General features: G+C 41.7%; 1 protein-coding gene and 2 long non-coding RNA genes across 4 annotated transcripts; all 3 read left to right on the top strand.

Moving 5' to 3' along the window:
• Positions 1-9,475: 9,475 nt before the first annotated feature.
• On the top strand, positions 9,476-11,187 carry LOC144992000 (uncharacterized). Its single transcript, XR_013655704.1, has 3 exons — positions 9,476-9,564; positions 9,652-9,694; positions 9,965-11,187. It is a non-coding gene; the product is annotated as an uncharacterized LOC144992000 (long non-coding RNA).
• A 34,023-nt stretch (positions 11,188-45,210) lies between these two features.
• kdr (kinase insert domain receptor (a type III receptor tyrosine kinase)) lies at positions 45,211-112,031 on the top strand. 2 transcript variants are annotated; one of them, XM_023953886.2, is made up of 30 exons: positions 45,211-45,512; positions 46,300-46,393; positions 46,468-46,664; positions 46,751-46,872; positions 47,898-48,066; positions 48,232-48,371; positions 50,094-50,265; positions 51,529-51,643; positions 51,756-51,925; positions 52,004-52,154; positions 53,291-53,408; positions 53,531-53,642; positions 53,722-54,066; positions 54,141-54,287; positions 54,362-54,487; positions 57,682-57,788; positions 58,151-58,283; positions 61,795-61,899; positions 62,927-63,040; positions 63,162-63,250; positions 63,325-63,472; positions 63,548-63,639; positions 63,730-63,852; positions 63,934-64,045; positions 64,118-64,217; positions 64,290-64,395; positions 65,451-65,578; positions 65,669-65,753; positions 110,764-110,849; positions 111,502-112,031. In XM_023953886.2, exons 1-30 carry the CDS (start codon positions 45,449-45,451, stop codon positions 111,716-111,718), a joined length of 3,987 nt encoding a protein of 1,328 aa, XP_023809654.1. In that variant the 5' UTR covers positions 45,211-45,448; the 3' UTR covers positions 111,719-112,031. The 2 variants fall into 2 exon arrangements, with proteins under 2 accessions (XP_023809654.1, XP_023809655.1); XM_023953887.2 differs by having other exon boundaries at positions 47,901-48,066.
• On the top strand, positions 90,909-91,740 carry LOC144991810 (uncharacterized). The gene is made up of 2 exons (XR_013655429.1): positions 90,909-91,100; positions 91,365-91,740. It is a non-coding gene; the product is annotated as an uncharacterized LOC144991810 (long non-coding RNA).
• Positions 112,032-143,943: the final 31,912 nt, after the last annotated feature.

A 143,943-nucleotide genomic window follows, 5' to 3' on the forward strand; every position in this document is an offset into this window, starting at 1 on the left:
GACTGATTATGGGTTTGAAAACAGCTGTGATGTCAATTAAAGGACATACCTGAGTTCATCATGACCCCCTGGCAAATTAGTTCTCAGTCTTTTTTGGAGGTAAAATCATTTTCGTCCAGCCCTATTTCATTAGTTTGTTTTTCAAATAATTTTGTGAATCAACAATTTCAAAGTAATGGCTGATTTTGATTATTTAATTTTCAATAAATTTTAATTTATTGTTACTTTTGAACGTTTCAAGTCATTTCAGTGAGCATTGTGGACTTTCTTTCTTTAACTGAGGGGTACCAACTATTTTATCCACCACTGTATCTGGAGCCACTGAAGAAGAGCACGACGAAGGTTTCATAAAAGTCATGAAGGCAGCAAAGAAGAACAATATTGGTTTTAACTCTGAGAAACTGCAGTTTAAACAGAACAAAGTCAGCTTCTATGGACATACACCCACAGAGGATGGGCTGCTGCCCGCAGAAGACAAACTGCGGGCTATTAAAGACATTCAAGCTCCAACCAACACTAAGGAACTCCAAACACTCCTGGGAATGGTGACGTACCATATCAGATTGTCAACCAAACTGGCAGAGCTAGTTGCTCCACTAAGAGAACTCAATGAAAAAAATGTCCACTTCAGATGGGAACCCCATCATCAGCAAGCTCTCGACGACATCAAAAAGGAACTGTGCACAAAGCAACTGATCTGATCAGCTATTATGACTCTGACCCATACAGTAACCATCCTGCAGTATGATGCCAGCACCCTGGGTCTCGGAGCCTGGATCAGACAAATTGATCAGCATGGGCAAGAAAAAATTGTTGGTGTGGCATCGAGATGTTTGAGCCCCACAGAATCCAGATACTCCAACATTGAGAGGGAGTGCCTCGCAGTTATGTTTGGACTAGAAAAGTTTGAATACTACCTGCTTGGAAGACAAGTAATGGTGGAAACTGACCACTCACCCCTGGAGCAGATTTTCAAGAAAAACCTTGCAGAAACACCCACAAGACTCCAGAGATTTATTCTCAGATGTATGAAATTTGACATTGAAGTTAAATACAAACCAGGGCATTCAATGCCGTTGGCAGATGCTTTGTCACGAATCTGCCAAAAGACAAGAAAAGAAACAACCACAAGCAACCAGTCTGATGTGCATTTCATATCTATTGCTACACGGCTGATGGATGACAAAGGTGTCAGAGAAGCAAATGGCGCATGTCTCAACAATGAACATGCTCAAAGACACCATCTACAAAGGCTGGCCTCAATACAGGAAGCAGTGTCCACCCAAACTGTGGGAATATTGGACATCAGATGTGATCTTGTTTTGGAAGATGGCCTCATCCTGAAAGGAGAGAGAATTGTCATTCCAGAAGCACTGAGAAATGACATTCTTCACACTGGTCACCAAGGCGAGACTAAATGCATACTGCTTGCCAGAGAATCTGTGTTTTGGCCAGGTATTAGCAGCACATTAGAGAAATGGTGAAAGGATATCATGTGTGCTGCATGTTTCAGCCAGCACAGCAGAAACTACCCATAATGCAACCCGACCTTCCAACACGCCCCTGGGAAATACTTGGTTCTGGCATATTCGAGTTCGACAGCCATAAATACTTGATCATTGTAGACTACTATTCTCGTTTTCCAGTCGTGAGACTACTACCTGACATATCTGCCAGGACGGTATGCAGATATTTCAAGAGTGTTCTGGATGAGTATGGGTTACCTTCAACAATAATTGCAGACTGTGGCACACAGTATGTAAGTGAAGAGTTCAAAAAGAGGTGTGAACATCACCTAAAAGTTCAGCTCTCCCTATCACCATCAAGCTAACAGTGTAGCTAAAAGAGCTGTAGGGACCGTGAAAGCACTGTGGAAGAAAGCAAAGGAGGAGAACACCTGCCCTTACACAGCACTGTCGATGTATAGAATAACACCATTGGATGACAAAATGCCATCACCATATGAGCTGCTATATGGCAGAAAACCAAACTCTTTACTGCCAATCAGCAAAGGAGCTCTTCTGTCACACCATCCACATGTGGACGACCACCTGGAGAAGAACAGGGCAAAGCAAGCGAAGCAGCAAGAGTTTTATGACATGCGTGCTGGGAAAGAGAGAAATGACCTTCAGGACAAAGAGCAAGTGTATGTGAGGAACACACTAAAAAAGATATGGGAGCCAGAAACTATCTTGAACAGGCCTAATCAATAACCATAATCAATAAGAGAGCCCATGACATAACTTGTTGACATTGAAGGAAAAATTTACCAGAGGACTAGGGAACATCTCAAACCCAGAAATACAGAGACACCCAGTGGGAATCGGCAGTAATGACCTCCAACAGATTTATCAAGACCAACTTCTTCACCATATCACTCACCAGAAAAACCACATCTACCATATCTGGCTCACTGGAGAAGACCACTCTTAGTTCCCTACAAAAGTCAGAAGATGTGGAGGTCCCAAAAGAGAAACCCTCAGTCATGAACAACAAGGGAGGATATCAGGTGAGAAGCCAGAGTACTAGATCTGGGAGGATTACTCGCATACCACTTAAGTTTAATAAATAAATAAACTTATACTGTTTTTATAAAGTTAAAGAAGGTTGTTATTAAAAGAGGGGGATGTCATAGTATTATTAAGTTAAGAGTAAAAATTTAAAGAGACAACATAGATGTTGTTAGTCAAAGCATTTTTGTTATGTTCCACTAGATGGCAGTATGAGACACCAGATGCTTTATTTTACGTTCAGTATACCCCTTGTGCTATCCTAGGCACTTATTGGGAGTTGGGTCATCTAGACCCACTAGCACTAGAAGTCCTGGATTTTTCTGGCTATCCTTTAGCCACAGAGAAGCTAACTGGCTACTCAGTTGAGTAAAATTAGCATCATTTGATTTGTAAATGTGGCCATTACCTGAGGATGTGGCCATTACCTGAGGAATTACCTGAGGTGGGGGTGGTTGCTTGTTTGTGTGGGGGAGAGAGGGCTGATTGTGTTGAAATGATCTGTGGGAGAGGATCGTTCATGTAGACATGTAGGGTGGGGGAGTTTCTCCATTTCACCCCAGTAGAAGCTTACAGAGGTCAGAACCTTTTTGACTGAGAGAGCCAAAAAACCCACGTATTTTATAATCTGATCCCTTGAGAGCCTTTTTTACAGTATAAACACTCTCAATGTATTTTCAACATTGTTATAACAGAATTAAAACAATAACTTTCTAATAAAAGAGAGAGTGTGGAGAGTGTGGGGTGGTGGTGGTTGTTTGTTTGTATGGGGGAGAGAGAGCTGCTAAGCAGCTGTGTTGAGATGATCATGGGCAGAGGGTTGTCCATGTTGGCATGTAGGGTGGGGGAGTTTCTCCATTTCACCCCAATAGAAGCATACGCCGCAAAAGGAGAGCCAACAGCTAAGGCCAGGAGAAGTATCTCAAGTCGCCTTCAGAGCTTCCTCTGTTGGACAATTCAACATGCACAGCACACAGAGCATGTTGATTGGTTTATGGCCCTCCCGGAACTAATGGCATTTACTGCAATTGTTATCTTGCGGGGGCTTACTAAGGTTCCATCACTACGTGACTGCTGGTCAGCAAACCTGGGAAACCCACAGATCATTGGAACTATGTCCCGTGACCGCTTCTAAGACATCATGCGACACCTATGCTTTGATGACAGGTCCACCCGCAGCGAGCGAACAAAGACTGATAAGTTTGCTGCAATTTCTACTGTGTGGGGATCATTCGTCACCAACTGCATCACATCCTACAACCCTGGTCGGCACATCACTGTTGACGAACAGCGTTTACCATCAAAGATTCGCTGCTGTTTCCTGCAATATATTGCAACTAAATCTGACAAGTTTGGGATCAAGTTTTGGGTGGCTTGCGACTTGAAACCCTAGTATATTTGCAATGTCCTCCCATATCTTGGCAAGGACCCCAGTCGTCCCAGTGGGGAGCGACTGTCTGAAAATGTTGTGATGAGGCTGATGGACCCATTCCTGGACAAGGGCAGAAATGTTACTACAGACAATTTCTTTACATCGCTGTCATTTGCGCAACGACTGCTTAGCCGGAAAACCACCATCCTCGGCACACTCAACAAGATTCACCGGGAAATTCCTCAATCCGCTAGGCAGACAGACCGCGATGAAGTCACCACTCAGGTATGTTGCAGGTCTTTTGTTGCTCTATGTTTATGTGTTTCTAATTTGTGTGTGAAAGTGCTATGAAAATAACAACTTGTCTTTATTAGGTATTTTCAACCACTGGTGCTAAACCGACGGTGTATGAGCCCAAAAAGAAGAAGACAGTCTACATTCTAGCAGCATGCACAGCAGGGTTCAGACTGAGAAAACCACTAAAAGGAAGCCAAACACAGTCACTCTGTATAACACCACAAAGTGCGGAGTGGATGTGATGGACCAAATGGTGCGGGAGTACATGGTTCGCACAGGAACACGGCACTGGCCAGTCGGTGTGTTCTATAACATGGTTGACATGGCAGCGCTAAATGCGCATGTGCTGTACCAAGCATGCATCGGGAGGCGGGAGAGACGGGTGGACTTGATTTGTGATCTTCACTGGTGTCCATGAATTACATAAAATCTTTCCACCTTTATCCACCTTTGTCATGGTAGGGAGAACACGTCAATGTAAAGGCGGGGGGGGGTCATCTAAGATAGCACAAGGGATACTATATTCTGTTCAAGACTCTCTTTGACCGTTCCATATTGCAGTGCAATGAGTTCTATCGCTAGAGGAGACATCATGTGATTCCTCATGGGAGAAGAGCACCGCCATCTTGGTGAGGTCAAGTCACTGCTGCAGTGCATGCATGTGAACACATTTTTTTTTTTTCTAAACTTGTCCTGTCCAACAGCTGGGCAGACAGATGAGAGCTGAGGGCCTCTTGTGTTGGACATATTTTACTTTAACAACAGGGGTTATGAATCTTCTGACAAACCAGAGGTATGTCTGAATTAACCCCTCTTGTAATTGAGGCCAAACTTTATTAATTTCAATTATGTTTGAAAATCTTTGGTGTTGGACCGGACGGAAAGGGAAAGGAGGGAAGAAGAGAGAGGGACGTTAGAGAGGGGGGGTGTGATAGTGGGAGGGGGGGGGATAAGACCATGAAGCAGCATAGAGCAGACAAGTTTACTGGTTGTTTATCATTACGGCAAGGATCAAATGTAGTACAAAAAGGGCGGGGCCTTCCACACACACACTGAAATGTCATCAACACACCTGCTAGCTGCAAAAATGTCCACAAGTCAACATGTACACAAAACAGATAGTGTTCACACACGCATACTTATGCCTTCAAACCAACTAGTGTGAGATCTTTCATTCATTCAATCATGCAACCTATTAGTGCAAAGGTGAGCTAACACCTGTACTCAGGTGAGTGTTTATGTTCTTCTAATATGGATGGTGGAATGTGAAAAGAAGGAGGAGGAGCGCCCAGCCACCCCCACACCCAGACACCCGCCGCAGCAGCAGCGGCAGCCGGAACCCCCCAACGCCACACGGCAGCAGGCAGGGGACAACCGCCCCCCCGGGCGACCAAATCCGCCACCCAGGCCAGGACCAGCAGGACCGCCGCGAGACCCCCAGAGCCAGAGAGCAGGGAGGCACGGGGTAAAGAGAGCGGCGCCCCAGCCCAACCAGGAGAACAGCCCCCCCGCCGCACCGGAAGAGCCCAACGCAGGGCCCCACCCGAGAAGGGCACCCACAGCCCCAGACGAGCACCCCATCACCACCCAGGAGTTCCGGACATCCCCCCGCCCCAACCCCAGGTACGAGTCAGGACCCCCCAAGGGAGACCCGCTCCGCACTCCAGGCAGCCACCCACCCGGCCCACGGTTGGTCCAGGGAGGAGCAAGGCAGGGGCCAGCCACCCCCACCCCAGAGGGGAGCACCCCGGGGAAAAAGGGGGGCCCACAAGGGGTGTTGTAAACATGGCCCGACCAGGCTCGGCCACTGTTGGAAGTTTGGCGGGGCCCAGGACCAGGACCCACCCCCCAGGGACACGGACACCCCCAGCTCAGGTGTAATGTGACCCCCCCCCCCGAGCAGAGAGAGCACCGCCGGGCCCAGGAGACCGGCACCCAGGGGACACGGCAGCCGCCGCCAAGGGACCCGGCAACCATGGGAGGGGTACCACTGCCAAGTAGCTCCCCCCCAAGGCGCATCGCAGGCTAAACCCCCCACCCCTTCACCCTAATATGAGGTTGTATGAGGAAAGGGGTAGGTTGGGGACATTTTGCATTTTTGCAAAATGCCATTCATTGTGCGGGTTTCAACTGCCAAACTCAGAGAAATGAGTCCACGAAGGAGGAAGGCATAACATTTCACAGGTACATACTATATATATATATATATATATATATATATATATATATATATATATATATATATATATATATATATATATATATATTTTTAATGCTGCAGGGGCTTCATTAATCGTACACATGTTGACATGCATGATGCTGCATGATGTACATATAATTTGCTGTCGACATAAATGTAAACTTTATTTTGTTAAACCTGTATACAGTACTACTAGGACTAGGCTATTATAGTAATGTAGATCTATACATTTCTGACTCAGTAACTGAACTTTTCTTGCAGGTTTCCAATGGATTCAGACTTCAGAGGCCTGTTGCACAAAAGTAGAATTAAGACATCCGGGATAAATGACTAAGCTGAGCTCAATGAAGCCAAAACATGTGCGTCCAGGCTTAATCGGTTGCACAAAGACCAAGCCAGGATGAGCAGACACGGATTCATTAAGCCAGGTGAAACCAATCCTGGATAGGTGCGCGCTCACGGCTCACTCAATAGACCCCGCCACAGATCACAGATTAACTGATTTACCATGGCAACTAGAGCCGCGTACTTTTCCCCGTCGGAAGCACAAATCCTCATGGAGGCATACGAGAAGGTAGAAGAGATAATTAAGAAGAAAGGCAACACCACCACAGTGATAAAGCAAAGAGAAAAAGCGTGGCAAAGTATTGCAGACCGCCTGAATGCGTAAGTAGTGCAAATTTACACACTCATCGCTCCGCTGAAACATCACAATTTCAATTTCAATTTCAATTTATTTGTTTAGAGGATAAGCCCCTTGAGATGTGTCATCTCGTTTTCAAGGGGGTCCTCAAAATACAACAAAACAAGCAAATAAATAACCGACAGATACAGCTGAGTTTTACATATATCAAAACAAGACAAAAAGAACTTAAAATTTACAAGACAACAAACAGGCACACACCCACACACACAAAAACAAACATAGGCATTTAATGCACCTACTAGTAATTAATAATTAATTTAAGGTAAGGAAATAAAATAATAAATAAAAGGCAGAAAAGAAATCAAATTAAATCAAAAACAGTTACATGAGTGTTGAAGATGAACTAAACAGGCATTTTTAAATGCAAAGAATGAGGTTAAAGAGTGAATGGATAGAGGAAGATTGTTCCAGTCGGAGGGAGCCTTATAATTAAATGAATATTTTCCAATTTGTTTTTTAACTCTTGGAACAGCAAAAAAAATTTGATCTGCATGACGTAAATTATAAGAAGACTGAAAAGGAGTTAAATATTGTTTGAGATAGTCTGGATAGCTAAGGTTAATACATCTGAAAATGAACAATAGCCAGTGAAATTGACGTCGAGAGGATAGGGGAAGCCAGGACAGTTGCTGAAACATAAGACAGTGGTGAGTTCTAAATGGACAACGAAGAATAAACCGACACAAGTTGTTATAAATAACGTTCAGTGGTCGGAGGTTAGTGAGAGTAGTGTTTTGATAAATGATGTCACCATAATCTAAAGTCGGGATAATTAGTTGTGAGATGATTTTCTTCCTGACTGAGAGACTAAAACAATTGATTGATAGATAAAGTAATTTTAAACGATACGAAATTTTGTGGACAATGGACTGTATATGAGCACTAAAAGAGAGAGAGGAGTCAAGCCACAAACCAAGATATTTGAATTTTTCTGCTACTGAAATAAGTGACATGTCCAATTACAAATCAAATATTTAATTCACATATCCAAAAACGCAGTTGTACTGTAATCATGAAACGGTTAAATTTTATATTGAAATGCACTGCATATATGAGTGAAATTGTGTAACATAACTCCATCACACTGTATAAAGCTATGATATATTATTATTATTAAAGCCTTACACTATTATTTTACGTTACTACGCTCAGTACGGTTCAATCTTAGCTGTTGGACTCTGCTTATTATGTTGTCCACCGGTTTTTTTTTTGTTTCCCCTGCTTTTATTAATGTAAAGCAGCTTTGACAGAATGAAACAATTGTGAAAAGTGCGATATAAATAAGATATTCTTGAATACATAGATGAGCTATAATAATAATCACTTTAATTTATATAGCGCCTTTCAAAGGACCCAGGGCCGGTTGCTCACTGCACTGCAAAAATGTCTTTCTTACTTAGTATTTTTGTCTTGTTTTCAGTCAAAAAAAATATCTAAAGAAATCTTAAATATTTTATAGAGCAAAATAACCTAGGAAAATAAGCAAAAAACTCTGCCAGTGAAACAAGAGAACTTTGCTAAAAGTAAGTGTCTATGGAAAAAGTAAAAATATTTTAAGAGAATTGTTCTTATTATATTGACAGATATTTCAATTTATTTGCTTGTTTTAAGCACACATTTACTTGAAGTTTATATTTTTGGTCTAAACCTATACTTATTTTGCTTGGTCATTTAGAAAATCAAGAAATACATCTTTAGTGTTCTTTATTTTATATTTTAACTGAAAACAAAACAAAAATACCAAGTCATTTATGTCAGTGTGACTCCATTAAATGTTTTGTGATAAAGAATGTGTGTGTGTGTGTGTGTGTGCGTGTGATGTAGATTAAACATGAAAGGGCCAAACGGACATGGCAGCAGGTCAAACTCAAATACAAGAACATCCTGCAGAATGGTATGGTCCCTGACTAATATTTAACAAAGCACAAGCATATATTGTACCCAGAAGGTGCCTGCTCACACATCGTCTGTACTGTTTTAGCAGTGAAAAAGAATACCCACAACCAAGGCACGGGTGGTGGGTCACCAAAGGCTGACCTTATCCCAGCAGAGGACATGGCCTTGGAGCTAAATAAAGGCAGGCCCGTCTTCGAGGGGATCCCTGGGGGGAAAGAGACAAACATAGGTTCCTCCCAAGATGCCACCCGCTTCATTCAAGGTATGTTCTTCCATCTTTACATGGAATACAACCACATTCATATTGAATCAATTTGGACTGTCTGACTTTGGTTTACCTATTGCCTTGCAGTGTCTGGCAGCACTGTGTTCCTGTTAGAGCCACCAGCACAAGCACCAGACTATGCTGATTCACTGAGTACTCCATCAAAGGCATACTGTAGGCCTGGCATGTCTTGTCTACTAGCTTCAATATGAATCCGATTAAATGTGATAGGGTGAAAGCCCCAGTGCAGCAGCAACAGCACATGATGGAGACGATGATGAGGAGGAGACCATCACTCTGGATTCCAGAAGGCATTAGGTATCATGTTAAGACTGTGAAAGTACTATTCACTCTACAATGGTGAGGAGTCCTCATCCAAATCAAAAAGTCTAATTTCTTTTACAGGACCCAGATGCTATACAGTGGGAGAACCAGCCTGGACACCTTAGTGCGTATTAATACAAGGACACCACATCCTGCCAAATTCCAGCTGCGCTAATTGTATTGTGTTCACAGAGCTCAAAAGCTATCAGAAAGATGTATGGCAACCACCTCCGGCGCCAAATAGAACTGGCAGACGTAGACATTCAGTACAGGAATAAATTTGTCCTGCATTTATTTTAGTGTGCAGACATGCAGGGTGTGTTATATTCAGACCTTTGAATGTGTATGTATCATTTTGTATAAAATGCTTTGATCTGTGTTTTCCATCTTGTAGAGTCACTGTGACTTCAGTTTCGAAAGGAGCTGATAGTTTACCCAATGAGTTATATCACTAGAGGAGACATCACGTGATTCCTCATGGGAGGAGAGCGCCGCCATCTTGGTGAGGTCAACTTACTACTGCAGTGAATGCATATGAACACATTTTTTGCATAATACCAGTTCATTGTTTGGGTTTCAACTGCCAAAATCAGAGAAATGAGTCCGTGAAGGAGGAAGGTATATCATTTCACAGGTAAGTACTATAATTTTTTTCTTTTTATGCTGCAGGGGCTTCATTAATAGAACACATGTTGACATGCATGATGCTGCAGGGCTGTTATCAACATGCTGCATGATGTACGGATAATTTGCTGTCGACATAAATGTACATTTTATTTTGCTGAACCTGTATACAGCATACTAGGCTATTATAGTAATATAGATTTATACATTTCTGACTCAGTGACTGAACTTTTCTTGCAGGTTTCCAATGGATTCAGACTTAGGGAAAAAGTGGGCCTTGCAATAAAAAGAGCTAACCCAGATGGATCACTGTGGTACCAACTAGCAATACAGTCTGGATATGTTCAGAACATTTTGTGGAAACACATTTTGATAAGAGGCCAGACTGTTTGCTTGAAACCCGACACCATACCATCTGTGTTACACAAATTGATCACTAACATGAATCAGTATAAATCTATTGTTTTTGTTGTTGTTGTTGTTCTTTTTAGGATAAATCTATTGTTTACTTTTGTACTTCTTTTGAATATTTATTTTATTATTATTATTATTAATATTATTAATAGACTTAAATTTAATTGTTTATTTACTTATTATTTATGTATTGTTATTATTTATTGTTTGCATTGACTTACTATTGATTTATTATTATTATTACTATTATTATTATTATTATTATTATTATTATTAATAGACTTGTTTTTATTATTATTTATTGACTTATTATTTATTTATTGTTATTATTTATTGTTTGTATTGATTCACTATTGATTTATTATTATTTGTATATTATTGACTTATTGTTGGGTTTTTCTAAATAATTTAAATTACATGTCAAAGAGGTCTAGAACTTCTAAATGTTTAGAAATTATTTTTAAAAATTCTTTGTAATAATTTTTTTATTTGTAAGAACCCTGCAACAATGCATTTTCATTAAAGTTTGAGCTTTTGAGGCTGACTGTTTCTCTTCTTTAACAACAAATGATGTATCTATATATATATTATATATATAAATATAATGTATTTACATATATGTATAAATATATATATAAATTAAAAAATATATATAGTATATAAAAGCTACTTAGACACATCTAAAAGCAATAGAAAACTGTTATGTGTAGGCCTGACTCCTGCTCAGCTGTCCTGCATCTCTGTTGATTTTCTGTCTGCCTATTTAAGGTGTGTTTGTTTCTGTGCTCAGTGTCGGAGCGTATTCTGTTCTTGGGCCTTCAAGCTTGTGTTTCCCTCTGGCATTAAAGCCCTTCTTTTGGAATTCCATCTGGTTTGAGTTGTTCCTGCCTGCGTCTGGGTTTTCTCCTCTACCTGACCGTAACATTACGCTCCGACCATGTCCAACCCAGCAGGAAGGTCTGACTTAAGGGACTTACCAGGTTCTTCCTCCGAGGGGAGTTCTGCTACCGGCGATGAGCTATCTGTCCTGGCTCGTGAGATGCGTGGTTACATGTCCGGCATGCAACAGCTCCATGAGCGTCTCTCCAAGCTGGAGCATGTCCCCTCGTCTCCACCTCGCCAAACCCGACTGGGTCATCCGGAGCCGTTTGATGGCACGCCTGAGGACTGCCGGGCGTTCATCACCTCCTGTCGCCTTCATTTCGATTTCAACCCGAGCGAGTTCCCGTCTGAACAGAGCAAGGTGGCTTTTGCTCTAAGTTACCTGACGGGCCGGGCCAAACGGTGGGGGTTAGCGGAGTGGGAGCGCGGAGCTGAGATGTGCCGCTCTTTCCGTGTTTTTTCCACTCAACTCCTCACCGTCTTCGATCCCTCTACTCCTCATCGAGCTGCGGCCTCAGAACTCCTCCGCCTCCAGCAAGGGGCTCGCAGCGTCTCGGACTATGCAGTGGAGTTCCGGACCCTGGCTGCCAGCACTCGCTGGCCGGATGAAGCATTGGTGGACGTTTTTCTCCGGGGTCTCTCCGACGGACTCAAGGACGAGCTAGCGGCTAGGGAGATTCCAGAGGATCTGGAGGAACTGATCGACCTCTCAGTGCGTATTGACCGCCGGATGCGGGAGCGGGGCCGTGAGCGTCACGGCAACACAGGTTTTCGCCCACCGCTGCATGAGGAGGATCCACCACTCCAGTCCGACACTCCACGACGGGGTTTTCTTCCTCCTGCGGAGCCCATGCAGCTGGGAGCCGGCCGTCTCACTCCTGCAGAACGAAGGCGCCGCTTGAGAGGAGGTCTTTGCTTATACTGTGGACAGTCTGGACACTCTGTGCGCGACTGCCCGGTAAACTCCAGGGTTCATCAGCAGTGAGGGAACTGGTGAGCCGCAATTCTTCTTTTTCTTCTCCCTCACGGCCCTCTACCAAGGTCTTGGTGACCCATGCAGGAGCTCAGGAGGAGTTTGAGACTCTAATTGACTCTGGCTCCGATGGTGACTTAATCTCTCAGGAGGTGGTGAACAAACTTAAAATCCCTGTTGAGCCTTTATCACCTGTGTTAGTCATTCATGCCATAAATGGGTCTGTTATCCATAAGGTGTCATGTCGTACTGTTAACATTTCTGTGTCTGTGTCCGGAAACCACACTGAACGGATGAGTTTCTATGTTGTGGAGTCTCTGAAGCCACAAGTGATTTTGGGTTTTCCGTGGTTATGCAGACATACCCCTCATATTGACTGGTCTACCGGACGGGTTTTGTCATGGAGTCCCTTTTGTTTACTCAACTGTCTTTCTTCTGCTGCATTTCGTAGTCCTGTTACAGCACAGCGGTCTCCTGACCCGCCGGATCTCAACAATGTTCCCCCTGTTTACCATGATTTATGCACTGTTTTCTGTAAGTTTAGAGCTAAATCCCTTCCCCCCCACCGCCCTTATGATTGTGCCATTGACCTTTTGCCCGGAACCCAACCGCCTAAAGGCCATATTTACCCCCTGTCTCCACCTGAGCGGGAGGCTATGGACAATTACCTGCAGGAGAGTCTACAGGCCGGGATCATCAGACCTTCCTCCTCTCCCGCCGGGGCTGGGTTCTTCTTTGTGGGAAAGCGTGATGGAGGACTGCGTCCCTGCATCGATTACAGGGGTTTGAACAATATTACGGTGCGCAATACTTATCCCCTTCCTCTGTTACAGACAGCGTTTGACCTTTTGAGCGGGGCTTCAGTTTTTTCTAGATTGGATCTCAGGAGTGCATATCATCTGGTTCGCATACGAGAGGGGGATGAGTGGAAGACTGCCTTCAACACTCCGAGCGGACATTTTGAGTACCTGGTTATGCCCTTCGGCCTCACTAATGCTCCAGCGGTCTTCCAGTGTTTGATTAATGATGTCCTGAAAGACATGATAAACAAGTTTGTCTTTGTTTATCTTGATGACATCCTGATCTTCTCTCCAGATCTCGACACCCATGTGCAGCACGTCAGAACCGTCCTCCAGCGCCTACTAGAGAACCAGCTTTACTGTAAAGCAGAGAAGTGCGAGTTCTACACCAAGCAGACTCGCTTCCTTGGTCATGTGGTTTCTCCCGGAGGCGTCCAGATGGACAGCGCCAAGGTCAAAGCCGTTCTGGAGTGGCCTGTTCCTTCTGGACGGAAACAGCTCCAGCGCTTTCTCGGGTTCGCCAACTTTTATAGACGCTTCATCCGAGGCTTCAGTGGCGTTGCTGCACCCCTCCATAAGCTCACATCGGCTAAGGTACGTTTTGTCTGGGATGAGGGGGCCGACAAGACGTTCACCGAGCTGAAGCGACGTTTCTCTACAGCCCCTATTCTGACTCAGCCTGATCCCTCTAAGCAATTCATCGTAGAGGTGGATGCATCTGAGTCTGGGGTGGGGGCTGTGTTATCGCAGAGAGCGTCCGATAATAAGGTTCATCCCTGCGCGTATTTCTCCCGCAAGCTCACTCCTGCGGAGAGAAACTACGACATAGGGAACAGAGAACTCCTGGCAGTAAAACTGGCTTTGGAGGAGTGGCGTCATTGGTTGGAGGGGGCTGCGCAGCCGTTCTTGGTCTGGACTGATCATAAGAACTTGGAGTATATCAGGACGGCCAAGCGTCTTAACCCTCGCCAAGCGAGGTGGGCCCTCTTCTTTGACAGGTTCAATTTCTGTCTGTCCTACCGTCCTGGCAGCAGGAACCTCAAGCCGGACGCTCTCTCACGCCAGTTCCAGCAGGAGGAGGAGTCTGGGTCTCCTGCTGTTCCCACCACCATCATCCCTTCCCACCTGGTGTTGGGAACCACACGCTGGTCTCTGGAGCGGAGGGTTAAGGCGGCTGTTTCTGACCCCGCCACTGTACCAGCTGGCTGTCCAGACGGATGCCTGTTTGTTCCTCCTTCTCTGCGCACCTTGGTCCTAAAGTGGGGGCACTCCTCCAGACTGGCTTGTCATCCCGGAGTGACCAGGACCGGCTTTCTTGTGGCCCAACGTTTTTGGTGGCCCTCTATGTCCTCCGACATTAGGGCTTTTGTGGCGGCTTGTCCTGTTTGTGCCAGTGTCAAGATCCCAAGGACCCCGCCTGCTGGTTTACTCCACCCTCTACCTGTGCCGTCTAGACCTTGGTCCCACGTAGCCATGGACTTTGTCACCGGTCTACCCAACTCCAGAGGTAAAACAGTCATACTCACCCTCATTGACCGTTTCTCCAAACTAGTGCATGCCATACCTCTGAGGAAACTCCCATCAGCAAAGGAACTAGCGGTACTAGTTTCCCAGCATTTGTTCCGCCTGCACGGTCTTCCTCAGAACATCACCTCAGATCGTGGGCCTCAATTCGTTGCTGCCTTCTGGAGGGAGTTTTGCTGCCTCCTCGGGATCAAGGTCAGTCTGAGTTCTGGTTTCCATCCTCAGACTAACGGCCAGGTAGAGCGGTACAACCAGGATTTGGAGACAACACTTCGAGCCTTGTGCAACAAGAACCCCAGAACCTGGTCGTCTCAGCTCCCATGGGCTGAGTATTCCCACAACTCCCTAATCAACACTTCCGGATACTCCCCATTCCAAGCTGCCTATGGTTATCAACCTCCTTTGTTTCCCCACCAGGAACAATTGGCTGCCTCTTCTGGTCCCGCTGCCTTTTTGAGACGCTGTCGTCGCACCTGGAGCAGGTACAGGCTGAAGCTGCTGCAGAACCAGGAGCGGTTCACGGCTGTAGCCAATCGTCGGAGGTCCGCAGCCCCGGAGTACAAGGTGGGGGACAGAGTATGGCTCTCCTCAGCCAATGTTCCTTTGAAGGGAGGGTCCAGAAAGCTGCACGTTAGCAAGATTAAGCCTGCCAGGGACTCTCCCCTACAGCCTGCTCCAGCTTCTCCTCCTGGCCCTCGTATCGTGGATGGTGATCCAGTTTATACGGTCAAGTCCCTCCTCGCTTCCAGACGGGTGGGTCGGGGCCTGCAGTACTTGGTCGATTGGGAGGAGTATGGACCGGCGGATCGTCAGTGGATCCCTGGCCGTTACATCGTTGATCCGTCCCTCATCTCTCGCTTCCATCGTGACTACCCTGATCAGCCTCGCCCTCGTCCGTCTGGTAGCCGGTCTTAGCGGGGGGGGTTATGTTATGTGTAGGCCTGACTCCTGCTCAGCTGTCCTGCATCTCTGTTGATTTTCTGTCTGCCTATTTAAGGTGTGTTTGTTTCTGTGCTCAGTGTCGGAGCGTATTCTGTTCTTGGGCCTTCAAGCTTGTGTTTCCCTCTGGCATTAAAGCCCTTCTTTTGGAATTCCATCTGGTTTGAGTTGTTCCTGCCTGCGTCTGGGTTTTCTCCTCTACCTGACCGTAACAGAAAACATTGTCAAGTGGGCGTCGTTGACCTCACCAAGATGGCGTCGCGCTCCGCCACCGTCGGCCAGGCTTCTAAAACGGGCGTGTCTCCTCTAGTGATATAACTCATTGAGTTTACCTGCTTTGTCTTGTCCTTATTCAATAAAGGAACATAATGTTACACATTGTGTTTTTATATTCATATTGAATGTGTATTTGTTTATATGACAGAGTACTAGGGCCCCACTGAGGAAAAAGGATAAAGTCATCAATTTATGAAACTGGTTCTTTCTGCAGAAAAGCAACATATTATTTTTACAGTTTTGATAGTTATGACAATGTGATACTTCATATTCTGGCACATCAGCATGTCTTCGATTATGAAACCATACTGAAGTACAATTTCACAAAATGCCCCACATCTGTCATTTTAACAACTGTCCTCCTTTAAAACAACTGGTTACCATATTATAGCTTGTCTTTTTTTTCCCTTTTGTGGCCCTAATATTCTATCATTTTACATATAGCCTTATAGTCTATGGGAAACTGTAAATTATCTAATGATAGCAACATCATCTAAAACTTATTATTTATCCAAAATGATTGAAATTAATGATCACAAACGTTTAAATAATGACAGTGGGTCTAGTTATATGTGATAACAATGTATGGTGAGAAGTGAAATAACTATTGGTTTCCATTTGTGGCGACTGCTGACTGACATTAGGGATGAGATTAAATAGATCCTGGAATTTAGCCTGGTCTGGAGAAGGCTAGCTCCACAGAATAAATCTCCATGGTAATATATACCATAACATATCCTCCTGCCCCCTATCCAGCTTTAGTGCAACCGGATTGGGGATCAATTGAGCCAGGATCACCAAGATATCCTGGCTTAATCCCTTATCCTACTTTTGTGCAACAGGCTCCAGGAAAAAGTGGGCCTTAGCAATAAAAAGAGCTAACCCAGATGGATCACTGTGGTACCAACTAGCAATACAGTCTGGATATGTTCAAAAGATTTTGAGGAAACAGAGTTTGATGAGAGGCCAGACTGTTAGCTTGAAACCCGACACCATAACATCTGTGTTACACAAACTGATCACTCACATGAATCAGTAAATATATTGGTTTTCTTTTTTTTTGTTTTTTTTTTTAAAGGGGAAAATCTGTTGTTGATTTTTGGGCTTATTGTGACTTATTGTTGATTTATTAACATTTATTATTATTGACCCAATATTGATTGATTGTTATCATTTAATATTATTATTGACTTACTGTTGATTTATTATTATTTATTATTGATTCATCATTATTATTATCGACTTATTTATATATTGTTATTAATTATTATTATTGACATTAATATATTGTTATTTATTATTATTATTATTGACATATTGTTAATATATTGTTATTATTTATTATTGACTTATTGTTGGGCTTTTCTAAATAATTTAAATTACATGTCAAAGAGGTATAAAACTTCGAAATGTTTAAAAATTATTTTTAAAAATTCTTTGTAATATTTTTTTTATTTATCAGAAGTCCTGCAACAATGTATTTTTCATTAAAGTTTGAGCTTATAAGGCTAACTGATATGCTGCCTCTGTCAGACTTCTCCCCCTCTCCTCTCCGTTTGGCTGCTGATTCTCCCCAGCTGCGACCACTTACCTCATCACCTCATCTGCCTTCATAAGGAGCTCCAGGATCATCAGTCTTCGCCAGTCCGTTGCCCCTGATGGTGCATAGTTGGTTTTATTGTCAAGTTCTAGTTTGTCAAGCTTTAGTTTGTTCACGCTACGCCACGCTTTGCCTAAACTCTCTTTCTGCTCACCTCCAGGAATCCATTCCCACGAGTGGTCGCCAGAATCAGCCTCAGCCCGGATCCCCCACTCTGACTTCACCTGCGGTCTCAGCTCGAGCCTCTGCCTTAGCCTCTGTTTTTCGGACCTCCACTTCAGACGGCTGCTCATTCCTGTGGAGGAACCCACCAGTGACGCCACCAGCATCTACCTCACGCCAGGGACCTACCTCACGTCCTGCTCACACTCTGCCTCCAGAATCTCCCATTAAATCTCTTACCTGCCACGCTCGTCTTCCGCTGTGTTTCTTCTGGGTTCCAGCATCTGGGTCCGATAGTGTTCTGTAGCCATGACACTAACTGTTTCTCTTCTTTAACAGCAACAAATGATGTATGTATGTATGTATGTGTGTATGTATGTATGTATGTATGTATATATATATTTGTATGTGTACGTGTATGTGTGTATATATATTGTAGCGACTAAACCAAACAGTCGCTGAGAGGCTGACGCTGGGTGGGTCCGGGTTTTGAATGACGCGCTCAAAAACCATAGAGCATAACGAAGTTTGTATTTTTGTAGTTTTTAATAATGGAAAATGAAGGTAATTAAATCCACTTGTAATACTAGAAGGAGCTGCATTTCCAGAAGAAAATGCAGGGTTGAATGCTGTACTGCTGAATGAAAGCTAAATTTGCTGAAAAAATGGCTGAACTTTACTGGAACAACCTTGAAAAGTTAAAGGATAAAAATTCATAGCAGAAAAAAGCAGAAAAACTTGAACATAGTAATAGTAGAATGGCTAAAATAGGTCGAAATTTGTAGAAGGAGTTAAGCATTAAAGCTGAAATGTTCCAAAAAAATGGTTGAACTGTTGGAAATATGAAGATTTTGCTAAAATGGCTAAAAGGGCTAGCATTGGAATCAGCATCATCAACTGACTCAAAAAACACATTGTTTGAGAGAATCATATTGGTAAATTCTACATGTTATAAGTTGATAGAAAATTTACTTTTTTCAAAATGGCGGCTTTTCTATTGATTTGATCTCCATAGCAACCATTGTATGTTTGGATCGCCTGGGGATGACGAACAAATCGACGTCAGTTTCAGACAAATCGGGAAAAGTAAACCTTTGGACGTCCTTAGCAACGGAGGTCATATGCTAACCACGCCCACATTCTTTATATGTCCAGATCCAGTGAATTTCAATACGTTCAGTTCCAGCCATGGATGAAGTTTATTAAATATTTGCTTCAGATGTTGTGATAAAATGGCCACCAAACAGTAGGTTGTGTTGCCATCCCATAATTCAAAACCTATGTTGAAGTCCAAAGCCTTGTGAACATTTCAATGTTTGAACGGTGTCTCTAGCTGAAAGCATGTTAAAGTTATATTGGTTGAAAAAACAAAGGTTTCAAGGATTCTCCATGTATTTTAATGGAGCAAAAAACTTGGAAAATCCTGGAAAATCCTGAAATATCTTGAAAAGTTCAAGGATTTGAATGACCAAAAGTAATAACTGTAATAAGTTAAAAGAGTTGAACATTTTAATAGTTGAATGGTAGAAAAATTTGAAGTGTCCGAACTGAGTCTCGAACCGGGAACCTCATGCACCATAACTTCCCAATGTATTTTAATAGGGCAAAAATTCCCGGAAAAACTGAAATATCTTAAAAAGTACAAGGATTTGAAAAACCAAAAGTCATAGCAGGAATAAGCTGAAAGAGCTGAACATTTTAAAAGTGGAATGGTTAAAATAGGTTAAAAATTGTAGAAGGAGTTAAGTGCCGAAAAACGGCGGAAGATACTATAAGTTACGATAATAAACTAGAAGGAGCTGCATTTCCAGAAGAAAATGCAGGGTTGAATGCTGTACTGCTGAATGAAAGCTAAATTTGCTGAAGAAATGTCTGAACTGTACTGGAAAAACCTTGAAAAGTTAAATGATCAAAAGTCCTAGTAGGAATAAGCTGAAAGAGGTGAACATTGTAATAGTAGAATGTCTAAAATAGGTCAAAATTTGTAGAAGGAGTTAAGCATTAAAGCTGAAATTGTTGAAAAAATGGCTGAACTGTTGAAAATTTGAAGATGTTGCTAAAATGGCTAAAAGTGCTAGCATTGGAATCAGCATCATCAACCGACTCAAAAAAACACATTGTTTGAGAGTATCATATTGGTAAAAGCTACATGTCTAAGTTGATAGAAAATCCACTTTTTTCAAAATGGCGGCTTTTCTATTAATTCTATCTCCATAGCAACCATTTTATGTTTGGGTCGCCTGGGGATGACGAACCAATCGACGTCAGTTTCAGACAAATCGGGAAAAGTAAACCTTTGGACGTCCTTAGCAACGGAGGTCATATGCTAACCACGCCCACATTCTTTATATGTCCAGATCCAGTGAATTTCAATATGTTCAGTTCCAGCCATGGATGAAGTTAAATGCAATATTTGCTTCAGATTTGGTCATAAAATGGCCACCAAACAGTAGGTTGTGTCGACATCCCATAATGATTTCTAAACCTATTTTATAGTTCAAAGCCTTGTGATCAATTTAACGTTTGAACGGTATCTCTAGCTAAAGGCATGTTGAAGTTACAATGGTTGAAAGAACCAAAGGTTTTCAAGGATTCTCAATGTATTTAAATGGAGCGAAAATCTTGGAAAATCCTGGAATATCTTGAAAAGTTCAAAGATTTGAAGGACCAAAAGTAATAGCTGAAAGGAATAAGCTGAAGAGTTGAACATTGAAATAGTAGAATGATTGAAATAGGTGAAAGTTTGAAGAAGTTTAAAATTGCCTCACATTTTGGCAAAAAATGGCCGCCAAACTGTAGGTGGTGTTGCCATCCCATAATTATTTTGAGCCTTATATTGAAGTCCAAAACCTTGTGAACATTTCAATGTTTGAACGGTGTCTTTAGCCAAAAGAATGTTAAAGTTACAATTGTTTAAAGAAGCAAAGGTGTGGCCAATGGAGCAAAAATATTGGAAAATCCGGGAATAACCGGGACTATCTGGAAAAGTTCAAGGATTTGAAGGACAAAATGTCATAGCTGGAATAAGATGAAAGAGCTGAACATTTTAATAGTTGAATGGTTAAAATAGGTGAAAAATTGTAGAAGAAGTTTAACTGTGAACTTCTGCACGAAAAATTCTCCATGTATTTCAATGGAGAAAAAATCATGGAAAATCCTGGAATATCTTAAAAAGTTCAAGGATTTGAAAAACAAAAAGTCATAGCAGTAATAAGCTGAAAGAGCTGAACAGTTTAATAGTTGAATGGTTAAAATAGGTTGAAAATTGTAGAAGGAGTTAAGTGCCGAAAAACGGCGGAAGATAGCGTAAGAGGAAAACAAAGGGTTGAATGCTATACAGCATTCAACCAACTAGAAGGAGCTGCATTTCCAGAATAAAATGCAGGGTTGAATGCTGTATTGCTGAATGAAAGCAGAAATATGATGAAAAAGCTGAACATTGTAAAAGTAGAATGTCTAAAATGGGTCAAACATTGTAGATGGAGTTAAGCATGAAAGCTGAAATTGTTGAAAAAATGGCTGAACTGTCCTGGAAAATCCTGGAATATTTTGAAAAGTTAAAGGACCAAAAGTCAAAGGTCAACATTGTAAAAGTAGAATGACCAAAACAGGTCAAAATTTGTAGACGGAGTTAAGCATGAAAGCTGTAATTGTTGAAAAAATGGATGTCCTGTTGAAAATTTGAAGATGATGCTAAAATGGCTAAAAGTGCTAGCATCAACATCATCAACTGACTCAAAAAAACACATTGTTTGAGAGAATCATATTGGTAAAAGCTACATGTTATAAGTTGATAGAAAAACAACTTTTTTCAAAATGGTGGCTTTTCTGTTGATTTTATCTCCATAGCAACCATTTTATGTTTGGGTCGCCTGGGGATGACGAACAAATCGACGTCAGTTTCAGACAAAACGGAAAAAGTAAACCTTTGGACGTCCTTAGCAACGAAGTTTGTTTGCTAACCACGCCCACATTCCAAATATGTCCAGATCCAGTGAATTTCAATATGTTCAGTTCCAGGCATGGATGAAGTTTATTGCAATATTTGCTTCAGATTTTGTCATGAAATGGCCACCAAATAGTAGGTTGTGTCGACATCCCATAATGATTTATAAACGTATTTTATAGTCCAAAGCCTCGTGATCAATTTAATGTTTGAACGGTGTCTGTAGCTAAAGGCATGTTGAAGATACAATGGTTGAAAGAACCAAAGGTTTTCGAGGATTCTCAATGTATTTAAATGGAGCAAAAATCTTGGAAAATCCTGGAAAATCCTGGAATATCTTGAAAGGTTCAAGGATTTGAAAGACCAAAAGTAATAGCTGAAAGGATTAAGCTGAAAGATCTTAGCATTGCAACAGTAAAATGGTTAAAATAGGTAAAAACTGAAGTTTAAAATCGCCTCACATTTAGGCAAAAAATGGCCGCAAAACCGTACTTGGTGTTGCCATCCCATAATAAGCAGTTTAATGTTTGAACGGTGTTTCTAGCTAAAGGCATGTTGAAGTTACAATGGTTGAAAGAAACAAAGGTTTCAAGGATTCTCTATGTATTTTAATGGAGCAAAAATCTTGGAAAATCCTGGAAAATCCGGGAATATCTTGAAAAGTTGAAGGATTTCAAGGGCCAAAAGTCAAAGCTGGAATAAGTTGAAAGAGATGAAAATTTTAATAGTTGAATAGTTGAAAAATTTCTGAAGTGTCCGAACGGGGTCTTGAACTGGCAACCTCTTGTACCACAACTTCCCAATGTATTTTAATAGGGCAAAAATTCCCAGAAAACCTGGAATATCTTAAAAAGTTGAAGGATTTGAAAAACCAAAAGTCATAGCAGGAATAAGCTGGAAGAGCTAAACATTTTAAAAGTTGAATGGTTAAAATAGCTTAAAAATTGTAGAAGGAGTTAAGTGCCGAAAAATGGCGGAAGATAGCATAAGAGGAAAACAAAGGGTTGAATGCTTTACAGCATTCAACCAATTATGATCAAAAATAGAAAAAACAAGGAATCAAGGGAAAAGCACAAAAGCGTATGTAGCGCAAAAAGCATGTGAAGCGCATAAAGCATATGAAGCGGTCAACAAAAAAATACGGCAACCCAGCTCACCCCCCCTTCCATCTTACACAGGGAAAAAACCACAGGTGAGTTATAGTCAATTAATTTCACCGCCCACAACCATGTGACCCACCAGCTGATTACCTACACAATAACCTATAATCAAAAACAAATCTATATTCATTTAACATAAGAAAGACCACACTTAATTCATGGCACCTATATATATATTTATGTATGTGTGTGTGTATGTATGTGTATATATCTATATCTATATCTATATATATGTATGTGTGTGTGTGTAAAAATTATATACATATATTATATATTTATTTATATGTATAAATATATAGAAATATGAATATATATAAATTATATAAAAGCTGCTTAGATGCCACCAAAGGCTATAGAAAGCATTTTCAGGTGGCTCCGCCACCGTCGGCCAGGCTTTCCAAGCTGGTGTAGAAAATGTATGTTTTAATATCTTATTCTTTATTATGTTACAGCTTTATCTTTAGTGTGAAGTGAACTTATTTTGAACTATCCAGATTTATGGTCGTGCAAGCTTGGCACTCTTCTCCATTTTTGTTTATGTCTTCTCCACTTGTTTTAGTTTGTGTTGCACTTCGTAGTTCTTTGTAGTTTTGTCTGTGCCCACTCTGTTTAGTCCTTTGGTTTATGATTTCGTTTAAGTGAAGCTGTAGGGGTGAACCGCCATTTTGTTTAGTACTTGTTTTCTCCTGTTTTTGTTAGGTCAGGGAGGTTAGTGTTTGTCTTTGTGTTCCCTTTTCCTTTGTACAGGTAAGAAAACAAGATTTCAGTTAGTTGGGGTTTTGTTTGTTATTTTGGCCTTGGTTCACCCTGAAGCCTTTTAGCTTCACTTTTAGTTATTGTTGGATTGTTTATTTGTAAATAAATTTGTCATATTTTATGGAGACATTCGTTTGGTGCTTTTTGTTACAGTCAACTTTGGTAGCCAAACCTTTACTTTTTATGTTATGCCCCCCTAGCACCCCTAGACACACAAGGGGGCGTAACATAATTGCCTCCTTTTTGCTTTATGGTTGCAGCATCCTGTGAAGAAATAGGATGTTCTTTGTGCAAAGTTAGGAGTTTTACATAGGTGCAATAAATATGCCATGGACTATATCCGTACCATCTGGGTTGAAGATTCTTCCCCTGGGAAAGTGTGAAGATCCGTGTTCTCATGTGGAGGTTGGAGCTGACCTTTGCTCTGGATACCGGTAAAGGAACCTTGAGTTGTCCAGGAATGATTTACTCTGACCAGATGGGGACTCTTTTGATCATCGGACCGTGTGCGCCAGTAAAACGGGCCCCCGAGAGGCGGAGCAGATCTGAAGTGGCAGCCGTCAGCTATTGGCTGGTGATAGCAGGCGGGCTATCAGCTGACGAATCAGAGCGACCAGGGGCGGAGATCCAGCGCCCATGCTCTTTCCGGTAGGCATAGATTCAAACACATCTTAAAAAGACTGGTTTTAAAGTTTTCCATTGTTCTTAGGAAAATCTACGAGTAATTCGCATGTAACTTGTGCGTCAGTAGATCTTTACTTGAGAATCCAGATATATCTGCATTAATGTTTTAATCTGTGCTTTAGAACTATTGTCAGGGAAATAAACTCCGTGTATTTTTAAACCGGTTGAATCCTTGTTTGTTTTACCACTCTCGACTATCGAACACGCATGGATGGAAAGAACTGAAAAGCGGACAATTTCTTTCCTTCAATTTTGGTGACCTCGAGACGTGAAGTCGGGGGCGGATAGGAACGCGGACCAGAACGGTTGGACCACATCATAGTGGCTTATTATGAGATTTCTGAGACTTTTGACGTAAAGTCTGGGGATGCTTCCTGCCATGCGGTCGACTTCTTCAGAGGCCTCATTCATAATCATGGTGAGCAGAGCCTTTTGTAAAGTCTGCGCATTGATGAACTCAAATTAAAGGAGAAGTCGATTGTATGGGTGGCGGAGTGTACCCTATACGAACGGGCAAGCGCACCCGAATAAATAAGTTTTGGGTTCACCCTCCCTAGAACAGCGGATTGAACGGTGGCAAAATATAAACTTAATTGGACGGCAGTAAATTTTGAAAAATTGGACAATTATAAATTATGCAGGTTTTTCGTCTGTTCGGCCGGTACACAATTGAACGTTGGCAAATTGGGAGCTTGTGATATTTGGAAAGCAGTAAATTGACTAGGTTTGCGTCTGTTAAACCTGTTAAAAAATCCCTTACGAAAAACAGAGTTATTATTGGAATTAATTTTGCGCGTCTAGGATTTTCGGAAACACCAAGGAGGCTTCGGCCTCTACAAATTATTTTTTTATACGCGGAGAGAAACCAAAGAAGGATTCAAATTAAACATGAACGCTGAATTTGACAGAAGATGAGGAAAATTGTGCATTTTGTCAGGACAAAAACGACAACAACATGACTTGACGACTGACTGATGACAATACAGACGTGATCGCTGATGAACGGACTGAATGTATGAGATTTTGGAGACGTGACTGCTTATGAATGAAATGTATGCATGAGATTTTGGAAAGTATGGGATGAAAAACTGTTTGAAATCGGTAAATTTTGGCTTTATTTTCCATGTTTCTGTGTGAAATGTTTTCTCTATGGACGTGGCCATCTTGTTTCGAATTAGCCAATAACGGGACGTTTTAGTTTCTTTCAAATGCGTCGACAGCTCTGGTTGGCTTTGTTTGGACCATGTGGTCGGCGTGACGGCGTCCATGGAGACCGAAATGTTCAACCTGCGCTAAACTTTCATGGAACAAAGCTTAAGAGTTTGCGATCTAATTTGTGGTAAAATAACGACTGATACTGTAATTATTGAGCGTGGTCATGACCTCGGTTGTAAGACGTCGATAAAAACAAATTTCAGTGGTCTTGGTTCGACGAAAAAGATTTTTAAGTAGAAAGGCGTCTATTAGCAGCGCTTCCGACGGAAGATTAAGCCACAACAGCAGCTTGACTACACATGCAGCTGCAGCAACAGTCTCTGTTCTGCCTCTGCTCGAACGAAAATAACTTTCTCGGGAGTTTGCCTAAAGTTGGGCAAATCTTTCTAAAACACAGTAAGGTAATATCGGTCCAACATATTTTGTGTAAAATGATTTTGCAATTATTTCGGTTTTCTTATCTTGAATACGTCATCATGTTTCTACTTTATTTGTTATTCCTAATTACCATGATTTAGTTAAGTTTTGCTAAAAAGTAATGCTATTGACACTAAATGTAAGTATTTGTTGGTTTAGATCCGGACTCCCTTAAAAAGAATGTTTGCAATGTTTAATTTATTGTATGTTTGTTTTAATATTTCCCAGATTACTTAGTGTTGGTGTTAAAGGATTTATTGGTGTTTAAAGATGAAAGTTGAAGCAGATCCCATGTTTTGATGTAATTATAGTTTGAAAACAGTGTAAGTGGATGTTGTACAGAATGGGAAAAGGACAAAGCAGTGAATTAAAGTAGAAATGAACGGCATAGAAAGTGATAGAGGGTCTGTGGACACAGAAAGGTATGGTAAGGTAAGGTGCTGGTTCTAGTACAGAAAAAGGGTGAACATGAATGTTAATGCTAGTGATAAACAATTCATTTCAGTGAAATGGTTTATTTGGTTTATGTGTAAGGTGCCTAATTTGTTGTGTTATATCTTTTGGTGTGGTTTTGATAAAACGGTTAAAAGTTATTGTCTGCATATTGATTGTCTGTGTTTTAACGAACCTGTTGTTTGAGTGGGAATTGTGTTTTGGTTAAATAAGGAAAAGCTTAAATTGTGGAATTTTGTTACTTTTAGCACTCCTACAAATTCTTTTTGTAGGACAGCAAGTCCTTAATGGTAAGTCAAAACAATTTGTCTTTGTTTCTGAATTAAAAGTGAATGATTAGCTGCCAGAATAAATCTAAGACAATGTATCATTCAAAGATTTGGCTCCACATCCGTCATATAGTTCAGAGAAAAGTTTAGGGATTTTTTCCTTTGCTGATTTTCATCATTGATTAACCAACTTTAGCATACATGGTGATGGCGATGGTGAAAACAAAGCATGACAGTAATAAATCTGATTTAACAACATCTGCAGTAACATGTTTTTTCCAAGCAGCACATAGCTTTAATGTTGCAGGAAAGGCACAGAGCAGAGCCGTCCTGAGACCTCATAAATCTTTACACAGAAAACCCCCTCTGCTTCATTGGGTGAGTGACAAAAAGAGCATTTCTCAGTTCTCTGGCTTCACAGGAAGGAGCCGTGTTAGGAGTGTCTGACCCTCAGGTCAGCTCCGCTAATCAAATGAAGCCATGACTGCATGCATGGAGAATGCATCGGAGCGTCTGCGAGGTGATAAGAGTCGATTTAAAATACATCTGATTCATCACTGCAGAGCACATTTGCAGAAAAAGGGCAAAGGGAGGAGTTGAACAACTGAAAAACAGTTATTTATACTGCAGGAAAAATCCACACGGGATAATGAAGTTGTTTAAAAAAAAAAAAAAGCAAATAACATGATGAGTTTAAATACCCTTAGGACCCGTAGCAATGTTCAGGTATCGGAGGCCAGGACAGGAGGACGGGTATCCCCTCCTGGAAGGCGTGGGCCACCCAGGGACCCCCCCAGCAGCAGCTGGAAATGGCATTTGTGGCGCTTAGGACATATGGCAACGACTGCCCACAACAAGGTACCCAACAGCAGAATGCACAAACCAGGAGCAGAGGACATGAACAGCACCCACAACCGCTCCAAGCTCCTCCACCGTGGCAAGGACCACAGGTGGCAAGTTGGACAATACCACTTGGTGATGCAGGAGCCATGGTCCCTTTCAAGTTCAGAGGTAACTCCATGAATGGACACTGGTGCAATGTGTTCCTCTATAAACTGCCGGTTGCATCCATCAGCTCTGACAAATGAACATATGACTCCTCAAACCCGGCAAAAGACCATCCAACTGACTTTTGACCAGATGGTGGAACATTCATTTGTGCATTTACCACACACGCCTGTGAATCTGTTGGGACGGAACGTTTTTGTCAAAACAGGAGCCAGCATTCTTTCAGACTGGATGCCATGCCACACCCCACAGCCAACCCCTGCTGCTGACACCTGCTGGATCCAGAGGGCCCTGAAACGCCAGGTGTGTCCATGTATTTCGGGTATGGATGCCATGAGTCCTGTCCTGGAAGCAATATTTTTCCGCCTCCGATGACCTGAACTGCACATTCTATTATGACAGAGAGGATGATAACCAGTACCAAGAAGCATTTCATCAGGTAGACAGCCATACGTGGTATTTAAACTACACTGACATATATATTGGTCAAGAGGGTATATAGTTTATTTTGCATTCACACACTCATATTTGCAATGATACCGGAAGTTAGTCACACCTGTATCGCACATAGAATTAGCACTCCCCTGGTCATGAAGCTCGGCAACTCAGACCCATGACTGAGAGGGATGTAAACAAAACAACTGTCTAAACTGTGATTTTCAGGTGTTCACTTCTCTCCCTCAATAAAAATGTACAGGATAACTTTGTATTCAAGGACTAACTCCCCAGTTCTGGAGCATTTCTGCATCGTCAGTCATCGCAGCAGATAGAAGACAGATCATGAAGATGCAGAGGTGATGTTAAAAACGCTCTCTGATGCTTCATGGTCAACAGGTTCATTTGATGTTTGTTCATGCTCCACCGTTCTCCCGGTGGTGAGTGAGGTAACTGCAGGAGCAAATGTTTTTAGATCTCAGTGTAGCTGAGTGAAGGATGCAGATGAAAGGGTGACAGACACTCAGTTTGGTTTGTGGTACTCTGGTGTAATTGAGCATTCATATTTTTCACGGTTTACTCCTTTGAGACCGGTTTTACAAACAGATAATAAAACTTATCGCATGGCACATGATTTAAGGGCTGTTAGTGAAGTTATCATTACTCCAGTCCTCCCTGTGCCTGATCCACATCGCATGCTGTCAACTTTGACCCACAATGTGTGTTGTTCACTGCTATTGCTTTAGCAGGTGCTTTCTTTTGCATTCCATTACATGAGAACGGCAGACACCTCTTCTCCTTTCAGTATTAAGGTGTCCGCTTGCAGTACACACGCTTGCCACAAGGATTTAAAAATTCTCCTGGCATTTTCAATCACTCTTTAAAGTCTCTCCGACAGGATATTATGCTACTGGAGGGTTGTGTTTTTTATGTAGGTTGATGACCTCCTGGTAACAGCACCGACTGCTAAAACCTGCCTGCAAGTAATGGACGGTGTACTTTGCAGCATAAATATCCTGAGATAGTTTGGACATGTTGGTTTTCTTGAGCCTTTGTGGTTATAGAAGACATTTTCTTCTTTGTTTTGTGGAACCTACTACCCCTTGAGGTCAATGCTAAACGACAAGGGTGACAGACCTCACGGCTGCAAGGCAACGACAATAAGTGGTTTCATTTCTTCACGTTGTGATCTTGCTTTTCACAGGGACGTGGACAGAGTGCCTGTTAATCTGAACGGTGCACTGAACTGTTTGTTGTTCTCCTATTTTATGTTCAATTTATATTTTTAATCAATTTATATTTTTCCTTTCAATTTATTTGGTTTTGTGTTTGTGCCTTATCTCTGTTTGACTCTGCAATGTTTCCACTCCACGAGAGGGAAATGGACATTAGGGAGTCGTCAGTAAATTGTTTTATTATCATCGTCAAATTGTTTTATTATTATCATCATTTAAATGCATTTGTTTAGAAAAGGATGTTTAAATGGTAACTCAGATTGACCTTTTTAACTTTTTCTACAGCTTTGTGTATGTGTTCATTTGGTTCACTCATCCTCAGCACGGATGAGGAAGTTTTACGACACTGTCCTGGGTTGATAAGGCAGTGATACGACTGTCTCTAATGAACTTTTCTTTGTCTTGAATTTGTATCTTTCCCACTTGTGTTCTTAAACACTGCACGAGGAGGAGCAGACCTTTCAGACGAGACACACTGATGGATTTTTTTTTTCATTTGCTGCTCTCCTCTGCGCATGCGTAACTTGATTCTTGTGTCTTGTGTTTTCTTTTTCTGATGTGGTTTTTGGGTTATTGTTTTTTATATTTAAGTTACTGACCCTAACGCTAATCAATATTTAGATCCACGGCAGATTCATCTTTGGGTGAAGGTACATATGTGTGGACACTCCAAGCTCTTTTACAGCTGTTCTGTTTTGTCCTCTGTATCAGATCTTTAATTACCAGGTTTATTGAGAAGTTCATAGGAGGCCTGGTCCAAGCTGGTCAGCGCTTGTGGGACATACAGAAGGACGCGAGTGTTCGAGGCCCTGAAGGACCTTTTGGATTTTGTTGTATTTTTCCTTTTCCTTAACAGGATATTGCTATTCTTATTTAGGTAGTACGCGTGTATCACAGCCCCTCCGATAGGACCCCATAGAGGAGATGGAAGTAATTTCCTGAATTACGCTTGCTGTTATGTTTAACAATTCTGTGTTTCTTTTAGTCATCTGTGTGATTTTGTTCTGCCTTAACATGTCTCGCTTTCCTCCGCCTTAATTCCAGGTGTTCTTTTCTTTACAGGAAGTGTTATCTTCTGTTGGAAAATATAATCTGTCGCTTTGAGATTACTTTCCTTGTTGCATGTTCAAAAAAGTCGAGAAGGAGAAAACCACCGGATTCGACCGGATTAAGTTTAACAAATTTATTCCCTAACAATATTTCTAAAAAGTAAAAGATAATAAAACAGAATAAAACAGAGTAAAAACAGATCGATCTGGGTGTCCAAAATCAAGGCCTGCAATACGCAAGAGTTTACATTCCGAATTCACATGCAGCTTGTCTGGAGACCCAGGAAAGTTCCTTGAGTTCAGACTTTTAAGCATGTGGTCAGAACATCCTCCCCCGGGAGCAAGATGGCCACCGAATCTCCGCCCCTGGTCGCTAGAGATTGGCTGACAGAGGAGCCCGCCTACTTCCTTCAGCCCATCCTTAGAATCACAGCATCTGGTCTCTGGGGGGAACCTCACAGATGGACACGGTGCAGAATCCCCATGGGTGGCAGGAACTGTCACCGCAGGAAGTCGATCCTAGAGCTTTGTTCTTCACACGTGAAAGGACGCCTGGAGTGGTTCCCACAGCTACAGTACCAGAGATAGTTAATTTATGGCCCATGTCAGACCTACAACCAAATGGCCTTAGAAGATCAAAGACTGTTTTCTCCTGAAGGGGGGGGGGGTTGAGATTGTAGCTGCATTCCTGAAACCTCTCACATATGCAACTATAGGAAGCAACTTCAGAGTTGAAAGGATGTTAAAGCACACACTTCAGCAAATGACTTATCTTCAATGTAATAAAAATTTAAGACTGACAACCCTAATGAAATTACCAAAAAATATAAATTCCTTCAGTTTCCCTCTCTTGACCTCATGAAGTGAGGTCACACAAAAAATAAAAACACATTATCACATCATGCAATCAAATCAGCTGTGGTCTCGAGCCCTCACAATCTATAACAGAACCAATGTGCATTTCAAAGGTGTTGATGATCCATTTATGAGTTTAGCAGCGAAAAACCTGTGGAGCTTGCATTAATGATCTTTAAGAAACATTCAGTTGAACAGGAAAAATGCTTGCTAAGGCCCCGAGCCCCATCGGCGACCGTCCCTAGGGATACTCATGCTTCATTGGATCTTTGGCACATTGGCGTTTACAAAGAACAAGACATAAAATAGTAAATAAAGAAAACGCACAAATACAAATTCAAATTATTCTAAAAAGTAAAAGATACAAAGACAATAAAATAGCACTTCCTGTAAGGAAAACGAACACCTGGAATTAAGGGGGGGGGGGGGGGGGGAATTGAGAAATGTTAAAGCAGAACAAAATTACACAGAAGATGAAAAGGAAAAAGAAAATTGTCAAACATAACAGTAAGCAATTTTATAAAATGCAACAAAGTCCAAAAAAGGTCATTCCGGGCCTTGAACACTCGCGTCCTCCTTCTGCATGTCCCACAAGCTCTGGCAAGCTCGGACCTGGCCTCCTCAATAAGACTGTAATTAGAGATCTGACACATGGTGATACAACAGAACGGCTGCAAAAGGACTTGGGGTGTCCACTGCTGTGGTACTGTTCTGCCAAGATGATTCTGCTGTGGGCCTAAGTATTTGTTAGTGTTAGGGTCAGGAAATTAAAAAATAAAAAACAATAAAACACAAAAGACAATGAGACAAGAATCAATTTACGCATGCGCTGGTAAGAGCAAATATGATAGAAAGGGTCCACCACATTTCTCTTCTCAAAGGTCTGCTTCCCCTCGTGCTGTTTTATGAAGAACACAAGTGGGGAAGATACAAATTCAAGAAAAAGAAAAAAGTGTATTAAGGGCTGTCGTCTAATGACCCAGTCGTAGAACCTACTCATGCTTGCTGTGGATGAGAGAAAATCAGATGAACAGACACACAAAGCTTTAAACATTTAAAAATGGTCAATCTGCGTTACCATTTAAACATTCTTTCTAGACAGTAGACAATACATTTAAACGCTGATAATAATGAAATAATAAAATAATGTCTTTCTTTCAATCATTAAGACCTGTTTTGTCTACCTCCCTCTCTTGGCCTGGGGCTAAGCTCCAGGACAAACACATAAAACGAATTAAATGTAAAGCAAGAACATAAAAACAATAAACTGTTAGGTGCATCGATAAGGTGAACAGGCGTCCTGTCCACGCTCCTGTAAAGGCAAGGTCACAAGAAGAAATAATACAACTGCAACAGAAGATCTTTCATTAATTGCAGGCAGATGTCATCAACCTACATTAGCAAAACACAAACCTCTTATAGCATAATGTTCTGTCAGAGAGACTTTAAACAGTGATTAAAAAAATGCCAGAAGGATTTTATGAACCCCTCTGTACTATAATGCGAACAATTGTCTGCTATTTTTATTTAATGGAATGCAAAAGAAAACGTGTGCTAAAGCAATAGCAACAAACAACACACCTTGTGGGGTTAAAGGTGACAGCATGCAATATGGATCAGGGACGGATAGGTTTTATAATAATGCAACTCAAATTAACATTATCTTAAATCATATGCCACGCGATCCATCAGTTTTTAAAACCGGTTTCAAAAAAGTAAACCATGAAGAATACGAATATTCAATGACACCATAGTTCCACAGCCCAGACTGAGTTTCCTTCCTCCCTTAATCTGCATCAGTCACTCAGCTGCACTGAGATCTAAAAACCTGTGCTCCTGCAGTTACCTGAATCACCACCGGGGGGACAGTGAAGCATGAACCAACATCAACTGACCCTGTGGACCATGAAGCATCAGAGAGCGTTTTTTAACATCACCTCTGCATCTTCATGAGCCGTCTCCTCTCTGCTCAGTTGTTGAAGGCAAAATTAACCTGTACATTTTATTGAGGGAGGAAAGTGAACACCTGAAAAAACACAATTTTGCCAGTATGTGTTAACTTCCCGCCCAGTCAGGGGTCCGAGTTGCAGAGCCTCATGACCAGGGGGAGTGCTAAGTGTGGTACAGCTGTGTACCATTGCATTTGTGAGTTTGTGAATGCAAAATAAACTGTTAAACCCACAGGACCACTATATGTCAGTGTAGTTTAAATGCCACGTATGGCCTGTTACCTGATGAAATGCTTCCTGATCATCCTCTCTGTCGTAATAGAGCATGCAGTTCAGGTCATCGGAGGCGGAAAATGCTTCAAGGACAGGTTTCTTGGCTGCTATACCTGAAATTCATGTACACACCTGGCGTGTCAAGGGGCCCCTGGATGTCTGCAGTGGGGGTTGGCTGTGGCGTGTGGCATGGCATCCAGTCTGAATGAATGCTGGCTCCTGCTTTGACAAGAATGTCCCGTCCCAACAGATTCACAGGCGTGTGTGGTAAATGCACAAATGAATGCTCCATCATCTGGTCAAAAGTCAGTCAGGTGGTCTTTTGCCGGTTTTGAGGAGTCAGATGTTCATTTGTCAGAGCTGATGGAGGCAACTGGCAGTTTATGGAAGACTCATCATGGAGTTACCTCTGAGCTTGACAGGGACCATGACTCCTGCATCACCAAGTGGTATTGTCCGACTTGTCACCCCTGTGGCCCTCGCCACGGTGGGGGAGGGGCTTGGAGCGGTTGTGGGTACTGTTCATTCCGCCACACCCTCTGTGCATTTCGCTGTTGGGTACCTCGTTGTGGGCAGTCGGGCCCATTTTGTCCTGAGCGCCACAGATGCCATGTCCAGCTGCTGCTGGGGGTGGGTCCCCTGGGTGGATCACGTCTGACAGGATACCTGCCTTTTTTCAAGTCCCGGCCTCCGATACCTGAACATTGCTGCAGGTCCTGAGGGTATTTAAACTCATTATTATCCCGAGTGGATTTTTCAGTTGTTCAACTTCTCCCTATGCCCTGTAATGTGCTCTGATGGTCAGTCCTCCGGACTCGGCCCCCTCCTGTGAAGGTAGTGAGCTGCGGGGGATGGTAAACTACTGCGCCTTTTGTCACTCACCCACGAAGCACAGGGGGTTTTCTACGTACAGATTTATGAGGTCTCAGGATAGGATTGCTTCTTCTGCTTGGAAAGAGATTTAGAAATTTATTAGTCATGTTCATTCTTCGCCGTCTCCAACGCTGTCAGTTGATCAGTAATGAAAGCCAGCAAAGGGAAAAAATCCTTAAAATCTTCTTTGTCCGAAATGACGGACCTGGAGCAAAATCTTTGAAAAATATATTGTATTACATGCATTCTGGCAGCTTTTCATTCACTCTTAATCAAGAAAAACAAACAAATTGTTTTTACTTACCATTAAGGACTTGTTGTCCTACAAAAAGAATTTTGAGAAGTGCTGAAAGCAACAAAATCCCACAATTTAAGCTTTTCCTTATTTAACCAAAAACACAATTCACACTCTAAAACACAGACAATCAATACAAAGACAAGAACTTTTAACCGTTTTTGCAAAAGACATAACACAACAAATTAGATACCTTACACATAAACAAAAATAAACCATTTCACTGAAATAAATCGTTCATAACTAGCGTTTTAACATTCATGTTCCCTCTTCTCCTGTTCTACCAGACCCTGCACCTTCATACCACACCTTTCCATGTCCAGAGACCCTCCATTTCACTTACAATGCCTTTCATTTCTCCTGCCTTTTACCTTACATTTCTTGTCTCTACATTGCCACATCCTTCCAAATCCTCAAAAACCATGTTTCTCTTTTCTTTACCTCGTCCTTTTCCCCATTCTAAAAACAATTTTCAAATACTATTGATTATGATTCAAACAAACAAAACCGCCACTCATTCGCTTCTCATTCAAACAGCAGTGCACAAGATTAAAACAAACAGAAAACGGAATTAAACAAATTAAAAATGTCAATAATACTTCTTCAAACAAAGCTGAACTTAATCGCGGTTATTAGGACATACAAACAAATTAGAGACATGTATTCACAATAAGAAAACCGAAATAATTACAAAATTATTTTACCCCAAATGTATTAGACCCTGCAACCATGCACGTTGATCTCGCCGTTGCGGCAGAGGCTCCCGTCGGAGGCGCTGTGCAACATAAAAACCTTTTTCGGCGAACCGAAAACCCACTGAAATTTGTTTTTAAACGACGTCCTACAACCGAGGTCATTACCACGCTCGATAACGACGATCCCCACCATGATTTTACCGCAAATTACATCCCAAACTCTTCAAATTTTCCTCATGAAAAAGTTCAGCACATTCCGTCATATTTGGTCGTCAGGGACGCGTCTCGCCGACCACATGGTACAAACAAAGCCAATCACAGCCGTTGACGCCATTTTGCTAGGACTCCGTCACGCTTACCACGTGGTACAGTCAAAACCAATCAGAATCGTCGACACAGCCGAAGCAACTAAAACGTCCCGTCATTGGTCCATGTGACGTAAACACACTGTGAGCAAGATGGCTGCGTCCATAGAGCAGACAATACACAGGGAAATGTGAAAGATACAGTTAAAATACACAGATTTCAAACACTTTTTCATCCCATTCTTTCCAAAATCGCATACATTTCATTCCATTCATTCTCATTCAAGCCATTTTCACCGCTGTTGTCAAGTCAAGTCGTCAGCGTCATGTCTGTCGTCAAAACAAAAGTCACCGGTTTCCTCATTTCTTCTGTCTAGTGCACCTTTCATTTTTATTGTGAATCTCTTTGTGGTTTCTCTACGCATTAAAAATAATTTGTGAAGGTTCGCCGCCTTCCTGGTTTTTCCGAAAATCCTAAAACGCGCAAAATTAGTTCCTATAGTAACACCGTTTTTTTGTACGGGATTTTGTACAGGCTCAAACAGACGCAAAACCTACTAAATTTTAACGTAATCCAAATATCACACGCTCCCAATTTAGTGTTTATTCAATTTTTGACAGGCTGAACAGACACAAAACCTGCACAATTTCCTCAAATTTAATTTCATAAATTTCCTAAATTCAATCTGCTGTTTCAGGAGGGTGAACCACAAAACTTATACAGGTGCGCTATGCCGTCCACATACTTCACTTCCCCAAAATTTGAGTTATTCACTAAAAGAATAACGTAATCAATATGCAGAATTTACGAACAGGTTCCTGCTTTACCTTTTGTTTGTGAGGCCTCGAGGAAAGTAAAGCACGTGCGGGGGAGCGTCACCGACTTTTCGCCGAAAGTCTCAAATCTCATAATAAACCACTATCGGTCCTCTTATCCGCGTTGCAATTCCGCGTTCCTTCCCTACCTTATCACACGAGGGTCACCAGAAATGTTGGAAAATATAATCTGTCGCTTTGAGATTACTTTCCTTGTTGCATGTTCAAAAAAGTCGAGAAGGAGAAAACCACCGGATTCGACCGGATTAAGTTTAACAAATTTATTCCCTAACAATATTTCTAAAAAGTAAAAGATAATAAAACAGAATAAAACAGAGTAAAAACAGATCGATCTGGGTGTCCAAAATCAAGGCCTGCAATACGCAAGAGTTTACATTCCGAATTCACATGCAGCTTGTCTGGAGACCCAGGAAAGTTCCTTGAGTTCAGACTTTTAAGCATGTGGTCAGAACATCCTCCCCCGGGAGCAAGATGGCCACCGAATCTCCGCCCCTGGTCGCTAGAGATTGGCTGACAGAGGAGCCCGCCTACTTCCTTCAGCCCATCCTTAGAATCACAGCATCTGGTCTCTGGGGGGAACCTCACAGATGGACACGGTGCAGAATCCCCATGGGTGGCAGGAACTGTCACCGCAGGAAGTCGATCCTAGAGCTTTGTTCTTCACACGTGAAAGGACGCCTGGAGTGGTTCCCACAGCTACAGTACCAGAGATAGTTAATTTATGGCCCATGTCAGACCTACAACCAAATGGCCTTAGAAGATCAAAGACTGTTTTCTCCTGAAGGGGGGGGGGGGGTTGAGATTGTAGCTGCATTCCTGAAACCTCTCACATATGCAACTATAGGAAGCAACTTCAGAGTTGAAAGGATGTTAAAGCACACACTTCAGCAAATGACTTATCTTCAATGTAATAAAAATTTAAGACTGACAACCCTAATGAAATTACCAAAAAATATAAATTCCTGCACTTTTTTCCTTTTATAATTGCTATTTGAATTTGAATTAGACTGAATTAGACATTGAATTTGTTTGTTTACCTTATTTACTACTTTATTTCTTGTAATATGTCACTTTTTAATGGAATTGTGACAAGGGGTTAGGTCTGGTCTTGTGAGCATGAGCATCCTTAGGGGTGGTTGCCGCGGAGCACGGAGCCGTCGCAAGATTTTTCCTGTCTGACTGTTAACTGAATGTTTACCAAAGATGGTATAAAGTATGCTCTGGCAGGTTTTTCGCTTGCACGTTCATGCATGGACGCCCAACTCCTTTGAAATATTTTGTGTTCCAGATTGTGCGGGCTTGAGACCACAGCTGTCAGGTCCAATGGACCTGTTTGTGATGTTTTGTTGTTTTTGAGTGTAGTAGTGTTAGATATTTTTGGTTATCACACTTTGTGTGATCAAGAGAGGGAAATGTAGAAAATGTATGTTTTAATATCTTATTCTTTATTATGTTACAGCTTTATCTTTAGTGTGAAGTGAACTTATTTTGAACTATCCAGATTTATGGTCGTGTGACATTCCTTTTTGCTTTATGGTTGCAGCATCCTGTGAAGAAATAGGATGTTCTTTGTGCAAAGTTAGGAGTTTTACATAGGTGCAATAAATATGCCATGGACTATATCCGTACCATCTGGGTTGAAGATTCTTCCCCTGGGAAAGTGTGAAGATCCGTGTTCTCATGTGGAGGTTGGAGCTGACCTTTGCTCTGGATACCGGTAAAGGAACCTTGAGTTGTCCAGGAATGATTTACTCTGACCAGATGGGGACTCTTTTGATCATCGGACCGTGTGCGCCAGTAAAACGGACCCCCGAGAGGCGGAGCAGATCTGAAGTGGCAGCCGTCAGCTATTGGCCGGTGATAGCAGGCGGGCTATCAGCTGACGAATCAGAGCGACCAGGGGCGGAGATCCAGCGACCATGCTCTTTCCGGAAGGCGGAGATTCAAACACATCTTAAAAAGACTGGTTTTAAAGTTTTCCATTGTTCTTAGGAAAATCTACGAGTAATTTGCATGTAACTTGTGCGTCAGTAGATCTTTACTTGAGAATCCAGATATATCTGCATTAATGTTTTAATCTGTGCTTTAGAACTATTGTCAGGGAAATAAACTCCGTGTATTTTTGAACCGGTTGAATCCTTGTTTGTTTTACCACTCTCGACTATCGAACACTCATGGATGGAAAGAACTGAGAAGCGGACGATTTCTTTCCTTCACTGGCGTGTCTCCTCTAGCTATATAACTCATTGTGCCAGTGTGCATCGAACGTTTGCTGAGAAATAAAAGTACAAGTTGGATGATATCAGGCATCCTCATTTCTGCCCACACCTCCGACAAGGGTAATTAGTTAAGTCAAGCCTGTGACACTCTGATCTCAGTTACCTTTCTGTTTTGTTTTTCCAGAAAGCAAGTTTAAACTAGCCTGACTTTAATCCTGAACTCTAGCTGAAATCCGCCTGAACTTGCTTACTCTGGGTATGTCGGTTCCAAAACACCAGATAGGAGTTAGCGTAATTACGCTCGACTTGGTAACCCTGGGTTAATGTACGTGCACAGCAAGTACATGAAGACATTCTCAATGGATCACCGATTTCCGGAGTCACCATGGAAACGCGTGGAGAAAAAAAGAGAGCGCTATACTTCAGTGAGACGGAGTCTGAGATTTAAATGACGGCGTATGAAGATTACACGTCCATCAAAAAAGTAACATGGCTGCATCATCAAAATAAAAGAGTTTCTGCTTGTAGTAGAAGAACAGACAAAGTAAACGCACGAGTTTATATCTAATTTCTAATTACATTGTGATGTACATGTATAAAACTTATAAAACTTAAATGAATTGATTCGATTGGTAACAAGTAATTGAGTTAAATTTATTCAACCTAATGTCTTACATCTATCCAACTCAATAATTGCTTATACAACTAAAATTTACATAAAATTTACATATTACAAACCCTCTCACCCTCTCACGGTGGAAAAAGTATTATCTGAGCTTCTTCATCCACTAAATCATCTTCAAATGGACACGCCATGCTGCTTCACCTCTCTGAAAACAAACTAACCTTCAACTAAACCTGCTCCAGACCAGGTTATGTTCAGAGCATGAGTTGCTATGGCAACTCGGCATACCCTGAAACAGACCTCCATTTTTGGAACTGAAAGCTGAGGTTGTCCGCTTCCTTAGCCTCAAACTTACCGTGGTAACTCACTTAACCTGTTTTTTGGAATACCCCTCTGGTTTCAAGTTTATCTGTTTAAACCATGGCCAGTTTCTGTCCTTCACTTTGGCTTTGGTTTATGGATTGGATTCTTGCCTCTTTGAATGGATGTTTTGGACTTGGATTCGGATGCAGAATCTGCCCTCCTGTTTAAACCCTGAGTTTCATCTCTGTATCACCATTCTCCTACTCTGACATCAACCCCATGATCACTGGATTCAACTCTGTCCTGTATCCCCACAACTGACTCCTGCTCCTGCTGTCAAAGCCCATCCCAGCTGCCTTGAAAAGCTTTCCTGTGTTTTCAAAAAACTGTTTTTCTACTGAGCTTGTCTTTTCTTGAGATCCAGCACTAGAACATAACAGATACATGTATAATCTATTGTTTTTTTTCTCCCTCATGTTTTAAGGAATATATGTTTGTTTCCAGGAACTGCGAACCAGGGTTGCTGGAAAATGAAGTGCGTTCAGAACACTGGAGACGGTTGGCAGTCTTGAAAGATTACAGGTTTTGTAATATTTTGGTGGTCGTTGAGAACCAGGAAGGGTTGGGCTGAGCCTTCGTGCCAGTGGCTCCACTCAGAGAATGCCTCTTTCATTGCCAGCAGTTCCCCTGTCAGACTGGCAGACACGCAGGCAGAACTTTGTGGAAAGAATTGCAAAAGTTAGTTCAGTAGCTCTTTGCCAAGGAATGTTACCACAGGGTGAACAATAATCTGGCGCTGGCTGGAGGTCCTCCTCAGGAAAAAGTAGAGTCTGTGATGACCAGAAGGTATAGGTGCGGATTGTGGAAATGAGCAGCAGGTGTTGTGCCCCAGGAGGAGGCATGCTCAACAGAACCACTACACGGGTAGCTACGCCTGCTGGCCATACAACGCAGGTTGCAGCTTTAGTTTAAGTTTATACCGTAAAGTGAATGTTATTATAACAAAGAAACGTTAGTATTTATTGATTATTTTATTTTACTCTTGTAAAGGATGTTAAACTAACATATTATGCTTTACATTATTCTAAAAGAGAAGGTTTTGTATATAGTTTCTGTCTTCTCCTTCCTGGTTTTCACACAGAAAAGTAGTGATATGACTATGATATGAGTAGTATCGCTAAAGTATTAACAATACCCATACTCATAGGTAAACCAAGCAGAAAGTGACACTGAAAGCAGACACTCTGAAGGGCACGAGGGCTTTTTATTGTGCAGCAATGATGTGCAGGCTCATATGTGACTCTCTTGCCCTGATACTGATGTGGCACTTATTGCTTTAAGTCTGGAGAAAGATCTCCCTTTAGGTTGTACTTCAACAGAACAATGATCAAGAAAGGCAAATGAGATGCAGACAAATGTTCTTGTATGTCAGAAAAACTGTCCTAGAATGGCTTGTGTATAAGTACCAACATTGTGTGAATGCTCAGAAGGAAACAGAAGATAGCGCTAATAGGGATGTCATTTCTGACAATGATTAAACATCTGAAAAAACCATAAAACATTCTCTACAAATAAAGGAAAAGAACTGTGAAAAAAAGAGAAGCAGTCCTTTATTAAAACTAATCTGTTCATGAATAAATAAATAAATAAATAAATAAATAAATAAATAAATAAATAAATAAATAAATAAATAAATAAATATTTAATCAAATAAATAAACATGACCTCATGCAATCAAACAATCAACCAACAAATCTCTCATAAATATATAAAAAGATCATGAAATTGTGAAAAACCTGCACACATATTTTAAAATAGCCATTAATTATCAAATATATTTCATTTTGATTAAAAAACCTGTCCATTATTTTAAAAAAGCATTTTAACATATTAATTTTTAATCATGTTGAATAGTATTATGACTCTGTGGCTTTTTCAGAATCTAAGATTTCAAAATCAATCAATATTTGTCTTTGTTGTATTTCACAAACAACTTGTGATAAGAATTTGTCCTTCTGACAAATTATTTGCTGAAGAAGACCCAGCAACATGGTAAGGGGTGGCCCGATCAGATTTTTTTGACCCCCGATCAGATTCAGTGATTGGCTGTCTGCTTACTCTGAGTCCTTATCTGCTATTTTTGTAACAGATTTTCAAAATGAATCACGGTAATTTAATAAACAGATGCAGATCATCCTCAATTTGTATTCTTAAATAATTCTTTTATCATTTAACGCTTAAACAAACTTTTGTAAAGTACCAGTAGCTTTAACCATAAAATAAAAATAGTGCAACTGTCAACTTGAAAAAAATAATTAACTAGCCAATTAATTAATAAAATAAGAGGATAATTAGTCATGTGAGAAAGTTTGGTGACTAACCTTAGGATTGAACATTTTGATTAGACCATGATCCGGTTCCGGGTTACACAGCAGGACGCGTGGCGTGCCTCTCTGTGAATACTACTATCTTCAAATTACTTAAAAGGTAGATTTTCCCCAAAAAAGAGAGCTGACCATGCCCCAGAAGAAACACCAGGAATACGAAGACCTCAAAAAGACTCTTATTATTCAAGAAACGCTGAAAAGTTTTATGGAAAAAGTGTCGGCTAAGCTAACGCCACTTTGGGAAATGATGGAAGAGTTACGAACATTTCGGGCTCAAAACGAGCAGCGAGAAAACCGGGTCGAGATTCTGGAGAAAAGACTGTACGATGTGGAACAGCAAGTAAGGATGAATAATGTAATTCTCACTGGAGTACCAATCAAGCCTCAAGCGAAGCTGAATGCAGCAGGAGCCAGCACTGCTAATGCTAGCGCTAGCGTAGCTGGCAGTGCTAATACGGAGATCGATGCAGTGTCTTTGGAGCAGCAAATACATTCATTTCTCACATCTAAAGGGATTTCCCTGGATCTCAATACCATCGAGACCTGCCACCTGCTCCCCAGGAGAAAGGAGACGGATAAACCAGCGATCCTCATCAGGTTTGTGAATCACAAACACAAGCTAGCTTTGATGACCCAAAGGAAACAACTGAAAGGTTCGGCTGCTAATCTAAACGACCATCTGACCAGAAGGAATGCTGAAATCTCAAAGCATGCACGGCTTCTCAGGAAGCGTAAGCAGATTGAGAACACTTGGGTTAAAGGCTGCAGGATTTACGTCAAACCGCTCGGTCCAGAGGACCGGTCCAAGGTTCTGGTGGTGAACACCATGAAGGACTTTGAGAAGTGGTTGATCACGGTCGTCTGAAACAACATGGAGTAATAAACCAAAGAGCCAAATAATTTCAAGAAATATGACACGTGGATTCATCACTTTCTCCATACGTCTGACGTCACCTGAATAACAGCAGAGTTTTGACCTGCAGACAACTAGACCTCAACTTTCACCGTCGCTGATATCAGCTGAAGAAGGATATGGACCTGAGTCTAATGTCTGCAGTCATAACATCGAAGAGAACTATTAACTCTGTTTTGATCCCAGAAGAACGGCTGTTATCAGTAAAAGAAGAAATGCCAACCTTGGACAATCGACAGTTATGGACCCTTTTTACTTTTCCCCTACAGCATTACTTTATTATAAAAAATAAAAATAAAAATACAAAAAAAAAAAAATTAAAAAAAGTAAAACAAATGATTAATCACTTATTGAAAATTGTTAAATTGATTGACTTTTAATGATATTACTTCACTTTCTCCAAAAATTGAAAAATTGATAAATTGATTCAAAATTCTTTCCTAATGTAGCATAATTTTGCACATGTTTTTAACTTTTGATACTTGATGAAATTTTGCTATGAAAATTCCTGAAACAGTGTTGTGTCTACTTTACTGATATAGTATTATGTTTTATTCATATGAATGGCTTTTATAAGTAACATAATCTGCATATATTTCAGATGACTGATCTGCATTTGCCATGTTGATTTCTAAAATAGTTATTACTGATGTAATACTTAAGTAATTCATCTTTGTCATGTGCTTTATCGATATCTTATGATTTTTAATTCTGTCTGATAAAAACTGGGAACCGGATATTGATAATTCGTGTAATAAAATGGTTATAGTATAACAGGGTGGGATTATATAAGTTCGCTTCCTTCCACTCCCTTTCAAGCAAAATTTAATAATATGTCTAATTATCTTAAGTTTGATTAGTTACTGTATGAATGTATAACTGATGATTATATTGCTGTTGTGTATTATTTCTACTTAATTGCTTGAAATAAACCATTTCAAATCAAATCAAATCAAATTAGATGTGGTTCATATCTCCATTAAAAATTCTTACAAATAAATGATGACTTTCTTTTAATAAGTTGTAACATTATTCACAATAGGATTCACAATTAGCTCACATCACTTGAACCATTTACTAGTTTTGGTTATTCTTTTTTTAGAGATTATGGGAATATTTTTTTGACCTCTAAAGGTCTGGCGTTTATTTAAATTGACATTATATTTTAGGTTTTAGTAACATTATTTAATCCTGATTAACTGGAGCCCTGTCAAAGAGAAAATTAAAAAAGGCATTGTCACAACGAGCAGTTGTCACATTAAAAAAAACAGTAGGAAAAGGTCTGGGTGGATGTTAAAATGAAAATGCAATCCCCTCTGCATTTTCGTAATTATTAATTATGACACAGAATAATAGATTTTTAAGTATAAAATGAAAAAGCAATTTGAAGTATCAATTTTTCATTTTATGCAGTTACATTTTGAAAACTAAAAAGCATTTCTGTTTTTGTGTAGTTTTAATTATGCTACAGAATCGCTTCCATAATGTCTGAGTAAAGGAGTAGCCAATCAGAAAAGTGTCTTCGCCTTGTCGGGTTTGATTGACAGACAGACTCATTCTGCTGAAAAAAGCTCTTCATGAAACAAATATGCCATTCTGAAAAACAGCAATGTGAAATAAAAACAAAGATATTTTGTAAAATATTGATTTTGAAATCTTAGATTCTGAAAAAGCCATAGAGTCATAATACTATTCAACATGATTAAAAAATAATACTTTAAAATGCTGTTTTAGAGTAATGAACAGTTTTTAAAAGTAAGATGAAATATATTTAATAATATTGTGGCTAATTTAAAATCTGTGTGCAGGCTTTTCACAATTTCATGATTTTTTTTCAATACATTTATGAGAGATTTATTGTTTGTGTGATTGCACAATTTATTTAATTAAATAATTATTTATTTAATTATGAACAGTTTAGGACTCCATAATTTTATTATGCACTGACCACGTGTTCTTATTCTTTAGTCTAAAATTTGTATCATCCATGTGTAAATGTCAATTTGTGAGTTTTTTTGGTTGCTGAAGTGAATATTGATAAATAAAACAAACAAAACCAGAACTATTACATTTTGCAGTTATGGCTTGTGACAAAAACAACAGGATATATTGCAGCTACCTTTTAACTGTCCAAAAGGGTAAAGCCTAAACAAAAATGCATTTGAAATGTAGTTCCTAGAGGAGGGAACGGAAATCTTTTTCTAGGTACTTTTTCTTAGTTCCGAGGTAAATGGATCTTTCCAACAGCAGGTTGTCTCTGACGCTCCTCCCTCGCTGCCCGCCCGCGCCTGTCTGCATCCTCTGCAGCATGCGGACACGCACATGTGCGCCTCTCTCGCAGCCGATTGTCTGAGCCTGTGGCTGTCCAGGATTTACAAACTTCGCCTAGAGTTAAAAAAAAAAAAAGAAAAAAAACCCAACAGCAACAGGACCTTTTTTTTTTTGTTCTTTCAGGGTTATCATCCCTTAACTCTCTGTGGATCATTTTCTGAACTTTTGATGAGGACTTTGGTGTCGCCTCTTGTCCGATGATGGCGCGGGCAGTTTCAGTTTACTCACTTATAATAACGCTGGACATCATTTATATTGCAGGTAAGAAAAAAATAAGAAAACGAATGATTGTTTTCTTTTGAAAGACCAGATTATGTTTTGTTGTAGATTTTCTCTCATTTTCATGTAGTGGTTTTGTTCATCTGCATCCAGCTTTTGTAACTTTTGAAAGAAAAGGTGCACAACTCCTTCCTTGTTTATTTATTTACTGCATTTGTAGCTATTTCTGTCTTTTTTAGTTGATTTCTTCTCTTGCTTTTTGTTTTTTTTATTGTGAAATGTTTGACATGTTAGTTATTTTAATTCAATTCATTTCAAGTAACTCAGATTTGAACAAAAATAACAGTTTGGCCTATTGGTTGTATCATTATTCATGAATAGAGCAAGCACAGAGTTTGAAATTGTGATGTTTGGGGTCATTTTAGACAAACAGTCCCTGGCCTCATTGGTAATTTCACCCAGGTCTTTTTTTTCTCCATACAATGCATGTTTTAAGGCCTCACAGGGAGGAGGTGGCGGGCAGCCTGTATCCTCAGAAACAGGAACTCCACCTAGGCCACACTGTGCTGAACTATTGAGCCTGACCCAACCCATCTCCCCCCATTTCCTGTTTTGACACAACTTTGCCATTTTTTGCAGGAATGGAAAAGTGACCCTATCCAAATCCAGTTCCAAAACAATCTCATTTTGAGATGTTTTCCTTTTGAAATCTGTTTCTCTTTCAAAACATATTTAATCCCAAGATCATTTGGAAAGGATTTTCTAAGCGTCATGAAGCATGGTTATGTGGGATACTCCCATCCCTGCTGACTGTGACTTGTTCTTGCAGCCATCGACCTGCGGTTCATGTCTGATCCACCAACTCTTAACATAAATGGCACACATCGGATGAACAAATCAGACAACCTGGAACTGATTTGCAGGTATGAGTGGATACATCCCGCTGCCGTTCTTTTCTTCAGCCTCCAGAACATCCAACTCCGAACTTTCTTTGCAGAGGTCGGCAGTATGTGAGGTGGTTGACCCCCCCAACAAGCACTCACTTCTCCATCAGGGACTGCAGCGGGTCAGGATTTTTCTGCTCAGCGCTGACCATTACCAATGCAACTGTCAATGAAACAGGAGAGTACCACTGCTCGTACCCAGACCTGAAGGCTGAAGATGGCAAGAAAGCAGTTTACGTCTTTGTCCACGGTAAAACTCCTATAGTTGCCTTCACCATGACGGCACTCCCACTCCCTCAGTGAACGTAAATGTCTGACGCTTGGGTTTTATTTCAGATCACAGGGTGCCGTTTGTTCCATCTGAGAAGGAATACGAGGTGGTATTCATCCGTGAAGGGGAGCGGGTAGTCATACCATGCAGAGGCTCACTAGAAAACCTTAATGTTACTCTAAACATTGTAAGGAAAAGCTATTTGTCTTTTCTCATTGTGAAATTACATTGTTCACTAGGATAGAGACATTTCTGTGGATCCTAGGCTGCAGAACAACCTAGAATGTTCCAATTCATGAAGGTTTTGTTGTGTCCACAGACACAGAGGAGAGATTCAGCCTTATAAAACACTTACTAGAGGGTCTGTGTAAAGCCATGACAACTAGTTCTGAAATTTAACCAGTGAAACATTTTGTAAGAAAGTCAAAGTTTTATCAGAGAAATTTTCAATTAAAATTAAACTCTGATCATCTTTTCATCTATTTTCAAAGTGCTCCCTTGGCCTGAATTTAGGATTTTGCCGTTTTTAGTCATAATCAGAAAACCTTTGTCATTTTGTAGGACAACAAAAATGTCAAACAATATTGAAGCTATCCAGCCATACAATTTGGAGTCCGATTCCAGCTCAGATGAGGAAAACAGACGTTCGTGGATCCGTTTGTCTGCAAATGGATGCATCAGAATGGAGCAGAGCAGCGAGCTTGTGGCCTGCCAGCTGTAGCACCTACTGTACATCACTGCTACAGGCATTTTTAAATGACAAATTTTGGTCTGCATCTGATTCAAAATTTAAATATTAGAAATGTAATTTTAAGTTTAATTTTCTTTATATATGTCATCCCTCATCAGAAAAAAGCTACAAGAACATGTGAAAAACACCAAAAACCTGATTTTCAATGGACCGGGTCTTAAAAGTCCAAATTCCTCTAGTGATTCCTTAAGTTCAGGAATTAATTAGAATTTTTATTTTTGTCTTTTTCCAACAATGTCCCAGTGTTTGTTCAGGAGGCCTTCTGCTTGCTTACATACTGTACATAGTGTCTAACAGACATTGGGGCAGTAATAGCTGCTGTTAGCAGCTTTTTGTTAACATTTACAGGACAACAAGAGGTCTGTCACGCTACTTTACTCTGTAAAAACCCATACATGCCTGATCATATTTTCCTTTTCTTTTCTTTTTTGTCAAAACCTATATATTCCTGTATCTGTCAGAAGTATCCGACCAAAGAGCTTCATCCTGATGGCAAAGACTTGGTGTGGGATGCCAAGATGGGCTTCATTGTGCCCACTCATCTTATCAGCTATGCTGGTGTGGTGTCCTGCCAGACCCGGATTGGAAATGAGACTTTCAAGTCTCCTCTGTACATTGTGGCTGTCGTGGGTGAGACTAAATCTTAAATCAGAGCTGAGCTGAATTTTCTATTGAGTGAACAAACCCAGAAAAATGTTTTTTTTCTGAAAGTGCTGTGTGTAAAAGTGGATTGCATCTGAAGTCTCAGGAGAACAATAGGCTGTCTGCCGACTGCCTTCCCTCCCTTTTCCGCAGGATACAAGATTCATGACCTCACCCTGACCCCTGTGCAGCAGAGGCTGGCTGTAGGGGAGCAGCTGGAGCTCATCTGCACTGCCAACACCGAGCTCAACGTAGGCATTGAATTCAACTGGACCCACTCGGGAGGGGCCCTGGTGAGTCTCACGCCTCACCCTCCCCTAATCCTCCACCCCCCACACCAGACACATTTTTGGTGAAAACGCTTCAGTGACGTTCATACCAGAACTCCGGGTTCTCACTTCCTTGTCTTTTTTAAAATATTTGTGACATTTTGCTTCCAAGCATCTGTCAGTTTATTGTGTGCCTCTAGGTCAAGGGTCCAACCTGAACCTCTCAAAGAGCCACTTCCATCAGTTTCCCACAGAAATGAAGGCACAGGGAGCCGCAACACTAGGGGTGTTAGAAAAAAATCGGCGATATATCGTGATAGTTCATTTGGCAATGCTTGTATTGATTAAAATACTATCAGGATATTCATTCAATTATTCATTTAATTATTTATGAGCGTTATGTTTCTTTGAACTGTTGTCCATTTTCCACAATCTTGAATAGACTTTTCTGTCTGTCAAACACCCAGAGTTAAGATGAGTGAGATGATGGAAACAAATTCACTTTGATGCAGACTCCATTCTATTTATTTATTTCTTTAAATCCAGTAAACCCAATAAATTATATTAATTTTATGGATGACAACTATTTTTTATTAGGAAGCAGCTGTTGCGGATCTGGAATCATCAGCAGTGAGTCTGAGCCCCGCCTCCGCCTCTCTACCTGTTCACATCCTCTGCAGCTCCAAGTTGTTTTCCCCCGCATGCAGCTCATGTAGTGTGTAGCTTTCCACAGAGTCCGTTGTTAGACCGTGGAACAAGTGAACAAAACAATGAAGCTCAGAGACGTGAGTCTTTCTGCCCTTTTTCAGCAGTTTTCACACTACTTCTCCCATGATGCATTGGCTTAAAGGGACAGTGTCCCAGCGCACAATGAGTTGTCCTTGTGAAACGTCTTGAAACCACAGCAAACAAACAAACAGTTTCTAAATTTTTCTAATTTAACCTTTATTTCATCTCTTAGAAAAAAAACAGCCACAACTTCCTGCTTTTTCTGCCACATTTATCACAAAAATCCACGTGAGATTGCGGGGGGGGGGGGGGGGGGGGGCGGCTGTCGATCAATACAGACCATGAATTCCTGCTTTTTTTTTTTTTTTTGGATCGTGGTGTGCTGCGGGATTTTTGTCAAGGTTAAAGTGTGCCGTGGCTCAAAAAAGGTTGAAAAACACTGATCTACACAGACAGCGCAACATGGTCAAAGGTCAAGAGGCAGCTGAGATGTTTTAAATGCAAACATGGAGAGATGTTCCACATCAAAAAATATACAGTGTTACCTTGTTTATCACAGGGTTAGGTTCTAAAAATAACCAGCGATAGGTGAACTACAGATGTTTTAAGGATGTAAAAATCTTCACTACATACTTTATCCATGTTTCTTAGACAGAAATGAACACTTTTACAGTTTTCTCTTTTGTTTAAATTCTCAATGTTCAAACCTTCATGGAAAAAATGTCCAGTTTTATAGAATGAAAACAAATTACTGATCACAATGAATATTTATGTAAATACGGAAAGCTGAACTATTTCAGCTGTCCTTATGGCACGGAGGAGATTGATCGACAAGGTCAACAGGATGCAGAACACAGTGCACTGTTAAATAAACAAAGCATGCAAAGTTGCACTGAAAAAACATCTCAAAAATAGTGAGACCACAAAAAGTAAACCACATATAGTGAGGGAACACTGTACATTAGTTCAAGAAATTCACATTTAAACAAAGTTATTTCTTGTGTCCTGCTAACTCAGAACTCCGGGAAACTCCACACGATTCCCCACAAGAAGAAGCTGTGGAACTCTCTGGAGCTTTCCAATACTCTTATTGTGGAGAACGTGACAACGGAACACTCTGGAGAATTCATCTGCACGGCATCCAGCGGGCAGATGGATGAAAGTGCCTCTGCATACGTCAAAGTCTACGGTAGGTGCACTGGACAATTAAAATGGATTAACAAAAATGCTTTTCCATTCACACAATGTAACTGCATCAATTGACTCAGAAATAAATGAAATGATCAAGAAAATGGTTTTGACATTTCATTTTCAAAAAGTTCTCTAGTAAATGTGTACCAAAATTCAACTAGAAATATCTAAGTTGATAATTAAAATTGGATTAACAGAAATGCTTTTTCTTTTTCACAATGTAACTGGATCAATCGACTCAAAAATAAAATGAAAAATCAATCCTCCAAAATGTTTCTCTACTTGAACAGCTCCCAGTCTTTGACGTGATTAAAGCGATAATGCAAAGAGGGGATTGCACTCCCCCGGAGTGCACACCGTAACAAAACCCCCTTCCCTGCCCACAAACACGAAGCTATGAGTCCGGCTGCACTGATCAGAGTCATACTTCGCTCGCCTGGAGCAGCCGGCCGGCCGGCCGGCCGTCCTGTTTGCGCTACAAAGCCTTCCCTGGAGCAGCACACCGAGTGAACACTGACATCATTGCCCTGCCTCCCTCATGGAACAGCTGATTGGAAAGGATTTATGCAACAGTTTTTGCATGGTGGATGTGAAAATGAAAATGCAATCCCCTCTTTGCATTAATGCTTTAATTATGTCACAGAATGGGGGTGTTAAAGTGGAAAAGCATTTTGGAGGATTGATTTTTTATTTTACTTTTGAATCAATTGATGCAGTTACATTGTGAAAAGGAAAAAGCATTTTTTTAATCCATTTTAATCATCTACTTAGATACAGTATTTCTAATTGAATTTTGGTACACATTTACTAGAGAACTTTTTGAAAATGAAATGTCAAAAAACATTTTCTTTGTCATTTTAATAAAGTGACAGACTGAGCGGTGAAGAAGAAGAAAAAAACTGTTTAGCAGATTTATTTTTCATCTAATTTTTGAGTCAATTACGTAGCTTTATTGTGCAAATGAAAAAACATTCAGGTATTAACTTCTATTTTGAATGATGAGACAGAAATGCTTCCATAGAGCAGGGGTGACCTGGTCTATAATACAGCTCATGCTGGGGCACCTGACGGTTTTCCTTACTACACACAAAAGCTTGGACATAGTTTAGTGTCAATAACAAAGCATCTCATCTTGGCTGGATGAATTTATCAGTTGCTGAAGTCTTATTTGCACAGTTTTTCCTTCCATGAACTTCCATAAGATCAACATTTTCAAACAATTCAAATAAATATGAATAATTATGTTGTTATTTTCCTGCAGAAAAGCCTTTCATTGAAATGAAGGAACCCTGGCCAAAGGTCTGGGAAGTAACGGTGGGAGCTCAAGCAAGTTACCCTGTCAGGTACTCTGCGTACCCTGAACCCAGCTTTAAATGGTATGTTCATGTAGCAGTGGCAGTTTGTCATCAGTTGTGTGTCATAAACAGTTCTTTTATTACACATGAAAAAGCTGCACATTGCACATTTTTGTACCATTATTCTGTTTAGGTTAAAAGATGGCCTAGTACTTAAGGAGAGTTACAGAATCAAACAGAAGAGCGACGCTCTGGTCTTCCGTGGCGGAGTCATGGAGGCAGATGAAGGAAACTACACATTGATCCTAAGCAATAAGGTCACAAAAGAGGAGCAGAGATCCTCTTTCCAGCTGCTGGTCAATTGTATGAAAGATGACTTCTCTTCTGTTTTGTTCCTGAGCTTCTGAAAATGTCATAGTGATGATTTCTTTTTTCCTTCAGTGCCTCCTCGTATTATTGAGAAAGAAGTTCCAGTGGACATGTATTCATATGGTGGGAGCCCTGATCTGACATGTACCGCCCGTGGATTTCCCATTCCTGAGAGCATTCAGTGGCAGTGGATGCCTAAGGAAGACTGCAGGGAAACCTTTGTGTAAGTCGTTTTTGTGTGTGTGTGTGAAAACCAGTAAACACTGGATTTCTTCCTTTTTTGTTTCTGTGCCGTGATCACATGCCTCGTCATCATTTATTGTCATGAGGTTGGCAAAAACAATAGAGGTTGTTGACAAAAACAAGAAAAAAGACAATGAGGGGCACTCTGACCCTGATGGAGATCAGCGGATGTGATTCGGTCTCTTCAAAATGTTCGATTTTAGAAGACATCAGACTTTCTTGCACAAATCTTTGTTCTGTCTGGGCCAGTTGTTTGAGATCGGAGCTCCAAAGTCTGCAGCCTGCACATTTCTGCAGTGACACAACTGCCTGCTCAGTGACTCCTGCAAGGGTTGAATGGGTGTTGATAGAGAGGAGGTTTGTTCTTTCGTGCGTAAGTGGCCACTTTGACCAGAGAAGACCATGCAGCAGCTTCCTTATCTTCTGCCTGCACATCCCAGAGTTTCCTTCGTCCTGATCCACATTTCCTGTTGTTCCTGTAGCTCTTTCAAAATGAAAAAAAAAGAAAATAAAACGCCCTAGTGTACAATTTCGAAATAGAATGACTTGGTTTCAAGAAATACACTTTAAATATAGTGAACTTTCTCTTATCGGCAAAAATGATCGAAAAAAATGAGGGAAAAATTCCCATCATATTTAAAAACAAGACGACATCCCAATAAAATGTTTGCACACTGCAAAAACTGAATTGTAATAAATTAAAAAGACCATTGTTCTAATGTCTTCTTTTCTGTCTTGCGTAAAAATAATCTCATCACGAGTGTTTTTCAATAGCAAAATAATTTTATTGACTAGACCTTTTTTTTTTTTAATTACAATTCTTGGTAAGATCATTTTTCTTACCCCACTTAACTGGCAGATTTTTTTTAATGCTTATTCAAATAATTTTTTTTTCATATTTTAAGATTATATTACTTACTTCTAGAGGGGTTGTTTTTGTAGTTACCAGGTGTTATATTAAATTTACTAAGTTTATTTTTATAGCAGTTACGAAAAAATAAGTGGCAAGATTAAGAGTTGGTTAATGAACTAAGCTGAGGCTAGCCCAGTTTTTTGGAATGAATCATGAAAATGGTATTCCAGCTTGGTTTTCCGTGTCCGTTTTTATTGCATCAGGCCCGGAGTGATAAAGCCTGAGGTGGTGGATAAGTGCAAAAACTGGAGAGATATCAGCAACAGCAGTGGGTACAACCATATAGAGAGGACTACAACTGACATCGATCCTCACGCAAAGGTAAACCACTGACTGATAACCGCAGGTTACAATCACTTCTCTACCAATCATCATTTTAGGTGTGTGTTGGGCATTTTTATCTTTTAAAGAATGTTAACAAATACATTTGATTCACTTTTTAGAAAATTGTAAGCACTTTAAGGATCCGGAACGCAGACACCCACTCACTCTACAGATGCATGGCTTCTAATAAAGTTGGGAAGGACAATCGGATAATCATTTTCCGTGTGACAAGTAAGCATTATGCTCCTTCATCCCTTCTTGTTGCATACATGTGCTTTATAACACATTTTTTTCATTTGCTTTCTGATAGGCAACCTTGAAGTGAGTATGTATCCATCTGATAAGCCCTTGGAGGAGGACAATGTGGCTCTGAGGTGCAAGGCGGACAAACTGATCTACACCAACCTCACCTGGTTCCTTGCGGCTAATGTGTCCAAGTCAGAGCGGGATGCGCCGATTCAGCCGTGTCACTCCATGACCCTTCAGCCGGTCCCCGTGTCACAAGCTGTGCTGCCCACACAGCAGGGAACCAACATCACCTTGGAGCTAATGCTGCCCAATGCATCCTTTCAGGATGAGGGCCTCTATGCCTGCCAGGTGGTGAACATAAAGACTGGGGTGAAAACGTGCCTTCTGCTGCGTCTGTCTCTAAGAGGTTCCTGCTTTACACATCTTTTGCAAACATGCAGAGTCTTGAGGGGTCTAACATCAGTTTTTCTATGACTTCAGATCTCATGGCTGCAAGAATTCGCAATAATTTTACTGACCAGAAAGTAAATGTTAGTGCCACCATTACTCTCCACTGTGATGCCTTTGGGATACCCAACCCAACAGTGGTGTGGACCAAAAACAATAACACGGTGGTGGAGGGGTCTGGTGGGTTTTGCTCTCATCTAGTTCTTCTTTTGTGATTTTATATGTCTCCCTAATAAATTCCCTGTTGCCCTCAGGTGTGATATTGAACCAGAACAACCTGACAATCCAGCGTGTGAAACAGCAGGACAGCGGTCTGTACACCTGCACTGCCTGCAACAGCAGAGGCTGCGACACCTCCCAGGCTGTCTTGACTGTTGAAGGTCAGTGTAACCTTAAACTCTTACATATGCATCTCATTTCCTGCTTTTGCACATCACAGTATTGAAGCAAATGCTTTAAATTACCATTTTCCTAAATTACCACTCTTCCCATCATGTAAACCTTTCCCTTCATTCTTGCTTATGCTTTTATCAGACTTGCCACCTGACAGCTCCGTCCTCTCCAGCTTGCTTACAGATAGCAGAAGATAGATTCTGCATAACTAAGAATAAAAATTTGATGGAGGTTAAGATTGAGAAATTGGAGGTTTAACTGTAACTTTGAAATCAGGACTACACTTAGACTGCAGACAAACCTGGATCAGATCAGAATCAGAAGTACTTTATTGATCCCACACGTGGGAAATGTGTGCGTTACTGTAGCAAGTAAACATAAGAGAAAAAAGAACAAGATAAAAACAATAATATAAAAAAGAAAAATGTAGCATGAATGTAAACAAACAAGACCATTTACAAACAGGTAACAATGTGCAAAAAAAGAGCAGATATATGAAGAATTAAACATCTCTGGATAAGCATTTAGTGAAGGACATAATGTCTCAGGGTAGCCTCAAACAAGGTTATGACATGGTTGTCTTTCTTTGTGACCTCAGGCTTTCAGATACTACTACAAGCTTGTGGTTTTTCTTTGTGGTCACATTTTTGTTGTCTTTTTGTGAAAGCTCTCTTTGTGGTTTTGCTGTCCACTATCTCTAGCATGCATGTCATTGAACAAAAGCTCGGCACTGAGGCACAACTAATCCTCTGGCACCTGGGCTTGTGCCCAGTTGGACAGTTCTGTGATTCATCTGAGGACGTCGCAAATGTGTTTCATAGCTGAGAATGAATGACAACCTAAAAGCTCATGGAAACAAATTCAAGATGAAAGTCTGACAATAGAGGTCCTTCAAATCACATGACACGATTAAAATGTTTGATATCAAAGAGACAGAATAGAAATAGCTTTTTGTACCCATGGAAGTTGGACCAAATAATGCACGTCCTCCTGGGATTTTTGAAATTCAAACAATGAAGAGACTGTGGGACAAAGAGAGAGGCCAGCCCTTCCCCAACGCCACTTGTACCCTCTCTCTGTGCTTCTCAGTCCCGAGCAGAAGGACACAACCCAAAACAAACAACTGCTGTGACTGGAAGCAGCGCTTACGTGACCCTGTCCGCGTCTGCACTGTGGTCCAGTCACAGGAAGTAAGACTCCTAAGAAAGAAAGCAGCACAAAAGAAACTTCCTATGCATAACATTCGTGTCACAAACTTACAAGTACAGTACTTTCTGACAGACCCACTCCAATGAAAATGTTATGTTTGGTGTTTTTAACATGTTTTTGTACCATTTTTCTGATGGTGGACATATATAAAGAAAATTAGGATTAAAATTGCATTTCTGACATTTCTTTAATAAAATCGTGGTGAATCAGGTAGACAAAAAGCAGACAAAAAAACACTGTTGACTGTTGAAAAAATCTTGTAGCTGTGACATAGAAACTAAAATCATCAGGCCACAGTCTCCCTGCTCTTTTCCATTCTGATGCATTCACTTGCAGACAAATAGATCTGTGTATGTCTTTGTTTTCCTCGTCTGTGCTGGTATATGCTCAGATCTTCTTCTCCACAGACATTTCCACTTTGTTCATAGCTGGTCCTCCCAGGCCAGCTAAGAGACTTGGTCCCTCCAGCACATCCTGGGTCTTCACTAGAACCTCCCGGTGTGACATGCCAAGCTTGAAGTAGCTTATTCTATTCCAGCTGTTCTCACTTATCTGTGAGTTGCCCAGTGTAGAGTCTAACATGCAGTGGAAACAGGTTCAACTGCAATTATAAGCAAGCTCCTGCTCTGGTTTTACTGACCTTAGTAGAGGGCCCCAAACCCCACATTGCCATATCAATCCCCTCAATTAAAGACAGGATATAACGCTTTTTCCCAAATCCACAATGCCTGTGTGGTCTGGATGGGCAAACTCTCATGAACTCTCAAGCGTTGTCTAGAGCTGATTGCTGTTCATTTGTTCCTGGATGAAAATTGCCCTGTCCCTCAAAAATCAGAGGTTCGAACATGGACTCCTCTCCCATTCCCTAGAGTACACTTCCCAGGGATGCTAGAGAGTGTAATTTCCCGTAATTTGGGGTCCGGTTCTCTTTCTAGAAAAGAGGGACAACCACTAGTCTGCTTGTCCATAGGCATTGCCCTCGACTGCCATGCAATGTCGCAAAGGCATGTCACCTAGGACAGCTCAACAGCTTTAAGAGATTTAAGATTCTCAAGGCGGACTTCATTGACCTCCTAGGAGCTTTTTGACTTCCTTTGGGATTTCAGTTTTGGTGGTCTACGAGCGAATAAATACGTTCTACAAAGGAAAGTAAGGAACTCCTTAATGTGGTCCAGGGAGGGGGCTGTCAGGTTTCCTGCCTTAAATCTTCTCCTGCTTTCAAGCCCAGTCAATGTCACGCCCCCAAGAGTCATCCTCTCGACATTCTCAGAGGAAGAAGTGTTGGTAAGATTAAGGAGATCCCCAAAGTATTTCTTCCACTTAACTGTATTTTTAGAGGTCAGCACCTTACTATGTACACTGTAGAATGAACTGGGAGAGAACCTCTTCTCTTTGTTCCAGCCAGTCCTCTAGTTGCTGGTATTAACCAACCATCCATCCATCCATCCATCCATCCATCCATCCATCCATCCATCATTCAATACATCCAACTATTCCTTCAACCATCTATCTTCTATTCTCGCAGAATAGAAGCAGGGTCAGGGGGTTGCTGGATTTGATCCGAGTTACCCAGGCAAAGTCTGGGTTCAACCTGGACGTGTCCCCAGCCCAGTACAGAGCAAATGTGGAACAACACAGCCTTCTGTAAATTAAAATGAAGAGAATTGTTCTATTTCTGCACCTAGAGAAACACTTATAACTTTGTCTGAGTTCATTATTTTGGCAAGAAAAAGCTTCTGGCCATTTGTTCTGACTAGATAAACTGTCAGGTTTCTCACTCTCCAGATTCCTACAGTCCCTTCCTTTTAACCTCAACCAAAGTGCACTCATGCACAAACCAAACCAAAAGACAAACCTGATGAAAGGTTTTCCAAAATATATGTCACTTCTGTTATGAATTTCTGTTCCTCAAACATGTTATATGGTTATCTTGGGATTCTTTGTCAAATGTTTTTGTTTATGTGCCCTGCAGGTGCTGAAGAGAAGACTAATGTGGAGCTGATTGTTCCTATCGGGTCGGTGGTCATAGCCATGTTTTTCTGGTTGCTGATCGTCTTTGTTATCCGTGGCAGAAAGAAGGTAAGAAGTTCCTCATTTGTATCATTGTCATTCTTCTATAGCCACGCTCTTTTTTCCTTGAATTTTCCCTGAAGTAATCAAAATATGAAACAGAAGAATGCAAACATGGCGCTCCTACTCTGAGGGTGTGGGGTGTATGATTGATTAGAAGTGACTGTTCTGGCTCTCAGCGAGAGCTCTCCTTTGTGTTCAGAAACAGCATGTCCACTTTCAGCTCACATAAGTCACGTAGGCCCCACACTCTGACTGGGCCCCTTTTATGAGTTTTACTAGAAATCTTCAGGACGATTTGTTGTGAGTTCCCTTAATTAACCCTGGCTTTAATTAACTGCCTGTTTTTTAACTCTTCATCCTTGCTTCAGTCAAACGTGGATCTGAAAACTGGCTATCTGTCCATGATCCTGGACTCAGAAGACATGCCAATGGATGAACAGTGTGAAAGACTCACCTATGACGCTAACAAATGGGAGTTTCCTCGGGACAGACTTAAACTTGGTGAGACTCTGCTGTAACCCAGTCTCCTGAATTTCTGTTGCAGCTGAACACTTCCTTATGGAGATGGTGGGTTCAAGAGGCAGTTAGATACAGTTTTAAGTGTGACACAAAAAGGATGTAGACATAATGTGTTCACTTGTTTAAAAAAACAAGCCAGACTCAAAGGTGATCAAAACTTTCCTTATTTTTTAACCTGATGACTTATAATCATAGTCGTTATGGCTGATTGTCTGATTTGATGTTTTTAAATTAAATTAAATTAAAATCCCACAATAGGATAAAACATTCATAAAAACTAATCAGATTGGCACATTCTCTTCCGACCTCTGTCCTAATCGTTACACCGAATACCAGCTCAAACAAGCTTCTCCAGCACATTATTCATTACAACAAAGCCAAAACAAATGTGTGTTCGTGCAGAAGACATGCTGAAATAAAATAATATTAATCCCTTCATATGTCAACATGAAATCCAGGAATCCACTTTATTTAGCCTCCCTTGAACGGAGAAAAACACTGAAAAATATTTTTATACAGCTGGAAATAAAGTCAGGCATAAAAGAGTTAAATCTAAATTTCCTGAATAATGAAACTCATAGAAAACAGTAGGCAAGATATTTTTTAATATTTAAACTGCTGACTTCCAGTTAAATAAATGTATCGGTACAAAAGCTACACGATTTTTAGTACAAATAATATTTTAACCATTTTTTCTTAAATAATAAAACACTTTTTTTGAATCAAATTAATTTTGCCCCTGAAAAATATTTATAGTAATATAGGTAAGGTTTAAAATGTAATTTAAATGTTCCGCTTACCATCCTTCCTGGAGGTGATTCACTATGCAATAATTAATTCTTTATAAAGTTTAATTTTATATGTATTCAGTTTAAAAACATTTTCATCTCAAGGGGAAAGTAAGTTGTACATATAAGATTTTACAAGTGATTAAAAAGTCTTGACATTGTTCATTTTTAAAAAGGACTTACTGTAAGTGTTTAATAAGTAATAAGTTATGTCTTTTAAAAGAAGGCCTTTGGAGGTTTTCTGAGATCTAGCTGCAAGAAGTGTGCATAATAAAACAAACTGTGTGGTAAATGTTTTCAGAGGTTATAGGTAAATTAAACTAATGCATCATCCATTACTGTGCTGAGCTGCTGAACCTTTATTTTCTAAAATCAAACTCAGAAAACAGATATAATAGGTAATTTGTAAAAACTCTTTGCCTAAATATGTCATTGACGAAAATCGGACCTACTTTATCTGATTGGGGTCTTTTTTTATTTTCTTTAAAAACTTATGATAGTTGAGCTCTAAATGCAGTTTTCTTTAAATTCCTAATCTAAACTACAATAGAACATGATGACTGCTGAAGCAAAAGTTTGATCCTGAAAATAACACTGGCACCAGAGCCGGCCCTGGTCTTCTGGGGGCCCTAAGCGAAATTTAATTTTTGGGCCCTCCAACTGATCAGCAGCATCAAAAAAACGCAACTGTTGTTATAATATAAATGAGATATCTCTATTAATACATTTGTGAATTATTGTTCCTGCCGAAGAATGAATACAGTATATTGCCTGCATGTTGTATACGCATGTTAGTGGTGCCAAACAAATTTTAAATGCAAAGAAATAAATATGAATGACAAATGTATATATATACAGATATATTTTTTTAAAGTAACATTAGGCACTCAACAAATGACATTCACAAAACTCCAACTTATTAAAAACAGCAACTTAACAGCAAATCAAATATCAATATAACAATCCAAAATAAAGAACACAACAAGCTCAATGAGGGGGATTTTGAGGGGGATTTTGGAAAGTCAAAGTATTTCTCAGTCTGAGAATGATCTCTTTGCACCAAATCCATTCTTTCTGGATCAGAGAGTGTGGTTGGTCATTCAGCTGGACCAATTGGATTTGAGGTTGGTGGAATTTTGGATCCAGTCGGCTCATCTTCCATTCACGCCTCTCTTGGAGCCTCTGGAACATAAGATACATAACTTCACTAAAAGCAAACAGTGAAAAGTAAGACAGTCAAATGTTTTCCCTTTCAACAGTAGATGTGGTGACAGGAGTTTCTTCTCCAGCTAAAAAACAAGAAATATTATTATACAATAATCACTGATAAAGCTAATAAAATAACTATAGCAGAATACTACTAATAGTTTAGTGGCTCATTTAAAATCTGTGTGCAGGTTTTTCACAATTTCATGATCTTTTTATATATTTATAAGAGATTTATTGTTTGATTGTATATTTGCATGAGGTCATATTCATTAATTTAATTATGAACAGTTTGGGGCTCCATACTCTTCAACTGCTGTTTATGCAGACACTGTTTTTTAAATGATTTTACAGGCTATTAAAATAACCTGAGATTGCATCTTCAGTGATGTCAGGAACATCTTGGGATGTGGATACTTTTTGAGAGCAGAAGAAATTGTTGGCTGAGAAGGAACTGAGCAAAACATCATTATGTAAAACCAAAACCAAAATACAATAAGAAATAAATGTACCCATTTATAAATAATAAATGTGAACAATAATTTGAGTATAAATGGAAATATAAGCATTTATACACGTCTTTATCTATTATTTTGTACGTTCATGATTTTAAAATTAGTAAATTTATTTTGTTTGTCATTAATAATTTAGAACATTTATTTCCTATTTGTATTTGGCAGTTTTGATTCTCCATATTTCATGCTAATGCAAGATTTTAAGAAATATTCAATGTTGAAAAAGTCAGAATACCTGACCTGCTATAATAAACAGCAGTTTTTATACTGACATAAACCAGAAGATGCAGAACGCACTAAATATGTGTAGCAAAACAATGAAACTGTGACGGAGGGAGCAAGGGGAGAAAACCCAGGAGCAGAAAGAAACGACACAAGTCCAGTACTCACTCGAAAGGCTTTAATGCCAGCAGCTCAAACCACAACTGACCTGAAGCACAAAAAGCAGATGCTCCGACACAGAACACAAAACAGCCACAGTCTAAATAGAGAACACATGATTACAAACGCTGAACACCTGTGACAACAGAGCTTAGGAAGGGGAGGACCTACAGGGAAGATAAGAGGTGAAACCCAAGGCGGGCCTTTCCATGACAGAAACAATACGTTAACGTGAGTTAAACATTTTTCAGCCATCATACCATCATCATTATTTACTTTTCTCTGCTCTCAGCTGTTTTAGAAGGTCATGTCCGACCTCATCTTAGAAACTTGGGTATCAGAATTATTTTCGAGTTTTCCATTGGAAATTACGAGGAACGGGGTCGTTTATGTGCAATCTTCACCTCGGATCGATTAGTATTGTACGTAAATTGCGCAGCTGCGCAGAAATACTGGATAATGTAAAAAATAAGGCCCCAACATCCTCCAAACTTATCTTGTGACGGGGGCCCTACGTAATTCGCGTATAGGGAGGGCCGGCCATGACTGGCACTAACAGAGACTTGGAGTTGTGTTTTTAAGACAAATGTTTTGCTTTTACAGGGGAACCACTGGGCCGTGGTGCATTCGGGCAGGTGGTAGAGGCAGCAGCCTTTGGCATTGAGAAAGTTACCACCTGCACCACTGTTGCAGTTAAGATGCTGAAAGGTGAGCGTGAAATCTTCTTTGTCTTAAGACCATGTCACACAGCCACATTTTGTGCATTTTCCACGGATACAATTTCAGTCTTTGTTTTTGCTGTGGTGCAGCGGTAGAACGGTCTCATCGGAACATTGCAGATTCGATTCCCACCTTGCCCGCTCAAGTTTCCTTGGGCAAGACACTGAACCCCACCTTGCCTCTGGTGAAAGGTTGGTGCCAGTGTTTGGCATCAATGTGTGAATGGGACTGTGACTGTAAAGCGCTTTGGGCTTTCTCAGAAGGTAGAAAAGGGCTATAGAAGTATACGCCATGTATGTATGTATTTGTACCATACGCAATATATAAGTGTTTCTTGTCTATGTGCTCAGATGTCTGTCGAGGGTTTTGGTACACGTGTCTTTATGTGAATTTGGTTTCAAGCTGTTCAAAATTTTCAGTTAAGAATTCTCAACTGAAAAATTCAGTTGAGAATTTCGCAGTTTATGCACATTTAACGTAGTTTATATTCAAGTATTACGTAAATGTTATGCAATTCCACATGATTTTTGTGAGATGCATATGCAAATTTGTGGATTTCCACGACCGTTCCACGTATGTCTACCTGACTTTTCATGCATGTACCACCAATTCATAACTTTTAAATTGCATAAACGGTACACATATCAGGTTAAAATTACGTAATTGACGCACAAATCACTAATGAGTTGCATAAAAAAAGCGCAATAATCAGTTCATGATCTATGTTGATTTATGTGTTCTATGAGTGGTTTATTTGTATCTCTTCCTTGGTTTTAACATGGTCCATTCCAAAAAAATAAAAGTGATTATGTTGTCCGAAAGGCTTTTAAAATCCAGGACACTACATTGTCCCACACTATAAAGTTTTTTAGTAGTTAGGGGTTAGGGTGGGAATTCTGACATAGCCAAAGTGTCATCCATGCAATTTGCACAAATTGTACGTAGTGGGTGTGTGACATGCCCTATAGTGCTTTAAAGTTTTTGACTCACACATTATCTCCTCCCTGTTTTACAGAGGGAGCCACCACAAGTGAATACCGCGCCTTGATGTCGGAGCTGAAAATCCTCATCCACATCGGTCACCACCTCAATGTTGTCAACCTGCTGGGAGCCTGCACCAAACCTGGCGGTGAGTCAGCAAACAGAGGAGTCCCCAAGACTCTCTGTGGAATACTTTGTTTAATTTTGGGGTTAAGGTTTTGCTTCCGTGCTATCTCGTCACTTTTTCAGTTGAATCCTCTTCTCTGCAGGGCCACTGATGGTTATTGTTGAGTACTGTAAATATGGAAATCTGTCTAGCTACCTGAAGTCAAAGCGAGGAGAGTACAGCCCCTACAAGGTAATTGATGTGCAGCTAAATTATCAGGGATATTAGCCTTCCCCCTAGCTGCCTTACTTCTGCTTTTATAACAGAGAAAGCGAGTGGAAAGTGTGAGGTGGGTGTCTGCAGAGGAGGATGTGACTGAAGGGGACTTGGGTTTAGGAAAGATCCCTCAACTGGACATCTGCACAGGAACAGCTGAAGACAAGCTTCCAGGCAACAACGTTAACGCTCATGAAGGTGCAGCGAGACCCCTGAATAAAGGATTTGGCCTACTTCCTCCATGGAGTTGTAATGCCCTTCTCATAATTCCAGAGAGCTCAGTTGATGACCATCTGACCATGGAAGACCTGATAAGCTACAGCTTCCAGGTTGCCAAAGGAATGGAGTTTCTTTCCTCACGCAAGGTGAAATGAAGCGTGTCTGAACTGTTGCATGTTTTCAAACCTAACAATGTTTTGATGCCGTCAGGGTAAATTCCTCTTATTGCTCTGCAGTGCATCCACAGGGATCTGGCAGCCAGAAACATCCTGCTCTCAAAGAACAATGTGGTCAAAATCTGTGACTTTGGTCTAGCGAGAGATGTTTATAAAGACCCTGACTATGTCCGCAAAGGAGACGTGAGTCCTCAAAATTGACATATGCACACTAAAAAAATAAAAGTCTGTAATGCAACAAAGTTGACATTTCTGCTGCAACAGGCTCGTCTCCCTCTAAAGTGGATGGCTCCTGAGACCATTTTTGACCGGGTGTACACAACACAGAGCGATGTCTGGTCCTATGGGGTACTTCTTTGGGAGATCTTTTCCTTGGGTAAGCCCAACAGTACTTACTTATTGCTGCATTCAATGTGTTCTTTCCTAAAACAGGTTATTTCTCTTGCAGGTGCTTCTCCATATCCAGGTGTTTGCATTGACGAGTCCTTCTGCAGGAGGCTTAAGGAAGGCACTAGGATGAGACCTCCAGAATATGCAACGTCTGAGATGTGAGTAAATTATTGGAGGTGGATTATCAGCTCACTCCTTCTGCCTTTGTGACCAGAACTGCTTTAATACAGATATCAGACCATGTTGGACTGTTGGCTGGATCGTCCAACAGATAGACCCACGTTTGCAGAACTGGTGGAACATCTGGGAAATCTTCTTCAGGCCAACGCTCAACAGGTCTGCTCCAGACAAACCTGTAGTAGACAATCTTGTCATCAAATTCTCAGATGGATCCATCACTACACAGTGCTACAGTGTGAATGTGTGGCTGGATCTCTCTGTCTTTGTTGGTCAACATGCTAGTGCTACAGGTGTCAGCTCACTATGAATTCCCCCCCCCCCCCCCCCCCCCCCTTGCTGAACATTGGCAAGAACTTCTGGAAATAGTCATTAAAGGACCTGTAGTAAAGAAAAAAATGATTTATACCCTTACTCCAACACACCATGGTGTGCACACAAGTTATTATCCCACAAGAAAGTGTTCATTAGCATCTTTCTTCCATATTTTACTGTAGGGCTGCGCGATATGAGGAAAACTTGCGATATGCGATATTGGTGATTAATATCGCGATAACGATATAATTTGCGGTATATAAACAAATAGCCAAACAACCAAAAACATAATTTCCATTTCACTGCAACAGTATAAAAATTATACTCCAAATGACCCTTGTCGACATAGGAGGCAAACATCAAACATAAAAGGGCTCATCTGATTGATCAAAAACGTAAACGGGTCCTTCCGATTGGTTAAATGCATAAAGGGATTAATTTCATTTGTTCACCATTTCAGGCTGCCATGAGTTTGTTTTTGCACATTTGAGGTAACCATTTATTGCGATTTTTGCGGTCTTTTGCGGTATGCATATTGCACAGCTTGATGTCGCAATAACGATAAATTTGCGGTATATTGTGCAGGCCTATTTTACTGTAACGTTTTCTGAAAGACATTTTGTTGTTCTACCAATGCAGCATAGAAACAGTAACTGTGCCCTAAAACAGGGTGCAAAACTGACATCTAATCAAAAAACACACAAAAGACTTCTGTTTAAGTTGCCCAATTTTTGATACATTGATATGTGAGTGACAATGGGACTGTGCACAGAGACATACTACATTATATTACCGTACTATTGGCTGCTTTAATTCAACTGCACATCTGATATCTGGAGTGATCAGGGGTTTTGAATTATTCACTTGAGATATAGTCAATAAATGCTGCTGGTTTCCAGGATGGAAAGGACTACATCCCTCTAACAGCTGATGAAGTAAATCAATGCTCAGCACCCATAGATACCTACAGCAGGCCTCAAAGTAAGGAAATGCTGTCCTGCCACTATGACCACCCATCATCACTCGGGTCAGTTGGATTTTTTTGCTTTACACTGGTTCCTACAGCTGTTTCTTCTGAATGTCACAGCACTCAGTGATGATTTCTGACTGTGTGCAGACTGTCCCAGCAGAGTGAAAAGTCCAGTCAGCCTCTCAGTGTGAAGATGTTTGAGGATATCCCCTTGGTGCACAGCAGTAGAATGGTAAGACTCATCATGCTGATGCATTGTTTGTTCCCAAATGCTTTATTTTGGGAGAAAACATCAGTTAATAAAATGATATTTTAATTGAGAAGATCTGATTATGCTATGTTCACATTGGTCATGGGTTTAAAAAGACACAATTTTGAACGCACATTTAGCATGTGGTGTTTACACTGTACTGTCGCTACCCGATACTAGCGCATGCTGCTACAGTTAAAAGAGGCTTGGTACTAAATATCAAAGCAGTGCAAATCTGGTGAATCTTGCTGCAGGCATTTTTTTCCCCAACTCTATTCCGATACATGAAAGACTTGGTGTCATACTATTAATTTACGTATTAATTTCTCCTTCATGATTGCTTTTCAAGTGATAGTACTTCTGTGTTTTTTTTTTCAAAAAGACGCAACAGTTTTGAGTGCAGACGCCCAAAACGCTCATATACTTAAGATAGAATTTTTATTGGAAGCAGCTGCTTGAACAAGCATTGGTGAGGGCACTGTGAACGTAGCTTTAACCTTGAATGGCAGCTACTGGCATTTTTTTGGTGATAGGAATCAACAGTGGTTTCTGTTATTGGCTGACTGGTGGAAGACCTTTGTTTTAAATATTTTCATAGCTTTGATAAAATTCCTTCCAATTTATTTTATTGTTATATTAACTATGTCCTTATATGGCAGCATGCATTGGCGGTTCTACACTTACTTACTTCCCGGGGAGTAAACCTCCCCTGCACACCCTTGTTCGGCCCTTTAGGTTGCTGGCCGAACAAGATAAACATTTGTTGAATACGCTGAAATTTTTTAACTTTTAAACCTTTTAAACCTGTAACTCTTGTGCCATCCTAGGCACTTTTTTTCTTTATTGATTTGTTCACCTCACTGGTGTCCATGGATATCTTTCCACCTTTATCCACCATGGTAGGGAGGGTCATGGTAGGGAGAACACGTCAATGGTCATCTTGACCCCATAGGATAGCACAAGGGTTAAAACTAAACTTTTTGAACATAAATATGAATAAAAACAGACAGGAATATTAATCCAGAATAAATCAAGTTATACCTTTAATAACGTTTAATATTTTGCTCTCCATAATAATATATCCTGTCAAAATTTTACAAATATGAACATGCTACAGAAAAAAACAAAGTCCGGAAATATTAATAATAAGAAATAACAGAGTTTTAGAGCTTGAAGCTGTCTGGGGCTTAAACTCCTGGTAGGGTCTCCAATAGCACACAAAGAGCAGTTCAGAAGCCTCTGATGAACGTAATACCAAGGACCCGATTACGTCGCCCGGATTGGCATCACCGGGGCCCCACTCTGGAGCAAGGCCTGGGGTTGGGGTTTACCTGGGTGGATGAGAGGGTCATGTCCCTCCCCTTCCATGTGGGGGACAGGTTTCTGACTGTGGTTTCGGCTTACAGGTCGAACAGCAGTTTGGAGTGCCAGACCTTCTTGGTGTTACTCGAAGGGGTACTGGAAAGTGCCCCAACAGGGGACTCAGTCGTCCTCCTGGGGGACTTCAGTGCCCACGCGGGCACTAGTTGTTTGTAGTTGTTTCAGGGGAACTTCAGCCTTGTGTCTTGGACACTCAGGTAAAGAGAGGGGAAGAGCGGTCCATCGATCACTACCTGGTGGTGAGTTGGATTCGCTGGCGGGGAAGGAGGCTTGGAAGACCCAAACACACTTTGAGGGTCTGCTAGGAATGTCTGGCTTAGCCCTCCGTTAGGGAAGTCTTTAACTCCCACATCCGGGAGGACTTTAAACAGGTACTGATGGAGGTTGGGGACATTGAGTCAGAGTGGACCAAGTTTTCCACTTCCATTGTCTCTGCCGCTGCTCGGAGCTGTGGTCGCAAGGTCTCTGGTGCCTGTCTTAGTGGTAACCCCCGAACCCGGTGGTGGACACAGGAGGTAAAGGATGCCGTCAAGCTGAAGAATGAGTCCTTCCAGCCGCAGAGAGCTCGGAGTAGAACCGCTTCTCCTCCACATTGAAAGGAGCCAGTTGAGGTGGCTCGGGGATCTAGTCCGGATGCCTCCTGAACACCTCCCTGCAGAGGTGTTCTGGGCATGTCCCACTGGGCGGAGGCCCCAGGGAAGACCCAAGATACGCTGGAGAGACTACATCTCTCGGCTGGCCTGGGAACGGCCTCAGAGGATCTGGAGGAAGTGGCCGGCAAGGGAAGGCTGGGCATCTCTTCTTAAGGCCCGTACACACCGGAACGAATTTCACACGCGATATTCGCCGACGTTTAACGCCTCGTCACTAAACAAAGGGCACCAATGTGAGTGTGCACACCAACGCGAAAAAAGGCCACGCGTCAAAGCGTCACTTTTTTTTTTTTCAAAGGTATGTCTGAATAAACCCCTTTTGTAATTGAGGCCAAACTTCATTGATTTCAATCATGTCTGAAAATCTTTGGTGTTGTACCGAACGGAAAAGGAAAGAGGGGAAGAAGAGAGAGGGACGTTAGAGAGAGGGGGGGTAGGGGGTGATGATAGGAGGGGAAGGGGGGTAAGACCATGAAGCAGCATAAAGCAACAAGTTTACTGGTTGTTAATTATTATGGTAAGGTTCAAATGTAGTACAAAAAGGGCGGGGCCTGTCCACAGACACACTCAAATGTTATAAACACAACTGCTAGCTGCAAAAATGTCCACCTGTCGACATGTACACAAAACAGATAGTGTTCACACGCATACTTATGCCTTAAAACCAACTAGTGTGAAATATTTCAGTCATTCAGTCATGCAAACTGTTAGTGCAAAGGTGAGCTAACACCAGTGCTCAGGTGAGTGTTTATGTTCTTCTAAAATGGATGGTGGAATGTGAAAAGAAGGAGGGAGAGTGCCCAGCCATCCCCACCCCAAGACCCCCACCGCAGCAGCAACGGCAGCCGGAATCCCCCCAACGCCACACGGGAACCGGCAGGGGAACAACCGCCGCCCGGGCGACCAAGCCCGCCACCCAGGCCAGCGCCAGCAGGGCCGCCGCAAGGCCCCCAGAGCCAGAGGCCAGGGAGGCACGGAGGGAAAGAGAGCGCCGCCCCAGCCCAACCAGGAGAGCAGCCCCCCCGCCGCGCTGGGAGAACCCAACGCAGGGCCCTACCGGAGAAGGACGCCCACAGCCCCAAACGAGCACCCCACCACCACCCAGGAGTTCCGGGCATCCCCCCGCCCCAACCCCAGGTACGAGCCAGGACCCCCCAAGGGAGACCCGCCCCGCACTCCAGGCAGCCACCCGCCCGGCCCACGGTTGGTCCAGGGAGGAGCGAGGCAGGGGGCCCGCCGCCTCCGCCCAGGAGGGGGGAACCCCGGGGAAAAAAAGAGGGCCCACAAGGGGTGTTGTAAATATGGCCCGACCAGGCTCGGCCACAGTTGGAAATTTGGCGGGGCCCAGCACCCAGGAGCAAGGACCAGAACCCACCCCCCAGGGACCAGACACCCCCGGCTCAGATGTAATGTGAACCCCCCCACCGCGCGGAGAGAGCACCGCCGGGCCCAGGAAGCCGGCACCCCGGGGACACGGCCGCCGTTGCAAAGGGGCCCGTACCCCCCACCAGGGAAGAGGCAGGGGACAGATGGACCCAGGTCCCACCTTCCTTGCAACATGTGTGTGCGTGTATGTGTGTTTGAGAAGGTGTGTGTGTGCATGTGTGTGTTTATGTTGGGATGTATATATTAAGGGGGGAGGGGTGTGTGTACTAAGGGGGGTGCAGTTAAAATTGGCGGGTAGGGCACTAAGGGGACATCTCCTGATTACTCACAGTGACGTCCCCTCACCCTCCCGCCCCAGAGCCAGGGAAGGGCCGATCCCAGCCCCAGGTGTAGATGGGAAGCCCATCCAGCGCCGCTGCCCCCCCCCCCGAGCAGCGCCCCCCGCCAACCCCCCCCAGCACAGGCAAAGGGACCACCCCCCCAAGCCAAGCCAGACCGCCACCCCCCCCCCCCCCCCCCACCACGCACCCCCACACCCAAGCCCAGAGGACCACGCAGCGCCCCAGCCCGCCCCACCCAGGCGCCGGACCCGACCCCCCGACCAACGGAGCCCCCACCACCCCCCGCCAGGCACCGGAGGCCCCGACCCCCACCCCGGCCCACGGCAGAAGGGCAAGGAGCAGCGACGACCAGGCCCCCCCCACCCCCTAAGTCATGGAGTTAGCTATGGGAGACCAGAGAGACCGAATTCTTTCAAAGTTACTTGAACTTTGGGCTGACATTTTTTCCAAGCTGATATGATCAATGATCATCAATGTTATGAAAATGATAGAGCCTAATCCTCCTTCTACATCGATGGCACTCATGTCACCAATCACACAACGTGACGGTGAAGCTGTGATTGAAACCTTAAGCCAGACTGATAGATCGGCACATACCTGCTGCCAGAGAGCCTGGACAGGCGTGCAGAACCATAGTGCATGCATGTAATTGTCGGGTAGATTACTGTCACAGTGCTGACAAATGTCTGAGTTACTGAGACCCATCTTGAACATCCTCTGTCCAGTGTAGTAAATTCTGTGAAGAGTTTTGAAATGGATTAGCTGCAGATTTGGACTTTTTGTCATTTTAAAGGTGTTTAGACAAAGTTCTGACCAAAAACTTTCATCTGTGCTGATGCTCAAATCCGCATCCCATTTTGTTGTCGGAAGTGAAATATTGTTATCTAAATTACATAAAAGTTTGTATATTTTGGAGAGAGTTCTATTCATTGAAAAATTAATCAGAGTGGTAACTACATCTGGTAGCTTTAAATCGTTGTCTCTGTATTTAAACTTTTTAGTAATAATTGATTTAAGTTGCTGATATTCCAAGAAATTATATATTCCATGTTTGTCTTGAAGTTCCTGGGGAGTTATGAATCTTCTATCAATAATTATGTGCTCTAGTTGTTTTATGCCCCCTGCTTGCCAAGCTGGGAAGTGAATCATTTTTTTGTTAATAAGGATGTCCGGGTTGTTCCAGATGGGTGTCATTTTGCACGGATGAATTGATGATTTTGATATTTTGATAAATTCCCACCAGGCTGTTAAAGTGGCATTTATATTAATACTTTTGAAACAATCCTGTTTTTTAACTATTTGGCTAATAAATGGAAGATCTGACAGGTTGATCTTTCCACATAACGCCTGTTCCAAGTCTAACCATGAGTTGGTTTCTGGATTAGTTTTTAACCATTTTAAGATGTATTGTAATCTATTTGCAAGAAGGTAATTGTGGAAGTTAGGTAATTCTAATCCTCCACAGCTTTTTGCAGATTTTAAAGTTTTTAGACTAATTCTTGCAGGTTTATTGTTCCATAGAAAGCTTGATATGGATGAGTCTAATATTTTGAACCATTTTAATGGCGGTTGTGTGGGAATCATTGAGAAGAGATAATTAACTTTGGGTAAGATTTTCATTTTTACCGTGGCTACCTTGCCCATAAGGGACAGAGGCAGGTTGGTCCAGCGTGTTAGATCGACCTGTATGTTTTTCAGTAATGGGGTGTAGTTTAGCTGCACCAGTTCTGATATTTTGGGGGAAAAATAAATACCTAGATATTTTATATTGCCTGATTTAACTGGTATTGTGAGTCCTTGCTCCGCATTACTGTTCAGTGGTAATAAAACAGATTTATTCCAATTAATGGAATAGTCTGATATAGAAGAGAATTCATTAATGATTGTTGCCGTTTCATTTACAGAATGTATATTACTTAAAAACAGTAATATGTCATCTGCATAGAGACTAATTTTATGATGGCTGTGTTTGGTTTTAATTCCTTTAATACTCTTATTCTGTCTTATTGCTGCAGCTAGAGGCTCAATAAATATTGCAAAAAGAGAGGGGGAGAGTGGGCAACCCTGTCTAGTTCCTCTTCCAAGAAAAAACCTGTTGGAAGTCTGTTTATTAGTTCTAACTGATGCATTGGGGTTGTGATATAATATTTTGATCCAATTGATGAATGATTCTCCAAACCCAAACTTATGGAGGGCAGCAATGAGGAACTTCCAATTTACTCTATCAAAGGCTTTTTCAGCATCCAGTGATAGTATAGTCATTTCCTGGTTTTTGATGGTGGCAAAGTCTATTATGTTAACGAGTCTGCGGACATTGTCATCCGAGTGTCTGCCTTTGATGAATCCAGTTTGATCAAAGTAAATTATGTGAGGAGTGACTTTTTCTATTCTCTGTGCTAGTTCTTTGCAGATAATTTTTACATCTGCATTAATTAAAGAAATGGGGCGATAGCTTGAAGGACTCGTGGGGTCTTTGTCTGGTTTTAGAAGAAGGATAATGTTGGCAGAGTTCATGTTAGGTGGTAGAGATTGGCTTTCATTGATAAATTTTACCGTTTTATAAAACGTTGGTGCCAGTTGTTCCCAGAATTCCTTATAAAACTCTGCAGGAAAGCCGTCAGGCCCTGGTGCTTTACCATTAGGCATAATTAACAGAGCTTCATGAAGCTCAGACAACGAGAGCGGAGAGTCTAAATTTGTGATTTGATCTTCGTTTAACTTGGGCAGGTTTATATTGTTGAGAAATGAGTTGATGCTTTGTTCTGATGGATTGATCTGTGGAGTGTATAAGTTTTGATAAAAGTCTTTAAACGCATTATTAATTTTTACAGGGTCATGGGTGACATTCCCTGTTTGGTACATAATAGAAGTGATTGTTGATTTTTCTTTATTAATTTTAAGCTGATTAGCTAGAAATTTGCCAGATTTATTTGAGTTTTCATATCTTTCCAGTCGAAGTTTTTGTATCTGGAATTGTGTTTGTTTATTGTTGATGTCATTTAACTGCAGCTTTAAATTTTTCAGGTCGCCCAGTATGTGTTCCTGTGCAGAAGCAGCATAATCAGTCTCCAGGGTTTTAATTTTATTTTCTAGTTCTAATAAATCTGCTTTCTCTTTGCGTTTTTTATGCGTTGAATAAGAGATGATTTTCCCTCTCATGACTGCTTTTGCTGCTTCCCAAAGAATACTTGGTGATATTTCAGAAGTATTGTTGAATTCTAAGAAGGTTGCCCACTCTTTTTTAAAGAATTCAATAAATTCCTGGTCTTTTAGCAGAGATGTATTAAACCTCCAGGTTGAACCCGAGGGTCTGGGTACTTCCCTTGAAATAGTAACAGAAACTGGTGCATGGTCACTGATAATAATTGGATGAATGTTGGAACTTTTAATTTCTTTCAAAAGGGAGTTACTGATTAATAAATAGTCTAAACGGGAGTGTGAATGGTGAACTGGAGAAAAAAAGGTGAACCCCTTAGTGCTTGGATGACATGAGCGCCACGCGTCGCAGAGACCCAGATCATTCATGTACCGCTTTAGAATACTTGCAGACTGCCATGTACGCTGGTTTGCTGCTTTGCTGAATCTGTCAAGTTCAGGGTCCAAAACAAGGTTGACGTCTCCTCCTATAATGATTGTGGAGTCAGAGTGAGCTGAGAGTGAGGTGAAGAATCTGTGAAAGAAGGAAGAGTCGTCAACATTAGGGCCATAAACACTCGCTATACAAAAGTCAAAAAGCGTCACTTTTTAAAAAACGCCTCGGGTTCGTTTTTTTTTTTTTGACGCCTCGCGTCGAAATCTATTCAACCAATGAGAATGGCGCTTTTGCACACGTGTCTGGAGCTTCTGAAGTAACAGTAAAGCACAACTTGGGGGCGCTCAAACACAAAACTGCCTTTCTGAGTACACATACCAGCGAAGAAGATAGACGCCAAGTAGCGTCTACACTGCCGCAAAGAAATAATGACGGACATTCTAAAATATCCCCGAAAACGCTCATGATACATTTTCAGCTCTTGTACCAGTCGATAAAACTCCCCATGTTATTCTCTTCTCGTTACTATGGGATGTACCCAAAATTGGCGTCTTTCAACAGAACAATAATTTCTTCATCCGTGGAACTGGAGTTAGAGCTACTGGTCCTGGAAATATTCATGTTTTCTTTGTTTGATTCTGACAAGCGCGTAAATACTTGCTCTCTTCTTCTGAGTGAAAAGCGACTTTAAGAAGCGTGAAGTTTCGCAGCGCCACCTTGTGTACAGGAGTATTTCTGTTTTACATTAAGCGCCATCTAATGTCAGGGAATGAAATTGCATGTTCGCTCGGCTCATCGTCAGCGAAAATCGCCTGGGTGTGAACACAAAAAACGTGTTGAAAAAAGCTGGCGAAAAACGGCTGGCGAATATTCGTCCCGGTGTGTACGGGCCTTTAGACTGCTGCCCCCGCGACCCGGTCCCAGATAAGCGGAGGAAGATGGATGGAATGACAGTATACATCATTGTGTTTTCTTTGCTCTTTTGTCAATTTTTTTAGAGCTGGACCCCTGGCATAATTTTGAGCAATAAGTTCATTTCTGCTTGGTGTGTAATGTCCTGCACTGTAAACCCGAACAAGTTACCAGAACTTAAAAAAATTAAGGCAATCATTTGCCACAATTTTTTTGAGTTGATTAACTAAAAAGTCTGAGTTTTCCATAACATAACAGATTTAATTGTGTGCTACTTGTATTTCTTTATAACAGTTAAATTAAAAGTGTCAATTTGTGCAAGTCAAATATTGGCATTAAATATAACCTACATTTACACATTAAGACAACTTAATTGTCATCAGTTACAATGACTTGCAGTTTTGAGTTTTAAAGCCACAGGAATAAGTTTCCATAACTTAAAAAAATAGGGAAAAACAACAATTTTATCTTAACAGAACTCAATATTTATTAGTTACCTTCTTGTACAGGGATAATCAATTTGTTTGAGTCAGTAAACTCAAGACCATGCTTTTCAAAACTTATTTTCTTTAGGCAAATGATTGCCTAAAAAAACAGAGTAATGGTAACTTAAAACACTCTAAAAAGAAAAGAAGTTGATCCAACTTAATTGAATTACTTCAGTTGGTAACACCTAATTGAATTGAGTTCATGCAACTCAGTTTTTTATGGCAATTTAACTCAAATTGATAAGTTGGTCTAATTGAAAAAAACATGTTATAAATTTTGCTTCAACAATTGACATTGGCACATTTTTCTAAAGTTTCAACTACTGGACCTTGAACATCAAAGACATGAACGACCCAGCAATGTCTCATAGTTCAAGACAGGGGCTCAGGTGTTGCAAACTCTGCCTTTAATAATGGGACATACCATGTTTTTTGCTCTACGGGGTTGGTCATCATCGTCTACCAAACTCTAACTTATGGTGCAGAAAGAAATAAAAATAACAGTTTAATTTACTAGTTCAAACAGAGTAAAACAGCTACACAACAAAAACCATGGACAAAAACGCACACTTAAACCCCAATCTGCCCAGTTTGGCAAAGAGAATGGTATCCCATAATTCCTTGCGCTGCCTTACGTTATGATATCATGGTGCATTTACACAAAAGTTACACCAACTTAATTCAATTAAGTTGATTGAAAGTGAAATAACTACATCAGACAACTATGTGTCATTTTTAAGTTGAATGAACCCAAAACAATGATTTATTTTCACCAAACCAAATAATTAAGATTGAACAATGGAAAAAAGTTAATCTTTCCAACTACAGCCCAAAACCTCTTTTTAGATTGTACAGCAAAATGTTGTAAACACCTGCCTAACAATATTAATGACTCACTCCTTTCTGTGCAATGCCTAAATAAAACTAATGAAAGTACTTTTCATACATAAGTTTTACTCTTACAAGAATTATTTTATTAAACAATATCTTTTGTTGTACAAAGGAGCCTTCGCGTCTGCCTACTTCTTCCATTTATTTGAACATGTAAACAGCCAAACAGCATGGATCTCACTTCTGCTTCAAGCCCTCTCACTCATGGTTTTCACACCAAGATTTCCCACTTCCCATGAGTCTTAGGGGCTGAAGGCGGGGCTGGAGGTTGCTACAATATTTAGAAAAATAAAAATAAAAATTTGAGAGCATGCGGGACAAGGAATTGTTTAATCCACCTGAAACAAGAGAGATAAGAAATCCAATACTTAAATCTACATATTACACTTTAATTATGTTTTAAGTTTAATTTACTTAATTTAAACATATTTTATTTTAAATTAAAAATTATTAGTTACATATACTCAAAACAGGGGATGTGTTAAACAAACTTTATATGATTGAGTTAGAAGAGCTTTTTTGACAACTTTGAGTATTAGCTACTCATATTTAATTACTTTGAACGTTCGGGTTTACAGTTTGCAATACTTAAATCTATATATTACACTTGAATTATGTTTTTAGGTTTAATTTACTTAATTTAAACATATTTTATTTTAAATTAAAAACTATTACCGTAATTTCCGGACTACAAGCCACTACTTTTTTCCTGCGCTTACAGCCCTGCGGCTTATTCAGTGACGCGGCTAATTTATGGATTTAATTGGCGGCCGCCATGTACGTACTTTCGAACTCAGTGAATAGTTTGAATTCTCTATCTAACACCAAGCACGAGGCATTTTTATTCAACACACCTCTTAGCAGCCAAACAGCATGGACTTGACTTCAGGTCTTAGACACTTCAGTCATGGTTCAACAAAACGAAACACGCATGCCCGGCCGCATCCCAGAATCCTTTGGGGCCATTAGACCCAACGTGCACGTGATCGCCGCTACATTATGATGAAGCTTTCAAGTAAAAAGCAATCGTTAAAAGCAGCGTAAAAAAGTCCACCGTCACCAACGGGTTTGGAAAAGCCGGTTTGCTGCGTGACGGAGAGAACAGCGCATGGAGTGAATTTACATTCCATTTACGGTTTCTAAGGAAACCGTAAAAGCGGAATTTTGCTTTGAAAAACTCACAGCCTCCGTGTGAGCTGGAGACATTTTCTCCTGCTGATTGAGCTGCGGGGCCGATGGCAGTCTGATGGCTCCCACACGTAACAACGCATCCGCCCCTCATACACAAAACGTACAGTATTAAGTCCGATTGCTTTGCACAGAAACGATTTGCTCCATCCACCGGCGCAACGGGGACGAAGTGCTCCTCCTTGAAGCCGCCCTGGCCAGAGGTGTCGGAGTAGATAGGAAGGGGAGACAAGGAGCGCGCGGGGCGGGAGCGGAGCGCAGAGGCTTCTGAATTCTGTCGCACGCGCCGCACTGAGGCGCGCGTATCGCGCTGAGGCGCGCGCTTTTCAGTCGCCGCTGCTTTATTTTACCGTTGTGTTTTTTAACCAGCCCTGTTACTCCCATAACGCTGCTGCGACACAAGCGGAAGGAGAGCTGTACCCGTTCACCCCTCCATGCACTGCTGCTACTTGCTAATTCTTAAACACGTACAACAGAATGGCGAGCCGGGCGTTGGCCCCGCCTTTAGCCCCTAAGACTCATGGGAAATGTGGAATCGCGGATGTAAATTTCCTCATTATAACTGAGTGATGTAATGTTGATTATATGGTTACTGTTTGTAATTTTATGTTAGATACCTAGATTGTCAATAAGTAAAAAAAAAATGAAATAAAAACACCATAACTGAGGGACTTGTGAACAGAATAGATGTCCATGCTGTTTGGCAGATGTCGATACACTCAAATACATGAGCCAGAGGCAAAGCTGGCACCACCCACAATGTGCTAATGAATTGCACTCACTCTGGGATGCTGGCCGTGATCTGTCTGGATGACAATATCGGCTAACACATGCGCGGCTTGTACTCTGATGCGGCTTGTGTATGTATAAAAGCAGTCTAACACGTGAATATGGGTGGGTGCGGCTTGTAATCGGGTGCGCTTTGTAGTCCGGAATTTACGGTAGTTACATATACTCAAAACAGGGGATGTGTTGAACAAACTTCATATGATTGAGTTAGAAGAGTTTTTTTTTTTAATTTTGAGTATTAGCTACTCATTATATTTAATTACTCTGAACGTTCGGGTTTACAGTGTGTGTGTGTCTTTGTGAAACGTATCAGAAGGATTTGATTTTTAAAAACATGTTATTGTGAATATGATTTTTAGGTCTTATAAAACATTAAAAACAAAGTCATATAACCAATCACTGGGATCACTCTAAAAATCTTTGGCATTTTCCTAATTTTGTGCAACACCAACAGTAAAAATCCTTCAAAACCTCAATCCCTTCATAAACAAATGATATAGATCAATGATCTCAACAAGTGCAGCTGTCTTACTGCCTGCATTACCTGCTGTCTTCTTTCAAATAGGTTACTAACACCAACTAAACGACAAAAAATACAGTTTATATATAGTTAAAGTTCAAGTTCAAAAATATTAATGTTTTAAAAAAGTGAAAACAAGTGTAGAGTAACAAAATAAGACAAAGCAAGACAAAATTATATAAAACAAGAAAATTATATAAAACTAAAGAAAAAATTATATAAGACAAAATTATATAAACAACTAAAGGGAGTGAGAAGAAGAAAAATCTCATAAACTCTTACCCCCCTTTACCTTAAGTCCTTACTTTCCTAACTAATCCGAGTACAACCCCCAATCCAAGTCCAGTGCCCTACCCAAATGTACATTCAGTGACAGATGCACAAGTAATTCAATTCAATTCAATTTTATTTGTATAGCCCAAAATCACAACAACAGTCGTCTCGATGGGCTTCGAAGTGAAACATGAACTCAAAAGGATCGTGAATACAAAGAGTGCAATAGTAAAATACTAAAATGAACTAACAAACTGACAAAGCTATACTGGCATTCCTGCCCTTAGACCCCCCTTCGCGGTAAGGAAAAACTCCCAAAAAAACGGATTCCGGAAAAACGAAGAAACATCAGGGGTGCCCACATGAAGGAGGGATCCTCCCCCAGGACGGAAAGGCGATTTACCAGAACTCAAAGAGAAGAATTTACTTATCTAAATCTACAACTACACATTTAAAGTCCAGCACACGAGCTTCATCCAGCCGTAGTTGGGGGGACAGTCAAAGGCGGGAGTCGAGCCGGAGACAGGAACCACAGCCAGGTGTAGGAGCAGGAGCAGAGACCAGGTACTCGGTCAGGTACAGAGCAGAGACGAGCCAAAGATGAGCCAGAGGCAGGATCCACAGCCAGGTGTAGGAGCGCGAGCAAAGGCAAGGTAAACGGTCAGGAACTGGAGCACGGATGATCCAACTGGAGTCTGGAAGCACTCCCACTCCCCAGGAGGGGAGGGGAAAAGAGGGACAGTACATGAATCTCACTGCACCAAACAGAGGCATGGAGAACTAAATGATGAATAATGATCAAGAATGGAGAAGAGAGGAAGGGTAGAAGTAGAAGAGAAAAGAGGACAGAACCCCAGAGCACCATAGTTACCCCAGCTTCAACTTCTAGCAGCCTTTTAAAAGAAATAGTTATTAAGTTTAATTTAAACAAATTAACATTAAGTTAAATAATCTCTGAATACTAAGTAGTCTGACAATAAGCCTGTCCAAAGAGGAATGTTTTAAGTCTAACTTTGAATGTAGAAACTGAGTCGGCCTCTCTTACATGAGCTGGGAGTTTATTCCATAAGACAGGGGCTTGGTGGCTAAATGCTCTACTTCCAACCGTACTTTTACTAATTCTAGGAACCACAAGCAGTCCTGCATTTTGCGAACGAAGTGTTCTTATTGGATGGTAAGGGACTATGAGGTCCTTAATATAGGACGGGGCCATTCCATGTAAGGCCTTATAGGTTAACAGGAGGATCTTGAACTTGATTCTAGAATCAACTGGGAGCCAATGGAGCGAAACTAACACAGGAGTGATGTGATCTCTTCTGCTAGTTCCAGCTAACAATCTAGCTGCTGCGTTCTGAACAAGCTGGAGACTTCTTAAGGAACTCTTAGGACACGCTGCTAACAAGGAGTTACAGTAATCCAGCCTCGATGTAACAAATGCATGGATGAGTTTTTCAGCATCACTCTTAGAAAGTATATTTCTGATCTTAGCAATATTCCGCAGGTGAAAAAAGGCAGTTCTACACGCCTGAGATATATGAGCCTTAAATGATAAATCCTGGTCAAATAAAACCCCAAGGTTTCTAACTGTGGAATTAGGGGCTATGCTTATGCCATCCAAGGAGACTATCTGAGCAGACAGAGCATCTCTGAGGTTTTTAGGACCTAGTATAATGACCTCAGTTTTTTCTGGGTTCAAGAGGAGGTAATTGATTGTCATCCAGGTCTTGATGTCACTGATGCAGGCGTTCACTTTCTCTATCTGGTCATTCTGGTCAGGCTTCATGGATGAATATAACTGCGTATCGTCGGCAATAACAATGAAAATGAATGCTGTGTTTCCTGATTATGTTTCCTAGGGGTAGCATATAAAGCGTAAACAGGATCGGTCCCAAGACTGAGCCCTGTGGGACTCCATAGTTGACTCGAGTGCACTGAGAGGAATGGCCATTTACATTAACGAACTGATACCTATTGGACAGATAGGATTTAAACCAGTGGAGAGCAGATCCTCTGATCCCTATGTCCTGCTCTAGTCTATGGAGTAAAATACCGTGGTCGATAGTGTCAAAGGCTGCACTGAGGTCTAACAGGACCAGAATAGAAACTAGTCCCTTTTCTGAGGCCAATAACAAGTCATTAGAGACTCTAACTAGTGCAGTTTCCGTACTGTGGTGGAGTTATTTATTATCGTTAATATGGAATCATTAATTAGGGGAAAAGTTTCTTTAAAAAGTCTAGTGGGAATTGGGTCTAACAGACACGTTGAGGATTTGCAAGACGTAATAATTGATGTTATTTCCGCTTGATCCACAATAGTGAAGCAGTCTAATGTTACAGAGGTTTCTATGGATGCCTCCATTTCTACCGCTTCAGCCTGTTCTGGGCTGATAGTAGGAATAACTTGATTTAACTTATGTCTAATATTTGAGATTTTACTATCGAAACATGTAAGAAAATCATCAGAGCTGAGAGAAACAGGAACTTGTGGTTCTAATGAGCTCTGACTGCGAGTTAATTTAGCAATAGTGCTAAAAAAAAATCTTGGATTATTTCCATTCTCTGATATCAAGGTTGAATAGTACTGGCTTCTAGCTCTACGCAGAGCTTTTTTATAATTTAATAGGCTATGTTTCCAGATATCCAGAGACTGCTCTGAACCTGAGCGGCGCCATTCTCTTTCCAACTTACGGGTTTCTTGTTTAAGAGAACGAGTTTCAGCGTTAAACCACGGTGCTACTCGGTTTTGTCTGACGAACTTAGGTTTCAAGGGGGCAACAACATCGAGAGTACTCCTGAGGGATTGTAAGGCATCATTAACAAAGTGGTCATTTATATTAGGACTGATAATATGGGAGCTGGACTCAGAGTATTTTCTCAGAATATCACTAAGTACTGGCTGAACTGTGTGTTTAAACTCAGACACAGAACGGTCAGTTAAGGTTCTTCTAAGCTGTTTCTTATTCACTGGGGCAGAAGGATGTTCCAGTGTAAACTGGAAGGTAATCATAAAGTGATCAGAAATGATGGGGTTAAGAGGAAGGACACTCAGCTGGCTGATCTCTATACCATGGGTTAGAACAAGGTCCAGGGTGGGCTTATGACAGTGAGTGGGTTCATTCACACTTTGGGTGAAACCAACATCATCTAATAAAGCTGCAAAAGCCTTTTCTAGGCAGTCACTGGGGTCATCAACATGAATATTAAAATCCACTATTATTATAGTTTGATCAGAATCTAAGACAATAGTCGATAGGAAGTCGGAAAACGCAGTTAAAAATTCTGAATACGGGCCGGGGGGGCAATAAATAATTATGAATAAAACAGGCTTTCGAGTTTTCCTGTTTGGGTGATTTATAGACAATATGATGTTTTCAAATGAATTTTAAGCATTTTTAACTTTAGGGCTGAGAAGTAAGCTAGACTGTGATATTACTGCCAAACCACCTCCTTTCCCTGAAATCCTGGATTTCTGATAGTTAGCATAAGTGGGGGGGGGGTTGCTTCATTCAATCTAACGTAGTCATCCTGTTGGAGCCAAGTTTCTGTTAAGGCTAAAAGACTAAGGTTGTTATCAATGATTAACTCATTGACTAAGAGGGACTTGGAGGAAATGGATCGAATGTTTAATAAACCGCATTTAATGACATCATAATTCTGCTCGTGAGTACTGCTGTCTGTCACTTTGAGGTTTCTATGACGCGCTCCTTTCATTTGTCTTTCAGCACATAAGCTAAAGCTCGGACCTGCTTGACTTTCCCTGCATGGGTTTTGCACCAGCACTAACCCTAAGGGAGGCTCAGAGGAGCGTTTTACACTGCTGCTCTGCGCCCGGGTCTCGTCTCTGGATTGTCAGGTTAACAGACTAAGCCTAGCAGAAATGTTTCTAGAAAGAAGAGCGGCACCGTCCCGAGTGGGATGGACGCCGTCTCTCCGCATGAAACCGGGCTTCCCCGAGAAACGTGCTCCAGTTATCCACAAAACAAACGCCGTTTTCTGGGCACCATCTAGAAAGCCAGCGGTTAAATGATGAAAAGCGGCTTTACATTTCATCATTGACTAAGTTCGGCAGGGGACCAGAGAAAATTACAGTGTCGGACATCGTCTTAGCCATTTTACACACCAAAGCTACGTTTAACTTAACCACCTCTGATTGTCTCCGTCGGGCATCATTACCGCCTGCGTGAATCACGACTCGACGGAACCTGGACTTACTCTGAGCTAACATCCTACGGTTCCCCTCGATGTCACCAACTCTGGCCCCCGGATAACACCTGACTGTAGCCGCTGGGAGCTCCACGTTTCTAACTTCAGAAGAGCCGATAACCAGAGTTTTTTTTTTTTTTTTTATATATAACTATAACTAGCCTATAACCAGAGTTGAATGTTCAGCGGGTGTGTCGCTGAGGGGGGAGAACCTATTACTAACGTAGAGTCTCGGGTGCTCTAAGTTTTTGCGTTTAGCACTATGTTTCCTCCCAACCGGTACAAACCCCTGACTGTTGGGAGGGCGCAGGGGTGCTAACTAAGTAATTCTCATTTCCAAAAAACAACCAAATGAATAACACAATCTTATATTATAAGCATGCAGATTTACAAATGCTGAGGTTCTGCATTGTTTTGTATTTGTAAATATTTATCAATAATCATATTTTTGTATTTATACTTAAATTCTTTTATGTTTGGACGTTGTTTTCAAGCATTTACTGGTTCTGTTTCACAAATTCACTCCACAAACTGAAACTCAAAATCTTTACGTGCTTTATGTATGAGAAATTTATTTTTTCCCTAAAATTGTATTTTTCCTCTTTTTTAATAAATAACCTTTGAATCTTCGTCGGTAATAAGTTGTTTTCTGCCTAGAATATTATTTGAGAGGTACAATACTCTACTAGATCATAAAATTGTAGTAATTTTGATTGTATGAATAATTTGTTTGTGTGCTCAAGGTAACTGACTTTGTGTATGATTCGTATTGCTCTCTTTAGAAGTAATGAAAGTCAATGTTTGACAGTTGTTCCCCCAAACCTCTACACAATAAGAAAAAGATGGTAACACCAATGTACAGTATAACATGTGGAGTGATTTGTGGTCCAGAACCAGTTTTGCTTTATTCAACACTGAGATACTTATGGATAGTTTGTATGTACCTAATATGTGCTTTCCAGGTTAGTTTTTTTTTATTATCAATTCTGACCCCAGAAAATGGATTTTCATAAATTATTTCAAGTTTCACCCCATTTATGTGTTTACTGTTATAGTGATCAAAAAACATCATTTTTGTTTTACTTTGATTTAGTGAAAGTTTATTTACATCAAACCACATCTGCAGTTCCAGCCTTGGATGCATGCATTCAAATTTCACAGTATTCCATTGAAAAACATAAGACCTATAACAGTGCGCCACTTTGCTAGCTCACCACGCGCACCCCGTTCAAAATCTGCAACTTCTAATTCCAACATTTTTTCCACAGTAGCTTGCCATTGGTGCCAAAAAAGTCCCAAGACGATCGATAAAAATTCCAACAACAAGTTTACATTTGAATCCGGTGGTAAAGATGTTTTTTATAGAAAATTCAAGATAGCAGCCTTTTCCCAAAGTCAAAGGTCGACCAAACTCCAGACGTGATTGCAGACTTACGCTAGGGCAGTGCTTCTCCAACTAGTGGGGCGCGTAATACCCCAAGGAACAGACTTTGCTTTTTGCTGTGTACAGTGTAATTGTACATCCACGACAGCAGGTGGCGCAGTTGTGCGCTTACTGCCAAAGTCTGCGTGAGAGTTTAAAACTTTTCAAATGAAAAGCTAAGACAAGGAAATCCGCTGAGTCTTATCTAGCGCTGGGATTCACGGTGACGACAGTGGGACAGGAGGAAAGACCAGTGTGTGTCTGAAAATGTTGGCGGCGGACAGTATAAAGCCAAATACATTAAGACGTCACCTACAGACATTGCACCCTCAACATGTTGACAAGCCGCTTGATTTTCTTCAGCGAAAATATGCGGAGTATGGCCAACAGTCATCCCGCTTTGAGAACGCTTCAACAGTAAACCAGCGAGCACTTTTGGCCTCATTTAAAGTGGCGTACCAGATCGTGCAGAGCAAAAAAACCCACACAATAGCTGAGGAGTTGATACTGCCTGCAGCAGTAGACATGGTTTCTGTCATGCTTGACAACACGAGGGCTGTAAAGTTAAAAGCCATCCGACTGTCCAATGACACGATCGCAAAATGCATAGATGACATCGCAAATGATCTGCAGGAACAGCTGATAGATGAACTCACAGACAAAAGGTTTGCCTTACAATTTGATGAAGCAACTGACAGTAACAAAGACTGTTTATTTATCGCTTATGTACGTTTTGGCATGACAAACCCCCTGTGTGAGGATTTGCTCTTCTGTAAATCTGTCAAAAATCGAGCCACAGCTGAGGAGCTGTTAAAAATGCTAGACTGCTTCCTCACTGAGAATGGGCTGAAGTGGGAGAACTGCATTGGGGTTTGCAGTGATGGTGCACAGACCATGGCAGGGATGAGAAAAGGACTGTGGACGCTCATCAAGAAGGCTTCACCTAATGCTGAGTGGACATACTGTGTCACACATAGAGAAGCACTGGCATCAAGGCACCTTTCCTCTGAATTAGGTGAGGTTATGACTGACATTTATAGGTGTACAGGTAATCAATTTTATAAAGACCACACCACTAAAATCCAGAATCTTTTCTGCTATCTGTGAGGAGATGGGAGCTGAACACCAGGCTGTGCTCTTTGACAGTGGCTGTCACGAGGAAAAGTCGTGTCCCATGTTTTTGAGCTCAGAGAGGAGATCCGAGTGTTTTTGGAGCAGGAACATAAGTATGAAGATGCAGCAAAATTCAGAGATGAGAACTTCCTGGCAAAACTGGCCTACCTGAGTGACATATTTGGAAAGCTAAATGAACTAAATTTACAGTTACAAGGGGAAAATTAACACCTCCCTCAGATCATAGACAAGATCAGCTCCTTCAATCGAAAGCTTTCAATGTGGGCCAAGCAACTTGATGAAGGAAGAAGTCATGCATTTGAGAATCTGCATGAAATTATTGACAGCACTGACTATGATGCCACCTCAGTGATTCCAGTTATCAAGCAGCACATTGCATCATTGATGGGACTCTTCAAAAAGTACTTTCCTGAAAACAGTTCCCAGTATGACTGGCTGCTAGATCCTTTCAATGCAGCAGTTCCAGCTGGTTTCACCTCTGCAGAGGAAGAACAGTTCATTGACATGACGTCTAAATCCACTTTGAGACTGAGCTTCACATCACAGACACAGAGTGAATTCTGGCTGAGTGTAGAGAGGCAGTATCCACTCTTAGGACAGAAGGCAATGTGCATTCTTTTTCCCTTTGCAACTTCTTACCTTTGTGAGATCGGCTTCTCTGCTATTGCTGCACTAAAGACCAAGTACAGGTCCCAGCTGAACATTGAACAGGAGCTGAGAGTTGCACTGTCATGCTGTAACTCTTGTGCTATCCTAGGAACTTTAACATTGGGAGTTGGGTCATCTAGACCCAGTAGACAGTGCTCTGAACCTTTTTTCTTCAATGATTTGTGATCTTCACTGGTGTCCATGGATTACATGAAATCTTTCCACCTTTATCCACCTTTGTCATGGTAGGGAGAACACGTCAATGTAAGGGTGGGGTCATCTAAGACAGTGTTTTTTCAACCTTATTTGAGCCACGGCACACTTTAACCTTGACAAAAATCCCGCGGCACACCAGCATCCAAAAAAAAAAAAAAAAGGAGAGACTCTTAGTCTGTATTGATCTACAGCCCCCCCCCCCCCCCCCCCCCCCCCCACAATCTCACATGCATTTGGGTGATAATTGTGGCAGAAAATTTTGGAAGCTGCAGCTGTTTTTTCTGAAAAATGTAATAAAAGTTAAGTTAGAAGATTTAAATACTGTTTGATGTGTGTTCGTTGTTGTTTCAAGACGTTAAGAGGAGAGACTCGTGTTCCTTTAACCCAATGCATCATGGGAGATGTAGTGCAAACGCAGAAAGACTGAGCTTCATTCTTTTGAGGTGAAGACTTTAACCACTTCTGATTGGTCAGACTGATGACGTATGATTAAGCCTCCAAGAATGATTGGCGGAGACCGTTAAAGGGGCGGGACTTTTCAGAAAACAGCTTTAGTTGCCGCTAAATCGCGGTACCGTCATTCTTACAAAAATGTCTTTAATAGAAACAAATTACGACAAAAAAAGTATTTTTATTATCTTTCGTATTCCTAACTAATCAGTGTTTTATCAGTCGTGATGCTGATATAATGGAGATGGAAAATGTTGTTAGATCAGTGAATGAGGGCAATTTCCCACGGCACACTTGACCATCTTCCACGGCACACTGGTTGAAAAACACTGATCTAAGATAGCACAAGGGTTAAACCTCGCTTTGAAAATGCGCGAAACATTTTCTTTATCCTAGGGGGGGCCTCGCAAAAAATAATCTACAACTTTCTGTAGATCTTTTTGTAGAACAACATTTTGTCCACAGTCGCTTGCCATAGCCTACGTGCACGATAGAACTTCCGGTTAACCTCCGTGTTTCGAGTGTAAGGCCGACAACTTCCTGTTGGTCGTGTTATTGTTGTGGGGAGTTTTGTTGAGTTGCTAGTTTTGAGTAAATAGGAGCGGATTTCGGGTAAAAGACAGGCGTTTGGTGTTTCAACGCGTGACAAAGACATCACAACATTGTTGTGTACCCGTGTGCGAATTTGTCAAAGTACAACAGTACTATAAGCTTTCATAGCTTTCCAGTATATCTGTCGGTGAGAGCCGAATGGATGGTGAACACGGCGGGAGGACTTCACCCCAAGCAAGACGAGTCGTGTTTCGTATTTGCAGCAATCGGAAAGAAAATGCGTCATGTAAACACACCGTTCGGAATATTCTGCCCCGGTCAGACTCGTTCGGATCAAAATTTCTTTCCGATTCGAGATAGCTGGGTTATACCGATCGTTGTTCATGTAAACGGTAATTCAGATCGTGTGTCACTACTGCTCTGGTTTACGTCATGCATAGATGGTGTTTCGCTGAGAGAAAGCTTTGGAGCGCATACGGGACCAACTAGCCGCTCCGCTCTCGCCCCGCTGGCTCTCCCCTCTCTTTCACCCCTCACGAGGGAGATGCGGGGGGGATGTGTGCCCACTGACGTCTGGACCCGGCATCCGAGCTCTGCGTTCGGGCTCCGGTGCCAGTGGACCGAGTGAACCTCTCTGAGCAGAGCAGCCGGATTTATTAATGTGTTTGAGGGGAGGGTGATTTGTTACATGTGCGTGTTGTTTTGTTATGTGTGAGAATTCGGACTGCGAGCCGACCCGCCGCTCTGGGTTAGCGGCTGCCAGACTCACGAGAACAGAGCAGAGCTCGAGCCGCCAGCTTACACAGCCGTCTCAGTCATTAGAAACTGTTCAAAAAAATCACACGGAATTGTGTTTCTAGTTGTGCCCTGACAAAATAAAGGCTGATGTTATTCCCAGACATTTACGTGGTTCGTCCTGGATTTTGTGTCCATCAAAAGGCTAATGTTGTTAGCCCGTGTTGTTAGCCTAACACTGGGTTCTTCTTCCAGCTCCGTACTTCTTCCACAAAAAAAAAACACTGACCACTAGGATTAAATATAAAATGATGAGCGAACAGGCACTTCATAATATTCATAACATTAATAAAAGCACGTTTGGAAGATCGCCTCGTATATTACCGAGCTGCTGCATAAATATATGTGACAGCAAAGGTTTGTTTACAACGGGACACATTTCCCTTCCGGTATTTTCGACACTATATTTTTTCGATACGATATTTTGCCCATGTAACCACGCACTGGTCGAAAATCCTGTAGATGTCGTTCACGTCGATTTTCGGGAGACCTTGTAGACAACGGGTGAAATATGCCATCTTTCGCAATCAAAATCTGCCGTGTCGCTGCTATAGAAGTCGCAAACCGGAAATGGTCGGCCTCACACTCAAGGCGGCGGAAGTAGAACTCCTTAGTTACGTGCACGGAGCCTATTGATGCCCGAAAAGTTTCAAGAAGATCGATAAAAATCCCTAGGACATGTTTTCGTTTGTATGTGGTACTAAAGGTGCTTTTCATTGAAAATTCAAGATGGCCGCCTCTTCCCAAGGTCAAAGGTCAACAAAACTTCTTTGGTTATTGTAGAATGAAGCTGGCGGCATGTGTATGCGACATTTTGTCCACAGCACCTTGCTATGGATGCCTGAGAGGTTACGAGACAATTGCAAGAAATCCCTAGGACGAGTTTTCGTTTGTATGTGGCGCTAAAGGGGCTTTCTAAAAAAAAAGATGGCAGCCTCTTCCCTAGGTCAAAGTTCAACGATACTTCGGTGGTGTATGTAGACTGGAGCTGGCAGCAAGTATGTGCAATTTCGTGAAAATCGCTGAAACAAAAGTGTCGTTTTCCCATATCGTGGAAAAACACAAAAATCGCCAATTCTCTGAGTTCGCCACAAAATGGCTGCCAAGCCGTAGGTCGTGTGGCCGTCCCATAATGATTTCAAAACTTCTTTGGGATATCCCCAACATGTGTGTTTGGGTTTCGTAACTGTTCTATGAAGTACATTTTTTCCGTCCTCATTCGCCAATCATTTTTTTGACGGGATCGCTCGCTGTGATGTCATCGTCTTTATTTTTTTTTGGGGGGGGGGGGGGGGGGTGACGTTGACTTTGTGTAAAATTTATTTTCAATTTATCTGAGGTGTGTGCACATTTTGGTGACTTTTCGAGTATGCGGCGGGGGTCACATTTTCGCTGAAAGGCGCCAAAATCATTCAAACTGCGAAAACAATATGGTCCTTGCAGTGAGTGTGACTGCTGCTGCGGGCCATAAATATATTCTAATGGTTTCAGGATTCCATTGATTACTTTTTTCACCAAAGCTATATCAATGCCATTAATATCAGTAGAGAATTTACCCTTCATTCCTCTCACTGTCTTTAATATTTCATTTGCATACTTCCGGGATCGCATGGAGCAGTGACGCGGATCTGTCCAAGACCTTTTATTTTTGGGGAATAAACACACCGTTCCAGTGCTATTTTTCCTCTGATTTACTGGAGGTAAAACTCTGACCGTCCTGGAGAGCAACGAGGAGGAGGACCTGGATAGCCTGTCACGCTACATCGACAGGCAGTACAAGCACTTCGTCATGGAAAAAAAAAACCTCAGTCAGGCAAGCCAACCGCCCCCAGCAAGCGGAGCCGTCCCAAAGAATCACCAGGAGCTTCTCCACCGAAGACGCAGTTTGAATCCAACTCGTGGGATATGCTTCTTAGCATCGATGCTAAGCTATCCAGCTTCGACAGCCGTCTTTCCCTCCTGGAGATCCTTCATTGGGAATTCCAAGAAATCAAGGACACTCTGGAATTCTCCCATAAACAAGTGGAAACCCTGACCGCAGAGAACTCAGTGCTGAGAGAGTCGGTAAGCTCCCTCACTGATGGAATGAGCCAACTCTCTGATGAAAATAAGATCAAAGAGTCCATTCTGGATCTTATATCAAGATTTATGAGCGATAACCTGGTGGTCATGGGAATACCAGAAACGCTAGAGGAAAACGCTGAGGAAAAAATTAAAAGCTTTATTCAAAGCCAGGTTAAGCTTCCTGAGGAAAAAGTTAAATCCATACACTTTCACCGTGTGCATCACATGGGAGCAGCAAGACCAGGAAATCACAGGCCAAGACCCATGGTGGCCAAGTTCGTGCTCCACAAAGAGAAGGAAGAGGTGAGGCGCCGTGGCAGGCAGTGAGTAAAGGCACCCGCGCTGTCATCTCTGTGGACCGGCTCTACGTGAACGGACAGCTCCACCGCGACCCAAACGTCACCCCATGGCTCTACTAAATCAGATATGTATCCACACTCTCTGCACAGGTGTTAGTTTATGCTTATATGTGACACACTGGGCATTTGAGAGAGGTTAATGACTGCAAAGTGGTGGTAGGAGAGAGTGTAGCCAGACAGCACCGCATGGTGGTGTGTAAGATGACTCTGGAAGAAGAAGAAGACAGGGAAAACAGAAAAGAAGACCAAGTGGTGGAAGCTACAGAATGAAGAAACTTGTGAGGAATTTAGGCAGAAGTTGAGACAGGTCCTGGGTGGTCAGGATGAGCTTCCAGAGGACTGGGAAACTACAGCAGAGATTATCAGGGAAACAGGTAGGAAGGTGCTAGGTGTGTCATCTGGAAAGAGGAAAGACATCTGTGTCTTTCTTTTCAAAAAGGCAACCTAACTGTGCTGGAGGGACACTGCTTTGCAAGAGCAAAAATTGAGAAGCTGCGTTACCAATACCTGACAGAGGGAAAGGATGTTAGGTGGAGTGACCGTGTCAAAGAGGCGATGAATGCCTTATCAGCTGATGGCAGAAATACTGGTGAGATCCTTCGTTTTATTTGTAAGCTTTGTGATCACTTGGATGTTCGTTTTCCAGAGGATGAGTTAAAGGAGTGGTCTGCATTGGACATTGAGGCATTGAGCTCAGACATCAGTTTTGAGTTCGGAGCAGCAGACATTGCCACACTGGCAAAGAAGTATGAGGCCATTCTCCACCAGCCACATTCTGTGGAGGTCATTAACAGTGAATATGCTGAATTCAAGTTCATAATGAGGCAAAAACTCAAACAAGGGTCAATCAGCACATTTTCAGACATGGTGGCTGCAACACTAAAATGTGAGGAGCTAAAACACATCTCACAGCTTGTGGATATTTGTGCTACATTTCAAGCATCCAGCGCAGATTGTGAAAGAGGATTTAGTTTAATGAATCAGATCAAAACAGCATCCAGAAATCGTCTTGAAGTGGATCATTTGGACCAGCTGATGCGCATAAAGTCAAAGCTGCAAGCAGACGAGGTCATCGACCTGGACAAGGTGTACAACCATTGGAGACGTGAGAAAGACAGACGGGAAAATTAAGGTGAGTTTTTTTTTTCTATTCTTTTTAGCTTATTCAAGAGTCATTTAATATGAATTTATTATGAATTTTGATAGTGAAATGCTTTAACCCTGAGTAGTATATGCTAATAAAAACTGCATAAATATTATTTGTGGGAGTCACTTTGGATTATCACTACTAGTAATTATAAATTAGAGTTAATGGAACATGTCATTGCGCAAGATGTGAAAGTTAAATGTGAACAAAATTTATATCTCTAAAAGATGTACGTCTCTATTCTTCCAGAGCAGGAGCCCCGCCCTGACTCCAGAAGGAGGACTTTCACACCCATTTTGAAAAGGGACAGGGGTTTCCAACTGGGACAATCTGTGCACTTAAATAAAGGTCTTATTACAGAAATGTAAATGCATACCCTTTTTTTCTCTTCCTTTAACATATTTCTAATTTTTAAATGCCTAATTGGTTTGTGTTTTTATTTATTTTTATTTTCTGTATTTGACTTGGCCTCTTGGGGGTTGTTGAAGGGGGTGGATGGGACGTGTTGACATTTGAGTGTTTATTTTTTACACATTGCTTTTTTCTGACACTTCATTATACACTCTGTATGTCTGTTTAATACAAAATAAATGTTTAATAAATAAAGTTATAAAAAACAAAGAAATGTAAATGCGATCGTTTTGATTCTTTTAACAAACTTTAACTTGGACGGATGCAATGTCAGCATGACCTTAGTGTGAAGGTCTGATGTTGCTCACATTGGTCCATGGGACAGCTCACAGAGTTTGTGTGCTTGCTCAGACTCGTGAAAAATTAGAGGGAACATTGGTGATAACCTAGATATGTCTAATTTACCTTTTTTCGGTTCTAAAATTAAACAACACAAATGCTTCAAAAATTTAAACATCAGCTCATCTCTAACAGCCTGGTGGGATTTTCTTAAAAAAAACAACCACACATTATTTCAATGCAAACTCACCCCCATTTGGAATAACCCTGACGGTGTTTCGCCCGTGGCCGGTTGTTTGGCGCTTGGCCTGGCCCCCCGGGGGTTGGCGATGCATCCACAGCAGGGGTTAAGGGGTTCCCTTGTTTTTTTAAAATTATTTTTCATTTTATTATTATTATTATTGTTTTCTTTTACATTTATTATTATTATACAGTGGTGGACAAAGTTGTTGGTACCCCTCAGTTAAAGAAAGAAAGTCCACAATGATCTCTGAAATGACTTGAAACGTTCAAAAGTAACTAAATTAAAATTTATTGAAAATTAAATAATCAAAATCAGCCATTACTTTTGAGGTGTTGATTAACACAGTTATTTAAAAAACAAACTAATGAAATAGGGCTGGACAAAAATGATGGTACCTCCATGAAAGACTGAGAACTAATTGTCCAGGGGTCATGATGAACTCAGGTATGTCCTTTAATTGACATCACAGCTGTTCTCAAACCCATAATCAGTCAGTCTGCCTATTTAAAGGTAGACAAATAGTCACGTCGCTAGATCAAGGTACATCAGTGTCAGATGGCACCATTCGTGGTTGTTTGAGCCAGAGTGGACTTCATGGGAGATGACCAAGGAGGACACCACTGTTGAAAGGAAATCATAAAAAGCCAGACTGGAATTTGCAAAAATGAATGTTGACAAGCCACAAAGCTTCTGGGAAAATGTCCTTTGGACAGATGAGACAAAACTGGAGCTTTTTGGTAGACTCTATGTTGGTAGACTCAAAAATGAAGCATCCAACCAAAAGAACACTGTCCCTACTGTGAAACATGGAGGAGGCTCAGTTCTGTTTTGGGGCTGCTCTGCTGCATCTGGGACAGGGTGTCTTGAAGTTGTGCAAGGTAAAATGAAATCTCCAGATTATCAAGGCATTCTGGGTAGAAATGTGCTGCCTAGTGTCAGAAAGCTTGGTCTCAGTCGCAGGTCATGGGTCTTCCAACAGGACAAAGATCCAAAACACACAGCCAAAAACCCCCAAGAATGGCTCAGAGAAAAGCGTTGGACTATTCAGAAGTGGCCTTCTATGAGCCCAGATCTGAATCCCATTGAACATCTGTGGAAGGTGCTGAAACATGCCACTTGGAGAAGACACCCGTCAAACCTGAGACAACTGGAGCCGTTTGCTCATGAGGAGTGGGCCAAAATACCCCCCCGACCCCACATCCTTGGGCAAGACCCTTAACGCTATTGCCTACCTCGCAAAATGAGAGACAATGAACCACATGTCATGCCGGCTCAGACGTCGCCTGGCCAAACAAGGTCTGTGTCAGGTGCTGGGGGACCAGAGCACCCTGAGGGAAAGTGGGCTACTGGAACAAGATGGAAATGGACTAGATGTGAGAACAAGGTTCTGTTAGAATGCTACTACTCAAGTAATCCGACCCAGAGGGATGACATGCAGAGAATGTGGAATGAATGGATACTTCGAAACCCACAATCAAGGCTAACTGCCAAACAACTGGTAGCCCAATGCTCTAACATCCAGAAACGGCAACTCCTATCACAACTTGAGATTGAAGAGATACAATACAATTGCAATACCACGGGAGAGCCAGAACAGCAGGTCAGAGAGGACTCTAAACCACACTCCCACCTTGAGCTTGGGTACACAGCCCCAACAACTACATATATGCTGAACAGGCAGCAACTGACCTGTAAGACAAGATCATGGCACTAGGCAACCCTGACACCAACTACAACGGTTAAGTGATGTACCGCCTGAAAGTTTTCTGGAAACTGTGAATGAAGCATTGAGGGCAATTCCTACCACAACAATCACAGAAACCAATGAACTGGTTTAAACTTCAGCAGCAGTGATCCTTGAGATGCTTGGCTATAAGAGCAACCATGGAAGAAAACAATACCCACCATGGAAGCAACGGTTAGAGGCCAAAATCAAGGCAACTCGGAAGGATGTGAGTAAGCTGACAGAGGCTCAAAGAGGTACATTGAGAAAGCAAGTACCTACGAAATACAGCCAGATGGCCATACCTGAAGCACTGGAAACTGCCAAACAAAGGCTCTTAGCCTTGAGCAGCCGCCTTAAGAGGTACACAAGAGACAATGAAGCCAGACGGATAAACAGGCTGTTCGCAACTCAGCCTGCGAAAGTGTGGCAGGGTCAAAACAGCCGAGCAGACCCACCAAGGCTGGAAACTGAACAGTACTGGAAAAGTATATGGGAGAAAGAGGCATCACATAACAGCAATGCCCAGTGGCTGTTTTCTCTGAGAAAAGAACATAGCAACCTCTCTGAACAGAATCCAGTAACCATCACAGTGGCAGACATCCAAGAAAGAGTCTCAGGTATGAAGAACTGGAAAGCACCGGGCCCTGACATGATACATGCCTACTGGCTAAAGAAACTCACCACATTCCACGAGCGCCTGGCATCACAGAACCAGCTGCGAAGAGATGGGACTCAGCCTGAATGGCAAACGGAAGGACAAACGATCCTAATCCAGAAGGATCCCTCAAAGGGCGCAGTCCCATCCAACTAACGGCCAATAACCTGTGTGTCCACAACAAGGAAGCTCATGTCAGGCATCATTGCAACCAAGATAAATAGGCACATGGATCAATACATGAGCAACACACAGAAGGGCATTGGTAGAGACTCCAGAGGAGCCAACTCCCACTCCTTGTTGACAGAACAGTCGCTCAAGACTGCAAGTCACACGACACACCAACCTGTGCACAGCCTGTAGAGAAAGAAAGAAAGCCTATGACTCAATGCCACACACGTGGATCACTGAGTGCTTGCAGCTGTACAACATCAACAGGACTCTAAGAGCCTTCATAGGAAAGTCAATGAAGCTGTGGAAAACCACCCTTGAAGCCAATGGGAAGCCACTTGCACAAGTGTCCATCAAATGCGGGATATAAGATAAGATAAGAAAAGATAAGATAAAGATAAAGATACTTTATTGATCCCAGCTTGGGAAATTCAGTTGTTGCAGCGTCGGCGTTAGGCTCAAGATACAAACATACACACAATAGACGACAACAGAGAACCAGAACAATCAATCAGAAAGAAACATCAGTGAAAAAGAACAGTTGTATTGCGTGCCACATCAGTAGAGAGAAAGACAGACCATAAATGACTTTGTCTATTGCACATGGATGACAAGTTATAGAGTCCAATGGAGTGAGGTATGAAAGATCTCCTAAAGCGGTTTGTGTGACAGCGAAGCTGCCTTAGCCTGTTGGAGAAGGAGCTCCGCTGACCATCCAATACAGGATGGAGAGGGTGCTCAGGATTATCCAAGATGGATACCAGCTTATTTAAAGTCCTCCTCTCCATCACAGATTCAAATGTGTCCATTTTACAACCAATTACAGAGCCAGCTCTACGGATCAGTTTGTTCAGTCTATTACTGTCCCTGGCAGATATGCTGCCACCCCAGCAGACCACCGAGAAGAACAGAGTGCTGGCCACAACAGACTGGTAAAAGATCTCGAGCATCTTTCTGCACACGTTGAAGGACCTTAGCCTCCTCAGGAAGTGGAGTCTGCTGCTGGCCTTCTTATACACAGCAGTGCTGTTGCTCTTCCAGCTCAGTCTGTTGTCGATGGTTACTCCCAAGTACTTGTACTCCTCTACCTCTGCCACCTCTCTGCCAAAGATGCTGAGAGGCCGGGAAGCTGGTGGTTTCTTCCTGAAGTCCATCACCATCTCTCTGGTCTTTTCCACATTCAGCAGCAGGTGGTTTTCTCCAGACCATCTCACGAATTTATCCACAAGATCCCTGTACTCCTCCTCCCGCCCACCATTAATGCAGCCAACAACAGCAGAGTCATCAGAGAACTTCTGAAGATGGCAAGACTCTGAGTTATACTGGAAGTCACTGGTGTACAAAGTGAACAGGAAGGGAGAGAGCACAGTTCGCTGTGGGGCCCCCACACTGCTTGTTACCACGTCAGACAGGACACTGCCCAGCCGCACAAACTGCGGCCTATCTGACAAGTAATCAATGATCCAGGAGACCAAGGCGCTGTCCACAGCCATCCGCTGCAGCTTCTCACCCAGTAACCAGGGCTGGATGGTGTTGAACGCACTGGAGAAATCAAAGAATGTGACCCTCACAGTGTCCCCCCCTCCACGTTGCAGCAGATAAATAACAGCATCCTCCACCCCCAGGCGTGGCTGGTAGGCAAACTGAAGAGGGTCCAGAGATGGTTTCACCAGAGGTCTCAGGTGGGACAACAAAATCCTTTCCAGCACTTTAGCTGCATGGGACGTGAGGGCAACAGGACGGTAATCACTGGGTCCAGAGGGTGCAGTCTTCTTGGGAACAGGAATCAGACATGCAGTTTTCCAGATGGCCAGCACCTTCATCAGACTGAGGCTCAGGTTAAAGAGGCGCTGGAAAACAGTGGCTAGCTGGGCGGCACAGGACTTCAGTATCCTGGGGCTGATGCCGTCTGGGCCAGGAGCCTTTCGTTGGTTGATTTTTTTCCAGCTGTCTCCTCACCTGGTCGGTCGTCACAGTCACCGGGGGGGGCTGGGTTGGTGCAAGGTCGGGGGTGGTTTCAGTCTGGTCAGGTAGGCAAAAGTAGGATGAGGGAGAGGGGGGTTGATGGGGGGTTGCATAATGAGGGGTGGGTGGTTGTAAAGATGCCGGAGGGGGGGTAGGGTGGACCTGGGCAGTAGGAGAGCTAAATCTATTGAAAAAGGTGTTCAGGTCGTTAGCTCTTTCTCTGTCGCCCTCAAATAATCTGCTTCTCCCCCCGCATCCAGTAATCCTTTTCATCCCAGACCACACCTCTCTCATGTTGTTTTGCTGGAGTTTTGCCTCCAGCTTTCCCTTGTAGGTATTCTTACATTCCCTCAACTTGTCTCTCAGCTGGTGCTGCACCCTTTTCAGCCACTCCTTGTCACCCGACCTGAAGGCCCTCTTCTTCTCATTCAAAAGGGCCTTCAGGTCACTTGTAATCCACAGTTTGTTGTTAGGGTAACAGCAGACAGTCCTCGTGGGCATGATGGTGTTCTCACAGAATTTAATGTGTTCCGTGATACAGTCAGTCGTGTTGTTGATGTCCTCACCGTGGGGCAGACAAAGAGCATCCCAGTCTGTGCACTCGAAGCAGTCCTGCAGGGTCTCCTCAGCCTCTGGAGTCCACTTCTTCACCCTCCTTTTGGACAGGGGCATTCTCCTGACCAAAGGAATGTACTTTGGAGAAAGCAGTACAAGATTGTGGTCAGACCTCCCAAGGGGGGGAGGGCTGTAGTGCTGTATGCTCCCAGGGTATTAGCATACAGCAGATCTAGGGTTTTGTTGTCAAGGGTGGGGCAGTCCACATACTGCGTAAATTCAGTAAGAGTCCCGTCCAAATTAACGTGATTAAAGTCCCCCGTGATAACTATAAATGCGTTTGGTTGTTGTTCCTGCAGATGGTGTTGCTGATGACATCAGTCGCGGCGTCAGCATCAGCTGATGGTGGAATGTAAACAGTAACCACGATGGCGGATGTAAATTCCCGGGGCATATAGTAAGGCCGCAATCCGACCGCCAGTAGTTCAACGTTCGGGCTGCAGAGTCGCTCCTTGACACAAACGTGTGTTGGATTGCACCATCGCTCGTTCACGTAGAGTATTAATCCCCCTCCTTTCTTCTTACCGGATGCAGCGGCGTCTCTGTCCGTTCGCACGGTCGCAAAGCCGGGTAAAGCGACACTGTGGTCCGAGAGATCTGGATGGAGCCACGTCTCAGTGAAACACAATAAACTGCTCTCCCGGTATTCCCTCTGGTGCTGATCATTGCTGCCAGCTAATCCGTCTTGTTAGCCAGAGAGCGTACATTCCCCGTTATGATCGCCGGGACAGCGGGCTTATGTTTTCACTTCTTTGCCTAGACCCGGGCTCCAGCCCGGCATCCCCGCCGTCTTTTCAAGATTTCTCCAGGAATGTCGTTTCTAAAGCCCAGCGGCAGAAAGGGCCCGCTCAGAGCAAACAGCTGATCGCGAGTGTAAACAAAAGACTTGCCGCCGTGCGGGTTACACTCAGTTACGAGGAGTAACGAGAGTAGTAAAAAAAGTAGCCACAGAAGATTGGAGCGAATAAAATCCATGCTGTTGGCTATAGTGATGTCTGAAGCATGTAAAAGAGAATGACAAAAGACAAAAAAAGAACAAGACTAAAATAAATACTAAAGACAAAAACACGGAACGTCCTAAACAAACCGGAGCCGCTGCAACAGGCAGCCGCCTCTCTGCAGCGCAAAAGGGTTATACCAAATGGATATACCAAGGTGATGCTCTGTCCCCACTGCTGTTCTGCATAGGTCTGAACCCCCTCAGCCAAATAATCAACAAGACTGGCTATGGATACCGACTCAGAAATGGGGCCAACATCAGTCACCTCCTATACATGGATGACATCAAGCTATATGCTAAGAGCGAGCATGACATTGACCCCCTGATCCACACCACCAGGATCTACAGTACTGACATTGGAATGTAATTCGGGCTAGAGAAATGCAGCCGGATGGTGACAAGGAGAGGCAAGGTAGTCCACACAGGAGGGGTCTCACTCCCAGAAGGAACAATAGCAGACATTGAGGACAGTTACAAGTACCTTGGAATTCCGCAGGCAATTGGCAACCTGGAGCAGGCAACAAGGAAAGCTGCAACAGCTATTTACCGCCAACGAGTAAGGCAAGTCCTGAGAAGCTAGCTCAATGGCAAAAATAAGACCAGGTCAATAAACAGCTACGCACTGCTAGTTATCAGATACCCTGCAGGAATAATAAGATGGCCAAAGGAAGAGATACAGACCACGGATGTTAAAACACGAAAGCTCCTCACCATGCATGGAGGGTTCCATCCCAAATCCAGCACTCTGAGACTGTGTGCTAGCCGCAAGAAAGGAGACCGAGTACTAGTGAGTGTAGAAGCTACTATCCAGGATGAAACATCTAAGATGCACGAGTACATCAAGCTCAAGGCCCCAACTGACAGTGTGCTCAGTGAATGTCTCAGGGAATGGAGAGGATACAGTGCTGGAGGACAGATCCTCATGGGAGGACAAACCCCTGCATGGGATGTACCACCGGACCATAAATTGAAGTGGCTGATATCAAGAAGTCCTACCAATGGCTAGAAAGGGCAGTCCTACAGGACAGCACTGAAGCACTCATCCTGGCAGCTCAGGAAAAAGCCCTGAGCACCAGAGCCATAGAGGCTCAGATCTACCACACCAGACAAGACCCAAGGTGTAGATCTACCACACCAGACAAGACCAAGGTGTAGATCTACCACACCAGACAAGACCCAAGGTGTAGGCTGTGCAAAGAGGCGCCTGAAACAATCCAGCACATAACTGCAGGGTGTAAGATGCTGGCAGGGAAAGCATACATGGAGCGCCACAATCAAGTGGCTGGAATAATATACAGGAACATGTGTGCAGAATATGAACTGGAAACCCCAAGGTCAAAATGGGAAACACCTCCGAAGGTGGTAGAGAATGAGAGGGCAAAGATCCTGTGGGACTTCCAGATCCAGACTGAATGGATGGTAATGGAGAACCAACCAGACATTGTAGTGGTGGATAAGAACAGAGGAAAGCCGTTGTGGTGGATGTGGCAGTGCCAAGCGATGGTAGCATCAGGAAGAAGGAACATGAGAATCTGGAGAAATACCAGGGACTCAGAGAAGAACTGGAGAAAGCATGGAAAGTGAAGGTGACAGTGGTGCCCGTGGTAATTGGAGCACTCGGGCTGGAGGAGTGGCTACAACAGATACCTGGAAAGACCTCAGACCCCTCAGTCCAGAAAAGCGCAGTGCTAGGAACAGCTAAGATACTGCAGGACCCTCAAGCTCCCAGGCCTCTGGTAGAGGACCCCAGCTTGGAGGAGAGGGGCATTTTTTATTTCATTTTTTAGTAACTGGGTTAAGAACCATTGAACTGGGATTTCTGATAATTAACATTTGCACGTCTTTTCCAAATGTTCCTGGATCCAGAATTTGTTTTTCTAATTAGGTCCCACATTTCCAAAAAAATTAAATCTTTTAGCAATATCCCCCATTTGATCTATTTCTTTGTCTTACTAATTAAGTATTTTGGACAAGTGTTTTCCTTGTTACCTCTTAGAATAGTATCAAGTATGCCCAATGAATTTTTGATATTACTTTTGTTTTTCTCTAAAGATTTTCCTTAATATTCCTTCTTACATGTTCTTATGATCTACGTTAATTTGTTTTTGTATTTCTTTATATTTAATTCCTGCCTCTTTGGTTCTCTTTTTTTAAGTAGTTTTTATAAAGGGTAATCTTTTACATGCATTTTGCAATCCTTTTGTAATCCATGGACAATGAAAATACTTAATTTTTTTCTTGAATTTTTTAACTGGACAATGTTTATCATACAATGTACCAAATATCAGTAAAAATACTCGTAAACCTCTTCAACAGTTTCTTTTTGATAAATTACATCCCAAATATGCTCAAGTAGCTCAGCTTTAAATGCATTGATGGAGGTTTCTGTTTAAATTCTTGTGTATCCCATTGAGAAATGCAACCTGTGGTTGACATAACTTCTGTCATATACTGTGTCACATATTGTGAAAACTGGAAGATGGTCTCTAATGTAATTAATTAGCAACCCATTCACCGTTTTATTTTCAATGTCATTGGAAAATATATTATCAATTAATGTTGCACAACTTTCAGTTATTCTTCTTGGTTTTGTAATTCACCAGACACCGATTGGCGGCACTTTGGCTCAGGCGGCAGGTCGTCCAACAACCGAAGGGTTGGCAGATTGATCCCCGCTCTCCACAGCTAGCTGTCACCCCCGAGCGCGGCTAGTCTGCAGCTCACCGCTCCCCCCAGGGGATGGGTCAAAATGCGGAGAAGAATTTCCCCATTGTGGGATAAAGAAAGTATTGTTGGAAAATATAATCTGTCGCTTTGAGATTACTTTCCTTGTTGCATGTTCAATAAAGTCGAGAAGAAGAAAACCACGGGATTCGGTCGGATTAAGTTTAACAAATTTATTCCCTAACAATATTTCTAAAAACAGAGTAAAAACAGATCGATCTGGGTGTCCAAAATCAAGGCCTGCAATACGCAAGAGGTTACATTCCGAATTCACATGCAGCTTGTCTGGAGACACAGGAAAATTCCTTGAGTTCAGACTTTTAAGCATGTGGTCAGAACATCCTCCCCCGGGAGCAAGATGGCCGCCGAATCTCCGCCTCTGGTCGCTAGTGATTGGCTGACAGAGGAGCCCGCCTTCTTCCTTCAGCCCATCCTTAGAATCACAGCATCTGGTCTCTGGGGGGGAACCTCACAGATAGACACGGTACGGAATCCCCATGGGTGGCAGGAACTGTCACCGCAGGAAGTCGATCCTAGAGCTTTGTTCTTCACACGGGAGCAGATGCCTGTGGCGGTTCCCAGGGATTGAGATGATTGATTTATGATCCAAGTCAGACCTACAACCAAATGGCCTCAGAAGATCAAAGACCGTTTTCTCCTGAAGGGGGTTGGAGGTTGGAGCTGCATTCCTGAAACCTCTTTACATATGCAATTATCAGGAAGTCCCTTTTAATTGAAATGACTGAAACCCACACACAGTAAACCAGAAAGAAAACCTTCAATGAAATAAAATGAAGATAAAAACCTAGGAGAAATGAGAACCACAAAAAATAAATTCCTTCAGTTTCCCTCTCTTGACCTCACGAAGTGAGGTCACACAAAAAATAAAAACACATTATCACATCATGCAATCAAATCAGCTGTGGTCTCGAGCCCTCACAATATATAAACAGAACCAATGTGCATTTCAAAGGTGTTGATGATCCGTTTATGAGTTCAGCAGCGAAAAACCTGTGGAGCTTGCATTAATGATCTTTAAGAAACATTCAGTTGGACAGGAAAAATGCATGCTAAGGCCCCGAGCCCCATCGGCGACCGTCCCTAAGGACACTCATGCTTCATTGGATCTTTGGCACATTGGCGTTTACAAAGAACAAGACAAAAAATAGTAAATAAAGAAAATGCACAAATAAAAATTCAAATTATTCTAAAAAGTAAAAGATACAAAGACAATAAAATAGCACTTCCTGTAAGGAAAAGGAACACCTGGAATTAAGGGGGGGAATTGAGAAATGTTAAAGCAGAACAAAATCACACAGACGATGAAAAGAGAAAAGAAAATTGCCAAACATAACAGTAAGCAATTTTATAAAATGTAACAAAGTCCAAAAAAGGTCATTCCGGGCCTCGAACACTCGCGTCCTCCTTCTGCATGTCCCACAAGCTCTGGCAAGCTTGGACCTGGCCTCCTATGGACTTCTCAATAAGCCTGTTATCAGAGATGTGACACATGGTGAATCAACAGAACGGCTGCAAAAGGACTTGGGGTGTCCACTGCTGTGGTACTGTTCTGCCAAGATGATTCTGCTGTGGGTCTAAGTTTTTGTTAGTGTTAGGGTCAGGAAATAAAAAAATAAAAAACAATAAAACACAAAAGACAATGAGACAAGAATCAATTTACGCATGCGCAGTAAGAGAAAATATGATGGAAAAGGTCCACCACATTTCTCTTCTCAAAGGTCTGCTTCCCCTCGTGCTGTTTTATGAAGAACACAAGTGGGGAAAATACAAATTCAAGAAAAAGAAAGAAGTTTATTATGGGCTGTTGTCTAATGACCCAGTCGTAGAACCTACTCATCCTTGCTGTGGATGAGAAAAAAATCAGATGAACAGACACACAAAGCTTTAAAATTTTAAAAATGGTCAATCTGTGTTACTATTTAAACATTCTTTCTAAATGGTCAATCTGTATTACTATTTAAACATTCTTTCTAGACAAATACATTTAAACGATAATAAAATAATGTCCTTCTTTTAATCATTAAGACCTCTTTTGTCTACCTCCCTCTCTTGGCCTGGGGTTAAACCCCAGGACACAAACAAAACGAATTAAATGTAAAGCAAAATCATGAAAACAATAAACTGTTTGGTGCATCGATAAGGTGAAGAGGCGTCCTGTCCACGCTCCTGTAAAAGGCAAGGTCACAAGAAGAAATAATACAGCTGCAACAGAAGATCTTTCATTAATTGCAGGCAGATGTCATCAACCTGTATTAGCAAAACACAAACCTCTTATAGCATAATGTTCTGTCAGAGAGACTTTAAACAGTGATCAAAAATGCAAGAAGGATTTTATGAACCCCTCTGTACTATAATGCGAACAATGGTCTGCTATTTTTATGTAATGATTCCATTAAAAGAAAACGTGTGCTAAGTCAATAGCAACAAACACCTTGTGAGGTTAAAGGTGACAGCATGCAATATGGATCAGGGACGGATAGGTTTTATAATAATGGTGACGTCATCAACTTAAATTAACATTAGCTTAAATTATATGCCATACGATCCATCAGCTTTTAAAACCGCTTTCCTAAAGTAAACTATGAAGAATACGAATATTCAATGACACTATAGTTCCACAGCCCAGACTGAGTTTCCTTCATCTGCATCTTTCAATCAGCTGCACTGAGATCTAAAAACCTGTGCTCCTGTAATGACCTGAATCACCACCGGGGGGACAGTGAAGCATGAACCAACATCAACTGAACCTGTGGACCATGAAGCATCAGAGAGCGTTTTAACATCACCTCTGCATCTTCATGAGCCGTCTCCTCTCTGCTCAGTTGTTGAACGGCAAAATTAACCTGTACATTTTTATTGAGGGAGGAAAGTGAACACCTGAAAAAACACAATTTAACCAATGTGTTGTTAATGTCCTGCTTAGTCTAATCCTATGTGAGATACAGCTGTGTCTGACAGCTATTATCATTGCATTTGTGAGTGTATGAATGCACAATAAGCCGCTCGCCCTCAGGGTTAATATATGTCAGTGTAGTCCAAATGCCACGTGTGGTCTTCTACCTGCTGAAATACTTCTTACTGTTAATCATGCTCTCTGTCATAATGGAGTGTACAGGTCAGACCATTCGGAGGCTTCAAAACACAGGAGTCCAGGCTTCAAACCTGAAATTAACGAAACCACCTGGCGTTTCAGGGCCCTTTACATGTCTGCAGTGGGGGTCGGCTGTGGTGTCCAGCATGGCATCCAGTCTGCTGTCTCCTGTTTTGACAAGACTGTCCCATCCCAACAGATTCACAGGCGTGTTTGGTGAATGCACGCATGAATGTTCCACCATCTGGTCAAAAGTCAGTCGGATGGTCTTTTGCAGGTTTTGAGGAGTCATTTGTTCATTTGTCAGAGCAGGTAGAGTGTCCAGTAGACTCATCAGTGGTTACCTTTGAGCTTGAAAAAGACAATGGCTCCTGCATCAAGTGGTGTTGTCCGACTTGCCCTGTGGTCCTCGCCATGGTGGAGGAGGGCTTGGAGTGGTCATGGGTACTGTTCATTTTTCCTCCAGACCCTCTGCCTCTTGGTCTGTACATTCTGCTGTTGGGCACCTCGTTGTGGGCTGTCAGGGTTCAGAGCGCCATAGATGCCATTTCCAACTGCTGCTGGGGTCCCCTGGGTGGCCTGCTTCTCCCAGGATTTTTCCACCCGTCCTCCTGTTTTGGTCTCCGAATGGCTGAGCATGACACGTCACTACTGCTGTCTCTGAGGGCATCGAAAGTCAAAATTCATGTTAGTTTCCTTTTCTTTTTTAAAACACCTTTTATCCTGTGTAAATTATTTCAGCAAGGTAAAGAATTGTTTTTCTTCAGTTGCTCAACCTCCCCCTCTCTCCTGTCCCGTTTCTTCAAATGTGCTCTGGGGGTCAGTCACTGCTGACTCGGCTCCCTCCTGTGAAGGTAGAGAGGTGCGGAGGATGGTAAACTTCTGCGTCTTTTGTCACTCACCCACAAAACAGAGGGGGGTTTTCTGCCTAAAGTTTTATGAGATCTCGGGGGGGGGGGCTGCTCTTCTGCTTGGAAAGAGATTTAGAAATGTATTAGTCCTGTTCAGTCTTCACCGTCTCCAACACAGTCAGTTGATCAGTAATGAAAACCAGCAAAGGGAAAAATCCCTAAAATTTTCTTTGTCCGAAATGACGGACCTGGAGCAAAATCTTTGAAAAATATATTGTCTTACATGCATTCTGGCAGCTTTTCATTCACTCTTAATCAAGAAACAAAGACAAATTGTTCTTACTTACCATTAAGGACTTGCTGCCCTACAAAAAGAATTTGGAGAAGTACTAAAAGCAACAAAATCCCACAATTTAAGCTTTCCCTTATTTAACCAAAAACACAATTCACACTCTAAAACACAGACAATCAATACAAAGACAATAACTTTTAACCGTTTTTGCAAAAGACATAACACAACAAATTAGGTACCTCACACATAAACAAAAATAAACCATTTCACTGAAATGAATCGTTCATAACTAGCGTTTTAACACTCATGTTCCCTCTTCTCCTGTTCTACCATACCCTGCACTTTCATACCACACCTTTCCATGCCCACAGACCCTCCATTTCACTTACAATGCCTTTCATTTCTCCTGCTTTTCACCTCACATTTCTTGTCTCTACATTGCAACATCCTTCCAAATCCTCAAAAACCATGTTTCCCTTTCCTTTACCTCGTCCTTTTCCCCATTCTGATAACAATTTTCAAATACTATTGATTATGATTCAAACAAACAAAACCACCACTCATTCGCTTCTCATTCAAACAGCAGTGCACAAGATCAAAACAAACAGAAAAACGAACTTAAACAAATTAAAAATGTCAATAATACTTCTTCGAACAAAACTGAACTTAATCGTGGTTATTAGGACATACAAACAAATTAGAGACATGTATTCACAAGAAAACTGAAATAATTACAAAATTATTTTACCCCAAATGTATTAGACCCTGCAACCATGCACGTTGATCTCGCCGTTGCGGCAGAGGCTCCTGTCGGAGGCGCTGTGCAACATAAAAACCTTTTTCGGCGAACCGAAAACCCACTGACATTTGTTTTTAAACTACAACCGAGGTCATTACCACGCTCGATAACGACGATCATGATTTTACCGCAAATTACATCCCAAACTCTTCAAATGTTCCTCATGAAAAAGTTCAGCACGTTCCGTCATATTTGGTCGTCAGGGACGCGTCTCGCCGACCACATGGTACAAACAAAGCCAATCACAGCCGTTGACGCCATTTTGCTAGGACTCCGTCACGCTTACCACGTGGTACAGTCAAAACCAATCACAGTCGTCTACACATTCGAAAACAAGTAAAACGTCCCGTCATTGGTCCGTTCGATGTAAACATGATGAACAAGATGGCTGCGTCCGTAGAGCAGACAATACACAGGGAAATGTGGAAAATACAGTTAAAATGTACAAATTTCAAACACTCTTTCATCCCATTCTTTCCAAAATCGCATACATTTCATCCCATTCATCCTCATTCAAGCCATTTTCTCCGCTGTTGTCAAGTCAAGTCGGCAGCGTCGTCTGTCGTCAAAACAAAATACACCGGTTTCCTCATATTTTCTGTCTAGTGCACCTTTCATTTTTACTGTGAATCCCTCTGTGGTTTCTCTACGCATTAAAAATAATTTGTGAAGGTTCGCTGCCTTCCTGGTTTTTCCGAAAATCCTAAAACGCGCAAAATTAGTTCCTATAGTAACACTGTTGTTTTCGTACGGGATTTCGTACAGGCTCAAACAGACGCAAAACCTACTAAATTTTAACGTAATCCAAATATCACACACTCCCAATTTACTATTTATTCAATTTTGACAGGCTAAACAGACACAAAACCTGCACAATTTGCTCAGCTCTAATTAATTTTCATGAATTTCCTTAGTCCAATTTGCTGTTTCAGGAGGGTGAACCACAAAACTTATACAGGTGCGCTATGCCGTCCACATACTTCACTTCCCCAAAATTTGAGTTATTCACTAAGAGAATAACCTGGTCAATATGCAGAATTTACGAACAGGTTCCTGCTTTACCTTTTGTTTGTGAGGCCTCGAGGGAAGTCAAGCACGTGGGGGGGAGCGTCACCGACTTTTCGCCGAAAGTCTCAGAAATCTCATAATAAACCACTATCGGTCCTCTTACCCGCGTTGCGCTTCCGCGTTTCTTCCCCACTTTTCACGTTCAGGGGTCACCAATTAATGTTGGAAAATATAATCTGTCGCTTTGAGATTACTTTCCTTGTTGCATGTTCAATAAAGTCGAGAAGAAGAAAACCACGGGATTCGGTCGGATTAAGTTTAACAAATTTATTCCCTAACAATATTTCTAAAAACAGAGTAAAAACAGATCGATCTGGGTGTCCAAAATCAAGGCCTGCAATACGCAAGAGGTTACATTCCGAATTCACATGCAGCTTGTCTGGAGACACAGGAAAATTCCTTGAGTTCAGACTTTTAAGCATGTGGTCAGAACATCCTCCCCCGGGAGCAAGATGGCCGCCGAATCTCCGCCTCTGGTCGCTAGTGATTGGCTGACAGAGGAGCCCGCCTTCTTCCTTCAGCCCATCCTTAGAATCACAGCATCTGGTCTCTGGGGGGGAACCTCACAGATAGACACGGTATGGAATCCCCATGGGTGGCAGGAACTGTCACCGCAGGAAGTCGATCCTAGAGCTTTGTTCTTCACACGGGAGCAGATGCCTGTGGCGGTTCCCAGGGATTGAGATGATTGATTTATGATCCAAGTCAGACCTACAACCAAATGGCCTCAGAAGATCAAAGACCGTTTTCTCCTGAAGGGGGTTGGAGGTTGGAGCTGCATTCCTGAAACCTCTTTACATATGCAATTATCAGGAAGTCCCTTTTAATTGAAATGACTGAAACCCACACACAGTAAACCAGAAAGAAAACCTTCAATGAAATAAAATGAAGATAAAAACCTAGGAGAAATGAGAACCACAAAAAATAAAGTTTCAATTAGGATTATCATAGTGTTAATATTCTCGGAAATAAGCTAATGCTGTACATGGTATTAATAAATTCTCCAACTGCTTTAATTTGATGAGGATTCAAAAGGTTGATGTTAAATTCTCCACATACAAAGATTATCTTATTAATATTTTCTCCATCCAGCTTGTAAACATATCCATATTTGAGCCAGGTGTTCTGTAAATACAACTGACAACTATATTTTTTGGATTTTCTTGAGAGATTTCCATTGTTAACCCTGTGCTATCTCAGATGACCCCCCCCCCCCCCCCTTACATTGACGTGTTCTCCCTACCATGACAAAGGTGGATAAAGGTGGAAAGATTTCATGTAATCCATGGACACCAGTGAAGATCACAAATCATTGAAGAAAAAAGGTTCAGAGCACTGTCTAGTGGGTCTAGATCAGTGTTTTTCAACCAGTGCGCCGCGGCACACTAGTGTGCCGTTGGAGATGGTCAAGTGTGCCGTGGAAAATTGCCCTCATTAATTGATCTAAAAACATTTCCCATCTCCAGGAAATCAGCTCTTTGTTCATCCAAACAGGTCCTGATAAAACACTGAGTAGTTAGGAATATGAAAGATCATGAAATACTTTTTTCTTTGTGTTTATTTGATTCTATTAAAGACATTTTTATAAGAATGACGGTAACGCGATTTAGCTGCAGCTATAACTGTTACCTGAAAAGTCCCGCAGCTTCTTGAAGGCTTAATCACATGTCATCAGTCTGACCAATCAGAAGTGTTTAAAGTATTCACTTCCTTGTTCCAATTTAGCTCATAACTCACTCAGTTCCAACAAAAATACCAGCTAAAGCTCGTCTTTAGCGGTGTAGCTTTCCACAGAATCCGGTATCAGACCGTGGAACAAGTGAACAAAACCATGAAGCTCAGAGACGCGAGTCTTTCTGCCGTTTTGTGGCAGTTTTAACACTACATCTCCCATGATGCGTTGGCTTAAAGGGATGGGACAGCGCCTCAGCGTACAACGAGTCGTCCTTGTTACACGTCTTGAAACCACAACGAACATACAGTTTGTATGTAACTTAAGTTTTATTACTTCTTTTAGAAAAAACGTCTGCAACTTTCTGCTTTTTCTGCCACAATTATCACAAAAATGCACGTCAGATTGCCGGGGGGGGGGGGGGGGGGCTGTAGATCAAAACAGACTATGAGTTTCTGCTTTTTTTTTTTTTTTTTGGGATGCTGGTGTGCCGCGGGATTTTTGTCAAGGTTAAAGTGTGCCGTGGCTCAAAAAAGGTTGAAAAACACTGGTCTAGATGACCCAACTCCGCTTTGTTAAAGTGCCTAGGATAGCACAAGGGTTACACATTCAAGCATATTGTCAACAACAGCCTTCATGCTATTCACTACTCTGAAATGCAGAGTTTTATCCACATGTAGAGCAACTCCTCCACCACCATTGTTTAGTCTTTTGCAATATCTTAGTTCATAACCCTCCAAATTAAAGTTTTCAACTCCCATCTCTGCATGGAACAATGTTTCTGCTGCTATCACACAAAATCGTTGTGAAAAATGACACAAGTATTCCCTAATGTTATTAAAATTTTGTTCATTTTGAAATGAACAAGTGAAAACTTATCTTTACATTTAATGTTAAAGTTATATTGCTCGTCAGTGTAGTAACTGCAATTATCTGTGATGGCAGAGAAGAATGGTTGATTGGGTCAATGTCATAATCCATGTACTGTAAATTGTGATCAGTGTAAGCCAATGATTCCATCCTTAATTAGTCAGAATAAGAACTTCTGTTTTGTGTTCTTGGTGTTGACGGCTGTGTTGAGATTTGTTCTGAGGGATAGTGCAGTGTCAGTGTGTTACCTCATTTTCCACAAGGTTCAGAAATATCAGATGACATTTAGTATTTGTCCAGATCCTTGATGTCCCTGATCAAAACTACCTTAGCTTTCTCGGGGCTCCCGTTCAGCTTGATGAACACTTTGCAGTTAGTTGTTCCAGGTGCTTTGTATTTTTCCACTTTTCTTCAGGTAACGTGCTTTGTTTAGCGATGTCAGCGTTGTGTTTTGTAAGATGTTCGTTCACAGGAACGTCTGTTCCTCTCAGCTTTCTGCCTTGTTTGAGCAGAGCAGTCTTTTGCTTTCTGTTGACAAACACAAAAGTGGCTGGTTTATCCTTCGCACTTTTTCTAGGCAAAGTATGGCAACCCTCTACGCCGTTAAAGTCCAGTGACAGTCCAGTTGGATTCCTTTCTACCGCAGAAAACCCTGAACTTTTTGCTCCACGGAGCTGATGTCTTCTTTATCCCTTGTGCTATCCTATGACCCCACCCTTACATTGATGTGTTCTCCTTACCATGCAGCTGCAGGAGGCGCCAATTCGCTGGTTTTAGGCCGTTCCAAACTATGATATAAGAGATAACCAATAAAGGGGCAGATTTTTTGTTTTTTATTTTCATGCACTGAACCACTGCCCCCTTTAAATTTGAGCCCTGCATGGCCCGTGCCTAAAACCGCTGCTGGCAGCATGCAAGAAATATGTGCCTTAAATTACCTTGATACTTAATAAAATTAAATGTATGTACTACCAAATACCTTTTTGCATACTCTAAGGATTTCTAAACTTTTTCAATTTTAAAGTACATGTTAATGTAAATGTTTTAGTTGATATTTTTAGTCCTGTGGATCCTGTGGATCAACAGACTTTAAATGGTAGGTTTTTAAATAATGTTTGAATTTAAAAATTAGAGAAAATGTGAAGCCTAACTAAAGGAATGCAGCACTAACCAGTGTCTGTGGTGCTTCTGCAGGAAGGACACCCGGACTGCAGGATGGGTTTCTCCATAGAAGAAGGAAAGAGTTTGAACCATCATCCCTCGGCCATGCCTAACTTCAGGTGAGGAATAAACATCACCCTTTAACCCGCAGTCACGGTTTTTTGCGTAGTGCTGCAGGACTTCTTTTCCTATCAAAGCTTTAGTCTCAGGTCAAGAAAAGTTAGCACGAGAAAAAACTCAAGACAGTCATTACTCATAAAACTAAAAGGTTGAATCATTCACACCATTTTATTTTATATCAACATTTTTTTTAGAAGAAGAACCATAAAAGTGTTTGCGGAACACTTTTAAAAAATTAAGTTCTGATGATGTTTTACCTTAAGTCTTAACACCTTGATACCTAAATATATTTCCAGCTTAAAAAAAACACTTGTATTTTTGTTTTCATGTAGAAGCTAAATGAAGGTAAGTTTGGAGCAGAAGTGGTTTGATGCATATTTGCATCAATAGGGATCTATGAGTTCATGTAAACAATGAAAAAATGAAATGACACCGTTTTTCTTTGGTGGAAAAAAGGACTTTACCAAACACAGCTTTTACATTGTAACCCATAAAATGGTGAAGTGACAACCTGTGAACCAAAAACTGTTTTATCTATGTATGATTGTAGAAACAAAGAAGAACTAGCTTTGGATCCATCTCCAGGTCTAGTTTGATCAGAAATATTTTTTGTTAGAGATTAATTTTGAAAATCTCAACTTGACTCCCTAGCCAACTGCTGCGCTGCAAGAGCAAGGAGTCATTGGGTTCAGAGTCCTCCAATCAGACGAGTGGCTATCAGTCAGGCTACCACTCTGACGACACAGACACACCCATCTATGCCAACGAGGAGATAATCAAGAAGCACAACAAGCTGATAAAGCCTCCTCTGCCCGAGACGCCAGACAAGTACAGCACGGAGATCCGCTACAGCTCGCCGCCTGTCTGACCTACACTTTCAGCGTTTGTTGATCTTCCTCTGTGGAAACAACGGCGTTGCGGCCAGAGGGGTCCGGCAAAGTGATGGTCAGAATAGTTGCATAATGAGTTGAACAAGTGAGCCTGGACAGAACGCCATGCCCACTTCCCGAGGCCTGATATATCCATTTTCTCCTCTGACCTGGGAATCTTTAGATAGATGAATCAACAAATGGCTTATGTCTTCTCCTCTACATGTTTTCTTCGTGTTGACACAACAGTCTGTTTGTACAGTTCTTTTATTCTCATTACTTACATTATTTCATTAAAAATATTGTACAAGATCTGCATTTAATGTCACGAGTTTAAAAGAAAAACAGATTAGGGCAGTTTTGTTGCAATTTTTTTCTTTCTCCCATCTTTGCCTGGGATTGAAAGTTCCGATCACTCTGTGTTTGTCTGTTTCCATCCATTTCCTATTTCCTGTCAGTGTATTTCACAAAGAGAAAACAATGCTTTCTCAGCCTTGGTCTTGTGTGACTGTGGTCCCATCACAAAACAAAGCAAAAACAAGGTTAGTTCAGCCTTGGACACTATTTTGGTGTCTTCAGCCAATAAAAGCAAAGCCAAGGTCAATGTGGTCCAAACAAGCAGATTAGAGTTTATTTAACCCTTGTGCTATCTTAGATGACCCCACCCTTCCATTGACGTGTTCTCCCTACCATGACAAAGGTGGATAAAGGTGGAAAGATTTCATGTAATCCATGGACACCAGTGAAGATCACAAATCATTGAAGAAAAAAGGTTCAGAGCACTGTCTAGTGGGTCTAGATGACCCAACTCCGCTTTGTTAAAGTTCCTAGGACAGCACAAGGATTACAGCATGACAGTGCAACTCTCAGCTCCTGTTCAATGTTCAGCTGTACTTGGTCTTTAGTGACGCATTAGCAGAGAAGCCGATCTCACAAAGGTAAGAAGTTGCAAAGGGAAGAAGAATGCACATTGCCTTCTGTCCTAAGAGTGGATACTGCCTCTCTACACTCAGCCAGAATTCACTCAGTGTCTGTGATGTGAAGCACAGTCTCAAAGTGGATTTAGACGTCATGTCAATGAACTGTCTAGATGACCCAACTCCCAACGTTAAAGTGCCTAGGATAGCACAAGGGTTACGTTGCCTAGCGTTCATAAACGACTGTATCTTCTCATTAGAATATGACCCTCACTCTGTCTTTCTTCTGAAAGAAAGAGAAAAATAAACTGAAGGGAATGTACTGTGGAAGGTCAGTGTTGAGTCTGAATGGGTAATGAGCAGGAAGCACAAAGACAAAACATTCTATCTGCAATCAAGGAAAACAAAGCTGCCTAATTATGCTTAAAAGGAAACGACCCACAAGTTATATTGGAGGTTTAAATTTAGAAATTCTCCCTGTTTTTGTTTGTGAATGTCAGCAAGACCTCTTTTTGTCTGTTCTTTATTTTTAAGTTTATGCTCCCATTTAGGTAAAGGCACACTTTATTAAAAAAAAAACAACGAAATATTTAGATTGACCATTAAAAAAAACACCGTAAAAATAAAAGGACTTAGTGGGGTAAGAAAACTGTCAATAAGAAACGTATGCATAAAAATAATATTGTGCACAAATTAATACTTATAAATAAATGAATAAAAAATTTAGTTTTAGATTTGAAATGTCTGTTTTGGACACGACTTTTGCTTTGCTTCAATTACAAAATTTCTTTTTTTTAATACTTTATTGAACAACAGCCATAACAATGAGAATGCCAGGTGATGGCAAACAATATATATTACAAAATAAATATTACAAAACACATTACAATTCATTGAAGATGTTCAAAGACAGACAGTTTTCATATATACGCATGGCATTTTTGTTTGTACTGTGAGAAATGGTTGGTAAATAAGATTTTAAATCTTTAATTATTATAGGGGGAAAAAGTTGTGATGAAGAATATTTAAATTTGTGAATATGAAACTTACCAAATATTATAATAAGATTAAGTGCCAGTTTTATGTTTGATTTTGTGTTCTTTTTACGTAGGCCAAAAATGATATATTCAAATTTCATCTGAAATTCTGAATCAATTTTGTGATCATTTTGTGAGGCGGCAGTGGCTCAGGCGGTTCAGCAGGTCGTCAAAGGGTCAGTTGCCCGATCCCCGCTCCCTCCAGTCAACTGTCGTTGTGTCTTTGAGCAATACACTTCACCCTCCCTTCCTCCAGTGTGGCTCCACTGGTGTGTGACTGTCTATGAATGTGATGGTCAGAGGTGCCGTAGGCGTGAACTGGCAGCCACGCCTCTGTCAGTCTGTCCCAGGGCAGCTGAGACTGACAGACTCCTCAAGTATGAATGAATAATTGACACATGAAGAACTGTAACCCTTGTGCTATCCTAGGCATTTTAACATTGGGAGTGGGGTCACCTAGACCCCACAAGACAGTGCTCTGAACCTTTTTTCTTCAATGATTTGTGATCTTCACTGGTGTCCATGGATTACATGAAATCTTTCCACCTTTATCCACCTTTGTCATGGTAGGAGAACACGTCAATGTAAGGGTGGGATCATAGGATAGCACAAGGGTTATGCGTCTGGAAAAGCGCAGACAAATCCAATCTATTATTATTATATTTTTCTATTTATCAAATGTATACATTCCTGTGACGTCATTTCCGGGTGAGTGTAATCCAGTGCTGGTCGTGTCTGACTGTTGCTCGTTTGGCATTAGCCTGACTACTATTGCTTACTTTAAGTGTTATTTGATTTAATATTCACACACTTCTAGCACCTTTTATTAGCAAATTTCACTACTGTTAACTGCTTGCTGTTCACTTTATTCTCAGTTTGCTAAATAAACTACTTCTCTTTAGCTAAACACCGCTAGCCTCAGCTTAGAAGCTAGCATGGCCAACACTCCTTCTGCCTTTCCCCCTTTCTCCTGCTCCATGTGCCATATGTTTAGTGAGGATCCTGCCTCCTTTAGTGAAGATAGTGGTAGGTGTGTTAAGTGTAGTCTTGTGTTAGACTTGGAGGCCAGGCTGGAGCAGTTAGAAGTGCGGCTCCACACAGTGGAAGCTAAGCCGGCTAGCCAGGTTGTTACTCGTAGTGCGGGCCGCGCTGCCAGGGCTAACCCAGTTAGCACCCCAGAGCCTTTACAGCAGCCGGGAAACACACAGGGGTTTGTACCGGTTGGGAGGAAACATAGTGCTAAATGCAAAAACGTAGAACACCCGAGACTCCAGGTTAGTAATAGGTTCTCCCCCCTCAGCGACACATCCGCTGAACCCTCAACTCTGGTTATCAGCTCTTCTGTAGTTAGAAACGTGGAGCTCCCAGCGGCTACAGTCAGGTGTTGTTACAGTCGAGTTGGTGACATCGAGGGGAACCTTAGGATGTTAGCTCAGAGTAAGTCCAGGTTCCGTCGAGCTGCGATTCACGCAGGCGGTAATGATGCCCGACGGAGACAATCAGAGGTTGTTAAGTTAACCCTTGTGCCATCCTAGGCACTTTAACATTGGGAGTTGGGTCATTTAGACCCACTAGACAGTGCCCTGAACCTTTTTTCTTCAATGATTTCTGATCTTCACTGGTGTCCGTGGATTACATGAAATCTTTCCACATTTATCCACCTTTTTCATGGTAGGAATAACACGTCAATGCAAGGGTGGGGTCATCAAAGCTAGCACAAGGGTTAAACGTAACTTAGGTGTGTAAACTGGCTAAGTTGATGTCAGACACTGTGATATTCTCTGGTCCCCTGCCGAACTTATTCAATGATGAAATGTAAAGCCGCTTTTCATCATCTGCTTTCTAGATGGTGCCCAGAAAACGGCATTGGTTCTGTTCACAATTGGAGCGCGTTTTGGGGGAAGCCCGGTCTCATGCGGTTAGATGGCGTCCATCCTACTCTGGACAGTGCCGCTCTTCTTTCTAGAAACATTTCTGCTAGCCTTAGTAGGTCAACCTGACAAGCCAGAGACGAGACCCGGGCGCAGAGCAGCAGTGTAAAACTCTCCTCTGAGTCTCCATTAGTAGTGGTGCAAAACCCATGCAGGGAAAGTCAAGCAGTTATAGCTTTAACTTATGTGCTGCAAGGCAAGTGAAAGGAACGCGTCACAAAAACCTTAGAGTGACAGACAGCAGTACCCACAAGCAGTACTATGATATCATTAAATGTGGTTTATTAAACATTAGATCCATTTCCTCTAAGTCCCTCTTAGTCAATGATTTAATATATGATAACAAAGTCTTAGTCTTAGTCTTCTAGCCTTAACAGAAACTTGGCTCCAACAGGATGACTATATTAGACTGAATGAAGCAACCCCCCCCCACTAATGCTAACTAGTGGGAAAGGAGGTGGTTTGGCAGTAATATCACAGTCTAGCTTACTTCTCAGCCCTAAAGTTAAAAAAACATGTTTAAAACCCCTTTAAAGGCATCATATTGTCTATAAATCACCCAAACAGGAAGCCTCAAAAACCTGTTTTATTCATAATTATTTATCGCCCCCCGAGCCTGTATTCAGAATTTCAAACTGAGTTTTCCGACTTCCTATCGACTACTATTTTAGATTCTGATCAAATTATAATATTAGGTGATTTTAATATTCATGTTGATGACCCCAGTGACTGTCTAGGAAATGCTTTTGCAGCTTAGTAGATGATGTTGGTTTCACCCAAAATGTAAATTAACCCAGTCACTGTCATAAGCACACCCTGGACCTAGATTTAACCCATGCTATAGAGATCAGCCAGCTGAGTGTCCTTCCTCATAACCCCATCATTTCTGATCACTTTCTGATTACCTTCCAGTTTACATTAGGACATGCTACTGCCCCAGTGAATAAGAAACAGCTTAGAAGAACCTTATCTGATCGATCTGTGTCTGAGTTTAAACTCACAGTTCAGCCAGTACTTAGTGACATTCTGAGAAAATACTCTGAGACCAGCTCCCATAGCATCAGTCCTAGTATAAATGACCACTTTGTTAATGATGCCTTACAAGCCCTTAGGAGTACACTCGATGTTGTTGCCCCCCTGAAACCTAAGTTTGTTAGACAAAACCTAGTAGCACTGTGGTTTAATGCTGAAACACGTTCTCTTAACCCTTGTGCTATCTTAGATGACCCCACCCTTACTTTGACGTGTTCTCCCTACCATAACAAAGGTGGATAAAGGTGGAAAGATTTCATGTAATCCATGGACACCAGTGAAGATCAAAAATCATTGAAGAAAAAAGGTTCAGCGCACTGTCTAGTGGGTATAGATGACCCAACTCCGCTTTGTTAAAGTGCCTTGGATAGCGCAAGGGTTAAACAAGTAACCCTTAAGTTGGAAAGAGAATGGCGTCGCTCCGGTTCAGAGCAGTCTCTGAATTCCTGGAAACATAGCCTATTAAATTATAAAAAAGCTCTGCGTAGAGCTAGAACCCAGTATTATTCAACTTTAATATCAGAGAATGGAAATAATCCAAGATTTCTCTTTAGTACTATTGCTAGATTAACTCGCAGTCACAGCTCAGTAGAACCACATATTCCTGTTTCTCTCAGCTCTGATGATTTTCTTACATTTTTCGATAGTAAAATCTCAAATATTAGACCTAAATTGAATCAAGTTATTCCTACTATCAGCCAAGAGCAGTCTGAAGTGGTAGAAGCGGAGGCATCCATAGAAACCTCTGTAACATTAGATTGCTTCACTGCTGTGGATCAAGCGGAAATAACATCAATTATTACGTCCTCCAAATCCTCAACTTGTCTTTTAGACCCAATTCCCACTAGACTTTATAAAGCAACCTTCCCCCTAATTAATGATTCCATATTAACGATAATAAATACCTCTCTTGATTTGGGTTACGTGCCACAGTCTGTTAAATATGCAGTTGTTAAACCTCTTCTGAAAAAGCCCAGTTTGGATCCTAGCAAATTGGCCAAGTGTAGACCAATATCAAACCTCCCCTTTATTGCTGCTTTACTGCCACCTACAGGACAACAACCACATTGAAGACTTTCAGTCGGGGTTTAGACCTCACCACAGTACGGAAACTGCACTAGTTAGAGTCTCTAATGACTTGTTATTGGCCTCAGAAAAGGGACTACTTTCTATTCTGGTCCTGTTAGACCTCAGTGCAGCCTTTGACACTATTGACCACAGTATTTTACTCCATAGATTAGAGCATGACATCGGGATCAGAGGATCTGCCCTCCAGTGGTTTAAATCCTATTTATCCGATAGGGTCCAGTTCATCAATGTAAATGGCCATTCCTCTCAGTGCACTCGAGTTAACTATGGAGTCCCACAGGGCTCAGTTTTAGGACCCATGCTGTTTATGCTTTATATGCTACCCATAGGATACATAATCAGGAAACACAGCATTAATTTTCATTGTTATGTCGACGATACGCAGTTGTATTTATCCAATAACCTGACCAGAATGACAATATAGAGAAGCTGAATGCCTGCATCAGAGACATCAAGACCTGGATGACAATTAATTACCTCCTCTTGAACCCAGAGAAAACTCAGGTCATTATACTAGGTCCTAAAAACCTCAGAGATGCTCTGTCTGCTCAGATAGTCTCCCTGGATGATGTTAGTATAGCCCCCAATTCCACAGTTAGAAAATGTCAGAGGGTTTACCTTTATCCTAAATGTAATGCATGATTTATTTTCTTGTTTTCTGTGTGCTGTGATTTTTGTTGCTGTGCTTGTATAATTTTATTGTAAATATTGAGGACTATACAAAAGGAAAAAGTACTCATTGGAAACCCCCTCCCTAATGTCATGCGATTGGCTGTTTGGGGCATGCACTGTTTTAAAAGCCAGAGGGCAGGCAAGAGTAGGAGGTACGACAGCTCCCCGACGAGGAAGAATCCGAGCCAGAGAAGGCGGAAGCGCACTGAAAGCCAAGAGGTCTGCGCAGAGGCGAGTTTCACCACTGGGACCAGGAGAGGACGTGACGCGGTCGGGACAAACGCACAGTGTGGGAGGAACTGTTTCAACGCCATAACGCAGCTAAGTCAGGGAACGTGAACACGGTCGAACTTTGGACAGAGCGTGGCCAACACTGTCGTGGTGCTGGGAATAAGGATCTCTGTTTACTCTCGCAGCAGCGTAGGAGCAAAGGCTTCAAAGAGAAGACGCGCTGCAGCCCCCTGAACTGGTCACCCCTCTCATCAGATCCCTTCATTGGGCAGGATGCTTTGACGAATTTGGCCAGTCGGTCCACTTGTGTTTTTTTTTAAACTTTCTATAGTACTGATTTTATTACTTTTTATTGTATTTCAAATTGTTGATTCAACTGTATTTTCTTAAACTATTTTACTCTGGTTGACTTTTTAACTACTTTTTAACCTTTTTTAGATGTGTATTGTTGACGTGATTGTATTTATTCATAATTGGGTCTGCATAAAATCCTGCTAAAGCTATGGTGCACTGGGGTTCTGCCCTCTTTTCTCTTCTACTTCTATCCTCCTTCTCTTTTCTATTCTTGATTATTATTCATAATTTAGTTTTCTCCATGCCTCTGTTTGGTGCAGTGCGATTCATGTATTGTCCCTCTTTTCCCAATCCCCTCCTGGGAAGTGGAAGTGCTTCCAGATTCCAGTTGGCTCATCCGTGCTCCTGTACCTGGCCGTGTACCTCGTCTCTACTACTGCTCCTACACCTGGCTTTGGATCTTGTCTCTGGCTCGACTCGCGCCCCCGGCTATCCCCCCAACTCTGTCTAGCTGAAGCTCGTCTGCTGGACTTTAAATATGTAGTTGTAGACTTAGATAAGTTCATTCTTCTCTATGATTTCCGGTAAATCGCCTGTCTGTCCTGGGGGAGGATCGCACCTTCATGTGGGCACTCCTGAGGTTTCTTCGTTTTGTCCGGAATCCGTTTTTTTTCTCTCGTATTTCCTTACCGTGAAGGGGGTCTAAGGGCAGGGATGTCCGTTTTAGTTTAGTCTGTTAAGTTAGTTCAATTTAGGATTTTCCAATTGAATTCTATGTATTCCTTGTTCTATCCTAGGCACTTTAATGTTGGGAGTTGGGTCATCTAGACCCACTAGACAGTGCGCTGAACCTTTTTTCTTCAATGATTTGTGATTTTCACTGGTGTCCATGGATTACATGAAATCTTTCCACCTTTATCCACCTTTGTCATGGTAGGGAGAACACGTCAATGGAAGGGGGGGGGTCATCTAAGATAGCACAAGGGGTGTTCATGATCCTTTTGATTTTATGTTTAACTTTTTCAATTACCTATATGAAGCCCATCGAGACGACTGTTGTTGTGAATTTGGCCTATACAAATAAAATTGAATTGAATTTCCAAAACTTTTTTGTAATATTACAGTTCCAAATTAAGTGATTGTATCTGGGTGTGTTTTTTACAGAGAGTACAGTTGGGGTCGATTGCCTTATTATATTCATAATTCATATATCATACATGTACTGTTTAGTGGGGAAGATTCTATATAGAAGTTTGTAGGAGACATCTCTCATATTGTTATTGGTTAATAATTTCTGATGCAGAGTCCAAATATTTTTCTAGGGTAAGTCAGGAATAACTTTCTCCAATAGAAGACAGCAGATGGAACAGAAAAGAGGTTTGCTGAAACAGGACACGTATGACTTTGTTATTCTTTCAGGCAAAGTAGATGGGATTTTCCAACAATATTCTCATTTAGAGATAAGAAGGAGAAATTTCATCGAGTACAGTATTTTTAAAGAGTACACAGATTTCATTAGTAACAGCATTAAAAACAATGGCATACGTTTTTGGAGGAGCAGCACGGCTATACTTAAGATTAAATTCTTTATATCTGAGTAACTGTCCATTGTGGTTAAACAGCCGACATATCAGTACGATAAGATTATTTAAAAAAAAGGATATTTTTATTAAAGCAATTATTGTAAAATGTTGATTTGTTCTTGTAAAGTATATATTTGATTTGATTTGAAATGGTTTATTTCAAGCAATCAAATAGGAATAATACACAAAAACAAAAACTTATTCAATGGTGTTAAAAGCTAAACATTTGAAATGGGAAAAGGAGGGAGTGATTTATTTATTTATTTTTTTAACTTGTCCTGTCCAACAGCTGGGCAGGTAGATGAGAGCCGAGGGCCTCTTGTGTTGGACATATTTTACTTTAACAACAGGGGTTATTAATCTTCAGACAAACCAAAGATATGTCTGAATAAACCCCTTTTGTAATTGAGGCCAAACTTTATTAATTTCAATCATATTTGAAAATCTTTGGTGTTGGACCAAAGGGCGGGGCCTGTCCGCACACACACTCAAATGTTATCAACATACCTGTTAGCTGCAAAAATGTCCACATGTCAACATGTACACAAAACAGATAGTGTTCACACATGCATACTTATGCCTTTAAACCAACTAGTGGGAGATATTTCATTCTTTTTTTTTTTTTTTTTTTTTTAACTTGTTCTGTCCAACAGCTGAGCAAACAGATTAGAGCTGAAGGCTTTTTGTGTTGGACAGGTTTTACTATCACAAAAAGAGGTTATATAGCTTCAAGAAACTAGAGTGTAGATTTGTATAAACCCCTTCTTGTCGTATTATTTTTAATTTATTTGTTACATTTAGTGTGTGTGGGGAGGGAGAGGGGAAGAATGTGAGGGGAGGGTGGAAGAGAGTAAAAGGAAGAAAGGTGAAAAGGTGGGGGATACAAGCACTGATTTGACTAAGTTATTAATTTAAGCTGTAACAATTATACCAGATCTGCTGGAAAGACGAATGTTACATCAAAGGTGAAAATCTGACACTAAGATGAGCGAGAAAAAAAAACTGTCCATCAATACACTGTAGGTAAGGAGGAGGGATGAAGCAGACAGGGAGCAGTGTGGTAGTGTGCACGTGCACGTGGGGGTGGAGATACATGCATGCTGCCGACGTGAACCGTGTGTTCATAAAGGGAGCCAGATCCTACCCAGCCAGACCAGCCAGACCAGGAGAGGGGAGGAGAGCCCCCCAGGCCAGAAGCCCCCCCAGCATCCGGACCCAGGCAGCCCGGGAGGGGAGGAGGAGGGGACCGCCCACCCCACCAGCCAGGCACAGAGAGGGCCCCCCTATAGGGGCCCCCCCAATGCCCAGAGGCACAAGCGAACCCAGTGTCCGGCCCCCAGGCCACAAGACAGGAGCGCTTAGCCGTACCAGGCGGCAGCCATGGGGGCCATCGGGCGCCGGACACCGAGACAAAGGCCAGGGACGAAGCCAGGGCCCCCGGAACCCAAGAGCCGGCCACCACCCGACCGGCGCCCCGTCCCCGCAAGCCAGCCCAGGCCCGCGACCCTAGCAACCCAGGGATCGCCACGCACCCACAGCCACAGCCACCCCCCTAAAACCCTACGCACATATTTCATTCAATCACGCAAACTATTAGTGCAAAGGTGACCTACCACCTGTGCTCAGGGGAGTGTTTATGTTCTTCTAAATTGGATGGTGGAATGTGAAAAGAAGGAGGGAGAGTGCCCAGCCATCCCCACACCAAGACCCCCGCAGCAGCAGCAGCCGGGACCCCCCAATGCCACACGGCAAGCAGGGAACAACCACCCCCCGGGCGACCAAATCCGCCGCCCAAGCCAGGGCCAGCAGGACCGCCGCGAGGCCCCGAGAGCCAGAGAGCAGGGAGGCACGAGGGGAAAGAGAGCGCTGCCCCAGCCCAACCAGGAGAGCAGCCCCCCCGCCACGCCGGGAGAACCCAATGCAGGGCCCCACGTGAGAAGGGCACCCACAGCCCCAAACGAGCACCCCATCACCACCCAGGAGTTCTGGGCATCCCCCCACCCCAACCCCAGGTACGAGCCAGGACCCCCCAAGGGAGACCTGCTCCGCCCTCCAGGTAGCCACCCACTCGGCAGCCACCCACCCGGCCCACGGTTGGTCCAGGGAGGAGCAAGGCAGGGGCCAGCCGCCCCCGCCCAGGAGGGGAACACCCCGGGGAAAAAGGGGGCCCACAAGGGGTGTCGTAAACATGGCTCGACCAGGCTCGGCCACAGTTGGAAATTTGGCGGGGCCCAGCGCTCAGGGGCAAGGACCAGAACCCACCCCCCAGGGACACGGACACCTCCGGCTCAGGTGTAATGTGAATTAAAGGAATTAAAGAGAATTAAAAAGCCGGCATTTATAAATTAGTAAAGTAAAGAGTGTGTGAATGTTTATGTGATTTTGTGTGCAAATCGCCGTATTTGCTGTTTGTTTCTTGTTGCTGTGTTTTGTTGTTGTGTTTAGCAAATCGCTGAATTTGCAGATTGTGTTTTTTGAACTGCTAAACATGTGTTTTTTGTTTAGCTTTGTTTTTAAAAATGAGAAAGGCACAGAGTAAGGAAGGTCCAAAAGAAAGTTTGCAGAGCAAGGATTAGAAGTATGTGGGAAGTCTGGATCCTGCAAAAAAGGAGCATTTGGATAAATGGGTAAAAGACTATGGATTTAATGGAAGGTTAAACACTCAGAAAATAATTGCATTACAGGATGCGATTAAAAAAAAGACAGGAAAAGATCAGAAGAAAATGCAGAAAGCAGGATTTGAGTCTACGGAATTTTGGTTGAGAGAGGCGGAAAGAAGAAAAAAAAAAAGGGCAGTGCGGCTTCAGAGAACAGGAGAGAGCAGAGGGAGGGGGCGCGTGCACGAGCCTGCAGGAAGGAGGACGAGAACGTGCAGGAAGGAGGAGCGCCTGTTCCATACGGAGCAGATGTTAACAGCTCTCTTTACCCCCAGTTAGTAAAGGATCCCCCACCTAATGATGGGGAATCCTCTCAAAAAGGAATGTTGACTAGATCACAGACAGGGCAGAAATTACAGTGGTCAAAAACATGGGAGAGGGACTTTCTCCTCTCCCCTCTGAACCTGAAGAAACTTCAGCAATGACAGAATCATTTCCAATGATCCAGGTTGCAAATCCCCAGGCAGGAGATGATCAACTCCGACTATTTTAGTGTATAGGACATGGACAATGGAAGATGTTAAGAAAGCTATAGAAGGTGTGATTTCTTACAAAGCAGAAGTGAATCAGTTTGTGCAGGACATGGAAAACTTGAGTGGAAGTGTTTTATCATGGTGGAGGCAGCCGAAGAAGGAGAGGTTCCAGAGGACATGACAGAAGAGGTTTGAGATGTAGTGAGGATGACAGAGAGGAGCTTATGGTTACCCCTTTTCAGGGTGTTGGACCTGTGGAAGAGAAGGAAAAAGCATGACGAGGCCAGGGGACAGGGAGCTTTGCATTTTTTTTTAATGCAGGACTCCCTGAAAAGCAGAATGATGAGTCAGATGGAGATGATGAGGTGTTGATGAAGTTCTAGGATTTATTGGCTTATGCAGATGTGAAATCAGAAATTAAATTAAGGATAAATGGGAACGTGATGATTTTTTTTGTATGACGATGGTGCATGTAGGACAGCTATCAAAGAACAAATTCCAGGAGCAAAGCCTGCAGCCACGCGAGTTTCAGTGAAAGCTCAAATGGTGAAATCGTGTGTATTTCTCAGTTAGAGTTAGTGCGACTAAAATTACTTTTACATAATTGTATGCAGTGCAGCTGTAGCTGCAAAAATGGGGGAAAACATGTTGAATTTTAAATCACCTTTGGCATGTCTTCATGCTGAATGGGCACAATCAGCAGTGGCAGGATCTGGGGAATATGGTTAGGATGGGGGAAAGTGCTGATGACTGATTCCAACACTATCACCCCACATCCAGGGAAGTCCCTCAACTGGACTGACTCGAGTGGCTTTGTTTGGACAACTTCTGTTAAAATGGGTGTGCATTTGGAAGAAAAACTAAAGGATTGGGCCAGATGATTATTAGCATTAACTGAGGAGGAGGAAGATCTGTTAAAGGATCTCCCTGACACTCTGTGGTCTAAAGGACCCACAGATGTAGGGTTAATTAAAGGCGCTTTACCAGTTCAGATTAGACCAAAAACAATATACACCATGTGTTCGACAATACCCTTTAAGACCAGATGCACAAGAATGTATTAAACCAGTAATTTCAGATTTAATAGCTGCAGGAGTAATTATAAAGTGCAATGACTCACCATGTAATACTCCTATATTTCCAGTGAAAAAACAGACGCCCTCCACTGGTTGGAGGATGGTATGAGACTTACAAGCAGTAAACAATGCAGTTATTCAAAGAGCACCCTGTGTGCCTGACCCCTATACATTACTGAACTCCTTAGGATCGGATGCAGCCGCCTTCACAGTGGTAGACATCAGTAATGCATTCTTTCCTGTGCCTGTCCACAAGGACAGCCAGTACTGGTTTGCGTTCACATATGACGGCCAAAGGTACACTTACACCAGACTACCCCAAGGTTAGTGCGAAATGATAGCAAGCATGGCAAAAATTCCAACCTCCAGGGGAAGTAAAAAAATAATTTATGTTGATGATGTTCTGATAGCATCACCAGAGAAAAAAAACTTGTATGAAGGATTCAGTGGCACTGTTAAAACATTTAGCTGATGAACCCACAAAGTCAGTAAAAATAAATTACAGCTGTGCAGGGAACAGGTAAAATATCTATGTCATATTTAAGCGCAGCAGGACGCACAATTATGGAAGAATGGAAAACTGCAATTCTGCAAGCACCAAATTCTCTAACGAAGAAGCAAATGATGTCATTTTTAGGTCTGTTTAATTATTGCAGGAACTGGGTACCAAACTATGCTGAAATAATGGTTTCTCTCCAAAAGTTGATGTATGACAAAATTTTAAAAATGAATTCCCCTGTAAATGGTAAATGGCGTATACTTATATAGCGCTTTCTACCTTCTTACGAAGGCCCAAAGCGCTTTACAGTCACAGTCCCATTCACCCATTCACACACACATTCACACACTGATGGCGGCTCCACTGCCAAACACTGGCGCCAACCTCCCACCAGAGGCAAGGTGGGGTTCAGTGTCTTGCCCAAGGACACTTCGACACATGGGCGTGCAAGGCGGGAATCGAACCTGCAATCTTACGATCATGAGTCGACTGCCCTACCGCTGCACCACGGCCGCCCACTGGACACAAGAAGCGGACACGGCCTTTGATAACATTAAACAGGTTCTGGTGTCCAGCACAGCCTTAGAGTTACCTGATTATAGTAAACCTTTTGTATAAATGGTATATTGCAAAGGTAATTTATTGACCTCAGTTTTAGTCCAACAACATGGAGACAAAATGAAACCTGTAGCTTATTTCTCTTCAAAATTAAGTGGTGTGGCATGTGTACTGCCGCATTGCGTTAGGACACCAATTGCGGCATCAATGGCAGTAGAAGTAAGTGCAACAATAGTACTATTCCACCCAATGACCCTTAAGGTTTCGCATGCAGTTTTAGCATTACTTTTACAGATGAACTTAACTTTTTTTTGTCGCCTGCGGGACACTTATCCTGCATGGCCGCATTACTGTTCCAACCGCATCTCACGATAGAATGGTGCACCCAGTTGGACCCTGCTACAATGTTGCCACTTCCTTATGGTGGAAGTGTGCATGATTGCCAAGAATTAGCAGAAAAAACAGCACAGAGCAGAAATTACCTAATAGATCAACCACTGACGAAAGGTGTAATACTTTATGTAGATGGTTCTTCAAAGAAAAATGAGGAGGTTGACAAAGTAATACTTAAAGAAATGCAACAATGGAGATTGGAACCTGAAAAAAAGCTTTGGAACAAACATAATGCTAAACTCCTAAATAGTATATATGTATGACCAGAAAACAAACTTACTTTATAAAAAAAAAAACTATTTTTAAATGGGCAGCTATATTGACCCATGGGGTGACCCATGGGTCAACGGGGGGAATGATGGGACAAGTAAACAAATATTGGATTTAATTCTTATTCAAAAATTTTTTTATAGGAGCATGTAAGCACAGTGCTCAGGGGAATCTTAGACCAACACGAGGGAAGTTTCCAACTCCCCAATATCCGTTTCAGGTTATACACATGGACTTGATAGAATTAAAACGCGAAATTCTGTCTGGTAATGATAATGCATTCTCTAAATGGATTGAATTGTTCCCAGCAAAACATCCTGATGCAATAACAGTAGCCAAAGCATTATGCAAAGATGTAATTCCTCAGTATGGTATACCTGGGAAAAAATATATATATATATATATTGTTATTTATAGTGACAATGGGTCTCATTTTGTTAATCGAATTATGAAAAAGATAGGAACTATGTTTCACATTAATACAATAACAAAGCAGGATGCCCACTCCATCAGCCCTTTAATTAAGTGCTTGAAGAAATTACAAATCTGGATGGCTCTTAAGTTTTCTCCACCTCAATGACGAAAACACAGAGGTGATTGTCTTCGGTCCCAGTGTCAACAGTGAGTCACACCCTAAAGCTCTGGGCTCTCTCACTCAATCCGTTAAATCTACTCTGACAAATTTAGGAGTGAAGATGGACATTGGTTTTAAATTTGGACAAGCAGATCAGTTCGGTGGTGAAATCCAGCTTCTTTCAGTTAAGGCAGCTGGCTAAAGTCAAATTGTTTTTATCAAGAAAGTTCTTTGAGACAGTAATCCACGCCTTTGTTATAACTCGGATTGATTACTGTAACTCTCTTTTCTTCGGTGCCCCTCACTCATCCTTGTCCCGTCTCCAGCTGGTGCAGAACTTTGGTGCACGCTTGTTAACTGGAACGTGGAAGAGAGAGCATATCCCACCAGTTCTGGCTGCCTGTCCATTTTAGAGTTAAAAAAAAAAAAAAAAAATCTTTTATTTGTTTTTAAGTCTATAAGTGGTCTGGCTCCACCCTACCTCTCTGAGCTGCTACGTCTGCATTCCCCTTCCTGCTCACTTAGATCAGCTGACCAGCTGCTCCTGGATGTGCCAAGGACACGGCAGAAATTCAGGGGGGATAGAGCAATTGCCGTTGCTGGCCCCAGCTTGTGGAATGCACTCCCTATGCAGATTAGGAAGGCCCGTTCGTTGAATGATTTTAAATCCAAGTTAAAAACTCACTTTTTCTCTCTGGGGTTTAACTCCGTGTGAGTTGATGTTTTTATTGGTCTTATTTATTTTTATTTAACTTCTTGATTTTATACCGTTTGTTTTAGTTTGTTGTTTTGTTTTATTTTGCATTGTTAAGCCTTTTGGTCAGCTCCTGCTGTTTTAAAAGTGCTTTATAAATAAAGTTGACTTGGCTTGACTTGACATTGTCGTAAAGAATCACTGTGCCTACCACCTGCAAAGTGCTGGGTTAGTAGACATAATGACTGGTACAATTAACAATAGGCTGAAGGAATGTATCGTGGACACTGGACTCAGTGTCTAGATTTAGTGAAACTGTGCATAAAATTAACATTACCAGTGCAATAAGGCCGAGACCCTTTTTGGAAGACCTTTCAGGTTACCACAGTTTAAAAACCAATGGGACACCAATAAAGAAGCAAACCTGGCTGACTATATGAGGGCCATTTTAGTAAAACAAAGAGACATCTTGACTAATGAAAAGCCTTTTGCCCCTCAGCAGGAAAACCAGCTTTTAGAACCAGGTGATTGGGTTCTGATAAGAAGCATCAAGAAATAACACTGGTATTCACCCAAGTGGGAGGGGCCATACCAGGCACTGCTGGCCACTCCTACTGAAGTCAAATTCGCTGGAAGATCCACCTGTGTTCACCTGACATATTGTTTATATTGTAAAAAGGTAATCTCGACTGGAAACTCAAAGGTGGAAGGTGAGCTAAAGTCTGATAATAGGGTGGACTCAGACGTTTAGAGTCTGGGTAGACCCGAAAGTCAGTGAAGCCTCCTGTAAAGCCACCAACCCATATAGACGACGAAAAAAGAAATAACAGTTGGTCGAGATGGTAAACCAGGGTTTTCAAATTTGTGTGAAATGTATTGTTGTTGTGATCATAACCATTGTTATAGTGGGGCATACCTGGCAGTACTTGCGCCCCCCTGGGTATGAAAATGGAACAACCCTTTCGACTGAGAGGAGGACTGTAAGTCCACCCACTAATGTTTGCCCAAGACGACTAATGGCTAAAGGAAATCCACTAAACCCAGAGAATACTGCTACTATTTTTAACTTGCAACTCTTGAAACTGAATTCTGTTACCTTTTTCTGTGTATCCTATAACAGTTTATGTTTTGGTTGCTGAAATGTCTGGTATTTATCCTCACAGATGGAAACCTCGCCATAAGCGGGAAGTGTGGCTGACAGACACTGACCCTACTAGCATAGACGCCATAGGGGTTCCTTAAGGAGTACCAGATGAATGTACATTGATTAATCAGGTGGCTGCCGGCTGGGGATCTTCACTCTGTTGGTGGTGTACGATTGTCAAAGGCGTGGACAGGATCAACTACATCCACTACAACGTCCAAAAAATTAGGTAACTGGACACGAGAAGGGTTTGAAGCTGTGCATGAACAGCTTTCTGTTACATCTATAATGGCATTCAGGAACAGGATCACTCTCGACATGCTGATGGCTGAAAAGGGTGGCGTGTGCACCATGTTCAGTGAACAGTGTTGCACGTTCATTCCTAACAACACCGCTGCAGACAGCAGTCTGACCAAGGCCAAAGAGGGCTTTCGCACTCTCAATGGTAAGATGAAAGACCATTCCGGTGTTGATACCACCATGTGGGACTCCTGGCTGGATGTGTTTGGGAAGTACCACTAATTGGTAGCTTCCCCTTTGGTGTCCATAGCTATATTTATGGCCATCTTGACCTTGTGTGGATGCTGTTGTATTCCTTGCCTGCGTTCTTTGTGCAATCGTCTCATCTCCACAGCTATTAGACCTGAAGAGACCCAGCTGCGTCCCATCTGTGTAAGTGTCTCCAACACACACCCTCCAAGTGTGAATGTGTTTGTGCTCGTAAACATGATCTTACAGTTAGAAATCTTGTGAAGTGGCTGACTAATAGTGATGTTACGTTTGCGCAGATATGGATAAACAGGGGGGAGTTATGTTGGAATAATGTATATAGGTTATCTCATATTTGCTTATTTTATGCATCACCTTGCTATATATGTATAGGTGATTTAATCATGTTTGCAGAAGTGTCTGTGTGTGTCCAAATCTGTTTCACAGGAAGGTGGAGGTGACACCCTTGGGAGAAAATGTTTATCTTTGCGTCTTTTCAGCATTCTCCTGAGAACCTGTGTTAGCTATGTCTAAAATGAATCGAAGGACGCTCTGTGTTAGTTTATCTGTGAGAAACGGCTTTGCAGGTCCAGAGATGATTTGAGAAGACTGTGGAAGGATGGACATGTTGTAATAAATGCTTTCTGATAGCGCTGCAGCTGTGTTTTTATCTGTTTCCCCTCCTTAGAGCTCAGCGCATGTGTAACTTAGGGACAACCCAAATCAAATTATTAAAAGAGGAGGCAGCAGAGTTTGCGCCAGAGTGGAGAGAGATTGTTTACTGGGTAGATCTCTGTCTGCTCTCCTCGTAAAGGTACCTTTGTCTGTTTGTCTTTCTTTCCTTTTTGAATTGTTATGATGTTGCAGGTTGTTTGAACCCAACATTTCCACAGCAGGAGAAGGATGTGGCGGTGCCATCCGTCCAACACCTTTACCGCCGCTGCAGGTGCGTCTGGAGGGAGGTGCGCGTCGCTCTCCTCCGGTCTTCCGCTACCAACAAGAGACTGGCTGACCAGCATCGTCGCCCGCCTACATGCCTGGCCAGTCAGTTCTACTCTCTACTGCTCACATCAAGTTGCGGACAAAGTCGAAGAAGTTCTCATCCAGGTACATTGGACCATTCGAAGTGGTGAGGGTGATTAACCCCGTGACGGTCCAGTTACGACTGCCTCGTACCATGCGCATCCATTCAGTCCTGCACGTGTCCCACTGAAGCCTCACGTCACGAGTCCCCTACAACCATCGCCCTCTCCGCCCCCACCATCATCGACGGTCAGCTTGCATGGACCGTTCGGCGCAATATGGACGTTAGATGGTGGGGACGGGGCTTTCAGTACTTGGTGGACTGGAGGGGTTATGGTCCTGAGGAAAGGTCCTGGGAACCGTCGTCCAGGATTCTGGACAAGGGCATGCTCCAGGAGTTTCACCGGCGCCACCCTCAGAAGCCGGGTGGTGCGCCCAGAGGCGGTCCTTGAGGGAGGGGTACTGTTAGGTACCGGGGGGCCAGGGCGGCTTTGTTTTGTTTTTGCTCACTTCCGGTTTTATTTTGACACTTCCTGTTACTGGTTCCTTATTACACTTGTTTTTACGTTCATTGATTGTTCGCACCAATGTGGTCATCTTTTGATCCATTCTAAAAGCGTTCCCTGTGGTCTTTTAATGATAATTATGTCAATTTTTAGCTAAAATAAGAAACAATGTCTTTTTCTAGGACATACATTCTGCACAGCATTAGGAATTCACCTTAAAATTCACCTCTTGGTTGTGGGCAGGACTGTTGGCCTGGAATAAGTCCGTCTTCATTTCCCATCATCCATCTTTTTACATGCTCTGCTGCTAGCTTACAGTTAGCAGGAGAGCATGTACAGCCCAGTTTACAGCCCTTCACACCCCAGATCTAACATTACTGGTGCACCAAAAATGGTGAGCAATATAAAAGCTATCAAGTTTAGATCCAGATTCCAGCTCAGACGAGGGAAACAAAGACGTACATAGATTTATTTGTCTGCATGTGGATGCATCGGAATGGAGCAGAGTTGGGAGCCAATTGTGGGCAGCTAATCTTGCTTAAAATTTTGTTTTTTCATCAATTTGAATAAAGATATTCTCAGAAATGCCATTTTAAGTTTAAGAGTCTTTAAATATATTCTATATCATGAAAAAAAATGCCTCACACCAAAAACACTATTTTCATTGGAGTGGTTCTTTAACTAGTGAAAAACTATAATCTGGAATAATTTTAGCATCTTTGCAGTTTGGGGAATAAACTGCAAAGATGCTAAAAGTAATTTTGGCGGTTAAATCGATTAAACCACGATTATGAAAAATGGCTCAACCTGCTCTCAAGTTTAGTATTCACCCTACTGTTCTCCCTACTGTGAGAAAAAGCTGGTCGTAACAGCTTGAGTTAAGCTAAAAGTAACCAACAAATGATCCTACAGTTGTAGTGACAGAACGCCACGAACCTTTGAAAGAAATAGTTTGTTTAAAAATAATTAACAAAGAGTTAAATCGAAAAAAAACCTGAACATTTGATAAAAAACTTAGTTTAAAAGACAGAGCTTAAAGAGTCTTGTTTTACATTTTATGTGGACCTCACAGAAGGAAGGCAACTCTGTAGGTCAAACCCACATTTTCACCACTAGGTGGTAGCAAAGCTCCAGACCTCCACCATCTCCACAAGTCCTCGTGCAAACAGAAGTGACAGAACTTTATGAGAAAGGAATTGCATAAGTTAAATTCAAATCACCCATTTCATGTTTCCTTGCATGTGTCTGATCATTTCAGAAACTTGAGGCCAAAAGGTTTTTTTTGAACGCAAACCCATGTAAAAACGCACAACCATCATTCAATTGCTGCTTAAAATGTCAGCTTGTGACAAAGAGATCACAAAGTGTGATTTCCTGGAATCTGGCCCCCTTTTTTCATCTTTTGACAACAAGGCTGCCTGGATTTCAAAAGACAAAGCTACACATGCACATCACACATGAACAGACAAACCCATTTAACAGATAAGGTTTAGTTTTCACTGTTCAACCTGCAGCAGCTTTATCTGCTGAGGTTGTCACATGCTTTGAGCTTTTTAGAGGCTTTAAATAACAGCCCGTCACTCACTGGGTGACAATCGAGATTACCTGCTTCAAAACCAAAAACCTTTCAGCAAAAAAAATGTGCTGGTATCTTAAAACAAGAGGTGAGCCAATATGTTCCAGTCTATTTTTGCACAGAGGAAGGCAAAGTCGTTTTTATTCATTTAAATCAGACTATGATTTGTTTAAATGAACTGTCCCACGTAGAACAAATGGCAGCAGTTATGTGGCGTTTGTGGGGCAGAGAGGCAGGATCAGCAAATGACGTGGATTGAAAGTTTGTGAGAAATTTTTTACTAAATCTCATCATCACCCTAAAAATAGACCTCCAATTCAGCATCTGGAGTGGTAAAAAATATCATTTATTCTCATGGAAGAGATACCTTTTCTATCTTTCAGTATTTGATTACCAGTACACCTTTTGTTTGAATTGGTATCCTGCTGTAGTTTAACAGTAAACAACAAGTTGTAAAAAAAACCTGAATGTAGTTTGTGTGTACATACTTGGTTTTAAGAAGAACAAACAGGCTTAAAAAAAGTTAATCAGTGACTTTTCAAAGTGATGGCCTTTTTTCCCTTCAGCAGACTTCCAACATGTCATGGCAGGGAAAACACAAAGGTACTTATGAAGGGTGAGGTGCTACTGGTAGGGGAAGAACGCGCCTGTTGTTAAAGACGTTCACCCACCTATGCCTTTCATCCAGTGACGTGCGGTGAGGTTAATGGCTGGTGAGGCACTGACGTCATCAGTCAGATTTACAAACATATGAACCATACTGAGTAACTTATTCACCATTTGATTGACAACAGTTAACGTGTTTTGTTTAAAATATCATTTCAACATGTTTTTTTTCATATACAAACTGCAGCATAGAAAAAAGCACAAACGTTATTATCGTCTTACCTTTACATGTAAATAAAGTCCATACGCCGCTCCTTCTGAAGAAAGTGACTTGCCGCTTGCTATCACTTCTTCTAGTATTTTTTAGCGTCATAATCTCAGGGCTCACTGGCGCCCCCTAACATGAGGCACGAGAACCGCTGGCCTCACCCAGCGGCTTTTTCGCCGGCATTTAGCGCTCAGCACAAGAAACACGTCCCTCACATACAGTTATTTATAAAAACAAACACTGGACATCATATACATCTGCTAAATTATGTAAATTCAGCTCATATAGTACAAGTGATTGAACCGACATACAGAGAGACAGCAGTACCGTCTGACTGCATAGGTATTGCGCAATCCAAGGTGAGGCTCAGCGGGCTGGTGCCTCATCGCACGTCACTTCTTATTATCTGAACGGCAAATGCGGAAATTCAGCGATTTTGAAAAGAAAAAACACCCAAAAATGGTACATTTAAATGGAAAATGACTGCAAAGCACAAATTACTGATTAAATATAATAATTGAATTTATTTTTTCTCTTTTCTTCCCATAATGACAGGTGAGGCACAGCCTCACCTGCCTCTCCTGACTGCACGTCACTGCTTTCATCATGTCTTAAAGGACCGTTCTATTACCTTCGAATGCCATAGATTCTGTTGAGTTAGGTGCTTCTTTGTCAAACTCCTTTTCTCACCACTGAAAACCTACAAACACCCACATACAACTGCTTTACGTGACTTGAGAAAATTCTCTGCAGTGGTCATGTGTAATCATCAGCTATAGTTCCAGTAATGACAGCAGTAACTGTCAATGAGAGCTGCTTTTTCTACTTCTTCACATATATGAATGCCCTTCCTTACAGAACTCTATGAAAGTTGTTTAACTTTAATTTGTTTTCTAGGGATGTCTTTGTCACTGCAGTGGACCTTTAGTCTATCTCTGGTGAACCCCACATTTGCCCTGAAGGGGCAAAGATGGACTCCAGCAGCCTCTGCAAAGAATTGAAAAGAAGATGGATAGATTATTCACCCATGATTCATATCATTAAAGTATCTTTTTGGTATTCAAAGATGACATTCACACAAAAATGATGGATACTTCTTGTATTATCATCTGAGTTAATAACTGCAATTAAGTGTTTGTACTAACTGTGGAGACATTGAGTTTTACTATTTTAGTTGGTTTGCTTTGATTAATTCTCATTCCACCATGAACAGTTTGCTTATCTTTTCATGGTCAGTTAGGCAAACTTCAATAGAACTTCTTCAATATTCATATTTTTTGTTTTCTGGTAGAGCTCAAAGTCCATGGTTCCATCAGTTTTAGCAAGTCATCCAGGTCCTGGGCCCAAACCATCAAGCTTCCATCAACATGTTTGTCTGTTCCTGTCGTGTTTGGTGCTGTGTTATGCCTTAGTTACAACTGCCCTGAAGGGTGGATACAGGCTGTCTGCGGGGAAAAAAATAGGCAAACTTGTATGGGGCCCACAGGTGGACCGCTCAAAATATCAATGTCAGACCGCTCTGTGAACTCATAGAGGGAAAATGTGCATGTACATTTTTTCTACAGGCATGCTGCAGGCAAAAGGTCGTAGCGACCACTTAGACTAGACAAGTGTAAAGTAAGGCAGAAGTAAGTGAGACGGAGACACGTTGTACGGATTTTTCCTTTTTTCATGTTTTCAACCCCTGCACTTATCATGTTGGATATTAGGTGTGTATTTCTTGCCTGCAGTCTGACTGTTAGAAATAAAAAAATTAGATAATCAGAGTGTAAGTTGTGTGGACATCCTATAGGCATTTAAGTAACGCCTGCCATTGAGAAAATAGATGAGTTTCTCTGTTAAAAGGAATACATTATCAATTATCATTTTAAATGAATAACATATGTTTAGATAGTATCGATTTCTGAAAAGAAAATTGAACTTTATTATATCGGCACAAAGTTAATTGAATCTTTTATGACTAATAATTTATTCACGGACCACATGTCTAGATGAGTGTTGAATCATGGAAAGAGATCCACAAACCTGCCTTTTAGGTATCCAAGACGACTAGACAGTTGAAAAGCTGGCTGCAAGTCACAAAGGTCACTGTCAATCTGCTTTCTGTCATTGTTCCCAATCAGTTTCTGGGCTCATTTTCATATAGAGAAGTTTGCAGGTCTTAAGCTTTTCAACTCAAAAAGCATAAACATTTTCTGCTAGATGTTTGAAAAGAAAAGTCAATGGAACGTAGGGATGATGAGATAAAATGATTCAACACATCAATTTTGGTGATTGGTGCACAAAATAGACAAAGAAATGTCCATGCGGCTTTATTCTCCTTTATGATTTTCCAGAGTTTCTACCTCTGAGTAAAAACAAACTATCAGGACACTGTTAGTGTTCATGTGTAAATTTTGTTTTTTTAACATAAAATGTAACACAAAGACCTGCTGGTAGTTTTGTGAAAAGTATTTATTACTGTAATAATACGTTACAGAGAAATACAAAGTTAGATCATAAGAACATTATTTTGTTGTGATCTTGATAAGACGTTAGAGCTGTTTCATCTGTCATAATAGTGAATTGTGTGGAGAGAACAAACAGTCCATTCTGGAAGTTTATTCATCCACACAGAACTTCACATTTCCCATGGTCCTCTTTCTACACTTCACTTTGTTTGCAAATGTTTACAGGGTAAAAAGAGGAACAAGAAGACAAACTTAAAGGGCTTCTGCTCTGTGCTAGCATTGTTAGTGTCATGCAGTTATCTGCAGCTGTTATCAGGGCCAGAAATGAATTATTCCTGTGCAACTCCACAGCATTTTCCCAACTATTGTAAAATGATCCATTCAGTGTGCCGGATGTGCTGCCTGACTGTTTTTGTTTCACAGACCTGCACAGGGATGAAAGCTGCAGAGCCAGATAAGAGTAGCAGCCAGAATCCCCATTCATAAATTTCTAATGTGGTCCATCAGCTGTTGGATATTAAAATCCAGCGGGTGCTGGTTCGTTGGAAGGGGGTGAATGCCGGGGCTTGGAGAGTGGGGATGTTTTTCTCAACGTCATAATAACACTACTGTTCCTTCCTCCTAAAATGATTGTCCAGATTCCCCTACTATGTATCACATCAAGAAAAAATAGACCATCTATGGCAGAGATACGTGCGTGCGCCTGTGTGCATGTCTTTGGTGACTTACTCATTCATGGGTGTTGTTGTGCCGGTAAAGTGCAGCTGCACAGGAAGCAGACCCTCTCAGGTTATCGCTGCTCTCACCAGACTTGTTCATTCCCCGGCTACGGTACAGATGTGTTTTTTCTGGTCCTGGGGTGGGAACTGGGGGGGGTTGGGATGAGGGTATAGAACAGAAACCACTGAATTAACAGAGACATTTCAGAGTGGAAAAATCTTGGATGGGTGGTTAAACAGCTTAAGAAATTAAGAGTGTCCAAGAAAAAAAAACTAAACACTAAATCCTCTTTTCTTCGTTTCATGAATGGCAGTTGTTAACATTAAAGCAATTTGAAATATAGACATAAACTCAATATAACCATACCATATTTCACAGAAAAACAAAAAGGCAGCAAAATAGAGCAAATGACCTGACAATGAAGAACTGAAAACCAGACTACTATTTACACTGAGGGTAATTAACTAAATGAAGACAACTGTGGATGAACAACCTGAACCTGGTGAGACTAAACAGGGGAAAAAACATGACAAAAACCCAAAAGCACAACTGAAAAACCAAACTAAATCACGTAATCCTCACAGTGGGCTTTGGGTTTTGCATCAAAACTTATTTCCATGTTTAGTTTGGTTTGGTAGAGGCCAGGGATGTGCAAATGGTAGTTTATCATATTGAAAGTTACTCCATAGCTCACAATACTGTTGTCTCAGAATTGTAATTGGTTACATGGTCCTGCCTTACCTTTAGTTACTTTCAGTAAAATCTTTACAAAATACAACTAAACACTTTTAACAATCAAACAATTCAGCATTTTATGTTCAAAAGAGGGTGTTATGGTGTGATAATGACTTTTCTAACAATGTTGCTGACAAATGTTCAACCCAAGGCAAGACTTAGACTAAACACACCCCAAAGGCCAAAAAGACAGAGGCTTAGATTTCTCAAAGAAAAATACCCCCCCCCCCCCCCCCAAAGGAAATAAGGTAAATATAATTCTCTTATTAAGGCGACAGCAATAAAACACTGATAGTGTAATTGCTGTCTGTTTGCTTAATTTTTTATTGAAGTCTCCTCCAATTACATTCCACATGAATTGTGCTTCACACATGGCTTGCATTGTCATTTGCATTTTGTCTTTTAAAACCACTGAATAGATAACAGAAGTGAAATCAGTGCTTGGCTAATGGTTAATTATCAATTTTCAATGATCCCAACACAACCACCACTAATGTTGCTCAATTAGTAAAAGTCAAATACAGAAAGAAGATTATATATCTATATCTATATATCTCTATATATCTCTATCTCCGTATATATATATATATATATATATATATATATATATATATATATATATATATATATATATATATATATATATATATATATATATATACAGATATAGATATAGATATATCTTATTTTAGGCCTGATAATGTCTCATAGTTTAGCTACATCACACAATACATTTATGGGGTAATTAATGTGTTGAATTTCAAGTGTTGTTGAAAATAAACTACATTTAATGCTAAAGATTGCTTGCGATGTCTTACATTACCGCACTGCAGCAAATATGATGTTATAATAGAAGAGGAGGAAAAAATAGGCCTCTGGTCCGTTTGTTGTCTTGTTAATGAACTCTGATCCAGCTCGCTTCACTAACTCAAGTTACCAGAAACAATGACTCAGCTGATCTAAAGTCTGCCACAAGTATTCAATATCACATTAGTGAGTGAAGAATAACCCTAACCCTAACACCATGAATAGCCCAAAATGTTTGTAATTTTAGTTCATAATCAATAAATGGTCTAGTTTTGTCAGAAAGTACATTTTATTTAAAAAAAATCCTTTTTATTAAAAGGAATTAAAAGGCCTAATGTTGTTTGTTGGTGTGTCCCTTTATAACGGGGAGTCTTTTCTGCACCCCAGTTCCCTGAAAACACAAGTGCTGGACAGTGAAGCTTGCTGTATTCTGCATTAAAACTGATTTAAAGCTCTTTTGTTTGTTGCTGTAAAAATAAAATAGGAAAAAAAGATAACAGTTTTCCGACATCCTGTCTGCATCGTTTTACCTGGAGGTAACTTGAAAATCCTCCCCAGACCCCAAGTTGATTTCAAACTACCGGTATTATTATTCTTCCCATGTTGATTAAAAAGGTGAAGGACCAAGATGGCGCCGATGTTCATGGCTCAACTTTATATTGTTTCTACTATGGCTAGTGCTAAATACTGGCGCCCTCCTCACTTATGACCGAGACATTCTGTTGGATCTAAACTTTTCTCTCCATCCGCCCTCTCTGGTTGTTTGGTTGGATACTGAACCATTGGACCCATTTGGCTGGGGTTACCAGCATTTTTTTGTTGGACAGCTAATTTTCGCAGCAATAGCAGGCACAGGCGCAGCCGGGGGAGGCGAAGCAGGACAATTGTTCACCTTCGTGCCAGCTGTCCCAGTTCTAGGGCTGACATGTCCCGTGCCTGTACACCTTGTCCGTTTACCCCTTGGAGACCTCTTATGTGTCCGAAACAGTGCCTGGTTTCTGTGGTCGGAGGTAATCTGGAGTCTGTGTGTTGGAGGAAAAGCAACTCATCAAATCTGCTGGAAGTCCTGCGGGTGCTGCTGAGTCATGATCTGATAACATGGACTCGGCCTGGACTCAGGTGCACTTAGCCGTACCAGGCGGCAGCCATGGGGGCCACCTTGCGCCGGACACCGAGACGCGGTCCAAGGACGAAGCCAGGGCCCAGAGGACCCATGAGCTGCCCACCACCCAGCCGGCGCCCCGTCTCCGCAAGTCAGCCCCGGCACCCGACCTAAGCAACCCAGATATCAACGCACAACCACAGCTATACCCCCCCCCACACTATTCTACCCTTTACAACCCTCCATAAATTGTCTGTTTTCCATCACTTGCTGCGTCTCACTGATTTTAGTGCATCACTATATGTTTGAAACCCTAAGGCTTCTATACATGCTTGCCCGTCTGCATGGCGCTGACACTACTGCAGAGCTGCAGGGTTTGCTGCTGACCTAAGATGAGGATTTATCAGCAACTGTTTGTTAATGCCAAGCTATTTCCTGGCTCTAGAGTCTGGCTCCTGTCTTTTTCGCCATTCCTGAGGTAATTACTCTGAGTCCCTGAAGTGCAACATATGACTGCTGCATTTTCCTCACCCGCCATGTTATCCGACCCCTCCTCCCATACCCCCCCAAAGCCATCCCCACTCGCCGCACGCCCAACCACCACTATAGCCGACAGGATAGCCACAAGCCTGGCCGCCCTGACAGGACCAGGCGTGAAGACCGGCTGCCCCTCCCCCACCCCACCTATGTATGGTGGTGTGGGTGGATGCAGTTTTACCGTACAGACAGGTCTATCCGTGCTAGAATGGGCCCTCACTCATCCAAGTATTACCTACTGAAGTGGTGGGTCCCTCAGGGGTCAGTTCAGGGCCCATTGTTATTTTCTATTGGGAATGTGAATGCTGATTTAGAAGGATGAGGTGAACTTTCCCCTTCATGCAGACAACCAACTGTCATGATTTCAAAACCGAGACAGACCCAGATGCTGGAACCCGGAAGGAAACACAAGAGAGTGAAAAGGTAAGTTAGATGATTTATTTTCCTGGAAGCTGATCCGACGACGAATATGGTGGCAGAGTTCAGAGGATGAATGATAAAATGAGGAGCGGGAAACTTGGCTGAAGTCGTGGCTTGGCTGGAAGGTTTTTGCAGTGGCTTGGCTGGAGGTCTTGGCGTGAACAGAAGTCGTGGCGTAGTCGAAGTCTATGGATATGTTAGAGTTTACGAGGCTGGACCCAGAAGCAGGACAGAACAGAGATGGTTGGTGAAAAAGAGTTTTTAATCAGTCCCAGTGGTGGTGGCTTAGGTGGCTGGATCCTGGACGGCAGATGAGACCAAAGGTGTGGAGGATGCTGGAGGCAACGTCTGAAGGAAACAGATTAACAGTGGATTAGGATTCTTGGCATAGGCATGAGCATAGGCATAGAAATGGTTTTGACAAGGTCTAGAGTTTAGCATAGGTCAGTACTCTACCGCTGAGAGCAGACGGACTGACATCGGCTGGAAGGTGAGGAGTCCATAAGTAGGCTGAAGGTTGATGAGGAGACTGGAAACAGGTGAGGCGATTATTCCCCGGTAGGAGTGGGAGGAGCTCATAATCCTAACAGGATAGCTCTGAGGGCAGAACCCAGGTGAACACTCATGGTGAATATTTCCATAGAGGAGCAACGAACTGGCAACAAATGCTGGATCAGGATCTCCTTAAGATGGCAGTAGAGTTGATGGGTTGAGTGATCACACCTAAGGGTGTAAGAAAAAAACAATTCGGCATTATATCGCAATACTTCATTTGGCAATACTTGTATCGATTCAAAATGCTGCCAGGACGATATTTATGTAATTATTTCTGAGCGTCCTTCAGCGTCTGACTCTTGTTGTCCACTTCACCCTCCGACCGCTAGTTGGCAGCAGAGCACACGGAGCCTCTTTCAGCAGCTCTACTCTGCACAAGACAACAGGAAGACTGCAGCCAGAGGCAGCTTGTTCTGTTGTTATGAGACATGAACTATTTAGTTTTTACTTGGAATGGATACCAAACAGAAACTCTGAGCCATGTTGCTGCCAGTAAGATATAAAAACGTGGGTTGCTGTGCTTTTTAGCGGCTCAGATAAATAAGATAGACAATGAAGCACGGCAGCAGCTAATAGGCTAATGCGCTTAGCATCTGCTAACATGCTAGCAAAGCGGGCTAAAGTTCTGCAGAACCTCAAAGCAATGGATTCTAGTTTAGGGGCCTGATGGATCAGAGGGATGTGAACAATGCTCTGAAAAAGGCTGACATTGTGGTGATCAGTGTTACTAGTTTACTTCCGTGTGTGAGAAGCGTGTCTGCAAAGGTGCAACAGAGCAGATATGTAAACAAAGACCCTTTTTTGTCACATTAAAGCAACTTTCCTTCATTCTGTCATGCTGCCTCATCATCCCACTTTATTGTTTCTGGAAAGAATCAGTGTCTGTCCCCCACCCTTTATTTTTAAAGCACCATTCAGGCTCCTGAACTGTTTAAAAGCACTAGAGAAGCTACATTAATGCTGAAAATAAACAGCATTTTATTTCCCCAATAGAAACTTATTGGTTAACCCTTGTGCTATCCTAGGCACTTTAACGTTGGGAGTTGGGTCATCTACACCCACTAGACAGTGCTCTGAACCTTTTTCTTCAATGATTTGTGATCTTCACTGGTGTCCATGGATTACATGAAATCATTCCACCTTTATCCACCTTTGTCATGGTAGGGAGAACACGTCAATGTAAGGGTGGGGTCATCTAAGATAGCACAAGGGTTAAGGCTAATTCATTCTTTGTTTTTTCTTACACTTATATAATATATATATATATATATATATATATATATATATATATATATATATATATATATATATATATATATATATATATTTTAAATCAGACAATGTTGATTGTTCCCTTTCTATATTTTAACTTACCAAAATAAAAGCACTATGAATTTGCTTTTGTAAACGCAACTTATATATGGGATACAATTGCAGTGCTTAACATTGTGATCATTAAACCGAATTTGACCATTTTATTACAGTGGAAGACATTAAAATTCAGGTTGAGTTTTTTCAAAGTCATATTTAAAAAAACAGAAAGAAAACATGTTTCGGTAAAATATCGGGATACGTATCGTATCGCAGGGCGCGTATCGGGATACGTATCGTATCGCCAGACTCTTGCCAATACACCCCCCCCAATCACACCTGGTGGGATCTGGAAGCAGAGCAGAAAGGGGAAGGAGAGGAGAGACTGCCAGAGGCACCATGACACCAACAAATTCATTTCCCTATATTTTCAAGTTTTAAGTTTCAAGGTTTTATTGCACACAGTACATCTGAATTTCTCTTTGGCATCTCTCACGTCAGGGTGAATATAGAAAAATTATTCAAAAAGAGAATAAAATTAGATAACAAAAGTACAAAGTATAAACTATAAATGTAAACAAATATGAATATTGCAGCGTCCCAACCTTTCAGAGGAATTATTGCACTTATGTGGAGTTTAATTGTTTATTGCGCTTAGTGTCCAGGCTGGATAGCTATGGAGTGATATTTCTGCCACCACGTTGCACACAAAACTTTCTAAGTTGAACACAAAACTTTCTAAGTTGAACACAAAACTTTCTAAGTTTTTTGCTCAAAAATTTTTTTTTTTGCTTTCAAAAACTTTTTTTGCTTTCAAAAACGTTTTTTTGCGTTTGCAAAACACTTTTTTTCGCGTGCGTCGTGTCAAATCTCGCTTTTGTCTTCTCTTTGATTTTGCTGACTACTTTGAGCGTGACTTAGCGTGACATGACTGCCACTGACATCGGCAAAAATAAATTAGGAAAAAAGTGAGATGACACACAACGCTTGCTATCTTTGCTGAGTTAAGTTTCGTTTTGACGTGACCAAGCTGCCATCAAACAGCTGCTGATTGGTCCAGATTCTAACCAATCAAGTGTCTCTGAGGGTTATTGACGGAGACTGACGGTACGCCGAGGCAGACATGGACTTTACACTTTGTGTCGGTTCTGTTCGTACAGGGTTCTGCTGTTTTCAACGATTCTGGCCCGTTTCTCTCAGAGTAAAACCCAAAAGGAGCAGCAAAGCAGCTAAAATCAAACAGAGTTTAGTATTTATTCATGTCAGTGTAAGTGTAGTGATGAACGTGTTTAAATTGTTTGCAGCAGAAAAAAACGTCCGAGCTCTGACTCCGTCCAGTAGGGAAGCAACACTTTTTAAGATTTGTATCTGAACTATTGTTTTATTTTAGTCAAAATTGTTGAAATATTAAGAGAAAATAGCATTTTTTATGACTAATATTTTTTAACTTTGGACAAACGCTTACAAGTTCTAAAACATAAATGATAATAAAAGTCAAAAAGTGCCTCTTCTGTGTTATATAGATTGAGTTTACTGTGGTGAGCCATCATTCTTTTGCTTATTACTGCTGTTCATCTGATCCCAAACACGTGTGCAGCATTAAATAATATGTGCTTAGAATCTTTTATTGTTTTGTTTTAACAAACAGACCTTAAAGAAAATCACACTTTTCACTAATAATTTGCTCTGCAGGATTCACAGATCACACAGACCTGTTGATTTAATGTCAGCAGATAAACTTTACAGTTTCAGGAGATCCTCAGCCATAAATTCAAAAATTTGACTGAATAAAAATGAACTACTGCTAAAAAAAGAAAGTATGAATTATTGTTAAAATTATATTTAAAAAAAATGAAAACGTCTTCATCCAAAAATATAAAAAGGAGGGTAAAAAGAGCTGGTTCAGCCTCGGCAGCAGACACCATGTTAGATTCATATGACAATGTGATTGGTTAGAATCTGGACCAATCAGCAGCTGTTTGATGGCAGCTTGCG

This window comes from Oryzias latipes, chromosome 4, assembly GCF_053564925.1.
Source record: "Oryzias latipes strain Hd-rR chromosome 4, Olatipes_Hd-rR_3.1".
Classification (NCBI taxonomy): domain Eukaryota; kingdom Metazoa; phylum Chordata; class Actinopteri; order Beloniformes; family Adrianichthyidae; genus Oryzias; species Oryzias latipes.

What these genes read in the sequence shown, in the direction of transcription:
- kdr (XM_023953886.2), top strand. Translation starts at nt 45,449, where the DNA reads ATGATGGCGCGGGCAGTTTCAGTTTACTCACTTATAATAACGCTGGAC. An exon ending in TGCAGTTAAGATGCTGAAAG is followed by an intron (nt 61,900 to 62,926) that starts GTGAGCGTGAAA and finishes CCTGTTTTACAG; the next exon opens with AGGGAGCCACCACAAGTGAA. An exon ending in TTCAGGCCAACGCTCAACAG is followed by an intron (nt 64,396 to 65,450) that starts GTCTGCTCCAGA and finishes GCTGGTTTCCAG; the next exon opens with GATGGAAAGGACTACATCCC.